At 45.5% G+C, this 144,179-nt stretch overlaps 6 protein-coding genes and 2 long non-coding RNA genes across 9 annotated transcripts; 4 read left to right on the plus strand and 4 right to left on the minus strand.

The window, feature by feature from the left end:
• Window positions 1–3,160: 3,160 nt before the first annotated feature.
• LOC127297388 (uncharacterized) lies at window positions 3,161–7,572 on the minus strand. Of its 2 annotated transcripts, none has more exons than XM_051327693.2 (4): window positions 7,129–7,572; window positions 4,188–4,399; window positions 3,803–4,070; window positions 3,161–3,717 (listed from the first exon to the last, which is right to left on the minus strand). In XM_051327693.2, the coding sequence occupies exons 1-4, from the start codon at window positions 7,450–7,452 to the stop codon at window positions 3,430–3,432; spliced, it is 1,092 nt and encodes a 363-aa protein (XP_051183653.1). In that variant the 5' UTR covers window positions 7,453–7,572; the 3' UTR covers window positions 3,161–3,429. The 2 variants fall into 2 exon arrangements, with proteins under 2 accessions (XP_051183653.1, XP_051183654.1); XM_051327694.1 differs by lacking the exon at window positions 7,129–7,572 and adding an exon at window positions 5,072–5,434.
• Window positions 7,573–24,321: 16,749 nt separating this feature from the next.
• LOC127349275 (uncharacterized) lies at window positions 24,322–26,304 on the minus strand. The gene is made up of 2 exons (XR_007880177.1): window positions 25,895–26,304; window positions 24,322–24,668 (listed from the first exon to the last, which is right to left on the minus strand). It is a non-coding gene; the product is annotated as an uncharacterized lncRNA (long non-coding RNA).
• A 3,440-nt stretch (window positions 26,305–29,744) lies between these two features.
• LOC127297389 (high-affinity nitrate transporter 2.1) lies at window positions 29,745–31,549 on the minus strand. Its single transcript, XM_051327695.2, has one exon. The coding sequence runs from the start codon at window positions 31,430–31,432 to the stop codon at window positions 29,909–29,911; it is 1,524 nt and encodes a 507-aa protein (XP_051183655.1). The 5' UTR covers window positions 31,433–31,549; the 3' UTR covers window positions 29,745–29,908.
• A 1,752-nt stretch (window positions 31,550–33,301) lies between these two features.
• Window positions 33,302–39,330, minus strand: LOC127297390 (mitochondrial inner membrane protein OXA1-like). The gene is made up of 9 exons (XM_051327696.1): window positions 38,684–39,330; window positions 38,507–38,597; window positions 36,448–36,492; window positions 35,866–35,924; window positions 35,378–35,453; window positions 35,110–35,241; window positions 34,930–35,037; window positions 33,980–34,034; window positions 33,302–33,873 (listed from the first exon to the last, which is right to left on the minus strand). Exons 1-9 carry the CDS (start codon window positions 39,313–39,315, stop codon window positions 33,626–33,628), a joined length of 1,446 nt encoding a protein of 481 aa, XP_051183656.1. The 5' UTR covers window positions 39,316–39,330; the 3' UTR covers window positions 33,302–33,625.
• Window positions 39,331–41,722: 2,392 nt separating this feature from the next.
• Window positions 41,723–43,872, plus strand: LOC127297391 (2-oxoglutarate-dependent dioxygenase 11). Its single transcript, XM_051327697.2, has 4 exons — window positions 41,723–42,031; window positions 42,268–42,515; window positions 42,782–43,106; window positions 43,232–43,872. The coding sequence occupies exons 1-4, from the start codon at window positions 41,813–41,815 to the stop codon at window positions 43,478–43,480; spliced, it is 1,041 nt and encodes a 346-aa protein (XP_051183657.1). The 5' UTR covers window positions 41,723–41,812; the 3' UTR covers window positions 43,481–43,872.
• Window positions 43,873–74,264: 30,392 nt separating this feature from the next.
• LOC139830299 (uncharacterized) lies at window positions 74,265–76,694 on the plus strand. Its single transcript, XR_011742251.1, has 3 exons — window positions 74,265–75,549; window positions 75,778–75,875; window positions 76,372–76,694. It is a non-coding gene; the product is annotated as an uncharacterized lncRNA (long non-coding RNA).
• An 870-nt stretch (window positions 76,695–77,564) lies between these two features.
• LOC127297392 (metalloendoproteinase 1-MMP) lies at window positions 77,565–78,979 on the plus strand. The gene has a single exon (XM_051327698.2). The coding sequence runs from the start codon at window positions 77,697–77,699 to the stop codon at window positions 78,714–78,716; it is 1,020 nt and encodes a 339-aa protein (XP_051183658.1). The 5' UTR covers window positions 77,565–77,696; the 3' UTR covers window positions 78,717–78,979.
• Window positions 78,980–106,185: 27,206 nt separating this feature from the next.
• LOC127297393 (protein VERNALIZATION 2) lies at window positions 106,186–108,897 on the plus strand. Its single transcript, XM_051327699.2, has 2 exons — window positions 106,186–106,712; window positions 108,401–108,897. The coding sequence occupies exons 1-2, from the start codon at window positions 106,380–106,382 to the stop codon at window positions 108,725–108,727; spliced, it is 660 nt and encodes a 219-aa protein (XP_051183659.1). The 5' UTR covers window positions 106,186–106,379; the 3' UTR covers window positions 108,728–108,897.
• Window positions 108,898–144,179: the final 35,282 nt, after the last annotated feature.

The raw sequence follows: 144,179 nt of genomic DNA on the forward strand, positions 1-144,179 counted from the left end.
CACGACACAAACACACACATAAGTCTCACCTAAAGATATCGAAAAGTTTGTGACTTCAATTCTCATTTTTTTGAGATAATACTTTCAATTCTCACACTGCCATAACTTAGTTTAAATTGAGTTTAGTACGCTGAGACTCCAAAGTTAATGGAACAGAGGTTTCGCCCGGCCCAAAACGCGTTCGGAAACATTCAAAGAAAAGAAACACATGAACATACAATTGGGCTGGGCTCTACTCCCATTAAGCTTCCCTAGCTTGCTAAAAAAAATTATTATTGAGTAACAGGGCTAGCTGTTGATAGGTTCTTGGTAGTAGCAGCTCTTTTTTAAACTTCAGGCAACTTTATTGAATAAAAATGCGGTCAAGACGGTCATCAACTACTGCACTAATTAGAAAAATGGGAGGATCATGAAACCAAAACAACCCTGACTAGCACCGTAGCGAGCAAGTGCGTGTGTAGCTCCGTTGGCCTCTAGCAAACAATGTTGGCGAAGCTAGTAGCTACCGGCAGTCACCGACGATCACCGCACCCGTTCCTCTGTAGTCCTAGGGATTAAGGCGAATTTTTTTTAAATAATACGAATTTTTTATATAATTCCAGAAATAGCGCGCGATTTCAAAAAATTCCAAAAGTGTGACCCGGTCGGTCAGCAGCTGACCGATCGGTCACTAGTAGTCCGACTGGCAGTCGGCTGCTGCTGCTTGTCAGAGGGTAGAAGTAGTTGGTCGATAGCTGACCAATTGGTCAGCTACCAACCAATTGGTCAGCTACCGACCGACCACTGCATGGATTTTTAGGTTTATTATTGGCACTTCTCCCCCATTATTTTCTGGCCATATCTTCTCCCTCTCCCGTTCACACCGTCGTGTTTCCCTCCTGCCCTTGTCGCCACCCTTCCCGCCACTTCTTCCCGCCATTCCTTCCCGCCACCATCTCCCGCCACCATCTCCCGCTATATTTTCTCGCCACGCTCTCGGAATTTTTCCTATAAAAGCAGGCATCGACACTCATAGCAGCAGAAGTGCTACTATCTCTCTTTTTTTTCTGTTGGCTCACCCTTAGCCGTCATGAGTGTGCCGTGCTCTGACCAGGAGTTTAGGCCGGTGAAGGCGAAGGCTGCAAGTTTTCCCCCGGGTGTGACTGCGGAGCGGTGTTGGTGCGGCCGTCTTGCTAAGGTTAAGCAGGTGGAGGATTTCTCCGACCAGTTCGGCATGAAATTTTTTATGTGTGCGAGCTATGAGCATGATCCACCCCGTAGTTCATGCTCATAGCTCATAGCTCGCACACATGAAAAATTTCATGCCGAACGAATCGGAGAAATCCTCCACCTGCTTAACCTTAGCAAGACGGCCGCACCAACACCGCTCCGCAGTCACACCCGGGGGCAAACTTGCAGCCTTCGCCTTCACCGGCCTTAACTCCTGGTCAGAGCACGGCACACTCATGATGGCTAAGGGTGAGCCAATAGAAAAAATAGAGAGATAGAAGCACTTGTGCAGCGATGAGTGTCGATGCCTGCTTTTATAGGGAAAAATCCGAGAGCGTGGCGGGAAAATATAGCGAGAGATGGTGGCGGGATAAATTTGGCGGGAGATGGTGGCGGGATAAATTTGGCGGGAGATGGTGGCGGGAAGAAGTGGCGGGAAGGGTGGCGGGATAAATTTGGCGGGAGGGAAATACAGCGGTGTGAACGGGAGCGGGAGAAGATATGGCGGGAAAATAATGGGGAGAAGTGCCAGCAGATATCCCTCGTAATAAACGTAAACTAAATCCATGTAGGGATGGCTGGCCAATTGGTCTGTAGCTGACCAATTGGTCAGCTATCGACCAATTACTTTTGGGCCTGCCAGGGGCTGAGCAGCCGACTTGTAATCGGCCGGCTACTGACCGATCGGTCAGTAGCTAACCGACTGGGTCACACTTTTGGAATTTTTTGAAATCGCGCGCTATTTCTGGAATTATATAAAAAATTCGTATTATTTAAAAAAAATTCGCAGGGATTAAGTACAGCATCCAGAACCTTCATAGATTCAGACTCCACTGTGAGGGATTAGCACCCGGCCTGTTCTACAAGCTTTAGACCGCCAAGTAAAGTCATGGCTTCCGTAGATGCAACATGTATTTTGTGTGCATTCGAGTCAGAGCACGCAGCAACAAAGTTGCCTCCAGAATCTCTGACAATAGTGAATAGCCCCCATCGCTCCCTGCCTGGTTTCCGGCAAGAAGGACGCGTCAACATTTAGTTTCAGAAGCCATCCAGCAGCCTGTCAGCTTCAAACAATTTGCTAATATAGCTTTGATATTTTTCACACTCATTTCCGTTGAAAGCACTGGTTCTTTGTTTTCAGTTTGCCTCCTTGACCACCAGATGTACCAGCTAGCCACCATAACTGTAGCTGTCACATTTTGCACCTCATAGTCCACTCCACCTGGTTTGGCCGAAATGCCGAATAGTGTAGTTCCTCTAGAATCACTGACCCTGATCTGTCCATGTCAATAGCTGACTTGACACAATCTAGTAATCCAAACCTTGCCGTATCTCTTGAATTCTCTGGCACCTCATGAGCAGTGCTCACAGTACAGGTACACACTGGGCAGTTAACTGAAATTCTGATATGCGTGTTTGTCAAAGTGCACAAACACGGAACGATCCCATGCCAGTTGAAGATTCGAATCTTCCGCGGCACATTGGTTTCGAAATTTTCTTCCAAACTTCGTGGGGAGAAGTTCTGTCAGAACCATCAGTCCATCACCTCTTTGTGTTCACCTTCGATGTTCTGCTTTCCATTCAACATGATAAGAAAAACTGACAGAAAAAACACCCAGATTTGTGAAACTGCAAGCAGTAAAATCCGGTTGTCCATTGTTCGGCAAGGGGATCCCAGGGACTCGATCAACATGTTCTTGGCAGCAGCAGCTTTGTGTTTGTGGGATTCGATTTTTGAGGCACGAAATCCTCACCTGGGAATCCTGAGCCCTCATTTCCTTACGCAATTCCTCAAGACCCGACGGTATACAGTTGTACTCGTGAAAGAAACAAACAAATGAAAGGAAGTGATCAATCTGACTAAGGAAATATGAGTGGCGCCTGGATGGAAGACAACATACAGAAATCGTTCCTTTTATGCACACTTTCTGGTATCCAAGAGAATGAGAGATACTAAAGATCATGGTATAATAGTTCCACTTTCTCGTTTCCAAGGTTTAAGCACAATTTTGCGCAGACATTCTGGCCACGTGCGGCGACATCCACGACAAAAAAAAAAGTTCATCTTACACCACCCCTTTCATCTATAACACATCATCATCGCCAATCAGCGATTACCCGACCACCTTAGAACAAATCAATGTACCGGAAGAACGCTATACTTCAGCAAGCAACCATATGTTCCGAGCTGCTGCTTCTGACAACTGCTACGTCGCGAGCTCAACTTTGGCTGAAGAGGGTCCTAAGAACGGTGTCTCCTAGCCCTGGGACAGGCGACAGGAAGTGCCCGGTTTCGGAGAGCTCGTGGTAGTTCACCCAGCTGAGCTTGCTGGCGATGTATCTCTGCAGCACCACCGGCACCAGCCCGTCCTCGTCGCCCTGCCAGATGTGGACGGGGCAGGGCGGCTTCGGCAGGCTCATCGGGTCGAACTCCCACTTGCCGAACATCACCATCATGTCACGGTAGTACGACTCGTGGATGCCTTGCTGCGTCGCCAGTTCCTTCTTCTGCGAGATCAGAGAAATATCATTTAGCAAAGCATCAGCAGCGCTGCAGTTGCAATTGGGTCATCACGAAAGCGGTGAAACGGACCTTCTCAAAGGTGCCGTCAGCCTTGATCATGTTCCGGATGTTGGCGTCGCGTTTGTTGGGGAGCGGGGTGGTGCCGGCCACAACCGTGGACGTGGGCAGCCAGCTCTGGTCCATCCACCAGTGGAGGATGCCGGGGGCGTGGTGCGACACACGCAGCGCCCACTGGTCGCCCACCTCCTGCTTGTTGTACACCTCCGCGGCAAGATCAGCGGGGAAGCTTGGCCACCAGTGGTTCACCACCGGCGCCATCATCGCGGCTCCAGCAATCCTGCAGCACAGAGCGATCCACATTCGTCAACCACTGTCCTTGACGCAAATCAGCTAGCCATTTTGTTTCTTGGCCACGGTGTTCGTAGCCATGACCGCAAAACCATGAGTCGCTTACCTTTCGGGGATGTACTTGAGGGCGCCCCAGACAGCATGGCAGCCTAGGGAGATGCCGATCACGTAGAACTTAGGGCCCAGTCCTAGCGCGTCAGCGAGCTCCTCCACGTCGAGTGCGGCACTCTTGACGGATCGGTTGGGGTTCGGGTCGCTCTCGCCGTAGCCGGCACGATCGAAACCCACCATGTACACGCCAAGCTCTTCAGCCACTTCCTGAAAAGACACATTAGGTTCCCACGTTAGCACTGATTGTCCAGTTGGGACTTTGAAGGAAAAGGAATTGATCAGCACAGCCTTATCAGGAAGAAAGTTGAGAGGAAATTTTCAGTGTATGACATTGTCAGTACTCCAGTAGATGGCACTGGCATTTGACAAGCTAGATCGATTAAACAGCATGCAGGTGGCATTGCAAAAGGTAGGTCACGTCACCAACTAATCTCTGGTGATGAGGGGTTGACACAGTTCTCTTGAAAACAATCAACCAACTACTAGTAGTACTGAACCATGAATATCCGGTACGGCAGTCCAACCCATGAAGCATAGGTATATGCCACCAAATCGCACTCATGCAATGCAGTTGATGGGTGATGGCATTGCAGAGGTAGGACAGAAATGTGTTTGCTCGGGTGCAGTTCTCTGGATAACTAATTACTGCACCTAGGAGCGCTACGAAAAAAACAATCCGCTCCGGGAAGCATGTGTGCCACCAAAATTGGTCAGCCATGCATGCAATGCAGCTAATTTCGCGGTTTCTCTACGGCCCCGATCATCGCCAGTCAATCCACTGAGAAATCGGTCGGCTCCGGTAATAATCCTAACCGAAATCGCTGCAGATTGCACGGGGGAATAACAGGGACGGAGCGGCCGTGGTGGTGGAGAACTGACCGGCGACGCGCGGATGCCGTCGAGGCGGGAGCCGGTGAAGCCGTGGGAGAAGACGACCTTGAAGCGGGCCTCCTCCTTGCTTACCCCGGACTCGGCGTAGGCGAGGTGGCGGCCGTCGCTGAGCCGGACCCTGGGCGCCGTCACGGGCGGGCCGCCGGGCGTCCCGCAGATCCGCGGGGGAGGTGGCGGCTTGACGGCGGCCCGGTGGATCCACCGCCCCACCGCGCCGGCCAGAGGGCCCATGGGCGACCCCACCGCCGCCGCGCCCCTCTTGGCGCCGCAGCTCAGCACCGGCGCCTTGCACAGCAGCTCCATTGCAGAGCAATGGGTCTGGGTTGGGTGGACCTATTCTTGCAGCCGGCCGTTTGCCGATTTGGGTGGACTAGGAGAAGCCGCCGCCAGCCATTACTGCTCAAGCGGGACCATCTATAGCAGAAGAGGAAGCACGCAGGCAAGGTCGCTGGGACTGGGACCGGGATTTTTTTTTTTTTTTTTTTGCGGGATGGTCAGAGCAGTAGTACCAATCAAAGTGGCTGGAATCCTGGAGAGATTCCGTCCGGAAGTATCCGCTTGAACGGTGGCGGCTCCGTGGTTCCACCGGGAAGAAGGAAGATTCCACCGGGGAGTCCGGCCAAGATTTCTGTCACGGCAGCGGTTACGTGACACTTTGCTCGACCTGGAAGCTTGGGTTTCCCGCTGCAACGTGTCCGAGTACGGACAGTGTAGAAGGAGCCATATATGCCAGAAGAGCATGTACCGGTAATCGCTACCGTCTACTCTACGTATATTAACATGTGAACACCTCTATCAATTGTGACGCGTCTTCATGCGCTGGAGTACTATTCTAGACCCAAGCATAATAATATTTTTTTTATGATGATATTATTAAGGAAGGTCGCTAAACAATTTTGTTAGCTCGCTTTCAAGCTAACAAACAGACGTTGACCTTGACCTGGGAAAGAAAAAAAAAGGGGCTCACCGAACATCAACTTAAAAAGCTGGAAACTATGTAATGTTTTCGTTGATAGTGAAGCGCATGTAATGACGTGTTCAACCTCAAGACCGGCTGGAAGTTTCTTAAACTCAGTCTCTTTTTTTTTCTGGTGTACTTATATGGTATGGTATTTGTTTGTGCGTTCATTCATACATGCGAGTGTATGTGCATGAGCGTATATGTATTGTGTTTAGAAAATAAAATAAAAACATTCAAATTCTTGTGGACCGAACTGATATTTTAAATGATGGTATTAGTAGGTCGCTAACCACTTTTTTAGCTCGCTTTCAACCCTAACAAACTCTTTGACCTAGGGAAAGAAAACAACAACAACAATAACAACACCGAACATCAACGACTTTTCTTTCCGGCACTGGAGTTTGGCGGGTAGAGAGAAACACGGACGCGCGTCGTGGCTACGACATGGCTGCCCGTTACGATCATAGGCTGACAACGGCGACTCACCAAACTGATCGTCGTGTACACCAGCTCATACCCAGCAAGCCTTTTCCTACCGTTCACAGCTGCTGGCTTCCGCCACCGACAGGGCGAGCATCGATCGCTATCACGACCCGAGCTTTGCTGAGCTAGCGTACGCGCTAATTAACTAAAGGGGTCGTCATGCGAGCGCAAGGAAACAGCCAGCAATCATGTTCATACAGCGCGGATACAGAATACTACTTCTACAGATTATTATTCAACAATTTAATAATCAGTTTTTAGATGCTAGTAGTATACAAATACCTGGGATCGAAATTTCATGAATTAAGTTTATATGTACGCGCATTTTTTGTTTGAATAAAAGAGAAACAGTCCCTCGACGACTCGATCAAAGCTGCAGGGAGAGCAACAATTCAAGAATACAGATTGATTAATTGTGTACTACTTTAATCAGTTGGATAGATGCTTTTGTGGTAACTCCCCTGACGACGCGCGCGATCAAGCCAGGATTGCTATGGCATTCGTACTACGTAGCAGCACTTGGGAATGCTATAGCACGAAGAAGAACTGGCCGGCCGCTCTGGCGAGAAGAAAAATTCAAGGCCGGGCGAAGATGCAGTACCTGGGTGGCGCGGACGCTGTCCTCGCGGGAGCCGGTGAAGCCGTGGGAGAAGACGACCTTGAACCGGGCCTCCTCCTTGGGCACGCCGCTCTCGCAGTAGGCGAGGTGCCGCCCGTCCCGGAGCGTCACCCTGGGCGCCGTCACGGGCGGCCCGCCCGGCGCGCCGCACACCGTGGGCGCCGGCGGGTCGGCGACGCGGGAGAGCCAGCCGGCCAGCGAGCCCAGCAGCGCGGTGGCCGGCGCCGGAGTCACCATGCCGGCCGCGGCGCCCTTGCCGCTCCTCGCCTCCTCGTCCCACACCTGCGGCATGGAGGTCACCCACATGGTTGCTTGCTGCCGTTGGAGGTTTCCGGTGCGGTGGGAGCGGTTGGAAAGAGAAGCTGATTTGCTTCTTGGCGAGGCGATGAGAGATGGTTCTCGTCGGTCGCTGGCTAACTCGGCTGGGGCGACGAGCTACTTATACAAGACCGCAAGGGGAGAGGGGAGGTGGTGAAGGTGGACTGGTGGTGGGGTTGGTCTGATGCTGATGGAGGCTGCACGGTTGGTGAGTGACAGCCACTGCCGCACCAACTCCGGTGGCGTCGACGGCTCGAACGGCTAGCTAGCTGCTTGGACTTCCGGGACTCCCGGCGGGAGGAAAAGTATACGCAACACTCGGCCTAGCTGGATATATGCTCACGGTGGGGCATCAGAGCTTCTCTATTAAAGTGCAACCGAAAAAATTGTTTTCAATTTTCCGAAAACGAATGTTCTATCGATTTTGGCCGTGGCGCATAAAAGAAACGGAAAAAATGGAACCGAAAAGCGGAATTCAAAATGGCGTGAGTAAATTAGGCGATGATCATAGTTCGACATGACATAGATGCTCCGATTGAGCATCGATACTTACATTGTTCGACAAATTGACGATAAATTAGTGGTACACCGGCAAGCGCTAACCTAGCTAAATAAAAATGTGGCCACTATAGTGACCTATGGCGCGCGGCAATGGCGGTGGTGGCACAGCTAGTCGGCGGCATACGGCGCCAAGGCTGTCATGGACGATCTTCATGCATCGTCGGCGTCAAGCTTATCTATTTCGAGCTTGACACAGCGGACGCGGGCCTCCCGGCGGGCCGCCTCGTACTCCCGGACCTGGCGGACGGCGTCCGCCTCCTCCCGGCGGAAGCGCGCCCGAGCCTCCGCCACGCTGACGGCCTTCGTCTGCGTGAGGACGGCCTCCTCCTCGTCGCTGTCGTGGACGTAGTCCCCGGCGGAGAAGGTCGGCGACTGCGCGGGGACGAGGTCGTCCTCGTCGCTGCTCTCCGTGACAAGGAGCCGCGGTGCGCGACTAGACTGGCCGGACGAGGAGCCCTCGCCAACGTTGCTGTAGCGCGCGAGCTTCCCTGTGGGTGTGAGCCCTGCGCTTGCGCGCGCCCTCGCTCCGGCTCCACTTGCGCAGCTCCGCATCGGTGCGGAAGACAGGCGGACGCGGCGGCGATTTACGGGTTCGGGCCGAAACGCGCGCAGATCAAAGCCCGTAAACATAGGCCGGCCCGAATTGGAAGTTCAGGGGCCCGAGAAACTCCCGGCACGGCCCCTATTAAAAGGGTTCGCGGAGGGGAGTTCGGTTCGGAAACCCTACTCCCCTCCCGCCGCTCATCTCCCGCGGCCGCAGCCTGCCTCCGCTCCGACGAGCAATCCCGGGCGCTCGGACGCCGCTCGGCCGCTACGGCCACCACCCCGCCGTCCGAAATGACGCGTTCAAGACGTGTGGGTAGGGGCGGTGGCCGATCCGGCGGCGGAAGGTCAAGTCGCCATCCGTCGGGCGTACGGGCAGAGCCGGAGCGCGCCAGCGGTCGCGCTCCGACGCCGCATGGAAGCGGGCCGGCCGCAAGTGGCTGGAGCTAATGGCGCGCCGCCTTGAAGCATGCGCGGAGGCGGCGGTGGAGGCGGTTGCGAGCTGCGGATGGGGAAGCGGAGGCGCCCCTGCTGCCGGCGAGTGCAGCCCGCCGCCGTTGCCCCCGTGCAGCGACGATGACGACGACGCCGACGGACCGCCTCTCCTCTGCGGGAGCACCTCCGGCGCGGCGGCCATCAAGGTGGCGGTGCTCATCGTCGCCTAGCAACCGCCGGCGACCATAAACCCTCCGCCGACGCCCCGGTGACAGTATAGTCTCTGGGTACCTAAATTTCTAGTCTAATTAGGTCTGTAGTACGTAATGTAGGTCCAATGTGGATGTATTTTGCCACTATTATTGTAAATTATGAACGAATTAAGCTTGATCGGATGAAATCGACTTCAATCGTGAAAATCGATTTCCCGCGACGTTTGATTTTCGCGATTTCGGTTTGCGTTTACGGTTTTTGTTCTGCGCCATGCTTAAATGCCCTCTCAATTTGTTTTTCGGGAGACTGAACTCAGTTTATTCGGTTCTGATAAATACGGACTCTGTTAGAGCATCTCCATCCGCATCCCCCAAAGCGTCCCCCAAACCGCGCCGGATTGAACGTTTGGGGGACGTGTTTTGTTCGTGCCGCGTTTGGGGGACGTCGCTCCCCAGCCGCGTCCCCCAAACGCCTCCCCCAAACATTTAAAATACTTGTTTTGGCATTTTTATTTCAATTTCCACAAACTAATACATAATTGGGAACGTACACGAAGACACAGTTTGGAACATGGTTTTCCACAAACTAATACATAGTTTGAACCATGGTGGACACAAATATAACATTTTGCAAAAAATCTAAACCTAACTAGGCCGTGCATCGAAGGTTTCCTGTGTTCGCTGCTAAGAAAGAACACTCGAGGGCACACCCAGTCACCCAAACTGGAAAATCCAGCAGGAGGATGATGCCCTTGTTGGTTCTACCGATGAGGCGAACATCCAGAAACTTCCGTGCACGTATTCGCTGCGAAGAAACAACACTCTTCATCATCAGTCGTCCTCCTCGTCGGTGCTGTCGCCGTGGTAGTCCCGGCGGCAGCGCGTCTCGTCGAAGACCTTGACGCTCATGTCCCTGTCGCCGAAGTAGGAGAACAGGAGGATGAAGCCGGCTTCGAGGTTGTGGTGCCGCGCGAACTTCTTCCAGCCGATGTTGAGGTACATCTTGCCGCGCGCGTCGTAGATCACGTCGACGATCCACCGGTAGTAGCCGCACGCAGCCTCCCGCAGATGCATCGTGCGCGGGCGGTCATCGCCGGCGACGTAGTCGGCGAAGGAGTCCGGCAGCCTCTGGATGCCGCGCGGGTCGCCCTTGAGGAGGAGGACGAACTCGAACAGCACGTCCGGCTCCATGTCCATCTCCCACGATGAAGCCGACGGCGTGGGAGGCGACGGCGAGCGTTCAGCTCTGCCGCGGCCACGACCATGACCACGGCCGCGAGGTCGGCCTCCGCCTCTACCAGACATAGCGTCGAGTCTTGTTGAGATGGTGGCGGCTAGGGTTTGGGAGAGAGGCGCTAGGGTTTGTGTGTGAGAGGGACGATGAGAGGCGGCCCTTTTATAGGCCGGAAGGAGGCGGAGGAGCGGTGGCGCTCATTAACGTCGGCACGCAGAGCTAGGCGCGACGGGACGCGTCGCTGCGCCTATGCGGGAACTGCACCGTCGCTGCAAAGCCAATAACTTTCGTCGCTAGGTAGGGAACGGTTAGGTTAAAATTTATTGTGCCGCTGACGGGTCGGCCCCGCCACTCCCCACCTCGCTTTTCGGTGTGTCCGGCGTCCCCGGAGCATCCCCTGTGGGACGGGGACAGGCTCGGGGCGCCGGACACCGTATCGGGACGCGTCGGACAAAATTCGGGTTTGGGGGACGCGGCTGGAACGATTTTTTGGTCCAACACGCTCCAAATTAATTCAGGGGACCTTTTGGAGGACAAGGCTGGAGATGATTTTAGTGTTAGAGATACTCTCAGTGCATTACCCATCGAGATGTGAGCACAGGACCAGTGAGCGACGGTCGCCGGGTCCTTGGGTGGAGGACGTGCACTGCCAACTTGCGTGGGATAATCGGATCGGATCCATCTCTCACTTTGCGGACACAAAAAGTCAGCTCCACCAACAAGGGCACCCGCGCTGATTTCAGAAAAAAAAAACAAGGGCACCCGCGCTGATTTCAGAAAAAAAAAAACAAGGGCACCCTCGCTGATTTCCCACACGCACCAAGGAAGGCACCCCCTAATTGCTATCCGTACGATCTATTTATTGCAGATTCGTGCGAAATTTACCTGGTCAAAGCCTCAAACAGATTTACATTTCCATCTAGACGTCACGTTTTGAGGAGATGACTCCGTGACAGTGACGCGTCGTATCGCCTTTGTGACGAATATTATATTACAATGCGGCATACTTTATACAGTGTTGGGCATTTCCTAGCCGCGTATCCTCCCATAAACGTATTTCTAATCTATCCTTAGTTATAGATGATCCAAAGAGGAAAAAAATGTTTCTTCTTTTTCAAAAAAAAAAAACCTCGGACTATTTTCGTCAAATGAGTTTTTGCCATGCTCCATCTTCAGACAGTAACTTGAAGAGCCACTTCGTAAAACCCCAACGTGGGAAAAATGTTAGAACTGTTATTTGTGCATTGTATCTCATGAATCCACAAATTGTTGGGATTTTTTGAACTTTTAAAATTGATGCGCAAACTACTTCAAATTTGAATTCCAGAGTTGAATCTGACTACCTCAACCCTAGTTCCATCTTTTGATCTTGGTCACCACTAGTACCATCTTCTTTCGCTAGTCATCATATTCTTCTAACATATCATGTAAATCTTAAACTGTAAAATTAATAGTAGACGACACTGAGAACGCGCATAATTAAAATAGGACAAAAGCACAACATCTTAAAAAATAAACGGAATATATATTCTTTTAGAGAAAAGGAATTCAAATATCATATTTTGTTAGCTTTGAAAAAAAATACTTTTAAGAAAATAAAATGCTAATTGAGATACTTAATTGAAGGAAGGCATTTTAGTAATTAAAATACGTTAAAATAATAAAATTTGAAAAAATGCAAAATGAAGGAATAAAATAACTCTATCTCCCAAAACATTAGAATTAACATAAATTAATTAAAATTGCAATAAATTCAATAATAAGGCATTTTAAACAATAAAATATAGCCAAAACCCTAAAAATAGGAAAAATGGCAAATTAACCTAAAATCCACACACAAATAATAAAACACCATCAAAGCATTAGAAATAGTTCCATTAGAGCATCAATTGGATTCTCCAGCATCGTCACTTAGCTAGTCGGTACTTCTTCTTTTGAGTGTCACCTTGCCAAAATAACTTTGAGCGGAAATAATCCAATCAGAATATCATGTAGAGTACCTACTTAATTAATGAGAACAAGTCTTTGTTTGAAGGATAACAGTTACCTTTCGAACTACTTAATCTTAATTGTACTCTTTCCTCAATATGTTTTCATCATTATTTGTAAGTCCTCGATAATCAATCTGAATACCCAAATATCTAATCTAGGTCTGGCCTTGCCCGTTGGCAAATAACTTAGCATACAAATTAGCCTGGCGGAAACAAAATAATTCACTCTTATGAAAATTAATTTTCGAACCCGAGAGTTGCTCGAAATATGATGAAATTAACTTTAGATTCCCAACGTTTTCGATGCCATGTTCCATAAATATAATTTTATCATCACCATATTGCAGGATAGATAATCCACCACATGTAGCGTTCCCGTGAGGTGCTCGCGGGGTGTACTGGATGAAGGCCCTCGTTTCTCTTTGAGGGTTTCTCGGGGTATTTGATGTTCTCGGTTCGTAGTTGGTGAGCGTTTTTCATGTTTTCAGGGTGTAAGGCCCTCGTTGATATAATTTCACACATTGTCGGATTCGTAGGCGTCTCGGGGTATTTGATGTCCTCGGTTCGTAGTTGGTGAGCGTTTTCATGTTTTCAGGGTGTAAGGCCCTCGTTGATATAATTTTCACACATTGTCTGATTCGTAGGCGTGACGTGGTGGCCTTGTATGTTTTGATGTATTTTTTTTTACTGTGCTTTATTGAAGAAGAAAGTCTACTTTTCATCCTTCAACCTTTATGAGAAATATACGTATCATCCTAGAAATTCTTTTTTGTTCAAAGTAGACCCCAAACTTTCGTCCTTGTTGAATAATTTAATAAAGAAGATCATATGCATCCAAATAGAGATTTAGTGCACACGGACATCAGTGATCTCGTTCTTTTAAACAAAATCAAAAATCAAATTTTTTGAGTTTCCAAAAGTTCTGAAAAAAACAGCATGTAGTCAATGATGTATCCCACACACGTGTAAAATATCAATTTCATATATTTTATATTTTGAGCTACACACAAATAACAAGAGTGTAGATCTGAGTAGTATATTTTTTAATCTCCAAAACATATCAGACCTTTTCATTTTTTTTCTAGCACAAAAAAAAAATCCGGTTGAGATTCTGCATGATTGTGAGATGTATCGGTGACAATTTCCATAATTATTTTCAAAGTTTTAATAACTTAAAAAATATTTTTTAATTTATTAAAAGTGACAGGAACACTGAAGCTCGGAAGCCAAAAGCCCTTTCTCATATGCATCCCTACAATCATAGGCGGACCCAACCGTTCCTAAGCCCTGGCACGTGCCTAGGCTTTCAGCCGGGGACACAGCCTATTTTGATGAAAATTTTAATAATTTTTTTGCTAAATTTGTATGTTGAGGCTTAATGAAAATCTTGGATCCACCACTATAGATTCTAGGTCTCCATCCTGCCTTTCGAACGAACGGTCGCAGGGTCACTGGGTGAACGACGGTCGTCGTTGGCAACTTGCGTGGGATAGTGGGATCAATCCCTCACTTTGCGCCCGCGAGAGTCGCCGGCCGGACGCCACCGCACACCATATACGTCGGTGCCGGGAAATGATGGCCACTCCTAGCAGCTCAACGCGTGGTTCGTGGCAAAGTTTAGGTTATTGACATGGCGGGCACGTCTGGGACAAACGGACGCGAGATGCAATCGAGTTCCTCGCTTCTCGCCGGGCCAAGCTTAGAATAATGTTAATGGATATTCGCCGGTGAGTCCGTGGCCATTCATGGCTAGTCTCGTCGTGCCCTCGTGTCCTTGCGTTTTCGACGGACGGCCGGCCGGGTTGCCCGTGACTTTGCGTGTGGTGCGAGCTAAAAGCTAGCTAGCGACCGATTGTTGGGTAGCCGGCCAGTGCGCGCGGTGGAGTCGCGTGACGAACTGACGACTGATAATGGAATCAATCGTCGCACGGTGCGTGCCACGTTCGGCGGCGATGCACGGACGGCGGAAAAACGTAAGGTCGAAAGCATGCACGTGCGCCGCATGCATGCCAAACGTTTTCGGTCTGACGGCAAGGGCAGTGGCCTCCACTTTGTTAAGCAATTCGTGCTACACCATACGCATTTTCACTAGTAGAGAAATCCCTACCGGTTTTGGAACCGGTACTAAATAAGGAACCGGTACTAAAGGTGCCTCCACGTGGGCACGGAGGAACCCGTGGGGCTGGAGACCTTTGTACCCGTTCGTAACACGAACCGGTATTAAAGCCTATTTCGTTTAATTTTTTTATCTATTTTTTCTAATTATTTTACACACCCTTTTTTTTCACTCCCTCTTTTTTTTTATTTTTTTAGAATTACTAGTATTTCCGTTAGTCTCTAACTACACTTAATCTCTAGTCAAATTACTTACCCGTGGTCAAACTTTCCGGTCGGTCACCCATCGTCACACTACTCCCGCACTAGCACGCTTAACTCCAAGTTCCATCCCGTTCCACTTCCAAGCGCTTCGCGCGCATGTATGTGATAGTAGTATCATATCAATCCTATTAACATGTTGGTCGATGTCACACTTTTTATCGTTTAAATTCTAAATAATTCTTTTAATAAACAAAAGTAATGATGTAATAATAATGTTGAATAAATAAATAAAATTAACTTTTTAATTATTTTTTAAAATTTTAATATTTTTTGCAAAACCTAAAACTTGAAAAATTGAAAATCTTATAATTTGATAAAAGTAATAGTAATATGTTAGGACTCAAAAAATCTTATAATTATTATTTTAATTTTTTAAAAAATAAAAGTATATAAAATTCTAAATTTCTAGAAAAAAAAACTAAAATCTTCCTGCTTTCACATTTTCATTTGGAATTTTGAGAATCTAAAAAATTTGTGAATTCAGATGTAACTTTTTCCCACGATGATTTTGATATATTCTACATTTTTTTCCGACGTCGTATGCAAAAATTAATGCGATTTTACCATTTTTCAAACTTTTTTTGCAAAAAAAGTCAAAATTCGAATTTCTTAATTTCGCTGAATAGTCGGTTGCATAACATATGAGAATCTGAAAACATTTTATTTTTTGAATTTTCTATCATTTTCATTTGTATTTTACAGAGCAAAAAAAGGCGATCCAGGGGGGTGGAGGTGCGTGGGAAGCAGGAAAACCTTTAGTACCGGTTTGTGACACGAACCAGTACTAAAGGGAGACCTTTAGTACCGGTTCGTGTCACGAACCGGTACTAAAGGTTTGGGCAATACAACAGATACTAATGCACCATTTTTCTACTAGTGTTTGTTAAGCATCATCAAGATAAGTCTATTATACGTAGAGTTTATGATCTCACTTTTGGCATGTGACCTGTGGTTGTGTGCCGGCAACAACACGATATGGTAATGAGACCTGAGATCGTCATCAGTAATCTCGTGCTGGTTGTATTATTTACCAAATCGATTGGCGGTCCTCTTAGTTAGCAAGCAAAGTTTGCCTGCAATCTAGAATTCTCAAAATTTCAAATTGCACATCCGTGGAGGATAATTTCTCGCAGATATCTATTTTTTAAATAAAAAGTTCCACACTCAATTTATTCCGTCTTTGGGCCATAGTAGTATATATCAATATACTTAGGGCACTTCCAGCTGCCCAAAGTAAAACGGACACGAAATGTGACCAATTCTCTGGCGCATATTAGCTTAGGAGAGTTCAAAAGGCCCCGGTTGGTTTGTTTGGCTTCCTCCCACTTTACATTTTAAAGAAAGGATATAAAAGTATATTTATTCTGAATCAGACGGTAAAATGCACTGTAGCTCTGCGGACACGACATTGGCCTTCGGATCACGACTGGCCGTTTGCGTCTGGTATTTCTATGGTTTATTTAGGATACATCATTTCTGAAAGTTGAACTTTTTCAAATCTTTATGCTAAGATTTTTTTTGCGTTAAAAGATAGTTTTTTATATTGTTACCCCTGCAACTTAGCTTATATTGGTCGATACTTGCGTGCACGTCGTGCCTCATTGCTAGTGTCCTAGAAAGGAAAAGTTAACCTCGTTGCTAGTGTCTTCTTGGAAAGGAAAAGTTAACTGGCGGCCACGCCGAAAAACGATCATGGGTGTCCACCGGCCGAATACGCAGTTAGCAGCCGCTGCCAAAGGTAAAGAAGAGTAATGCTACGGTTACGGACAATTTGTTTACGGAACGAGCTTACAGGCTGACGTGGTGAGCAGCGATGCATTACCATTTGCTGGATAAACAACCAACCCCAATCTTTATCCAACTACTACTTGGGTGCCTTTAAATCGTGCTCAAACTGTAGATGTTTTTTCATTGATAGATCGCACAAACCGCACGCGTGTGATGAGTGAGAGTGTGGTGAGTGGACGCCTGGACGGAGAGGGAGAGGTGCAGGGCCGGCGACTCGTCAGCGGTGAGCTGCCAGCCTGGGTGGATAATGCGCATCATCCATTCCATCCATGCATGTACTTGTCCGATTCCGATCGCCCAATACGTGCGCCGAGTTGCAGGACCGGCCAGCCGCCATAGCGCCGTTGGGTTAGAGCATCTCCACTCGTCCCCCCGAACAGGCCCCCAGCGAGCGTTTTTTCCATCCGGACGGCGTAATTCGGCCTAGTCGCGCCCCCGGTTCCTCGTTTTCGTCCGGATTTGGGCCTAAATCCATCCGGCGATCCCACGACATCCCCGGCCCCCCGGGGAGCGCTCGGGGACTCCGGACGAAACGAAAGCGCGCGTGGCCCCAACTTGTCGGCGACAATGGCCTCCGATCTACGGCAAAACCCTCGTCTTCCCGATCTACGGCAAAACCCTCGTCTTCCCGATCTACGGCAATACCCTCGTCGAACGAAAGCTTTGAACTCTCAAGTGGTGCAACATAGATAGATTATATATATATTTCGAATATAATTCGAATAAACATAAAAATTACATATAAAAACTTTAAAACTAAACTACTTCTTCTTCTTCTTAGAAGGCCCCGCCTCATCGTCGTCGCGGCGACGCTTCCGGCTCGCCACCTCCTCGTCGGAGGAAGTTGAGTCCTCGTCGTCGTCCTCATCAGCTTCTTCGTCCTCCTCCTCCTGCTCCTCCTCCTGCTCCTGCTCCTCCTCCTCTTCCTCGGCCTCTTCCTCGGCTTTGCTCCTCGGCTTTGCTCCACGGCCTCTTCGTCCTCCTCCTCGTCGTCCCACTCGTCCTCGGCCGGCCGGCGGGGGGAATCGTCGGCTGGCCGGACGATGCGGTGGATCCCACCAATGGCGCCATCCAGGCGGCTTCCCCTCGCTGTCGGTGTCCGATGGCCAAGAGATATCGCTCATGGTTGACGGAGGATGGTGACGAGAGAACAGATGAATGGCGTCGCCCGTCGAAAACCGTATATGTAGGTCTCTCGACGACAGAGAGCGCCGGTTGCTCTTCCGCGGAGTTCGTGCTCCATTACGGCGGTTCTCGCATCGAGGCCACTTCGACCGTTCCCGACGAGTCGTTCCGGCTCTCCAGTCCACTTCGCGACGGTTCAATGCGTCGAGGGAACTCCGACGATTGCCCTTCCCGGTGACTGCGCCGTCGCTTTGCACGCGGTGGGTGCGCGTCCATGGGCTCGCGGCTGGAAAAATGGGCCTCCCCAGGCCAAAAACTACATCCATCCGGCGCTAAATTTCGCCGGATTTGGGCGTGGGGAGCCCAAACGAGTGGGGATGCTCTTAGACCCGTCCCGGACCAGACACACATCACGTCGCAAAACTCCATAATTGCTTCTCTTCCAGGAACCCGCCGCTCTCGTTATCTCGACCAACGCTACAGACGCCGACACGCACCGCGCGCAATGTTGTCTTTTAGCATCGAAATGATGCACATACTTTTCTCTTGATAGTCGTACAAAGAAAATGTTGAGGAGATCATCCTCAGCCACCAGCGATAACTGTGCAACATCTACGAGCTTTGATTAAGGGGTTGTCATGTTAGGGCTGTGCGCCCCATGCCCATATTAACAGCTTCAACGGTCAGCCCAAACATAAACTAGCCCATCTGACCTGAACATATACCGTTGCACGTGTTCCAAAAGTCACCGTCGCCCAACCAATCTCCAAATCAAGACACTGAAATTGTTGAGCCTATTCTCGAAAAAAAAACCTTGTTGAGAGCATCTCCAGTCGCGTCCCCCAAAGCGTCTCCCAAAGGGATTTGGGGCGCGCCGGACAAAAAAAGCGTTCCAGTCGCGTCCCCCAAAGCCCATTTTTATCCGGCGCGGCCCGATACGGTGTCCGGCGCCCCGAGCCCGTCCCCGTCCCACAGGGGACGCTCCGGGGACGCCGGACACAACGAAAAGCGAGGTGGGCTCCCACATGTCGGCGACTATTTGCATAAATCGTTGGTTCGCGCCTCTTTTCTCGTCGCTCCTTCCTTCCCGCGCCTCCCACCCTACCGCCGTCGCTGGATTTCCCGGCCGTTTGGGCGTCTGATCTCTGCTGAGAGTCGGCACCGTTGTCGCGGCTGGGGCTCCCGCCGGTCGTGCCGCCGCCGCCGCGTCGCCAGCGCGTCCCAGAACGCGCCGTCAAATCCGCCCCACCTCCGCGCACAGAAGGTACCATCTAGCCCTATTTATTCTATTTGATTACTTGTTTTATTGTTTGTTGTAATTTAATTTGAAAACAATCCTCGCAAACATTTTTATTCATATGCTACATTTGATATAAATGGTTTATGTGTTAAAAAAATTATTTTAAATGTTTGGGGGCGGCGTTTGGGGGACGCGGCTGGGGAGCGACGTCCCCCAAACGCGGCACGAACAAAACACGTCCCCCAAACGCTCAATCCGGCGCGGTTTGGGGGACGCGGCTGGAGATGCTCTGAGCCTGCCGCCCACACCGCCTTGGCGCCAAACAACGCCGATGCCATGCACGCATCCGTCAACATGCGCCCGCCGCTAAGACCCCGCTACGCCACGCCATCGAGACTATCGTCTTTGACGTCATAGACGCAACACCGCTCCACCTCTTGCCTCCTCAATCCAGCACCTACTCCAAAATTTATGCCCCTCAAGGGAGAGCAACACGGAGAGCGCCACCATGGTATGATATGGGAGCCTAGATCTAGGGTCCCCCCCTAGAGCAGCCAAGCGAGTAAGCAATGATGTAAATGACGATGTCTTCAACAAGATAACTATCCAAAGATGTGGCGCCATCGCCTGCCATAACCGGAGCCGGAGCTCAGTTTTCCCCGGCAACCAAGCCACAGTCGCCAACTTGCTGACCTCCTCGGATGAAGAAAATGACGCAACCGCCATGACTGGTGCCCTTGTCGAAGTTGTTGAAGTAGTCGAAGCAGTTGCGCCGCCGGTGACCCGCACGTACCCATCTTGGCCCAGATCAAGCCCGTCTACCACACGACCGCCATCTACCCGTCAGCACGCATGCTACCACGAGCGTGCCGCTACGCCCCGGCCGCCACCCAGGGGCGGATCTGTATAGGGTGACCCTGATGCACATGCATCGGGGTAAAAGGAAAATGTTAGTACTATTTGTGCGTTTAGCAGGGTAAATGCATCAGGTTAGAGTAAGAAAAGTGCATCATGGAGGAAAAAAATTCAACTAGCAAGGTTACAAGCTTGATAAGTAGATCAGGAAATTTTCTTCCTAGCTCTGCCTGTGCCGCCACCACACCGTCGTTGGAAGCGCCATGGTGGGTGCTGCCACCGCGATCCAGGTTGATGGCCGAGAGAAAGTCCACCGCCATACCGCATGGGCTTTTCCTAGCGATGTTTCCGGTGCCGACATAGAGGGAGGGGGAAATGTGGGAGGTGCTCGAGGTGTCGGTGCCGGTGCGGCGGGGCGCCACCCAATGGAAGCTTGGGATTGATCAAGGCTCGAGCCCAGCCCAACATTCAAACTTGGCCCGGCCCAGCCTGGTCTGGACGTCTGGCCTGGGCTGTCCATGTGCAACAGAAGTGCATGCAACAAGTCGGTCCCAAACAAACCGTCGACCGAGCAGGCAGGCAGGCAGGAACTTTCCCGGTGAAACGAGACGTTAGCTCTGCGCGCGAAATGTCCTAACCGCCGACAGGTACGTGATTGATCGCTGCTATTGCTAGCCGGCCACGTGCAGATGCGACATGGTATCAAAGCTTCGTCCATCCATCAATCCATGGTGTCCTTTGGCGGCTCACCGAACACGCTACAACGAGGCGCAGGCTGCCGCTGGCCTTGGAAGTTGCAAGATATTTCGGACGGGCCAACCACCGGGTGAATGAGTGACACTGCCACGTCTTTTTCTGCCTAGCGAACTAGCTTGTTGACGGGATACTACAAACTACAAAGGTGTGGAAACGTGTTTGGTCAATCCTGGTGGAATAGACCGCTTCTTGTTTTCTTCTAACCAACTCCAGTACTCCACACTTCTCCCTCCTGATGCAAGGTCGCCAACGACTTGCTTGGTGGATTTTCTGGATAATCTATGCAGCAACACTCTCTGTTTAAGAAGAAGCTCTATGCTGATTTTTTAGCGGAACAGTCAAGCTTCGTCTTTTTTGAGATTGTTTGTTCATAGCCTTCGGTTTGAGGCCATGGCATGGCAAAGTAGTTAGCAGAAACGGTCCTCGTTGTCGACACCCCCAGCAATGATATCGGTTACATACATGTCAACTGTAATCCAGTTGGTACGGAAAAAATGGTTTCCATCACACCTCGAGCATGTGAATGGCATAAGCATGTGCCCTGTAAACGGGTCATGACAGATGAACCGGAGAAAGGGCAACTCTTGTCATTTTTTCCATATCAAGTTGTGAACCAAATTATGTCTTGGATGTGGCAGCATGGCTAGAGGGTTGCGTCGTCGACTGGGGTGCGAACGAACAGAAACGTCGATAGCGGATTCTGCTGCTCGCTATCATGGATCAATCGGCGTCGAGCATACGTACCAGATCGCCCAGAGGGTAGCTGCCATCTCCACGAACGCCTCCTGACCTAGAGTTTCCATCATGACAAACAGCCATTGTTTCGCTAAGTTTTCTGTTGTCATTGAAATATGCTGAGTAATATGATGAGTTTTTCCGCTGAGTAATTTTCTCATTGACAAGCGTCCATACACATCGCGAGTTCGCGACATAGAACCGTCCAGTAGTGAGTGCCTCAAGAGTCATCAGCTCCGCACACAGGGGCGGAGACAGGGGGGCGAGCAGGGGCTAGACACCCCCCCCCCAACGCATCGCCCCCCTCATGAAAATACAGCGAGGTCTAGTACTGTATGTCTGTATGTGTATAAGTAGGATGCGCTAATGGACGTACTAACTAGCAGTAATTAAGCCTTTACATCGACGGAAGCCCAGCAAGCGGAACAGCCCATGTATACCATCGACCGTGGACTCGTGGTGCGCCTGGTCGTTGCCCATCTCGTCTACTCTGGCTACTCGATCAGATCGATCTATCAGTTGCGCAAGATCGCCTGGCGGCGGCGACAAAACGCCAACCTTTGATTGGATGTGCTGTCTCTAGTAGCAGCGAATGCCACGGCTTCGGCTGATCTTCGTCGCTGGCTACGCCCACAGTAGTATGAGTGAAGGATTCAGGTATGTACAGCCGTACTTGGTAATCTGACCTAGTTCGCCTTTTTTTTTGCTTCATTTTATGTATTCGCTAATTGAAAAACAAAGATAAAGCATATAATATCTCTTTTCGCTCAAGTTGTTTCACTTTCGAATCTGACCTGCTTGGAATTTAGATCAATTCGGTGGTGAATGGTGATAGTAGCGCTATATTTGAACTTCTAAAAAAAATAGTCGAAAATGTACCAATTAACTAATGCTATTGGCTTTTCGCAAACACTGTTAATAATTTGATATTTAAGTCTTGTCTAAACTTATATGTTATACTACAACGTGTAATCGTCGCCGCTCGTCCCCCCTATGCCCAAATCCTGGCTCCGCCCCTGGCTTTCCGCACCGCACACGAAGCATTTGCTCGCCTCCGCCATGTGTTCAACATCTGTTTCTCCTAACTCTGCCTAAGCCCATCAATATCTGGCCGAGGCCCAGCAGTTGCAGCCCACCATTGGAAAGAGACAAGCCACTTGGTCACTTGGACCAGCACGCGCGTACGGAGATGGTTTTCTTTGTCCTTGCCTTCCATCCCTGCCCGCCGCCGAGGTACTACCGTCTAGACTAATTTCCAATGGACTAATTAGATAGATGCCACTATAATTTTCGGCTATTTGAGAAACGTCACTACAACTTTCGTTTTTTTTTAAATGTCATTACAATTATAGATGCCACTATAATTCTATATATATTCCATCAATACCATTACATCCATTTAAACACTTATACCGGCTAATATACACTTGTATTTCTAGCGTAGATACATATACATGGTGGTCCGCACCGGAAACAACATAGGAAAGTAACAGTAGAATTAAAAAGAAATGCGATAAAATTTTGACAGAATAAAATTGAACAAAATAATATGAAGGGCGCGTTTGGTAACCTGGGCGTCCTTTCGCTCGCATGTGCCCCACAGTTTTTGGGCCGTTTGGTTGCCTGGGATCCTCCACGTTATCGCACCGCACGGGTCTTAAAGTACCCCCGGGACAGGCCCGGGAGGAACGACTAGTTTCATAGTTTCTCCGGGGATATGCTCTGGCGAGACGAAAATCGACAACGACGTTCGCGCATGCGCTTTGCCTCGGCATGGCGGTGTTGGAGATATGCCTAAGAGGCAATAATAAAGTAGTTATTATTATATATTTGTGTTTATTATAAATATTTTCATCCCATACTATAATTGTATTAACCGGAAATATTAATACTTGTGTGTTTTGTAAACATAAAAGATTCCCTAGTAAGCCTCTTGTTAAACTAGCTTGTTGATTAATAGATGATCATGGTTTCCTGATCAAGAACATTGGATGTTTTTAATAACAAAATCATACCATTAGGAGAATGATGTGATGGACACATCCCCATAGTAAGCATAGCATAAGATCAAGTCATTGAGTTCATCTTGCTATAAGCTTTCAATATATAGTTGCCTAATCCTTCGACCTGAAGATCGTGTTAATCACTTACACCGGATGGATGCTTTGATGATATCAAACACCACTTCATAATTGGGTGGTTATAAAGGTGGCGTTACGCATTCGGAAAGTATGGGTTGAAGGTCATGGATCAAGAGTGGGATTTGTACATCCAAATAACGGATAGATATACTCTGGGCCCTCTCGGTGAAATGTCATCCAATTAGCTTGCAAGCATGTGACTGGGTCACAATGGATGTCATATCACGGTACGAGTAAAGAGTACTTATCGGTAACGAGGTTAAACTAGGTATAAATTAATGGAGATACCGATAATCGAACCTCGGATAAGTAAAGTATAGTGCGGCAAAGGGAATCGGTATCGTATGTTAATGGTTCTTTCGATCACAAAGTCATCGTTGAATATGTTAGACGGTACGCTTTTTTTCCTCCTCGTTTTAGATCTTAATAGAGTTTCTAATATTGTTGTTTAGAGTAGATGCGATAGATCTATCTTGTCTAGATGCTACACTCTTGAGCTACATGATTAGTTCATCTGCCGTTTATGTAGTCATGATTTGTCAAGTATTAGTCCAGATTAATTCATATGATAATTTGCTTATATATTCAACAATTTCATATGACAAAGATAGGAATGCCATTTGATTCAATGCCTTTCGGTTGTCCTTATAGGAGACTAGCTTGACAATGTCTGGGAAGTTAGACGGCCTAGCAACTACTCCCTCCATTCCAATAAATAAGACATGGGTCTTTTATTAGATTTGTCTTTGATAAAAAAATAATCCATTTATATAGAAAATTCTTGATATAGAATTGATATCGTTAGGAAGTGTTTTTCAATACAAATCTAACAATATTAATTATGTATGATATAATTAAGATATTGTTGTTTAAATCTTTCGGTGAAATTTCATCTTAAAATATGTGTGTGTCATATTGATAAAGATGGAAAGATAATGTCCAAGTCATAGTGTGGACACACTGTTACTGAACCGACATAGTCACAGGGTTCCAGCTTGTTACTTGCAACTTTTGCAGCGACCCAACAGCCAGCCAGGATGATGACAATGCACATCGATCACACAGTTGGTATCCTCTGACTTTGCAAACTGGCTTCTGGTTTGTGTCAACTGTGACACTGACAGCAGGAAAGGGGACAAGAAATCCCACAAAGTTCCTTAATTAATTCTTCCCTATCTTTGTGGACCATTCCAAGGGCCTTCGGCCGAACTGCATTAAGATAGAAAATGAGAGTTTTGTACAGGAACGCCAACTAAATGGCTACAATTGACTGAGGTAACTGACAGGAAAGAAAAACAATAAAAAGACCTCCATGCCTCGACATCAACACACACACACAAAAAGTGACCAGCCAGGACTAGCCCATGGCGGCATTGAGTGATCACAGGTATCATCACCCTGGTAGCCATCCGGGCTAGGCCTCGGCTGCTCAACACAAAACAAAAGCAAGGCGTAAAAAACCATAATGCATCCTGTGGCCCTCTATGCTCTGATATCTTCTATGATTAGCTCAAACGCACGAATCACTCCATTGATTTCCTGCTGAAAAGATGCGACCATTTCATTCTTTCCATTGCCTCCAGTGCATGGTATCAAAATCACATCGCTAGGTGCCTTAGGCTGGTCATAGTGGTAAGTATCATGTAGTAGTATCATGCATATGATACTTGTGTATGATACTATCTCTATAGTGGTTAGTATCATGAAGTAGTATCATAGTCATGCTATATTTATTGCTTTTTAAAATCTCAATGCAAATTTGTGCACAAGATTTGTTTGGCATTAACTTTTCTCGTGACATGCGCTATGATACAGTATCTACCTATGTTACTCTAATCTCCTCTCTCCTCCTTAATTAGCTGCCACATCAGCATTTTTGTGGGATCAATGTGCATGATACTAGCTATGATACTAGCACTATGGCTAGCCTTATGTTCGCTTCCATCCACCAAGCTTCAGTCTTCGTTGGCACTTGGCAAAGAGAGCATACCGGATTATGAGGAAAACTTCTTCTCGCTAGGTTGTCCGCCATCAAGCAGCATTTATAACCACCAGCCACATGAAAAATTTGCACTTCATAGGTGCAGGGGCGGCGCCAGGATTTAGGTATAGGGCGAGGAGCGGACATCAAAAATAAAAATCCCTGAGAAGCTACTCGAGATTTTTTTTTTCCCTAGTATAACTTTATAGACTCGTCAAGTCGTCAATAGTGTACACATAACAAATTTTGAGGCTTAACCAGTACAATTATGGCTCATGAATAGAAAGTTTATTTTTAGCGGTAATGTGTACAAATTGTAGAGGAAAATTATTGGTATTTCTGCTAGCACTTCTACCGGTCTTGAATGAAAAATTATTGCCGCTACGCTAGAAACAGATCTACATACAGTTTGTGATAGGCATTCATCAAATACTTGCATACATTAATAGCTTACCTCTAGATTTTGGTGTATGATCAGAAATAACTAGGAGGTCTGGTCGACGCCCTGCATGATGGTGAGGTGCCGCAGCAGTCTCCTTGATCGATCGGCACTTCAACGCAGTGGCTAGCACGACGTGACGACAGCGGCATCGCCAGATAGTTTTCTAGCGGCTGTCTCTTGCGTATTTTGCGACCCGCGCCGGCGCCCGGCGACCAGGCGGGATGGCAGATCGGTATGAGATTAGGGTAAGAAGACACACTGCTTGTCTTTTGATCGATAAAGAAAACAGAAGTTACGGAAAGGGATTAGAGGATGGGCTCAACTGGGCTAGGCTTCGGTGTACACTACAAAGTCACAGCCTCACAGATCGTAGGCATGGGCTTTGAGGATGGCCTAAACTGCGTCATCTGCGTCAATTGGCTTCCTGAACAGTAATAAAATCTGCTCAATTAGCAAACCTTTACATCGCTGCAACCTCGATACGTACGCGAAAATGTTAGGGGGGGCCGAACCATGGGGGTGGGGGCTAGCCCTAGCCCCCCCCCCCCTGCATAGGTGCCTTAGACTTCCAAATTGCGACAGCAGGTTCTAGCCATGAAGAACAACTGATAGGCAGAGCTGACAGAGAAGGCACCGTTCAGCGAGCAGTGCCAAACAGACTCATCAGGTTGTCCAGCAACCAGCATGACCTGCTCCACCACATCCCAAAGCTGCAAATATTGGGCAAACGCTGGCATGAAGACACCACCATAAATTTCCGTGACCCAACGCCGGTTGTGCAGGGCTGCCGCGACCGTGATGTTCAAGTTGCGAACAAAGGCGAAGAGAATAGGGACGAGGTCTTGGACTGCTTTACCTACTGGAAGCCAATAATCCGACGAAAATTTGGCCGCCATGCCATCTCTCAGGCGAATGAAACATTATGTTGGTGGAATATTTATCCGAAACTTATCATTTTTATCTAAGCCACATACTTTTGAATTCGAGAAAGAATTAGCACGCACATACATACGTGCATCATCTACATGTAAACAAGTTATTTAATTTTTTGGAAGGTTAAAAAATACGGATTTTGAGGCACGCTAGAGTATTACGGGTTTTGTGGGACACCTAGATCCCAACACGTATTTTCGTCTGAACTGCACAAAATAATTGACGTATTTCCCGGTGACAGATTGAATCTTCGTCCTCCAATTGACGTCAACACTTTTGCACCTACGATTTTGCAATTGGCTCGTAGCAATTAAACATGACGACTTGTTATTTGGTCTTTCAAAGAAGACATGGAATGTACACTACAATATGATACTGCATGTTATATTTAAGTTGCTTCACTAGTAGAAACAAGGGCTTTTGCACCTTTCTCAAAATAGCTTTTGCACCGGATTTGGCACGAACTGGTGCTAAAGAGGTCATTAGCACCGGTTCGTGCGGTCTGGACGTCCAGGGACCTTTTGCACCGGTTCGTACGGGACCTTTTGCACCGGTTCGTAACACGAACCGGTGCAAAAGGGTTCGCGGCTGACACGAACCCTTTTGCACCGGTTCGTGTTACGAACCGGTGCAAAAGGTCTAACCTTTAGCACCGGTTCGTAACACGAACCGGTGCAAAAGGTTTTTCTGCTCCCCACGCACCTCCACCCCCCCAATCGCCTTTTTTAACGCTGTAAAATAGAAAAGAAAATGATAGAAAATTCAAAAAATAAAATCTTTTGAGATTCATGTATGTTATGCAATCTACTATTAGGGAAAATTAACAAATTTGAATTTTCACTTTTTTTTGCAAAAAAATGTTTAAAAAATGGTAAAACCGCAACAACTTTTGCATACGACGTCGAAAAAAAAACGTATAATATATCAAAAAAATCCTGGGAAAAAGTTACATCCGAATTCACCAGGGTTTACCCGGTTAGCTAATTTTTAGATTCTCAAAATTCCAAATGAAAATATGAAAGCAGGAAGATTTTAGTTTTTTTTCAGAAATTTAGGATTTTATATATTTTTTTATTTTTTAAAAATTAAAATTAATAATTGCATCCTGCATAAAGATTACTATTACTTTTAGCAAATTATAAGATTTTCAAATTTTCAGGTTTTAGGTTTGGCAAAAAAAAATTAAAAATTAAAAAAATTGATAATAATTAAAAATAATACAAATTATAAAGTTAATGTTTACTTATTTATTCAAGATTACTATTACAACATTACTTTTGTTTATTAAAATAGTTATTTGAAATTCGAACAATAAAGAAATATGACATCGACCCACATGTTAATAGGATTGATATGATACTATTATCACATACATACGCGCAAAGCACTTGGATGCGGGATGGAAAGGAACTTGGAAGTTAAGCGTGCTAGTGCTAGAGTAGTGGGAGGATGGGTGACCGAGCGGGAAGTTTGAGCACGAGTAAGTAATTGGACTAGAGATAAGGGTAGTTAGAGACTAAACTTGTGAAATAACTAAAATATTAGAAATTCTGAAATAAAGGAAAAAATGAGGGAGTGGAAAATAATTCGAAAAAAAATTTACGGGCATTTTTCTGCCGTGGCAGCGTTTTGGGGATTTTTCTGCCGCGGCAGACCCTTTTACACCGGTTCGTATTACGAACCGGTGCAAAAGGTCCTCCCGCTCGGACGCCCGGTGTCCGCCACGTGGTGCACCCTTTTGCACCGGTTTGTAACTGAACCGGTGCAAAAGGTGGGGTCTTTTGCACCGGACGGCTTGCACCGGTTCACAATCCGGTGAATATGAGCCTTTCGAACCGGTGCAAAAGACCATTTTTCTACTAGTGCTTGTATACATCAAAGCAAATGTAGGGAGTGTCAAAAAATGGCCTTACCCTTTTAAAAGAAGTGCCCGTTTTGTATCTAGTGATAAGCCGTTCGACGTTGATTGATCATCAGCTATAGCTTCAACAAGTCGTACCCAAAAGCTGCACTTTAGATTTGTTTAATGAAGGAAAATTGCCTGGGCCTTTTTTTCGCTGGGGAAAATTCCATACTTGTTATGTACACTACTTCCTCTTGCCTAAAATATGTTGCATATAAATTTTAGTTAAAGTTAAACTTTCTAAAGTTTGATCTTGTATATTAATAAAAGTATTTTATAAAGTTTCATCTTGTATATTAATACAAAAAAAATATTCAGGTGGGAGCCTTTTGCTCCCCCCGGTGAACCCTCAAAAAAAAAAACAAAAAAAAAGTTTCATCTTGTATATTAATAAAAGTATTAACATATACAATGCAAAATTAATATTATTTAAAGTATCATGAAATATATTTTTAGATTATATGCATTTGATATTGTAGATGTTTGTATTATTTTTTATATTCCTGATTAAACTTTGCATAGTTTAACTTGCACTATGTGCCTCAAATATGTTTGAATGGTTCTGGTGGTTGACACCTGTAGTGCCACCATATGTTTAACTCTCTTTTGTGGTTGTTAACCAACTAGCTAATCATGGAGCTGTATATATTGGTTATTTGAATGGTTCTGCACATATCCAACTTACCACTTGTAGGGATGAGCTAGCTTAGCTTACAGGGCATATACAGAGATAGATAAGTTTCCCTAAGTTGGCATCTAACTTTCACATTTTGTTTGTCATTTTCTTCTTTGTTTTCCTAATTCGATTTTCTTACCTGTCTCTCTGTAATTGAATCATGCTTGTGTGCACTCAAATATGCAGGAGCCATATTTGCAATGACGATTGAAGAGGTTTTGGCAGCGCAAGATGACTTGAGTCTTGGGGTTGAGAGCAAAAATCAGACAATTTGCCATATGCAGGGATGGTGAAGTGTACTTTTCTTTTCTTGACGATTTCACTGTTCTAAAAAAGACATCACACGCATCAAAATTCAAACGCGCTCGTGTAATTTCGTATCCAAATTGTCACATACCCTAGCGTATACATCCACACGTTTCATTATCACTCGGGTTGAGAAACGCAAACTTAGTAGCTCATATGTACTAGAGACACTTGACTGTACGTACCTATGTAGATACGAAAACAGGTCCTATACATATTGGGGAGTGTTGTTGGGCGGCGTGGCTTCAGCGAGGATGATGTTGCGCCTGCCACGCTCTGAGCGGGAGTTCTCTGCGAACTTTTGGCCAGCGAGGTGGAGCCCAGTCTTCTTCTCCTCTTCTGTCCACTCGGACCCGTAATACTCTTCTTCAGTGGCGTCAGCGTTGGCGGGGAAGAACATCGAGCCCCACTGTGGGAAGTGCACGAGCATGATGGGCAGTGTGCAACACATGATCATGAGGCCCATGTACTCGAGCCCTTTACCAGTGGTATACTGCGACGAAGTGAAGAAAAGAAGTTGGGTGAGCCCTGCACCCACGTTACCGCCAGCACCAGTCATGCCAGAGATGATGCCGAGGGACCTTCGAGAGACGAAGGGGGCGACACCGAAGATGGCGCCACATGCAGCCTGGGCACAAATGGAGAAGAGGACCATCGCGGTGACAGAGGCGGGGAGGGCTGAGGCCCGCCCAAGCCAGAGGCAGAAGGCACCACCGGCAGTTTGAAGGATCCAGACATTCCAGAGGCGGGCACGCATGCCAAAATAGCGTGCACCATGGTCGGAGAGGTAGCCACCCATGGGGCGCGCGACGATGTTGGCCATGCCAAAGCAGGCGGCAATGGTGCCAGCGGTGCGGAGGCTTAGATGGAAGTGGTCGAAGTAGTACTCGGCGATGACATTGTCGGTGGTGAGCTCGACACCCATGCAGTAGCCGTATAGGAGGACGAAGACCCATGTGCGGTAGTTGGTGACGGCGCCCCATAAGACCTTGGAGAACTTGTCCTTGTTCACATCACCCTTTTTCTGAAGGCTCTTGAGGTTGCCGTCTGGGAGGTCCTGCCCGAGGGTGAGCACAAGCAAACCCATAACGATGTGCATCAATCCCGGGATGAAGTAGGCGATGCGCCATGCGACGAAGGGTGTCGCGCCACACTTCTCGATGGCATGAAAGACGAGCGGCATGATGAGTTGCGTGGCACCACCGCCCATGTTTCCCCACCCAGCGGCCAGCCCATTGACTGTGCCGATGATCTTGCTGTTGAACATGGTGCTCATCCAGTACTGGCACGACACGAATGTCGCGAGGGAGAAACCAATGAGGAAACGAATAGTGATGTACCCGGCAGCATCGTCAACGAGTGACATGCAGAAAACGGTGGGTGCAGCAAGCATGACAAGGAAGGCACAGCCGTAGCGCGGGCCAAGGAGGTCGCACACCGCGCCCATGACAAGCCTGGAGAAGATAGACCCGGACACAGACGCCACCCCTGCGTTTCCGATGTCGGCCTTGGCAAGGTTGAGGTTGTCGCGGATGATGGGCACCAACGGCGCGGCGGCGAAGGTAGAGACGAAGCACGTGAAGAAGGAGATCCACGAGAGGTGGAAGGTGCGCATATGGGGGTTGGCGAAGGAGAAGAGCCTGAATGACTTGGCCTTGTGCTCCGAGTCCACCGGCAGCGTGAACTTGCTCGCTGCCGCCTCTTCCCCCCGAGCCCGGGACTCCACCTCCATATCCCTCTCTCTTAACTAGAGCTAGCTATGCTTCTTCTTAGCAGCTGCTCTGTTGCCTCTTGAGCTTGGCTTTGCAGTGCAATGGCGGTGTGTGGCTTATGCTTTGAATCTTGCATCCATCGGCGCGGTACTTATAGGGAGAAGGCGCATGTCGGCTTTGTGTGTGCACGTTTCAGCGCTAGAGTTGACATTTGGATGATATCTCAATCGATTATCAGGTGTTACCTAGGTAGATTTTGCTAGACTGAAGATCACGCCCTTTGGGCATCGTAGAGGAGCAAATTAACTAGCGATCAACAATTTGCATCTGACGGAATCATGAGGAGGCTAATGAAGCAAGTGAATGAGTTAACTACTCCAGATTGGAGAGACAGCGTTGAATCTTAACGAGTGAGGAGAAAAACCAACTAATTTAACGGATATTAGTACCATTTAAGAGAACCTCGGCGCCGCATCTCCTGCGCCCGTGGCTTTTGGAGCTCCGTTTACTTTAGCTTGTTCCATGGGATCGGCCAAGGATCAAGGCGGGTGTGACTCGACGCGTGGATTGGGAGAGAACGTTGACTTGCCGGTTAGTAGGGGGTAGGCTGGCAATCAGGTTCACCTCCTTAGTTGACGCAAGATTTGTGCATGGCCGACTATCTCGATCGGTTTTCAGTTTAGCCGAATATCTGTGCCCGTTTGGATGTACTTTACAGTCAATTACACTTCGTATCGAATTTCTTTGCACCTCTGTCAGCTTGCATCAGATTTTTCATTTGGGAATATTTTACTTGTTTCTTTAACGAATGGGAATTTTTTATTTTGTACCTTCGAACTCTGAAATTGTGAATTGTGATAAGCTTTCGACATACTTGAATGTTTTTTTGTCAGATTTCTGCTCTTAGCTACCGACTCATCCTCATATGTCGGTTCAATATATCAGTTTGGTAAAAGTAATAGTAGAATGAGACAAAAAAAAACGATGCAAAATCACAATTAAGGGGTAAAATGCAACACGTTTTTAAAGGACTAGCAATTATGCCCGCGTGTTGTAGAGAAAATTACGGTGACGCACAAAGTAAATTATTGTAGCAAAACCCGTGGTGTGTCCAAAAACGTGTCCACCGAGCCCTCCGCGGTACAAGTTATCGTTTGATTCACGATTATAATGAAGAAGATTGAATAACATCTTTTGATCTCTTACTGCACGTTGAACCAGATATTGAAGATGTATTCTTAATTTAGAACATAATGACCTAAGATCATTTTCATGTAATTTGACTTACCAAAAAAAGACAAGTAGAGGGAGAAATTTAATGGGATACGTTGGTCTGACATTTTCCTGAGACTTCACAGAATCGATTATGTCCACGCATCAACGCATGATTATACTTGATCAATTCGTGTCATGTCAAGTGTCAACCCTGACGTTCACATCTGAAATTGGTATACCTCCCTGTTTATTGCAAACCCTAACTGTATTTTAGGGGAATCCAAATCATAATTAGTAGGTACATCGATACAGGGATTCAGAGTTGGAGAATGTAGTGTCGGAACTGTTAGTACAGCAGCACATGCAATGTAGCTTTGCAAAAGGATTTACACGGGTTATATCTCTATGCTCACCAATCTTTGTTTATCTTCTAAGCAAACTGATCACAGGACATTCTGAATAAAAACTACTTCCTCCGTCCCACAATATAGAGCGTTTTTAGCTAGCCAAAACGTACAGAATCAGAACTAGTTAGAGAAAGTTCATAGCATCACCAAAGGTGAAGATATCCAAAGAGGAAATGTTTGGAGACATGTACTGATTTAAGACTATCAGAGTAACAAGGTCATACTTCATCACACCCAATAATGTAACAGTAATCAACAGTCAGTCCAGGATGAATTCTTACCTTTTGCAACTACAAGGTAATAACAATTACATCGCTTGATTGTTTAATGTCAAATCTAGTAGTACAAGAATACCCACCTACATAAGGTTTCTGCTTGGAAGGCATCAATGTGCTTAATCCAGCAAAACAAGCTGGTGATTTTAGTTGCCAGGATCCCTCAGGTTTATTCGCTCGAAACGACAATAACCACACATGCTCAAAAAATGCATAGCTGTATAGTCCAAGTCAAATCTTGGTGCTATATCAGTTTGTGCTAGATATCCTTCGCCACTAGACACAAGTTACAGAGGCAAAATTGGTTTGTTAGCTATTACTCTTCAGATTCACCTCTAGCTTTAGCCCTCTTTTCAAGTTCTGCAATCTTCTTCTCAAGATCTACAACCCTATCTTTTAGTTCGGCATTAGAAGGCTCAGACCCCTCGACTTCAGCGGCTGGATCAACTGCTGGAGATGACTTCGGTCCCTCGAAAAGGCTGAACGTCGACATTTGAGCTGGTACAGGCTGTGGTATTACCTCAGGAAGATTCAAGAAATACCTCACAGCTGTCTTCCGGAGAGCTGAGACAGAAAACAAAATAAATTATGGTATACACATAAGCAAATGAGAAAGGAGACAAAAAGAAGGCCTGGACATGTGAGATCTCAACTCTGGCACAGAACTTACCAAAACCATACCCAAGCGAGAACAAGTTTGCTGTCACCCAGTAGCAGAAAATTGCCTGCAGAAAAAAAAGAGAAGATTAATGACAGTGCAGAAGAGAAGATAAGATTAATGACAGTGCAGAAGAGAAGATAAGATTAATGACAGTGCAAAATTATTTAGTATTGTTAATGCTGCCAACAGAGAAACTTAGCTACATTTATTTGATATATGAAAAGGAGGATAAAAGATGTCGAGTTGTAGCATCTTTGACTGTGGATAACAGAATTTTGTTAATATGATTCACATATATTTCAACCAACCAATGTACTATGATTTTCAGCAGTTAGGTGAAAAAACAATTCCTACTTTAGGGTAAGCCCCTATGAACACCTAAATGCCAGGATGGCAGCTCCAACTTAACTATGCAAAATAATTTATGCTCTACAACCCCAAAAGAAATCAAGGGAGTAGGCCCATACCCATGTTTGCCCAACTCCCAATCACACCATGAAAGTTTGAAGATCATTCAAAGAAGGCTTTAATACACACAAATTTTCCTGCATTTCAGGAAATATGTAACCTGTGTACAGCGGCGGAGCTGCGTGTAAGCTGTGGGGCGAGCTGACCCCACAGCAATTTGCCGCTAGCTCCACCACTCCCGTGTATGGATGAATAACCAAGTAGGGAAGAGTGATTGTGGTCATGGTCATGCAAAAATTGTTATTGAATGCGTTTTCCATGTTATGGGCTATAGATGTAGCCAGTTTCAGAAGCTAACTGGGGAACTATAAAAAATGGTCACTGTATAGTATTGTCTTTCGACAACCACAGATTTAGTCGTTCATTAGGAAATGGCACTTAGTCATGCAAACTTACCTGCATTCCCAGTATGCTCAAATTCCTTACAGATAACTTCTAGCTAGAATTTTATGGGTATGGTTCATGAACTTAATGGCCTGAGTATTTCATACCTTTGGAAAGTGCATGGTAAATGGTATAGTCGTAACAGCCAATATTCTAGAAAACTTCTTCATTGTTTGCAGCATAGGATTTCCCTCCATGCCTTCTTGCATATTGAGCTGAAAAAAGTATTATTCTTAACTATACAATAACATAAAAGACATATTTATTGCATCGGCCAGGGTGCACACCTCCACCGTAGCCAAGAATGTCGCTGCTGTCAACACTGGGAGGATGTAAAGCTCGTCAGGAGTTGTCAAATCAGTAAACCAATATGCTCCACCTCCTTTCAAAGAAGGGACCTTCTCCACCATGTTTTGTATCTACAGTTCAGAAGGAGGGACAAGGTGGAACAACATTAAAAAGAAGATAAACACTACAGCAAGATTGCAGGATTATAACCAGGTGTGATTGTAGTTAGAATGTTTGATATAAAAAAAGAAAGTGGAATAAACTTACAGCAAAGAAAAAGCTCATGAATATAGGCCCTTGGATGAATATACCCTTTAACGGTGTCAATGGATTAACACCACGCCTGAAGGGAGATATTCGATAATTAAAACAATGGAACTATCTGTTCTATGATTAAAAGAAGTAAACGACCCAATAAACATAATGGAAGTCTAAGTGCCAAAGTTGAATTCTGTAAGACATGTAAATGCTGAAAAAACATTTATTTGAGCAAAAAAAAGAGGCACTTCGTAAGCACAGATGATAGCAAGAACAATCTAATGGCCAATAAAGCAATTTTAGAACCTACAAGCTTCTACAGAGCCCAATGATTTAAAGGAACACAGTCGAGTTTGAAGAAACAGATATTTACAGAAAATGATCAGTTGGCGAAATTGCACCAACATATAAGATTTTAACACTGCAGGCGAGATAAAATAACTTCAGATTATGAAATATTTACAGGAAAAATAAGTGAACCATTGGCAGTTGCATACTTTGTGAATAGCTCGCCCAATTTCCTTTTCCCCTCTAGCATCGATTGTGGATCCATTGACTGCAGGAAATAAATATGGAGGGTTGTAGCATTAGGAGAGCACAGTGTAAACTTTCTTTAGTTAATTAGATTTTAGATTCCCTAGGGGTGTAAATTATCTCGAACAAAACTAGAACTTAGGTTCCTTCGGAGCCATTCATGCAGCTTCGGCATTGTCCAGTACCTTGGCAAGTTCACAACAGGATTTTGAAAAACTAGACTAAGCAGCAGATTACATGTACATTGTAAATATGCAAGAAGACAATTGAACATAGTTGTAGTGGCCTTTCACCTTTATATGCCTCCCAAACACTCCCAATAATAGAAATTTATGATTTGGTAGATAGGAGACAACAGATGAAAGCACAATGACATAAAAAAGGCTATATGTGTGGAATTGCACCAAATACTATAGATAATAAAATGCTAACAGTGGGTGTTGCACTATTGCTATTAATATAATTATGGCTTCTACAACTAACATGCTCACAGTAAGTTAAAGTATAATAAAGAGCGACTTGAACTGCAAACTAACTCTACTTACATTTCGCATCTCCATGTTGATTGCCTCAATTTCTGGCCTCATTGCCTGCATGAATAAGAGTTTCAAAGAAGGAAATTTAACAAGTTATCTTGCAGTCACTCGAAGAAGACATAATGTGGATACCATTAGACGAGCAAAGACATCATAACAAATGGAACATCATTATGTCCTCAACTAGGAGCCTTCAGCCACAGATGCTACCAAAAAGTGTTGATTAAGATCAAAGTAGTTGGACAGGTTAACCGAAAACATAAAGCCAACAATTTGATCCCCTTTAACTAAGTGCATGGGGCGTTCAGATTCTCATTTACTCCACTATATATCAAAAAAAGTGACACTGCACTTTTGCCCAATTTGTAGGGGTGGAATCGAGCCGAGCCGAGCCGGCTCGAGGCTCGGCTCGATAAGGCTCGAAGAAAATCGAGCCGAGCCTGGCTCGGCTTGCTGCTGATTGGAAACTGAAAAGTAGGCTCGAGGCTTGGCTCGGAGGGCTCGAGGCTCGGCTCGTACGGCTCGCGAGCCGTCAGCGAAATACACTGCAGTCCAACTTGTCTCTCCTCATCCCCGCGTGCCAGCGATTCCCTGACCCCCAATGGAGTCTTCCTCTTTGCTCCATGACCTTGAGACTTGACTGGTGGTCAGGGTTAGCCGGCGGCGCCACCGCCACCCACGCCGCCCTCCACCACCAATGCTGGCTACCACTGCCCCCAACTCCGTCTCCCATGGATCCGATGCTACACCCTTTCCCGGACTCCGCCTAGGATGCGCGCTGCTGCAATGGTTAGGGGCGTCTGCCGCTTGCCGCCGGCCGGCCCTCCACGGTTCGGCCCGCGCGCCTTCCCTTCGCTTGCCAGAGACGTACTAGTTAGCTCAGAGCTTCTTTGGTCTCCGTTCTTCTTTGCTCTGCTTTTTGGAGTAATATGTTCAGAGCTGAGTTCTAGATCGATTCTGGCCAAAGGCCTACTAGTCTAGTTCAATGACTTCTGGTATGTTCTAGTCTCCTGCTAGATTTCATATATCAGTCAATTCAATCTTTGATATTCTCTCGTACTGAAGACACACACACAGTAGATAGATCTTGATCGGTTCACAAATTATTGAGTGCTCAGATCGGTCGAAAATCAATTTAGTGACAAAGAAATAGCATAAATTATTGACATAACTTGCTTGTCTAAAATCTTATCCAGGCAGATGCAGATTAATTTAACTTGTTTGGTCAATTTAGTTGCTGGCATATCTTGTACAACCTAAAACCTGAAGCAATTGTTGTTTATAATTGTGAAATGTTAAATTTTTAGTAAAGGGTGTGGTTTTTCTTTTTTATAACATCGAGCCTTCGAGCCGGCTTGCAAGCTTCATCGAGTGGGCTTGTCGAGCCTCGAGCCTTGATCGGAAGGTTTAGGCTTGGCTTGTCCGACCTTCGAGCCAAGTCGAGCCCGAGCCAAGCCCTGTCGAGCCCGAGCCGAGCCTCGAGCCTCGAGCTTCAAGTCCACCCCTACCAATTTGTGTGGCTATACTATTCGGGAATCAAATGGTGCCATAAATGATTTTAACACAAAGAACAGATCCAGTGTTGCTATTCAAGGACATAGAGAATCGCAGGCCACTGGACCATACCGAGACACTACATTTCATATGACAAGTCAAAATCAATCTACATGTTAGCTCAAAAGAGCACATATATTGGCAATGTAGCCTACACTACAAATTGCATAGAATGACAGAATGGCATCAAGGTTCAAACTTTCTTTTTCCATACAACCCCGGTAACAGGGTCTGGTTGCACTATCAGGAGATAATAGAGCAACAGAGGCATACGTTCGAAACTAAAAGAAAAAGCATAAAAGCCACGCGCACCGCTACTGCTAGTGTTTCCAGGGGCATGTATACAAGGAACAACAACTAGCCGACTAAAGCCACAAGGTTCAAACTTGTTAAGCTTCAAAAATGCATTTGCGTCTCTCATAAAATGTATGGGCAAAAAGCAGAACGGGCATACAGTTAAAGCATATATAACAAAAACAAAGAGCATAAGTTACTGAGATGAGCTCATTATTACATTTAGCTTCATCGTGGACTTCAGCTGGTTCACCATCAGCGGAATCGTGGCTGTTCGGATCAGTATGGTCGTGACGGCAATCGCAGCCCACCTACAAAAGACCCACGTTTCGAATCCACTTACAGCTAACATGATGAGCAAAACTGAAAGCACGCGCGAGGTCTCAATGGGACTTACCAGTTGAGCCCGGTGAAGGAGTGGACGGCGTCGATGACGTACTGCAGGGCGGCGACCGGGGGGAACGAGTCGGCCGCGGCGGCGGCCACTTCCCCGGGGAACGAGGCCGGGAAGGCGGGCGCGACCGCGGTCGCGGCGTCGGAGAGGACGCCCGCCGCGACGTCCATCTGGTCGGCCGCGGGGTCGGTGAGGACGGTTGCGGCGGCATCGATCTCGGAGGAGGAGGAGGAGGAGGAGAAGGTGCGGTGGGCCAAGAGGTGGGCGCCGAAGGGGAGCGGGAGGGGTAGGCTCTGGGATCTCGCGCGTCGACGGAGGTCGGCGGAGGGGAGGTGTGGAGTTTGCTGGGCTGGGGGCGGCGGGGCGGCGGAGGAGGAGGAGGGGTCTTCGCGGCGGTCGTGGTGGGAGGGGACGAGGTGGGAGAGGGAGGGGTGGAGACGGCGGGTGAGGTGGTGGGAGAGCGTGAGGCTTCTCCGGGCGGAGAAAGCCATGGCGGCGGCGGCGGCGGCGGCGGCGGCGAGATCGCGTGGGGAGAAGAGGGGGTTAACCCGCGAGATGGATATTCCTCTCCGAGTATGCTGCTGGCATATGGGCCCGTTCAGTCCAGCCTCCTTTATTACAGAGCATCCTTGCATAGTTAAGCTCTACTATGCAAAAAAAAAAAATGCCAGAAATATCCGAATTTATTTGATAAGTTCACAAGAAATACAAAGCATCTTAAACATAATGAAAATTGCATCGAGGTCTTTGGACCACCAAACGACTACTACTGCCGCCAGAGCAAGCCACCGACGCGTCATTGTCGTTGCTTCCTTATCAGAGTCGGCCTCATGTTGTTGATGATAGTTGAGAAGTCTTAGTGCACATGCCCCTAAAGACCAGCCCCAGAGTTGAAGTCATCGCATTGAACCCTTGAATTGATCTGAAACTTGTAACACCAAACTTATCGCACACATAGATTAGGCGAGATCCACCGTTCTATGGAAGCAGCGACCAGACAAATCCTTACCCTCCTCAACAACACCGGCGAGGTTGCCGGCGAAGAGTTGGAAGAGGAGGCGGGTATACCTTATTATTGTATCATAAAACGTCATCATAGCCACCATAACGACGATGTCGATTGACATAACTCTAACTTTAGGAAACCTTATAAGCGTCGAACGAAGGTTCGAGGTACCCACCTCCTCTGGTCGCTAAGTGGCAAGCAGAAAAGGCGGGAACTCACCGATTCCCGATAGTAGATGGCGAGTACGAGACAGATGGCGGCGGCTGCTAGGTTTCTACCCTAGCAGCCGGATCCTTTTCTTTCACGATAGGAGGTCAATGCAAGATGCATTTCAGAGGGGTGTTATTGAACACAAATCGATTTGAGGGTAAACTTGTGAAGATTAGATTGGTAATTCTGAACCATCTAGTGACGAGTCGAGCTATTGTTTTCGCACATTTTCCATCGTGTTTTTCACGAAGGGGTGACAAAAATTGTGGTAGAGCACACCTCGTAGGAGCCTTTCATTGGTTCAAGTACAAAAAAAGATGGCAAGGACTTATTCAACCCCGTACGCGAGGCAGATCACATGAGAGAGGAATGCGACCGCATGAAAGAACGATGAGATGTGAAAAGAGTAAATTTCCGTTAGTTATGCAAATTGAGTTTGGCGTAACAAAAATCCCTATTATTGAGAATTTGTAACAAAGCCACCAAAAACATGCATAACAACTACCACAAGGCTACAAATTTTAGTCAAAATGGAAGAAAACAAGGGGCAAAACTATCACTTTTTAGCAAAATACCAGAAGGATCGAATTTCTCATGTGGTTATACGTTAGTGTATGGATAACGACACCCGCTGACAAAGAATTCTGTTGAAATTAAAAAGGTAAAACTGTGGATGCCAGTGCTACAGCAACTAGGAAATTATGATGAATTATGTACCATATATAACGTTACCTCCGTACACTTTCAAAACAAGTTTATATTTGGAAAGGAAGTAGTAAGAAATAAAATTGAGCAAAAAATTATCTCAAAAAAACAGAGAGAGAGAGAGAGAGAGAGAAAACGAAACCGGAACAGAGTAAAACAGAAAGGACCTGAACCGACCGACACCCGTTCCGTTGGGTCCGTATATAAACCCAACCCCGAACCCCACAACGCCACAGGACTCGCACCACACCGCAGCAAGAGGCAACGGAAATCGACTCTCCTGCCGTCGTCCGCCGCCGCCATGAGCGCCATGAAGTTCTGCCGCGAGTGGTACGGTAGCGCGTGTCCCCCTCCTTCCTCCCCCTCCCGCTGCTTCTTCCCCACTTCTCGGCCGGTGGCTGGAGTTGATTAACTGAAATAGAATGAATGCGACTTAATATTTCTTGCATAACGAAGTTGGCTGTTCTTCATATCCCTGTTTTTATTGTCCACCCATGCCATGAAACATTAATGTTTTGAGTTACAGGCGTCCTTCATCCGCACAATCCAATCAATAGCTGATGACTAACTTCTTGTTGTCTTTATAATGTGCAGGCTACGGCAAGAGGGGAGGAGGGGATGACTCTGTTCTTCGTCTGCTGCAACCTCTCCTGCGGTAACCGGTGGAGGGACTGAAAGATTCGCGTCTCCTGCAGAGGCCACCCGACCCATGCCCTTAAGGCCCTAACCCCTCATGCTCTGGAATTTAGTTTCTGATTAGCCGTCTTTGTTAGAGCACAAGAACTGGACTTGTCAAACATACCCTTGCAGTTTCTGTACTTTTTTCCGGACCATGTATTTTGCAAGCCTTAATCACATTAGGTATATTTCTTCTAGCCTATCAACTGTGAATTCCTATTTGTGTTTGATTCTCCCGCATAGTGTGTGATGAGGGCATGAGCTAGCGGTACCACATTATTTAATTTTTTTAATCCGATGTGATGTTCTCTTATAGAGGAATGAAAGTTGATTCTCAGAAAGAACAGAAGAAAAGAAAAACAAGCAGGTTGCCAGTATTTTTTATGGCTGCTACTGGACTGGATTTCTGAGTATTAAATTAGTGGATGCCATGTTACCATCGTCTACATATGCCAATGGGCATGAGGTATACTTACAGAAGAAGACTGAACTATCGGAGGAATTAGTAGCATCTCAAGAGCGGCAGGCAAGAGATGGAATCTCTCCCAGTCCCGAGTGTCCAGGCCATGGTGGCGGCCACCGGCGGAGCGGACGTGCCGTCAAGGTATCTCCGGCCAGAGGCAGCGGCGGATGCTGTCGCCGTCGCCGGTGAGGATCAGATCCCTATCATTGATTACCAGAGGCTGCTACTGGACCATGGCGAGGAGTCTGCGCGCCTCCACAGGGTCTGCCAGGACTGGGGCTTTTTCCAGGTTTGTTGCCATACATCTCCAAGTTTTACCATTCATACTTGTCTCTGCTACCTTCTATACATTGGTACCTCTGTTGCTATGTCTATGTTTTGTCAATCCAACCAACTAAGATGCAATCCTATCGGAGATACTTTCAGCTGAATTTCTACTTATAACTGCACGAACACTTTGTCGTCAATCTGATTCCTTGTCCTGCTAATTGCGATCATAAGAAGTTGACCACTCGTCCTTTGCAGCTAATTAACCACAGTGTTCCAGACGATGTGGTTGAGGGGATGAAGGCCAACATTCAGCAATTCTTTCAGTTCCCTGCAGAGGTTAAGAAACAGTTTACCCAGGAACGAGGGCAGTTGGAAGGCTATGGCCAGTTATTCGTCGTCTCGGAGGATCAGAAGCTTGATTGGGCTGACATGCTTTACCTGTACACACAGCCACCTGAGGACAGGAACTTGAGGTTCTGGCCTGACCAACCTGCTAACTTCAAGTATGATTGCAACTCCTCATTGCCTGTTAGTTGTCTCTTTATTGCTCAACTTAATTACTATGAAATGTGTTTCCAGTACTTTTTTTTGTGTCTCCTTTGCTTTCCCCTACTTAGGATTAAGAGGGCCAAATTAGGTACAAAACGATAAAAAAGGGCATAATTTCTAGTCTTAATTATCAACTGCAAATCTTCGGTTTTATGTCTTGCCCTTGTAAATGGAACAATGAGTTCTTACCCATCCAAGTTTCTGACTAAGTTTCATTCAGATCAACACTGGATAAGTATTCTGCCGCTGTGAAGGACATAGCAGATACCCTTTTGGCTACCATGGCGCAGAGTTTGGGGTTGGAACCAAAAGTGATTTCTGACACATGTGTCGGTGGGATACAGTCAGTCAGGATGAACTACTATCCCCCGTGTGCTCAGGCGAACAAAGTTGTGGGCTTCTCTCCACACTCTGATTCTGATCTTCTTACTCTCGTCCTCCAAGTAAATCATGTTCAAGGCCTGCAGATTAAGAGGAATGGCAGTTGGTTTCCTGTCAAGCCTCTCGAGGGCGCTTTTGTCGTAAACGTCGGAGATATCTTGGAGGTAAGACTGGACAGTTGATCGTCAACTCAATCCTGAGCAAATATTATAGTGCCCATGCTAGAATGCAGAATTAACATTGCATCAAAAATAAATTATTTGTTGTTGTTTTGCTTTGGTGAGGCCAGATCTTCACAAATGGAAGATACAGGAGCATCGAGCACCGTGCTGTCATCAACCCAAACGAAGAGAGGCTGTCGGTTGCGGCGTTCCACTCTCCACACATCCATGCCATGATAGGACCTCTGAAGGAAATTGTGGTGCACGAAGACGAGGCCTACAAAAGGGTGGACCATGAGGACTTCATGAAGCTTTTCTTCTCCGCGAAACTCGAGGGCAAGAGCTTCTTAGACCGGATGAAGCTGAAGAGCAGCTAGCAGCTTGAAGCAAGCAGGTAAGCTGTTGTTGGTTGTTTTGAACCTTGCCTGTCTGGAGAAGAAATGAAACATTCTACATGACCGATATGCATATACATGGGAAAACAGCTCCTGGTCGTTTTTATTGCCTGCACGTGCACAAGGCATAGTTGGAGAGTTGAATAGGAAGGAAGCAACTGCAGATGCTTCTGTACTTTGTAGTGTCTACAAGCACACAAGGTCTCAGGCATCACTAGTTAGCATCCCTGCATCATTCTAAGACGTCTGTAAGACTTTTTATTTTCGAAATGAGACGTCTGTAAGACTGTAACCTGTGTCTTAATTTGTGAGCGAGACATGACAGACAGGGCTGGGCCGGGACATGAAATTGGTTAGAATGTCAAATGACGAAATACCTTGTTTTTTTTTTTGCTTATATATATGAAACAAAAGTAAGAGGCAGCAAGCCGCAGAAAGAAGCTGAGGCTGTTTCCTAACTCCTAAGTTTGTCTGGTCTGATCTGGTGTTGAAGACATAGACAGATTAGATAGGACGGTGGGACATCATGTGTAGGTATTAGGAATTAAGATTTGGAGTCAAGTGAGCTAATAAATAACTGGTGAGAAGAAGATAAAGTTGGCGAGCGGCACTTAGTCGTGGCGCCACCAACAAAACAAAACGAAACAACCCCACAAAATCAGCAGCGTCAGAGTAATGTGTGCAGCTTCAGCTTCACCCAAAGACGCCTCAGGGTGGTCGAGCAGCTTGGACGCGGACAGGGCCTTGGCTGACGTCGCCCTGGTATGCGGTGCTGAGCGTCATGAAGCGGCCTACGACCGAAATCGACCGGTTCTTGGCAATTTCTACCTCAAACGCTTGCCGAGTGACAAAAATAACTAATCCCTCTGTTTGGCTGAGGCTGATATGTTCAGCGACGCTATCGATCAACTTGCCCTCATCGAGCTCCCACTTCTTGACCGTCATTTTTTTATCTGGTCCAACAATGGAGACTTTCCAACTCTCAGAAAAAAATCAATCGTCTTTTTGTCTATCTAGCCTGCCATTTACTCAAACTCGATGTTCTACTCCCTTACTCGCTTCATCTATGGTCGTATTACCCTCATTGTCTGTATGGCTACACAAATTGCGCATCCCGCCAATTTTTGTTTTGAAAACTATTGGGTCTCACATGTTGCATGTGGGCCATGGTCCAACAAGCTAGGAATTTGGACCAACACCATTCAAATGCTGATACCTCGCTTTTTTCCAACATTAAAAGGTCCGCGTCACCCTTACTTGTTGGGGAAAACAACTGAAAAAGGTTAGAAATTACATTCTTCTCTGCCCCTTAAATTGTTTCAAGGAAGTTTGTGATCCCTATCCTCTAATATTGCACCCACGAAAAAGTTGCCAAGTTGCCTTCTCGAAACAAAGAGACAAGATTATATATGTGATAGAAGCTGATAGAATTACAGATTGCTTCCATATCTTGGCCTCCAGTCAGATCTGACAATATTAAAGTTCCATCACTGATGCCAACAAAATTGAATCATTTTTGTACGATAAAAGAATGACCATTTTCACGGACTAATATACCTACTTTCTCCAAAATCTCTATGGCAACCCAATCCTTTCAACTGACACATGGACTCCCCACCTATTTTTGGCTGACAGTTAGCCCAGTATTAGAAAAATTAATGCTCTACTATGGCAGTATTTAGACATTTAAATACTTTTGAGCTCCCAATTATTATAATGATTACCTTTGTTGGTCTTCTTAATTTCTACCTTCGTGTTTGTTTGTTTCGGCTGTTAGATGTATATATCTGTATCTTGTAGTTCCCCATATGTTAGGGGGTTTCCTGCATATTTGCGCCTGTACATGTACTATATATTGTGGCATTTGGCCCCCTGGCAATACATCAAACATATTGCCCTAACATGGTATCAGAGCCCCAGGTCTCGAGTTCAAATCCTAGCTTTCCCAATTTATTGTAAAAATTATCTCCTCTCCCCGCAGCCTCCTGTCGTGTGGTTCCGGCCTTCCGCTGCCTCTTTGCCTCTCTACACGTGTTGATTTGTCTTTTCGTCTCCCCGTCACACGTGAGAGGGGGTGTTGACGTGTATAAGTAGATTGCCTAGCCCTTTCCATCAGTTCGGACTTTTGATTCAAGTGGCTAGTGCATGAATCTTAACATATTACCCTAACAAAAAAAAAGAGAATTGCTATGTCTTCCTCATCGGGCTATGTTGCGATCCTGATTTCGCTGCCTTCATGCGTGTTCACATGCGCGGTTTTCGTCTTTGGGGTGTGCTCTCTGGCGCAAATTATCCTGATTTCGCTGCCTTCATGCGTGTTCACATGCGCGGTCTTCGTCTTTGGGGTGTGCTCTCTGGCGAGGTCTCCTGTCCGCCGCTACCCGTTGCTCCTACGGTGCCTGTTGCACCGCCACCTGTTGCCCTTTCCCCTGATGCTACTCAGGCGGATAAGGATGCAGCCAAGAGTGCTGATGACACTGCTCTGGCTGATTATGACCGGAAGGTCCAGGACCACTCTACTGCAGTTGCGACTTACCGGCTGGATCTAACTGAGTACACTCAGTGGATAGATGAGGATGCTCGTGCTGCTTCTATTGTCACCTCCAGTGTTCTGCCTCAGTATGCTGCTGAGTTTATGGGTCTTCCCACCGCTGCTGCTCAGTGGGCTTTTCTTCGTCAGCGTTATCAGCCGTCTGGGGATGCTCTTTATCTGTCTGTGGTCCGCCAGGAGCATGCCCTTCAGCAGGGTGATTCTACTATTGATGAGTTCTACACTCAGAGTGCTGCTATTTAGCGTCAGCTTGATTCTCTCCGTACAACTGTGTGTGCCACCTGTCCCTGATGTCTGACTGTGCGCGCGGATCTGGAGTTTCAGCGCGTTTTTGAGTTCTTGTCGCGGCTCCGCAAGGATTTTGAGCCGCGCCGTGCCCAGCTGCTTGCCCGTGGTCGTGTTCCGCTCTCTGGGTACTTGCTGAGCTTCGTGCTGAGGAGACTCGTCTTCGTGGTGCTGGTCTTCTTGAGATTCCCTCTGTCCTTGCTGCTCGTGGCCCTCCTGTGCCGTCTGCTCGTGGACCTGCTATGCCACCGGCATCGTTGCGGTCTCCGGCACAGCTGATACTCCCTACTCCTCCATTCCAGGGCCAGCGTCAGCCCCAGCAGCCTCGTGGTTCAACATCACCTCCCTGCACCTACTGTGGCAGGACTAGCCACACTATCTCTATTTGCTGGCAGAGGGATCCCAGCTTACGTCTGCCGCAGCATACTCGTCGTCCGGCTGGATCTTCAGGATCTTCTGTTGTTGCTCTCTCTGATCAGGACATTATCCGTGGTCTTCGTGGTATGCTCGCTGGTACAGGCTCTTCCTCGACGGGTACTGTTGGTTCTGTGCCTAGCTCTTCTGGCACCGCGCGACCACCACCTTCCACACAGTCAGGTACGTCATCCCCGTGGTATCTGGAGCTTCTTTTCATATGACCTCTGCGTCTTCTATTCTTTCTGCTCTTCGCTCTCTTGTTTCTCCTGTTCGTGTTATCACGGCTGATGGTACCTCTCTTCCTGTTTCAAGTCGAGGCACCCTTTCTACTACCTCTTTCTCTGTTCTTGATGTTTCTCATGTTCTTAGTCTTAAGATGAACCTGTTTTCTGCTAGTCAGCTTACTGATTCTGGTTGTCGCGTCATTCTTGACGCTGATTCTTGTGCTGTTCAGGACCGCCGTACACATGCCCTGGTTGAAGCTGGCCCTCGCAGCCTTGAGTCCCCGGGGCTCTGGGAGTTAGACTGGCTTCGCCTTCCTTCTGCTGACACTTCATCTGCCAGTTCTTCTGCGGTTGCTGCATCTGTCACTGGATCTTTTCAGCAGTGGCATCATCGGCTGGGTCACCTCTGTGGCTCCCGTTTATCGTCTTTAGTTCGTCGTGGTCTTCTGGGGTCTGTCTCAGGAGATGTGTCTATGCATTCGTGTCAGGGTTGTAGGTTAGGCAAACAGATTCAGCTTCCCTATCCTACTAGTGTGTCTGTATCTCAGCGACCTTTTGATTTAGTTCATTCGGATGTTTGGGGTCCGGCTCCCTTTCCTTCGAAAGAGGGTCATCGATACTATATTTTGTTTATTGATGATTTTTCGCGATACACCTGGTTGTTTCTTATGCACTCTCGCAGTGAGGTGCTCTCTATTTATCAGCGTTTTGCAGCCATGGTTCGTACTCAGTATTCCACGCCTATTCGTGTGTTTCGTGCTGATTCTGCAGGAGAGTATATATCCCAGCACCTGCGTGGTGTTCTTGCTGAGCAGGGCACCCTTGCCCAGTTCTCGTGTCCCGCGCCCATGCTCAAAATGGTGTCGCCGAGCGTAAGCATCATCATATTCTTGAGACTACCCGTGCTATGATGATTGCTTCCTCTCTTCTGCCGCATTTCTGGGCTGAGGCTGTCGCTACGTCGACTTACCTCATTAACATTCAGCCTTCTGCTGCCCTTCAAGGTGGCATTCCTCTCGAGCGTCTTTCTGGTAGCTCTCCAGATTACTCGACTCTTCGTTTATTTGATTGTGTTTGCTATGTTCTTCTCACTCCTCGCGTACGCACCAAACTAACTGCTCAGTCAATTGAGTGTGTTTTTCTCGGCTACAGTGATGAGCATAAGGGCTATCGCTGTTGGGACCCTGTTGGTCGTCGGATGCGCATCTCTCATGATGTCACGTTTGATGAGACGCGTCCCATCTATCCTCGTCCCACCTCGGGTACTTACCCGGTGGATGATATCTCTTTTCTTCTTTTTCCGGATGCACCCCTTGCTGTCCCTCCTCCTCTCCCTCCTACTTCTGATGCGCCCCTTTGGCGTCATCCTCTCGTTTGTCTAGTCCACCTAGTACTCCTCGTTCTCCGGCTTCGGATCCTTCTGATGATGTCCCTTCTTCCTCTTCTTCTGATGAGTTGTCTTCTGCCGTTGAGCTTCCTCCTTCATGACCTATTCATCAGCGTCGTGCTCCAGTTCGTTACTCTCCTAGTCAGTATGGTCTCTCTGTTGTTTCCGAGCCGACTTCTTATCAAGATGCCGAGCATCATCCTGAATGGCAGCTTGCCATGGTTGAGGAGATCGCTGCGCTTGAGCGCACTAGCACTTGGGATCTTGTTTCTCCTCCTTCTGGTGTTTGTCCTATCACGTGTAAGTGGGTCTATAAAATTAAGACTCGCTCTAATGGATCTCTTGAGCGCTATAAAGCGTGTCTCGTGGCTCGTGGCTTTCAACAGGAGCACGGTCGTGACTATGATGAGACTTTTGCCCCTGTGGCTCATATGACTACTGTAGGATAACGTTGCATAGAAAATAAAAATTTTCCTACCGCGAACACGCAATCCAAGCCAAGATGCAATCTAGAAGACGGTAGCAACGAGGAGGTATCGAGTCTCACCCTTGAAGAGATTCCAAAGCCTACAAGATGAGGCTCTTGTTGCTGCGGTAGACGTTCACTTGCCGCTTGCAAAAGCGCGCAGAAGATCTTGATCACGATCGGTTCCGGCGCCACGAACGGGCAGCACCTCCGTACTCGGTCACACGTTCGGTTGTTGATGAAGACGACGTCCACCTCCCCGTTCCAGCGGGCAGCGGAAGTAGTAGCTCCTCTTGAATCCGACAGCACGACGGCGTGGTGTCGGTGGTGGTGGAGAAGTCCGGCGGAGCTTCGCTAAGCGTGCGGGAAGTGGAGGAGCGGGGCGGCTAGGGTTTGGGGAGAGGGGGGCGCCGGCCACTATGGGGTGCGGCCACCTTGGTGGTGTTTGAGGTGGCCGGCCCCCTCCCCCTTGGCCCTCATTATATAGGTGGAACCTCAAGAGTTGGTCTCCAAGTCTTCGAATAAGACCTGAACCAAAAACCTTCCATATGGAGGGGAAACCTAGCCAAGCTAGGACTCCCACTAGAGGTGGGAGTTCCACCTCCCATATGGGGGGGTGGCCGGCCCCCTAAGGGGGAGTCCACTAGGGACTCCACCCCCACTAGGGTTGGCCGGCCATGGAGGTGGAGTCCCATGTGGACTCCACCTTCCTTGGTGGTTTCTTTCGGACTTTTCTAGAACCTTCTAGAACCTTCCATAGAACCTTCCGCGACATTTTAATTCACATAAAATGACATCCTATATATGAGTCTTATTCTCCGGACCATTCCGGAACTCCTCGTGATGTCCGGGGTCTCATCCGGGACTCCGAACAAATATTCGAACTCCATTCCATATTCAAGTACTACCATTTCAACATCCAACTTTAAGTGTGTCACCCTACGGTTCGTGAACTATGCGGACATGGTTGAGTACTTGACATGGGCATACCCTTCGGGTACCCATTATTAGTATACCCGGCTCGGCCCAATATGGAGAAGACTCAATATGGAGAAGGCCCAACAAGGCAACCCGAAGAAGTAGTCGACTAGGACTCTTGTAAAACCCTAGGTTGGTTGCATATATAAAGCCAGCCAGGGCATCCAAAATAAGGAGGACAACATATAGACAGAATATAGACAACATAGCTCCGCCTACGGCGACACCCTGTAAACATACTTATGATCTTATACTGGATTGCTAGCAGCACGTAGGGATCCTCCACCGAGGGGACCCGAAGCTGGGTACGTCGTGTGCCTAATCTCGTCCCCGGAATCTCCATCGTCGCTCTTTCCCGAAACCCTAGTCTACAATACGTAGGCATTGCCGAGGTGATCCCTCGTCAGTACTCACTCCGACCAATAACCAATAGCGGGATCTGGAGATCCATAATGGCTCCCACATATTCAACGATGACTTTAGTGATCGAATGAACCATTCACATACAATACCAATTCCCTTTGTCACGCGATATTTTACTTGTCCGAGGTATGATCTTCGGTATCACTCTATACCTTGTTCAACCTCGTCTCCTGACAAGTACTCTTTACTCGTACCATGGTATGTGGTCTCTTATGAACTCATTCATATGCTTGCAAGACATTAGACGACATTCCACCGAGAGGGCCCAGAGTATATCTATCCGTCATCGGGATGGACAAATCCCACTGTTGATCCATATGCCTCAACTCATACTTTCCGGATACTTAATCCCACCTTTATAACCACCCATTTACGCAGTGGCGTTTGGTGTAATCAAAGTACCTTTCCGGTATAAGTGATTTACATGATCTCATGGTCATAAGGACTAGATAACTATGTATCGAAAGCTTATAGAAAATAACTTAATGACGAGATCTTATGCTATGCTTAATTGGGTGTGTCCATTATATCATTCATACAATGAAATAACCTTGTTATTAATAACATCCAATGTTCATGATTATGAAACTAATCATCCATTAATCAACAAGCTAGTTAAGAGGCATACTAGGGACTTCTTGTTGTCTACATATTACACATGTACTAATGTTTCGGTTAATACAATTATAGCATGATATATAAACATTTATCATAAACATAAATATATAAATAATAACCACTTTATTATTGCCTCTAGGGCATATCTCCTTCAGTCTCCCACTTGCACTAGAGTCAATAATCTAGTTTACATTTATAAAGATATAACACCTTGGCCTTTCGGTGTTTTATCATGTATTGGTCACGGGAAAGGTTTTTAGTCAATGGATCTGACACGCTCAGAAACGTATGTATTTTGTAATTCATTTGCGTCTCAACGCATCACTCATTTCCAAATGAGTCAGCATTAAATATGTTTGATCTTCTGGTGGAACCTTAATTCCGCTGTCTGAAATATGTCACTAATATTGTCACACACAATATAGCTTCAAAATTCTAACTCTGTCGGAACTACACCAAGTTCTCAAAGAACCTCTTGACTTTAACATCCTTTGTCATTTGTCAAAACAATGACATATTCTGCCTTCTTTTGTAGAATCCGTCACAATATTTAGAACTCTTCTAAATCTAGCATAGACAACTTCTAGCTCATTGTGCTACTTTTAAAAACAACACTTAGTCTAATTTGAGATTGAGATTTTTTTTTATATGTGACAAAACAAATATCGGTGTAATCACCTTACAGCGATTTGTTTGTCATTTCTCCATACAAAACTATATATATATCCTTGGTTCTTCTAAAGTACTCAAGGATATTCTTACTGTCGTCCAATGATCATCTTATGAATCATTCCGGTATATGCTCATAACATTTTAGAGCACAAGATATCTGATTTTGTACATATTATTCGTGATCTAAAATCACTCATGTGTTTTTACTCATCGAGTGTCAGATACACTCAAGTCTTGTTAAACCTTCACATGACAAGAACATTTTCTTAATATTTCTATATTGAACTATTTCAATATCCATTCTATGTACTTTGACTTAAACTTATTATGTGTTTCAATCTATCTTCATAGATCTTGACACTAAATATGTTTTAGTCCATATCCTTTCATTGAAGTTAATTTTCAATGAAACATTTTAATCAAGTATATAATTACATCATTTATAACCAACTATATGTCACCTACATAAAGTATTATAAATATGTCTTAGCGCTCCCACTTAATTTCTTGCAAATGCAAGCCTCTTCATCGTCTCTGATGAAATCAAAAACTCTTTGACTATTTCATCTGGTGAAGATTCCAACTCCGCGATACTTACTTCATCCAATTGAAGTTTGTATACCTATCTAGTATTCCACGGACCAGCAAAACTCTTGGTTGTATCTTGTATACACCTTTAATACACACTTCTGATAAGTAATGTATTTTGCCATCCTACTAACATATCTCATAAAGGAAATATGTAGTGATTACTAGAATAATCCATATAGACTTTAAGCATTGCTATGGAAGATCTAATCTTGTCGTAGTCAACTCTTTGAAATTTGTCGTAAACAACTTTTCGACAAATCAAGCTTCTTCAAGGATATTTCATCCAAGTCCATCAATTTTATAGATCCATTTACTTTCAAAAAATATTCATCTATCTTGGATTTCATGGCGTATAGCCATTTTAACGGAGTCAGGGCCCATCATAACTTCTTTGTTTGTAGTTGGTTTATCATTGTTCAAAATCAATCCTTTGTCTACAAATCATTTATTTGATCACAAAGTAAACCATACCTACAAGGTTCAATATGTACCTTGATCTCCATGGCTAAAACACTTTGTAGTCATGGGAGCCATGATCGTCGTGGCCGCTTCCGAAACCAATTCCGATGCTGCGCTACTCTGATCATTATGCTCAGGTTCATAAACCTTATCAAATTATATTGTCCTCCTACTCAAATACTTCACTAGAAACAATTTCTTGGAAATAAGAAACATTGACAAACACTTTTGTCTTTGTCTCCATAGTGGGAAGAATTCCCAATCAATTCTCTGGGATAACCAACAAAGACATTCATCCGATTTTGGTTGTTTAACTTTTAGACCAAAATTTAAAGAAAGGACTATTAGGGTTTATACCCATGCCATAACTCGTATGGTGTCATTTCTACGGATCATGATGATGCTCTATTTAGTGTAAAAGCGGTAGTCACTAAAGCATAATCCACAAAAATATAATGGCGTCATAATATTTTATCTCATCATTAATCCAACAAGGCTTGGATACATCTCTCGGATACTATATCATCATTATGATGCTCCAAGAAATGTGAGTTGTAGAACAATTTCATGACTCTCTTAGATGTTCGCTAAAACTCATAATTCAAATATTTTCACCATGATCCAATCAAAGATATTTGACTTTTCTATTACGATGATTTCCACTTCATGCTGAAATTTATTTGAATCCATTCAAATGTTTCAAACTTCTTCCTTATTGAATATATCCACATATATATACTCAATTCATTCTTGAAAGTTTTCATGAAGTAGAATAATCTCCCGCACACAACTATGCCCAGTGAACCACATACATCATCATGTATTTTTCACTAAGTTAGTTGCCCGTTCAACTCTTGGCCTATGAACGGCATTTTAATCATTCTCTTTAGAAAAGATTTGCAAGCGCCAAATGATTCAAAAATCAAATGACTCCAAAATCCATTTGCATGGAGTTCCTTCATGCGTTCCTTTCTAACATGACCTAAATGGCGGTTCCACAAATAAGTGGAATTCAAATCATTTGCCTTATGGCATTTTAGCGTCAGTGTTATGTATGTGTGTTTCACCATTAAGATTTATAATAACTTATCCATCATATATGGAGTAATGTCATAATTTGAACAACTCATTGTTTTCATTTGACCAGAGCAAAATAACAATTATTAAGTTCTTTATTATAAATTCTAAGGGCTAGATAGAATGCCAACGACGAACATAATAACACTTTATTTTGTTCCAGACGTGCATTCCTATCATATTCCTTGTCAGTCACTTAGGCCATTGTATTCTTGTATTGCGTTGTTTTGTATGACACTTCATACCAACCAATATGGTACTAATACCCAAGAATTTCATTGTGTGACCTAACTAGGAATACAACCATAACATGTATATCATTTATATACACCTGAGCTAGACTTTCTAGTCTTTTCTTTCTTTCTGCCAAAATATCTTTTGCAGTTTCTCTTTTAGCTTTCCTCATTATTCAGAAAAACACTTCAACATCATTAACTTCTAGGTTTGTTGGTCAAATACCAATAACCTTGAGGTTCTTACTTTGAAGTTGATCATCATATGACAAGTGTTCCAGATTTCACTATTAGTAACTTTGTAATATGATGAACAATTTCACTCATAATTTTATCCATCATATCATGAAGACTTTCCGAGACCATGTATGTACATGCTAGGCTCGTAAAGTTTTAACCTTGGTATTTGCATGTGCAAATCTAGCTTGCACCCGTTGTATGCACTCGTAGAATCTATCACACCTGATCATCACGTGATGCTTCGAAACGACGAGTCTTAATAACGGTGCATATTAAGGATGGTCACTTCATGGATATGCGAATATTGTTAGTGCCCCAATAGTTGGAGGATTGTGACGCCTTGCGTCTTCAACCTTCGTACATTCCCATAAAACTTATGAGTTTATGTAGTCTCACCAAAATATATTCTATCATCTTGCAATAAGGTCTTAGATATCACATATATCTCATACCTTGATTATTTCTGAAAACTAAATTTTCAGCTCCTTACTTTTCAAACAGATTTGAACTTCAAGTTTTACGGAGACAAGATAACTTTAGGTACTAATTGAAACCATAGCTCTTTGAATCAACAATGTGAGGTTTACTAAAAGTTTGCAATAGGACTTAATTAATTCTTGATTCTTTAACAATACGGTACCAATCCGTAAAGTTTCTTGTCAGATTTTAACAGTATTTCTATCTCAATAACAAGACTAGCGCATGGTAGAAAACGGATGCCAATACTACAAAATTAATTCAAAATACTACTCAGACTATGTTTATGATAATTAGTTCATGTTTTAATCTAATTACTAATAAACTCCCACTTAATACAACATCCCTCATAGTTGTTAAGTGGTACACAATCCACATCCACTACACCAAAACCGATCATCACGTGAGATGATGTAGCTTCAATGGTGAACATCAACATGTTGATCATATCATCCATATGACTCGTGTTCAACCTTTCGGTTTCCGTTGTCCCGAGGCCATGTCTGTACATGCTAGGCTCGTCAAGCAAACCCAAGTATTCCGCGTGTGCAACATGTCTTACACCCGTTGTATGTGAATCGTTGAATCTATCACATCCGATCATCACGAGATGCTTCGAAACGACGAACTGTTACAACGGTGCATACGAGGGGAGAACACTTTATTATCTTGATATTAATGTGAGGGATCATCTTATAATGCTACCATCGCGATCTAAGCAAAATAAGATGCATAAAGGATTAACATCACATGCAGTTCATATGTGATATGATATGGCCCTTTTGTCTTTGCGCCTTTGATCTTCATCTCCAAAGCACGGACATGATCTCCATCATCTTCGGGCATGATCTCCATCATCGTTGGCGTAGCGTCAAGGTCCATGGCGCCGTCTTCATGGTTGTTCACCTCATGTAGCAACTATTACAACTATTTTGAAATACTATTCAACATGAAAATTAAAGACAACCATAAGGCTCCTGCCGGTTGCCATAATACAATAATGATCATCTCATACATATTCATCATCACATTATGGCCATATCACATCACCAAACCCTGCAAAAACAAGTTAGACGTCTCTAATTTGGTTTGCATATTTTACGTGGTTTAGGGTTTTCGAGAGGGATCTAATCTACCTACGAACATGAACCACAACGGTGATACTAATGTTGTCAATAGAAGAGTAAATTGAATCTTCACTATAGTAGGAGAGACAGACACCCGCAAAGCCTCTTATGCAATACAAGTTGCATGTCGAACGAGGAACAAGTCTCATGAACGCGGTCATGTAAAGTTAGTCCGGGCCGCTTCATCCCACTATGCCACAAAGATGCAAAGTACTCAAACTAAAGATAACAAGAGCATCAACGCCCACAAAACCATTGTGTTCTACTCGTGCAACCATCTATGCATAGACACGGCTCTGATACCACTGTAGGATAACGTTGCATAGAAAAAAAAAATTCCTACCGCGAACACGCAATCCAAGCCAAGATGCAATCTAGAAGACGGTAGCAACGAGGAGGTATCGAGTCTCACCCTTGAAGAGATTCCAAAGCCTACAAGATGAGGCTCTTGTTGCTGCGGTAGACGTTCACTTGCCGCTTGCAAAAGCGCGTAGAAGATCTTGATCACGATCGGTTCCGGCGCCACGAACGGGCAGCACCTCCGTACTCGGTCACACGTTCGGTTGTTGATGAAGACGACGTCCACCTCCCCGTTCCAGCGGGAAGCAGAAGTAGTAGCTCCTCTTGAATCCGACAGCACGACGGCATGGTGTCAGTGGTGGTGGAGAAGTCCGGCGGAGCTTCGCTAAGCGTGCGGGAAGTGGAGGAGCGGGGCGGCTAGGGTTTGGGGAGAGGGGGGCGCCGGCCACTATGGGGTGCGGCCACCTTGGTGGTGTTTGAGGTGGCCGGCCCCCTCCCCCTTGGCCCTCATTATATAGGTGGAACCTCAAGAGTTGGTCTCCAAGTCTTCGAATAAGACCTGAACCAAAAACCTTCCATATGGAGGGGAAACCTAGCCAAGCTAGGACTCCCACTAGAGGTGGGAGTTCCACCTCCCATATGGGGGGGTGGCCGGCCCCCTAAGGGGGAGTCCACTTGGGACTCCACCCCCACTAGGGTTGGCCGGCCATGGAGGTGGAGTCCCATGTGGACTCCACCTTCCTTGGTGGTTTCTTCCGGACTTTTCTAGAACCTTCTAGAACCTTCCATAGAACCTTCCGTGACATTTTAATTCACATAAAATGACATCCTATATATGAATCTTATTCTCCGGACCATTCCGGAACTCCTCGTGATGTCCGGGATCTCATCCGGGACTCCGAACAAATATTCGAACTCCATTCCATATTCAAGTACTACCATTTCAACATCCAACTTTAAGTGTGCCACCCTACGGTTCGTGAACTACGCGGACATGGTTGAGTACTCACTCCGACCAATAACCAATAGCGGGATCTGGAGATCCATAATGGCTCCCACATATTCAACGATGACTTTAGTGATCGAATGAACCATTCACATACAATACCAATTCCCTTTGTCACGCGATATTTTACTTGTCCGAGGTTTGATCTTCGGTATCACTCTATACCTTGTTCAACCTCGTCTCCTGACAAGTAATCTTTACTCGTACCATGGTATGTGGTCTCTTATGAACTCATTCATATGCTTGCAAGACATTAGACGACATTCCACCGAGAGGGCCCAGAGTATATCTATCCGTCATCGGGATGGACAAATCCCACTGTTGATCCATATGCCTCAACTCATACTTTCCGGATACTTAATCCCACCTTTATAACCACCCATTTACACAGTGGCGTTTGGTGTAATCAAAGTACCTTTCCGGTATAAGTGATTTACATGATCTCATGGTCATAAGGACTAGGTAACTATGTATCGAAAGCTTATGGCAAATAACTTAATGACGAGATCTTATGCTATGCTTAATTGGGTGTGTCCATTATATCATTCATACAATGACATAACCTTGTTATTAATAACATCCAATGTTCATGATTATGAAACTAATCATCCATTAATCAACAAGCTAGTTAAGAGGCATACTAGGGACTTCTTGTTGTCTACATATTACACATGTACTAATGTTTCGGTTAATACAATTATAGCATGATATATAAACATTTATCATAAACATAAAGATATAAATAATAACCACTTTATTATTGCCTCTAGGGCATATTTCCTTCAGTGTGCGTACCCTTCTCGATGTTGCTTCTGTTTGCCACTGGTCTGTCTCCTAGCTTGATGTTCAAAATGCTTTTCTTAATAGCGAGTTGAGTGAGGAGGTTTACATGCAGCCTCCTCCTGGGTATTCTGTTTCTGATGGGATGGTTTGTCGTCTTCGACGTTCTCTCTATGGTCTCAAACATGCCCCTCGTGCCTGGTTTGAGCGCTTCGCCTCTGTGGTGACTGTTGTTGGTTTCTCTCCTAGTCTTCATGATCCAGCACTTTTCGTTCACACTTCTCCTCGTGGACGTACTCTTTTTATTCTCTATGTTGATGATATGATCATTACTGGTGATGATCCTGAGTATATTGCCTTTGTTAAGGCTCGTCTTCGCGATCAGTTTCTTATGACTGATCTTGGTCCTCTTCGCTATTTTCTTGGCATTGAGGTTTCCTCCACTTCTGATGGCTTTTCTATCTCTCAGGAAAAGTACATTCAGGATCTTCTTGCTCGTGCTGCTCTTGGGGATGAGCGCACGGTTGCTACTCCTATGGAGCTTAATGTTAAGCTTCGTCCTACTGATGGTGATCCTCTTCCTGATCCCACCCGTTCTCGCCATCTTGTTGGGAGTCTTGTTTATCTTGCTGTTACTCGTTCTGATATTTCTTATCCTGTTCATATTCTGAGTCAGTTTGTCTCAGCTCTTACCACTGTTCACTATAGTCATCTCCTTCGTGTTCTTCGTTACCTTCGTGGCACGATCACTCATCGCCTTTTCTTTCCCTGTTCCAGCTCTCTCCAGCTCTAGTGCTACTCGGATGCTACGTGGGCGAGTGATCCTACGGATCGTCGTTCACTTTCTGCTTACTGTGTGTTTCTTGGTGGTTCGCTTGTTGCTTGGAAGATGAAGAAACAGGTAGCAGTTTCACGTTCGAGTGTTGAGGCTGAGTTGCGGGCTATGGCTTTGTTGATTGTTGAGGTGACTTGGTTACGGTGGTTGCTTGCTGTCGTTGCCTAATCGACGGTACCCCGGAGGAGGGATCCTCACGAGGGGGAGAAGAAGTAGGGGCCATAGGGCGGAGTGCTCTCGGGACGGTGGTACGCGAGTTACCCAGCTTCGGAACACCTGCACGATGACAGGGCCTACTGCTGCTTGTCTGGAATTATCTGGGCGCTTTCGCGTTGTTACAATGAGTTGTGGTTGTGAACGTGCCTCTAGGGCTCCCGGGATCCGGCTTATAAAGGCGCACGGATCTAGGGTTTACACGGAGAGTCCTAGCCGGAATACAAGTTGCCTAACTACGGTACAAAGCCTTGCCGTGTACGTCAAGGATCCGCCTTCCTTCTAGGTCACGCTGGATCCGGATACTTCATGGGCCTTCACGGATCCGGCCTCCTTCGTAGGTCGGTTAGGATCCGGCTCCTCGTTCCTGGGCTGGACTTCATCCTTCATGATCTACAAGAATGGGCCGCCCGATGGGCCACATGCCTCACCACCAACTATGGGCCACCCGGGCTTGCCGGATCTAGGCCATGCCGTTGATATACCCATAAAGTATACCCACAACAGTAGCCCCCGAAGTTCTCCGAGATTCATCATTCCTCCGACTCCATACAGCTCGGAAACGAAGAGAATCTTGAAGAGCTTCAAAACTTCTTACTTGATTCCGGGTTCACTCCTCCGGAAATCCTTCATCTTCAGATCATGCACAACAACGGAAAGTCCACTTTTCCCGCGCACAACTTCCTCATTTCCCGCGCTAAATTTTCGCAGATGCGAATCTTTAGCCGGAAATTTCGGGAGTGCTTGGTTAAGTTACCTCCTCGTCGTTTTACCGCACTTGACCTAAAACACGTGTCATGCATCCAACGGTGCAACCGTTCCGTTTCCACCGTCGGATCCGGATCCCGAATCTCCGCGCGCGGCCTATAAATACCCCGCGGCCTGGTAAAATTCATTCTTTCACCTCTCCTCACCACTTCGTCTTCCTCCTCGCGCCGCGCCGCCCGACGGATCTCGATTCCGGCGATCTTCGCCACGGTGAGCTTCACGCGCCGCCAAACCAAGACCCCGCTCGCGCCAAGATTCCTGCGGTTGAACGGGAATTTCCCTCCGCCGCCGATTCGTGGTCTCGCGGGTCGGTTTTCTTCAAGTCCGGCAACCCCATCTTCACCGGAGCTCCGTCGAGCCACCGCGCCGTTAGCGGTAAGTGCACCGGCCTCGTAGAAGATAGACTTAGACTTAGTGTAGAAGATAGACTTAGGTGATCCGGGTTCTCAAACACTTTGTATGGGTGCAGCCGGAAGCATGCCACTCGATTCTTCGCATTGTACTGGTAGCTCTCCGAGTAGCCCGGATCCCAATCAAATAGAACCCATATGCCCGGATCCCATATCATTCCTGCCACCATATGTTTCCGACATTAGACTAGCTCAACCTTTTTCCGCATCTTCCAGCACCGCTCCAAGCCGGATCCCTTCCCTCCAAGAGCTCCAAGAAGAACTCGAGGGACAAGCTCGGATGGCAGCAAAGGTGCAAGAGGCGGAAATCAAGAGGGCGTCCAAAGCCCGGATCCGCGAAGGAGAGCGGGGTCAGTGGTGGCCTTGCGCAACTACCGACGTGGAGCTTAGAGAGCTCCAGAACGAGGGCATGATCTCCACACATTGGAGTTTCACTCGTGATTCCGACGTCCCCAAGCCAGAAGCCGGAGAAATTGTTATGACCAAGGCTTGGGTGGAACGCGGACTCTCACTTCCCTGTTCGGAGTTTTTTCTCTCCGTCCTCAACACATACGGGCTTCAGCCTCACAACATCTGCCCAAATTCATATCTCCTCCTGTCCAACTTCGTGACTCTCTGCGAAGGGCATCTTGGGATCCAGCCAGATGTCAAGTTATGGCAATTCTTTTTCCGGGTGAAGAAGGAAACCAAGGACAAAGCAATGGTGAACTGCGGAAGCATGACGTTTATGCTCCGCCCTAGCCGCATGTACCCTCCTCACGACTCGCACGAATCCGTCCGGTACTGGAACGCCGGATGGTTCTATGAGAAGAATGCTTCAGTTCCGGATGTTCATGAAGGTCTGCCCCAGTTTGTCAACGAACCTCCGGAAGAGCTTGCAAGCTGGAGCTTCGTCCCTTCGCTCGCCCAGACCCCTATCCTGGAGAAGGCTGCGCGGAGAATCTCCTGGCTAGTCCACGACGGACTGACCGGAGCCCAGCTCACTCTTAGCTGGTTCTCCCGGAGAATCCAGCCTCTACGCTACAATGCGCGCCTGATGTGCGCTTATACCGGGGCGGACGATCTTCTCCGGGTTACACGCCACGATCTTCCGGCTGACTCTCTGAAGAGAAGGTTCAAGACGCTGGTGAAGATTCCGAGGGGCCAACAGGTCCCGGAACTGATCAAGGATATATACACGAACGACCAATGTCCTCCGGTAAGCTTTGTTCTTTTCGTTGCTTCAAACTTCGCAAGTTTTTTGATGTTATCTCTAACTCTTGTTCATTTCCTTCCAGCTCAACACTTTGGCGGAGGAAAACTTCCGCACCATTCTTCGTGTCCCCGTCAGTGGCGACGCGGCGGAGGAGGCCCCGGAAGACGACGAGGAAGAAGAGGAACAGGCGCCCCGCAAGGCGGCCCCTCGACCTACAAAGCATCCCCGCGCCAAGGCTTCCGGCACTGAAGCTGGAACTAGCGGCGAGGCCTCCGCCAAGAAGCCCAAGACGACAAAACCACCTCCGCTAGACTCAAGGAAAGCGGAGCATGCGCGCCTAAGGATGCTCTCAACGGCTGGCCAGCGCATGCGCCCCATCATCCCCGGCGCCCCGTAAGTTTCCGAACATGATGCAACTTTATCTTGGCAAAAATATCTTTGGTCTAAACCCTTTCACTTGTTTGCAGGAATCTGAATACCACTGCCACACGGACCACCAGCCAGGAGCCCATCACGAAATATATGAAAAAATCTCCGGCTGTTGGTCCTTCTACTCCAGTTCCGCCGAGTGCCTCCCACACAACTCATCAACCATCTCCCCTCAAAGCTGATCCATCTCCCCCTCCTGCCGCAAATACTCCACCGGAAATAATTCCGGTTAGCAGCGAGCATGCGGGCGGAGAAGATCCTAAGGCCAAGGGCCCTGCCCAAGAAGACGCGGAAGCACAAGGCCAAGGAGAGGCTGAAGTCACTTCTTCCGAGAAGGCTGGAGAGGGCGCTGGCGACATGGTCGTTTTTCCGAAGAACTTTGGAGATCCGGCTGACACCACTTCCACCCCCAAGGCGTATGCCACCAAGTTTTTCAACAAGCTGTCCGAGGCGGAGAAGTGGGAACTTGAACAAGACCTGCTCAACGCCATGCTGAACAACGCCTGCGTGAAACCTCGACCGCAGGACATCGGAAATCCAAGACTTCAAGAAGAACGTCGGCCGCTTCTTCGACCAGCTCATTTGCAAGCAAAAGGTACTCCCGTAGTCCCCAAGCATGTAGGCGGAAACTCAAAAAGTAGTTAGCGCTTAGATGCTTAGAGAAAGATTACTTCCGGGAGATTACTAAATTGGATCAGTAGCCCCCAAGCATTATGGCGGAAACGTTCCGGCAATGATGCTTTGGAGAAAACCACTTTACATGCGGAATTTTTACTCCTGCTCTGTCTATGTTTTACAGGAACAGCAGGTGCTGCACTATGAGCTGCACAAGAACATTGCGCTTCAGCGCCGCGTTACTCTGAATCAGGCGGAAAATATCCGGACTCTGAAGGATGAGAATGCGGAACTGACCAAGCAACTGGCGGACGCCCAAGGTTGGTTTCCGCCTTCTTCGTCACTAGTCATATTCCGACTTAGAACTTTGTTGTTAACTTACGTTTATTATAGGCGCATCCTCTTCCCTTGCTACAGCCTCATCTGAACTTGAGAACCTGCGCTCCTCGTACCAAGATTTGGAAACGAAATTAAAGGAGGCGGAACTAAAGAGGGAGCAGGCCGAGAAGCAGCTAGCGGAGAAAAACTCCGAACATATCAGGGAAAAGGGCGAGCTGTTGCTGAAGAAAAATGCTGACAGCAAAACCATCAAGAGGCAGCAGAAAGAGCTCAATGGTCTCCGGAAATATATGGAGACCGCGGAGCATCACTGGGACATGCTCAACGAGAACATCTTGGGTACGATACTGAAACCTTGCCCAAATGTTTTCTCTGACTTTTTACTTTGCGCTCAAACTGCATACTTATATCCTGATTATCTTTACGCAGAGCCGCTTGGATATCCGGAGCAGCGCCGAATTTGTTCCCCGGGACGACCTTCTTCAACTCGCAGGCGACGATTGCAAAGATCTCATCTCCGCCTCCCGCAAGATATGCTACAACTTATCCATCAAGAGGAGTCGCACATGCAATGTTCACAAGCTTGTTGGAAAGATGGATGTTCTGCCGGAGCTGGTGACGGATCTGCAAGCATCATCAGCCCGAGGCGCAGCTGCAATGGCCTTGACCATGTGCCTAGCACATAATCCGGGTCTTGATCTTGATCAAGTGACCACGGGCGTTCCTCCGGATGCGGATGTCGGTAGCCGCTTTGGATGCAGTGAGCGGCTACGACACCCGTATCGCGCGCAGGATCCGGCATGATGAATTCTACGACAAGGTCGTTCTTCCCACCGACGAGCCCTTGGAAGAGGAACTTCAGAAAGAGCTCGCCGCGAAGGCGCGACCTGCGGAATCCGGGACCCAATACACCTGGACCAGCTCCAAGGACGCTCCCCAAGAGGAACCCAAGACCAGCACTGCTGCTTCTGAAGAAGAAGAAAGTGATGAAGACGTGTCTTCTCCGGCCGAAGACCCCGAGAAGAAAGACTCAGAGGGCAAGACTTCTCCGGCCAAGGGGGGGTGAAAACTTTTATTCCTGCGGGAGAGACAATGCATCATTTTGGCCCCAGCGAGGGTTTGTAATATAACTTTAAATTCTTAAGTATCTAGGGACGAAACAATTATGCATGGGCGGAAAACTTATCCTGCTATCCTTTTGAATTATTTGCATGTTTCGTTTTATGTCAGAAAGCAAGTGCTGACTTCATTGTTTTCCGGCTTATTCGCTTGACCTTCCGCGAGCCGGAAAACCTTAGCCGGAAATGCTCGCCGGCGGCGACGAAGCCCAATGGCAGTCCGTCCATAACCACGGAAACAAGCCCCCAGGCATAGGTGCCGGAAATCGCTACTAGGAATCCATGAGTTCGCAACAGATAACAACTTAATCAGAAAACTTAAGCTTACGTCTTAAAAGACGGTTTTGGAAATCACAACTTTCATACACGCCTAGGCGGAAATATCCAGCTCTGCGGTTTTAGTCGGAAAAACATACACGATCTAAAATGAACAAGTAAAGGAGGTAAAAGACTCAAAGAGTGAACCATAAGCTTTATTTCACTGATCATGTATAAGTATTACAGAGTTTGCAACTCGGAAAAAATATGCTAAGTGTAGAAAGGACGTAGCTGTGCGATGTTCCAAGGGCGATCTGTTTCATCGTAGATGTCATCCGGATCCTCACGCTTGCGTTTCCGGTGCCAGTTAGCAGGTCTATCCCTCAGCTCGCGGAAATCAACAAGGTAGTACGACCCGTTATGGAGCACTTTGCTAACGACGAAGGGGCCTTCCCATGGAGATTGCAGCTTATGGTCTTTCACCTGTCGAAGGCGGAGGACCAGGTCTCCGGCCATGAAGGAGCGATTCGAACTCGACGGCGTGATAACGTCGGAGCTTCTGCTGGTAGATGGCGGAGCGCTGGTCAGCTAGGTTCCGAGCTTCCTCAATCAGGTCCACAGATAGCTGTCTGGCCTCATCAGCTGTTTCTTCATTGTAGGCGGAAACTCGCGGTGAATCGTGGATGATGTCGGAGGGTAACACGGCTTCGGATCCGTATACCAGGAAAAAAGGGGTAAACCCTGTTGATCTGTTAGGGGTAGTTCGTAAACTCCACAAAACAGCTTCCACTCGTCAGCCCAAGCTCCAGCTGCTCGTCGCAGTGGTTCTTCAAGGCGTGGCTTAATTCCTGATAATATTAGACCGTTAGCCCTTTCAACCTGACCGTTAGATTGTGGATGAGCCACAGATGCAAGGTCCAGTCGAATTCCCATTGTGTCACAATAATCCCTCAACTCTCCTTGGGCGAAGTTTGTGCCATTATCTCGTGATTATCTTGTGCGGGATGCCGAATCTCATCACGAGGCTGCAGACGAATTTTAGTGCCGTAGCACCATCGGCTTTTCTCACCGGCTTTGCCTCGATCCACTTGCTGAATTTGTCAACAATGTAATTTAAGGTATTCAAAACCGCCAGGAGATGATCTTTTTAACTTACCAACCATATCGAGCCCCCAGACCGCAAATGGCCAGGTGATAGGTATGGTCTTCAGCTCTTGGGCTGGAGCGTTTGGTTGTGTAGCGTAGTACTGACAACCTCGGCAGGTTTTTACCAGCTTATCAGCATCTTCTTTAGGCGTGAGCGGTAGAATCCTAGCCGGAAAGCTTTGGCAACGAGGGATCTGGGAGCGGCGTGATGCCCGCAATCCCCTGCGTGGATCTCTCTGAGGATTTCAATGCCATCTTGATTGGAGACGCATTTGAGAAACACCCCCGCTGCACTTCGTTTGTAGAGCTGTCCATCAACAATTGTGTAGGTTCTCGCTCGTCTGACGATCTGTCGTGCGAGGACCTCGTCCTCTGGCAACTTCTGATCGATGAGGTAGTCCAGGAAGGGCTGTGTCCAAGCCGGAATGATAGCCATCACCTCCCTAGCCGGAGATACTGCCACCTCTGGACTTTCCGGGTTAGCGCCCTTAACCGAGGGTATCCGGAGATGCTCCAGGAAAATGCCGGGCGGAATTTGCTTCCTGCCGGAACCGAGCTTGGATAGCATGTCTGCCGCTGTGTTATCGTCTCTCCTGACGTATTTGACTTCGTATCCGAGGAAGCACTTGGCGATCTCATCAACTTCGTCTCTGTAGGCCGCCATGACGGAGTTTACGGCGTTCTGTGTTACGGCTACTTGTTGTTCCTACAGGTCGTAATCTACACACCATATGATGTGCTTGATCCCTATTTACTTAGCGATGAGCAGAACGTGTAGTTGAGCCTCGTATTCCGCCATGTTTATTGTAGCTTCGAAGTGGATCTGCGAACGCATCTGCCGGTTCTTCTCCGGTAGGGGATTTCAGGGTGACTCCGGCTCCTGAGCCTTGATGCTGCTTGGATCCGTCAAAGTGCATGACCCATGTCTCTGGTTCCGGCTCCAGACTTGCATCCGGAGCTTCTGTCCAATCTGCAACAAAATCTGCCAAGACTTGGGATTTAACCGCAGTCCTGGGCTTGTAAGCGATGTCGAAGGCGGATAATTCGATGCCCCATTTAGCCGTACGTCCTGTTGCGTCAGCGTTGTTGAGAATTGTTGACAGCGGAGCCTTGCTCACGGCCCCATTCTTGGATGCTCTTGGAAGTAATGCCTCAACTTCCGGCTGCCCAGGAATACTCCATAGGCTAGCTTCTGAAAGTGAGGGTATCTTTGTTTTGACTCCGTCAGCACCTCGCTAATGTAGTAGACAGGTCTTTGGACGTCATATTCATGACCTTCTTCCTTTCGCTCCACCACGATGACGAGGCTGATGACCTTGTTGGTAGCTGCCAGATAAAGGAGCATTGGCTCTGACTCTGCTGGAGCTGCCAAGATAGGTGGGGAGGTGAGTATTTCCTTCAACCCTCGAAGAGCTGCGTCAGCTGCATCGTCCCAGACGAATTTGTCTGTTTTCTTCAGCAGCTTGTACAGAGGTAGCGCCTTCTCGCCAAGACGGCTAACAAACCTACTGATTGCTGCGACGCAACCAGTTAGTCGTTGCACATCTTTGAGACAAGTTGGCCGTTTGATGCACAGGATTGCCTTGATCTTTTCCGGGTTAACCTCAATGCCTCTGTGAGAGACTATGAAGCCAAGGAGTTTTCCGGCTGGCACGCCAAAAACGCACTTCAGCGGATTCAACATCATCTTGTACTGCGGAGGTTGTCGAAGGTTTCGTGAGGTCGCTGATCAAGTCGGATCCTTTCCGGGTCATGACCGCGATGTCGTCGACGTAAGCGTGCACGTTCCGGCCGATTTGGTCCTTCAGGCACCGCTGCATCGTTCGTTGGTAGGTGGCACCTGCATTTTTCAAACCGAAAGGTATGGTAACATAGCAGTAAGTGCCAAACGGGGTAATGAATGAAGTCGCCTTTTGGTCGGATTCCTTCATCCAGATCTGATGATACCCGGAATACGCATCAAGAAAACACAGAAGTTCCGCCCCCGCCGTCGAATCAATGACTTGGTCAATGCGCGGCAAGGGGAACGGATCCTTCGGGCAATGCTTGTTCAAGCCGGAGTAATCGATGCACATTCTTAGTATTTCAGTGTCTTTTTTGGGTACAAGGACGGGATTCGCGACCCAATCGGTGTGGATAACTTCTATTACAAAACCTGCTTCTAGTAACTTTGCTAGTTCCATTCCTATGGCGCGGCGCTTCTTGTCTCCAAAGCGTCGCATAGCTTGCTTCACCGGTTTGGCCCCCGGATTTATGTTGAGGTAGTGCTCGGCGAGTTCCCTAGGTACTCCGGACATGTCGGAAGGTTGCCATGCGAAGATATCCATGTTAGCGCGGAGGAACTCGACGAGCGCGTCTTCCTATTTGGGGTCCATGTTGGCTCCGACCGAAACCTGCTTGGAAGAGTCGCCTGGTATGAGGTCGTGCTTCTTGGTTTCTATCGCGGCCTTGAAGGAGGTTTTCTGCTCGGAGATCTGCTTCTTGGTGGTCTGCATCTCAGTCGGATCCACCGCGGCTCTGTAGCCTTTCAGCTCTTCTCCAGATATCACAGACTCTGCGAAGGCGGCTTCGCCTAACTCACACTCATGAGCCTTTTTGTAGTCTCCGGATACGGTAATCATACCTTTAGGACCCGGAATCTTGAGCTTGTTGTAGATGTAGCACGCTCTTGCGTGGAACTTGTGGTAGGTGGGCCTGCCGAAGATGACGTGATAGGAGCTCTTGAAGGGCACAACTTCAAACGTGATCTTCTCTTGGCGGAAGTTATGAACATCGCCAAAAGCCACGGGAAGTGTTATGCTGCCGAGGGAATTCGCCTTCTTACCCGGAACCACGCCGTGAAACTCAGTGTTGCTGTGTTTAAGCTGTTCCTTGGTGAGGTTCATCCGTTCTAGAGTCTCCAGGTACATGATGTTCAGACTGGCCCCACCATCCATGAGGCACTTGGAGAAGTCGTACCCGTCTATGCGGGGACTTACAACAAAGGCGTAGCATTCTTTTGGCACAACGGCAGGGTGATCCTCCCTGTCAAATGTGCACGGGACTTCCGACCACCTGACATACTGCAGACAGCCCGGAATCGTGGCGTTCGATCCGGGTAGCTGACTTGGTAGCGCGGACTGTTGGGGTTCCGAGGAAAGTGTGGTAAGCCCCCACACTCTTTTTATCGAATGGGTTGGATTTTCCTGCGGATCCTGCCTTGGGATCCGGCGAGTTATCATCCTCATCCATCGCCTCGGAACTATCATCTTCTTTGTCCTTGTTCTTGCCCTTGCCACCTTTGCCGCGTGGGCGGTGCTTCCGGGCGCGCTTGTATCCTGCCTCCGGGTCGTTCTTTAGATCATTGACCCACTTGCAGTTGCGGTTGGTGTGAGTGGACTTCCCCGTAGCCGGATCCAGATGGGCCAGGCAGGGCATGTCTCTGTATTCCTCATAGGTTTGCGGGGCGCGGGATCCGCCAGCTGTGACCTCGGAGGTATGCTGTCGACCCTGCCGGCTCCGCCTCCGCGTCCGCGTCCTCTGCCGCCTCCTGAACCTCCGCGTTGAAACGCCATGGCGATCATCTCGGATCCGCCACTCTTCTGGTCATCAGGGTTCTTGCGCTTATGGCTGCTGCTGCTACCGTTGTCACGGTTCTTCTTTTGCTGATGCAGGGGGATTGCTGTGGCTGCGAGATCACCGCCTGCGTCGTCATCGGCGGCAGTGTGATCGCTGGCGATGGTGATCATGTCGTCCAACGTCAGTTGATTTGCATTGACCATGCAAGTTAGCTTGTGCTGTAGCAATCCTCCTCGCTGCAAGCCCCCAATGAAGGCGTGCATTGCTGTGCGGTTGTCGACGTTCTCGCACTCGTTTCTGCATGCCAACCATCGGGTGAGGAAATTCCTCGATGTTTCGCCCTTCTTACGGATACATGCCTGCAGGTCGCTTGTTGTGGCAGGTCTCTTGTAGGTGCCCCTGAAGTGTTTCTCGAAAGCGTTCTTCGTGTCGAACCAGCAAAAGATGGAATTCTTCTCGAGGTCGCTGAGCCAGATCTGGGCTGGACTACAAGGTACAGCTGAAGCATGCGGCAGGCGATGTTAGGGGTTCCTCCGGCGAAGGTTACTGCATTGTAGTAATCCTCAATCCAGGTATCCGGCCTTTCGGTGCCATCATAATGCTTCAGGTTTCCGGGCAGCTTGAGGTTCATCCTTGGCTTTGGTTCCTCTCGAATCATCCTCGCCAAAGCACTTCGGACCAATGTAGTCGGTTACGTATTCGTTGAGGCGATCCCGTGCGTCGCGTGAGCCGTGGCGAGGGACTTTGAGCGAGAGCGAGATCTTCGACCGTTGCCTCCGCCTCCACCTCCGCCTCCACCGCTAGGTGGTGGTGAGGGAGACCTGCGAGGTGGGCGGTGCGATTTCTTGCTTCCGCCTTCTGACTCTCCTCGGCCTTCCTGGTGCTGGCCCCGGCTCCTGTGGCTGCCTTCGCCCTGGCGTTGGCTGCCCTGGTCGTTCCGATGCGGTTCCGGGTCACGGCTCCGGCGAGGCTCTGGGTCATGGCTCCGACGAGGTTCTGGATCGCGGTTCCGGCGAGGTTCTGGACCGCGGTCCTCATTCCGACTCCTTCGGGGCTCGGGCTCATGAACATTGTTCTGGTTCCGGCGAGGTTCCGGCGAGCGCTCCTCGTTTCTGTTTCTTGGCAGCACGTTGTCGCGGATAACAATCCCACCATGCCCCGGGGGCCTGGTGTTTCCGGCTGGACTACGGCGGCGAGGGGTCGCGGGTAACCGTTGGGCGGAGGAGAGGGGTTGCGGTATTTGTCTCGTCCAGAGTACATTGCATCCTTTCCCTTTCTTGGATCTGACGGTGGCGTCTTTGATGGTACGGGGATCGGATTTGGGTGTTCCCTGGCTTTCCTTCTGCGCTCCGAGGATCCGGTGTGTGATTCGTCGTCGGGTCGCCGATCAGCGCGGGCGTCCTTCTGCGCGGTAGACACACAGTTATCCGGATTGGATTCCAACTCGCGCGAAGTATCCGCCTTGCTTTGCCGCTGCATTGCTTTGAAGCGACAAGCGTGCGGAGATAGTTGATATCAACCTCTTCGTCCTTTTTCTTCAGCAATTCCGCAGCTTTTTGCATGTTGTCCTTTGGGGTTTCAGCGGCTGGTGCTGCGGGCGTGTTGAAGGGTATCTGCGAGGCGGAATTGCTTCTCTAACAATCCGATCGGCCTCCGCCTGCGCATAGATCATCTTTACTTCCCACTCAGCCCTCATGCTCTTGACTTGCTCGAGTGTGGCAGCGATCTCGCGGTCCTGTCTGTCGAAGTTTTCCGCCAATCCTGCAGCTTCTGCCCTCTCTTCCCTTAACGCGGCTTCGGTATCGGCGAGCTTCTTGGCCGTGGCCAGCATTTCCTTTCTAGTAGCCTCTAGGGCCTCCGGATCTGCGGCGTCGCCGGGGTTATGGGTGTGTTAAGGACTGCTCGCGCGACCATCTCTTCGCCGACAGATTTCCTCCGAGGAAGGATCCCCGTGGGGTCGCACCCGAGACATTGGAGATCCTTGTTGGGATGGTTGAGGGTCAGATTGGCTGGTTGGTTCTTCAGATCCAGTTTGTCCCTGCGCTGCTATCGTTGCGAGAACCTGCTTAGGCTGGGCGGAGTCGACTTCGGGCTGATCACTGTATCCGTATTCCCTTATCTTGCGAACGAAGTCATCAGACTCCATGGCGGGGGTATCTCCCGAAATTGGGCTCAGATTGCCCAAAATCGACTCTTCAACCGGAGTTTCGCTTTCTCCGACAAGCTCGGCTGATCCGGATCTGCGCCGTTTTTCCGGTGCCTCTACTCGCTCGGGACCAGCTCCGGCTTCTTGAGGGGCGGTTCGGCGGTATGGGCCAAGAAGTGTACGAAGTGGCACCTCTGTTTTCTAACACCTGGGAGACCCGGGTGGATCCGCATTGGTCTTCCACCGTTGTTTCTGCTCGGGGGCGGATTGGGTGGGTTTTGAAATTTCCGCATCCGAGGCGGAATCTTCCTTGGGAAGCTCCCGCATCTCAGATCGGATCTTTGCGACGGCGTCCAGCTCGGCGGCGGTCGCGTCTGCGTTACTTACTGCTGGGTTTCCGTCGGAATCGACGGTTTCCCCGATGAAGATGTGTATGCCGCCAATTGGGACGATGGAGAGCTTGACGGGGTTTGTCCTAGCCGGAATCCAGCACTCATCCGGAGGGACGATCGGCAGATTCCCGGCGTAAAGGACGCGCCCCACAGCGATGGTGTCGTCGTAGCTTCCCATGGCGGAACCCTCCCGGTTCCGGCCTCCGTACGCCACAGCCCCACGGTGGGCGCCAACTGTCGTTGCCTAATCGACGGTACCCCGGAGGAGGGATCCTCACGAGGGGGAGAAGAAGTAGGGGCCATAGGGCGGAGTGCTCTCGGGACGGTGGTACGCGAGTTACCCAGCTTCGGAACACCTGCACGATGACAGGGCCTACTGCTGCTTGTCTGGAATTATCTGGGCGCTTTCGCGTTGTTACAATGAGTTGTGGTTGTGAACGTGCCTCTAGGGCTCCCGGGATCCGGCTTATAAAGGCGCACGGATCTAGGGTTTACACGGAGAGTCCTAGCCGGAATACAAGTTGCCTAACTACGGTACAAAGCCTTGCCGTGTACGTCAAGGATCCGCCTTCCTTCTAGGTCACGCTGGATCCGGATACTTCATGGGCCTTCACGGATCCGGCCTCCTTCGTAGGTCGGTTAGGATCCGGCTCCTCGTTCCTGGGCTGGGCTTCATCCTTCATGATCTACAGCAGCTGGGCCGCCCGATGGGCCACATGCCTCACCACCAACTATGGGCCACCCGGGCTTGCCGGATCTAGGCCATGCCGTTGATATACCCATAAAGTATACCCACAACACTTGCCGATTTTGGGGTCTCTGTTACCAAACCCGCTCCACTTTTGTCTGACAGTACAAGTGCTATCAGTATTGCACGTGATCCGGTCAAGCATGAGCTGACCAAGCATATTGGTGTTGATGCTTTTTACACACGTGCTCAGGTGCAGGATGATGTTGTTGCGGTTCATTATGTGCCTTCAGATTTGCAGTTGGTGGATTTCTTTACGAAGGCACAGACTCGAGCGCAGCATGATTTCTTACTCTCCAAACTCAGTGTTGTGGATCCACCATGAGTTTGAGGGGGGGGGGGGGTGTTAGATGTATATATCTGTATCTTGTAGTTTCCCCATATGTTAGGGGGTTTCCTGCATATTTGCGCCTGTACATGTACTATATACTCCCTCTATTCCATTCTATAGTGCCTATTGTTTTTCGGCACAGAAATTAGCGCAAGAGTATTTTGTACACAAGACCTCTAGCTGAACGATTTGAGATCAACGTAAAATTTGGGAAATCCATATCTTCCTAACTTACCATAACAATTTTGGGAGTTGAACGATTTGGGAGCTGAACGGGGAGGGGGTAATTGAAAAAAAAAGCTAAGTTACAACCTTGTATTCTGAAACAAATGACAAAAATCTATAGGCACTATAGAAAGGAACGGAGGGAGTATTGTGGCCTTTGGCCCCCTGGCAGTACATCAAACATATTGCCCTAACATCAGCGACTATTATACAATCTTGGTGTTATATGTGGATGACGACAATATGATAGTATAGTTACATGTACTGCTACCATGCCAACTATTTGGCTAGCAAAAATAGTTTAGGCTGCGTTTGGTTCTTACCCAAAGCTGGCCGGACCAAAATTTTGGCATGCCCGTGACCCACGGCTGCTGCTTGGTCTGTGTCCAATTTTTTGGCGAGCCCCAGTTTTCAAGGTGCAGTAGAGTGTAAGTTTAGCCAAATCTTGGGCTATCTGTGGGCGAGCGATTTGTTCGCCAATAAATTGGCACGCCCGCATGTTGGTAGGGCGAGCTGGGGCGTGAACCAAACACACCCTTAGTCTCAAAGAATGATACAAGAGATTATCGCGTGAGTTCTTCTTCGCCGAACTTTGGAACCAAGATGAGGGTAGAACTGAAAAACTCAACAAAACCCTTATGCTGGCATACATCGGCTTACCATGAATATCCCAGTAAGGTCTTACCAACACAAGTGATTTAAACTCTCGTAAACTATGATGGCTGGTGTCATATTAACAACCTGAAATAATTTTGGAATTGTCAATTTAGGTTCAATCTTAATCATTAACAAAATGTTATGTTAACAAATATGTACTGAATTATAGACTGGTCTTTATTCATGACACGTAGTTAACATGCTTGGTGGTAAATTATGTCTTTTGTTCATTCTTATTTTTGCAACATGACGCTGAATTGTTTGTGAGAACAGTTCAATTACGATCATCACACTCCATGAGAAAAAAAGCGCTCCGGATTCTCTGACCTGCAGTGGACAAGTCAGAGAAGCTTCAGTTTTCCTAACTTGTTAGATTTCTAGCCATTAGATCTTACACTAGCGGTTCAGATTTCACGCTACAGTACATGTGCTACAGAACCAAAACAGAACAGCTACAACACTTTCACAGAGAGTGCTTCATCTACAGTGATTTAGCTGCAGTGTTCCGCTTTGATCTCTGCCTTTTATTTTTTATCCAAGGGCCAGTGTTGTCAAGTCAGGGTACTGTTTCTCTAACTTTGCGTTGCCAAGTTAGAGAATCCGCGCCGAGAAAAAAACACTATATAGAAAACATGTACAATTCCATTGTTGGTAGAGACAACTTCGAGGTCGATACATGTGTAAAGTGTTTCGACTTAACCAATTTAAATATGAAGTTGGAGGAGTAAGCCATATACATTACATCCAAAACAATTTCTTTTCCGAAGTTTTCGTCAACGAAATTGTAACTATTCTAACACAATTTATACCAAACTTTTATACTTTTAAGTATTTGTATTTTGCATGATATAGATAATTTTATGTTATTTATGTGAAATAGTTAACCACATAGCAATATTATTAAATGTTAGCTGCATTGTTTTCTAGTAGAGTTTTGAGGTATATCTTCAAGTAAATTTGCACTGGGCTAAAATTTATATTGTTAATATAACAAAAGGTCCTTCTTGGATAGTGTTTGAACAATTGGATACACTGCATAATGTATCTTTTATCTCTAAATAGCAATCCCCCACTACATGATTTTCCAGAGCTGTGGTGCCTCCACGTCATCTTTTATTCGTCTGCGTTACGTTCTCGCCGTCGCTGGTTGCTATCTCTACCCCGCGCATGGGCTTGGGCGTCACTTCTTCCTACCTGGCCCAGAACTTGGGCCCCGTTCGGTTCTAGGAAAGGCAATCACCCATCCATTTGATCAGAGCCCAACTCGATTTCCTTCGTGTATGCAAAGATCTCAGGCTTTCTTTGTAGGCCAGCCCACCTTTGTTTCTTCTCTGCCGATCCATCTGTCCGCAAGAGGCACACGACGGTTCCTTGGCCGCCACCGAAAACTGCCGAATGCCCTATGATCTTCTACGTAGCCTCACATTTACTCTTCTCTCAACTGATCAGTAACGTCCTATGACCTGACATCTCCCCGTGCGGCAATGCGAAAGGTTTTTCCATTGATTTTAATGTCAAACCGTCGTCCATCCGGCAATATAAGAGCCGCTGTGTTGCACCTCTTCACCAAGCCCCTGAGCTGCCTCTTCTTGAATAATCATCTCTCTGTGTCCATCGCCTGAGTCTACCGGTGTTGCCGGATGTGAAAAACCCGATCATAACTTCCGTCTGATCTCTTTATATGTCTTGATCTCTTATATCCTGGTCATAATCCCTTTGATTTTATCATCTAATGATCTATAAATTTTGCGCAGATCTGTTTGTTCTCTTCTATGTTCTTGCAGCTATTCCGTGAGAGAACCAGATTTCTACATCGGTCAGTTTTATTGGTCCATCAATCTTTTTCCAAACGGTATGTCCTCAACACACACCTTCTAACAGTTCCCATTGTTTACTCTACATAGTGTTGCCGTGATCACCCAGAATTATGGTGCAATGTAGTCCCATGTTCAAATAGTTCCAGCTCTTCAGATTACAAGATATATTAGCATGGATATGGAGAAAAGTTCGTCAGGTTTTGCACCCCATCATGGAGTTCTGCAAAGACGATGTGGCCAACTCCAATCCTCGACTGTTACAATACCTTAGGCAGGCCCATCTATTTCTGTAATGCTCTTTCATATTCTCATACAGTATGGTTCATGTTTGCTAACAGTCAGCTGATGATTGCTAATTAAACTGTGATAAATCAGTGTATCTAACATCATTCAGAAATTCCTTTTTAACCATTTGGGTCTTTTTGCCCTGTTTGCAGCCTTTCAAACAAATCTTTTTGATTACATAGCATCGGTCTTTGTCTGTGCTCAACATGTCTGAACACCAGAGGACCTACTAGATCCTTCAGGTCATACACTCAGGTTATGCATCAATCCAATTAGCTCTTTCTATTTTTTTTCTAACACACATTTCAAACAAAGTTTAAGCATAACATTATTTACATGATTTATTTAGTAGCTTTAATATTTGTGTGTCCAACATGTCAATCAGAAAGTCACTACCAAGATATCTGTTATGGTTGCTCCAGAAACCAAATTGAGTCATTCTTTTGCTTTTGTTTCATCTAAATTCTGGTATCTTAACAGCAGGTCCGAGGTAATCCTTTCTTCCACACGATGGATGATGGTCATATGGGGCCTGAGAAGCTAGCCGTCCAAGCAGAGCCGGATTTAGCATAAACCATGACGTACGGTTTCATATTTCCTTTTATGTTTTATTAGATCCACGTATATATCAAACTTTTTTTTTTTGCGAATGAAATATATTGATTAAGTTACAGGAGCGGCCTCCTATAGTCAACATGCCAGTACAACTTCAGGACGATCCCTAATCCAGGTTACCGTACTTGCGGTCGATCGACTCCAGTTTGCTAGCAAATGACTAGCCTTATTTTGGTGTCTATCTATCGCTACTACCTGAAACCTAGGATCAAGCTTCAAAAGCCTCTTTATTTCTTGCACCATAAAGGTGTAGCTGAGATCCACGTATCAAACTTAGACCTAAGTCTCGCACATTTTGATGCTTACTTTTTATTTATTTTTTCCAGTTTTTTTCGCAACATTTAGCCCCAAGTCTCGCACGTTTTGTTGCTTACTTTTTATTTATTTTCTCCAGTTTTTTTGTAACATTTTGTTGGACTGTTCATCTTCAGTCAAGCTTGCTTACTTTTTTTTTTTGAAAAGGGTCAAGCTTGCTTACATGGAACATTGATCGTCAGGGATAGAGTCTTGGGATAGGTGCACTGATGCATACAGACATCTGCTATTGAGGTGTTCCAGTTTCCAATTGAGTGTACTTGGCAAATATAACATAGATCAGCAGGATACAGCCTGGGCTTACAGTTGGTTCGTTATAAAAATCTTGATTTTTTGATTATTATTCAGTTGATTTTCTAAGTATATGGTTAGCTGAACTTTATCCATTCTCAATTAATAGTATAGTAAAACGTAATTTCACTGCATGACTGAGACAAAGAATGCATGGGATTCTAACCATTTGCATGATGTTTCCTTCAGAATATGCAAAGATATTATGATATGCTCTCATTTTGCATGTTGTATTTCTCAATCTTGAACGAAGTTACTCTATAATTTCCGCAGCAACGCGCGGGGTATCAACTAGTATGTAGTTACGGTAAAGACCTCCAAAGCGTACAATATAACAAGTATATTGATAGTAGTTTCTCGTTCATGACTTGGTAACCATATTTATTGTAACTTATATAAGAATATAGTATAACCTGAATTACTGGTAAAATGTGTCTTACAAGTGACAATGGGTTCAGTAATAAGTCGCCAATGTGTGCACGCTCTTTACGTGTATTTCACTTATAGTAATCGACGATGAAAATAAAATTATGTGTATTCTACTATGTTTCCATCCGTACAATTTATTTTTTATATGCTCGCCTTGTTTGGTTTATGAAACAATTGTAGGAAGAAACAAGCTGCAGAAAGAAGGTGAGTTTGTTTTCCGTGTCTGGTGTATAGGCAGGTTGGTGGGACATCATGTGTAGGGTGGAACTGAGATATATAGAGTCAAACACTGAATATTTTGGGGCAGTTGTTCTTGGCGCGACCAGCAGGACAGTCTCCACAAAATCAATGTAGGAGGGTTGCGAGCGCACTGTATCCGTCCAAAGAGACCATCTATCGGCTTCAGAGAGATTGCGCGACATACCTGCTAGCGGTGCTTGCCTGATACCGCTTTAGTCTGCAGACGACGGATTCAGCAGAGCGCAGGCACACCATGCTGACACTAATGTTGTCTGAATTGATCGCTTGCGTGATCGGATGAGGATTGAGGACACAGGTGGCGAGGATCGTGTTGGGTCTAAAGCTGAAAGCTCCGTCTGAGGAAGACACGCATCAAGTTCCAAAGACATTTTTCCTCTTCTTCTTTGGCATTCCGAAGCAAGAGTTCCAAAGGCATAGACAAACACCACCAAGTTTTGCGCGCCTCAACATTCTTATATGCAGTCAAAGTCCGGTCGTATGCGCGCGCCCCCATGTCCTCCTCCTCCTCTCTCCCCTTCTTCTTGATCATCTCCATCCTTGTTCCATCATGTCACAGCTGCTGCACCCGGCGCCAGCTGCTCCACGGAGCCAACTCCTCCATCACCCACCTGCTCGACGGCGGTGGCGCCAACGTCACCGACGGCCTCAAGCGCTACCTAGCGCGGTTCGGCTACGTGTCTGACCACTCCGGCGACGACGGCGACGGGCACCTCGTGAAGCTGTACCAGTCCACCCTGGGCCTCCCCGTCACGGGCCGCCTCGACAACGTCACGCTCGACCTCCTCGCCACCCCGCGCTGCGGCGTGCCAGACCTCCACGCCTCCGCGCGCTTCGCCTTCTTCGCCGGCCAGCCGCGCTGGGCGCGCGCCCCGGGCCACTTCCTCCTCACATACGCCATCGTCTCCTCCCCTCCTTACCAGAGCCTGCCCCTCCCGCGCAAGACGGTGCGCGCCGCCTTCCGGCGCGCCTTCGCGCGCTGGGCGCGCGTCATCCCGGTGCGCTTCCGCGAGACCGCCAACTACAACCTGGCCGACGTCAGGGTGGGCTTCTTCGCGGGCGACCACGGCGACGGGGAGCCCTTCGATGGCCCGCTCGGCGTGCTCGGCCACGCCTTCTCCCCGCCCAGCGGCGAGCTCCACCTCGACGCCGCCGAGCGCTGGGCCGTCGGCCGCGCCGACCTCATGGGCGGGGAGGGGGCCGTGGACCTCGAGTCCGTGGCCACGCACGAGATCGGCCACGTGCTGGGGCTCGCGCACTCGTCGGCGCCCGAGGCCGTCATGTACCCGAGCCTCAAGCCGCGCACCAGGAAGGTGGACCTCACCGTCGACGACGTCCGCGGCGTGCAGGCGCTCTACGGCTCCAACCCGCTCTTCAGCCTCAGCTCCCTCTCCGAGCCCGACACGTCCTCCGCGGCGGCCACCACAAGGTCGCCCGGGACGACGACGGCGACGTATACGGCTATCCTGCTCTCACTCGTCGCCATCACACTCCTCTCCGCAACGCTTTTCTAGGTAGATATATACACTGTACACATGTCTTAATTAGTGGGCTTGAGAGAAACTGATCAGGATTTTATCAAATAGATCGAGTTTCTCATGACAAGCTAGCTTGTTCGATCGAATAGCTCGCTTTGAATTCAAGTTACAATTTATTGTGATTGGATACATATTTGAGAACAGAAAACAAAGTCAAGCATTTTGTACTTTTTAAGCAAACAATGACAAGACTAAGGCAGGGACGAATGATCTCTTCTATTTGGTTGATCATTGACCAATGGATTGTACTGTCTCTTATGTTTGTTGCGTTAATTAGGCGCCCGTACAAACGTGCAGAGATATATAAAATATCACGATCGAATAATCAACATTTCACCATATGTAAACCGAAATTTAATGAGTTCAGTACGATTTTAATTTGGAGAAGAAAACAAGGAGCAATGTATATATATGAGTGTGACTACTTTTTCATCAGTGTTTCACCGACCTGGCTAGGTAGCACTACGAAGCATCTCTCTATCTATCGTGTATGTAGACCGATCGATAAAGAGAGGAAAGCAACATGCACGATGAGACACGATCGATATCCTGAGGAGATCACGAAGTTGCACCACGGGTGCGCGCGGATTGGATGGACGTTGGTGGATTGGGCCGGCCGGCAACCGTGAGTGAAACAAAGTTTCTCCGGTCAGCAATGGCGGGTCACTGTCGATACCAACTTTCGGGCCGGTACGCGTCGTCTGCACGGTGGCCACATCTGCTTCCGGTGCACGCGCACGCCGGCCGCAAGATATCAGAAAAGATCAGTGTATTGGAGAGGGAGGCTGAAGCGTCTAAGAGCGTATATAATGGTGATGACTCAGCTATCTATAAATGCTAGTTAGAGATGATTTTAGTAAAGTGAAGGAAAAAAAATGAGGAAAAAGAGAGAAGTTATTCTTCCAAACATCACTTATGAAGTTGCATGGACGGTGTCTCTAATTTATAGTTATGTCTTTTTACCGGCAATCGGCCGTACATCGTACGTCCTCGCCCGCTAATCGTCCTTGGTCTCCATCGCGGCCTGGTCGTACATCCTCGCTCGCCAAATCGTCCAAGGCAATCCGTATTTGATGCATTTTGCGTCCGTGTAGCACCCCCGGGATCAGGGTTAGACAAATACCAGATCTTCGTCTGACATAAGCCTAACCTCGAGCTCGAGAGACTACAGTGAGGGAATCGGTAACACAACAGTGACTCTACGACTCAAAAGAATATATTACAACTCTTAGAAGAGTAAGATCCAAATTATTACACGCAGAGGTCACTGACCCAACATTCAACAAGCAACGGAAGCAAAATATGTTATTCTAAATAACAAGATAGCAAAGGGCTTAAGAAGCCATAACATAAAGCGACGTCCCAGCCCATAAGTCGCAGGCTGCTGCCTGGGAACTCCAAACTAACCGTCGATGTTAACGTAGAAACCACCTTCGGCTGTAGCGACTTCATCTGAAACAAAAGCATGCAAAGCTGAGTACAGGGACTCAGCAAGACTTAGTACAACCTTTTAGCAAAGCGGGTATGCGGGCTTTCTGGTAGATCTTCTTTTGCGTAAAGCCAGTTTTCCTTTGTAAGATAAGAGAGAAGAGAAGCTCGACTACTCAGAACCTTTGAAAGGGGATAAGAGAGCGATATCTCTATCTCTATTGATCATCATATTGTATCCACCAATCTTCATCATCTCGAACCACTATCCTCGGATCACCCCCTCAACACCCGAAGAAGGTGTCCGTAAGCACACATTGGTTGCCAAGTTTTACGATTAGGTTAAAGTTCTCTATGATCTCCACGTCCGTTCCCAAGTCGTCCATAACCGTGGACACGGCTTTTCGAAAAGATTCATAACCCTGCAGGGGTGCACAACTTTACCCACACGCGCCAACCGACTCTTAATGCCAATATATATTAGCTCTCTTCCTTGGAGAGCCGGCAGAGGGTAGTCGACCACGACCTTTACCTTGCTGTCGCCGAGACCATGAGTCACGCGCTAAGGATTGTTCCGCCGTAACGGGTCAAGTCCCGAAGTAGGTCCTTAACGATGTGAGGCGAGGTGGGTTTCCCGCAGGCCGCAACCCCACCCACCACGGCCACGCTTACCTACCCGTTATGTACCTTGAACCCCCAAGCAAAATGCAATGCATATGACCAGTAACGCGCAAACTATGTGACTCATGGAATCTACTAGGCAAGTTAGTGAGTCGAGAGGGTACCATAATAGGGCCTCGTGTGGTTGTACGCTCGGTCTTGGTTCAAGAGGCGAGAACTCGGTTCCTAGGGTCGGCAGAAACGAAACAACCCACCACATCCCAATGTGGCCTCTCGTCTGAGCCTTTAATCATGTTTATCAACATCATCTCTATACTTACCACGTCAACCTGTCCTGCTAGATTCATTTCATTGTAAGGCTCCAGTCCGAAGACCGGAGTAGTAGCGTAACAAACTAAGCATGGCTAAGCATAAGAGATAAAGGCTCTCGCGACGCACACATGCCAAACCTAGTTATGCTAGGAGCAGTGGATCAGGGTATCGAGGCTACAAAGGTCGGACATGCAACAGATAGGGTAACTCTATCTATCGATAAAAGACAGTTGAATCGTATGCAATATGTAGGAACCACAGATAAAAGCATTTCGAAAACATAGATGAACCAGGTTAGGGCTTGCCTTGTCCCTCAGCGGATGAGTACTGTTCTTCGGTGGCGTTGACGTGGGTCTCCGGCTCAGATCCTATCGCGAAGAACCAAATACCGGAAAGGGAAACAAACATTCACGATATGGCATAATGAAATGCGCATACAATATGGATGATATGTCATGTTATTAGAATTCGGTAAACCCTAGGTGCATCGTCAGATTAAAGGGGTGCCGACATCGGACACCGCCATATGAGAGGGGTTAATTAGGGTTTCTACTAAGCTCCACATTTAATTGTTTCAAACATGCATGAAACATGGATAATCAACTAGGATTTAATTTTCTGATTATTTTGATATATAATTTTATATTTTTCTGATTTAAAATGAATTATTTATGAATTTCCCAAGTTTAATTCATTTTAAAACAATTTGTGAAAATTATATAAATAAATAATAAAAGTTTAACAATTTGGACCCACATGTCATAATTTTATTCTTTTCCAATTATTTATGAAATTCTTAAAATTACGATGTATGGGGTCCAATTTGTCATATTATTTTCTATTTAAAGAAATACAGAAATTAATATAAGAAAATACAGAAAATAGGGGAAAATTAAATAATGACGTCACACTGATGTCATGCTGACGTCAGCGGCGCCATTGCTCCCTGGGAGCTCGGGTGAGGATGAAATCGGGCGATTTAGCCCGTAATTGCACGGGCGCGCAGGGGGGAAAGGGGCGGCTCGACGCGGCGAGCCGTTTGGTGGCGGCGCCGCTCGCGAATAGTCGCCGGAGCATGGCCGGCGGCCATGTCCGAGCGGCGGTGGGGCAGGTGGTGCGGCGCGGTGAGGCTCGGGAGGGAGAGGGAGCAAGGCGAGGGGAGAGGGAGGTCAAGGAGCTCACCCCGAGCGCGATGGCGGGGTCGGCGACGGCCGGGGAACCTCGCCGGCGCCGGAATCGGGCGGAGGCCGGCCGGTAGAGGTAGGTTAGGGTTAGGGTTTCTGGGCCACGGGAGAGCACGGGGAGGAGAAATAGGGGGAGCTAGGGTTCGGCGGCGCAGCGGCGGGCTTCTTATAGCCGCCGGGGGGCGGCGGGGCTCATCGTGGCCGCCGGAGCCATCGGGTGGCCGGCGTGCGGCCACCTCCTGCTTCGGTCGGCGGGGGAGACGACGCCAACTTGCAAAAACCCCCCTGGGGAAAACTTGGGCTGGGGTGGGCTTGCTGCTTGGGCCACTCTGGGCTTCGGCCAGAGAGGGAAAAAGAGAGGGAGAGGTGGGCTGAGCCCAAGGAGAGGGAAGAGAGGGGCTCTCTCTATTTTTCTCCCTTTTCTTGTTTTTATTTCTCTTTTCAAAAACCCAATTTCAAATCTGTTTTGAATTTTTGTTTGAACTCAAATTTTACAGGGAATGTATTAAACACACATGGCCTTATTGAATAACAACAATGCCATGTTGTCTAATTTATAAATCTTGAGAGATTTTGAATGGAGAAGAAACAGAGAGAGATTTGCATAATTCAAAATGGAGATGCAAATTTTACTTAAATGCAAACTACATGCATGCAATGCTCATGAACACTCATTTATTTATAAACACAAGGTTGGGATGTTACAACTCTACCCCCCTTACAAGAATCTCGTCCCCGAGATTCCTAAGTTTTAGAAAAGAAGGCAGGGTACTCAGATCGGAGACGATCTTCTCGTTCCCAGGTTGCTTCTGACTCAGAGTGATGAGACCACTGAACTTTCAGGAACTTGATGGTTTGACGCCGAGTTTTACGCTCAGCTTCATCAAGGATACGAACAGGATACTCTCGATAGGTCAGATCCTCTTGGAGATCAAGTGTTTCGTGATCAACACCACGGATGGGATCTTTGAAGCAACGTTTGAGTTGGGAGACATGGAAGACGTCATGAACTTCAGGAAAAGTTGGAGGGAGTTCCAACTTGTAGGCAAGTGTACCTCGTTTAGCAATGATGCGGAAAGGACCAACATAGCGAGGAGCTAGTTTGCCTTTTATACCAAAACGATGGACACCTCTTAAAGGAGTGACTCGAAGATAAGCTTGCTCGCCAACTTCATAGCGAACTTCTTGATGATGACGATCATAATTGCTCTTTTGACGAGACTGAGCAGCTTTCAAATGTTCTCGGATAATGCCAACTTGATCTTCTGCTTCCTTGATCATGTCCGGTCCAAAGAACTGTCTTTCACCGGTTTCTGACCAATTCAGAGGGGTTCGACATTTCCGTCCATAAAGAGCTTCAAAAGGAGCCATGCCCAGGCTAGATTGGAAACTGTTGTTATAGGAGAATTCAGCAAATGGAAGGCACTTTTCCCAATTCTTGCCGAAGGATATAACACAGGCTCTGAGCATGTCTTCAAGGATTTGATTCACCCTTTCGGTTTGACCACCGGTTTGGGGATGATAGGCCGTGCTGAAGGAAAGTTTTGTTCCCATGGAGTTTTGAAGACTTTCCCAGAATTTCGAGGTAAACAAGCTTCCACGATCGGAGATGATCTTCTTCGGAACACCATGAAGAGAGACTATCCGGGATATATAGAGATCTGCTAGTTGACTAGCACGAATACTTTCCCGAACAGGAAGAAAATGAGCAACCTTGGATAGACGATCCACCACTACCCATATGGAGTCATTTCCCTTTGGAGTTTTGGGAAGTCCGGTAATGAAATCCATGCCAATTTCATCCCATTTCCATTCAGGAGTAGATAGAGGTTGAAGAGTACCAGCTGGTCTTTGATGCTCAGCTTTTACACGACGACAAACGTCGCATTCAGCTACAAAGCGAGCAATTTCTCTTTTCATCCGGGTCCACCAGAACCTTTGGCGAAGATCCTGATACATCTTTGTACTTCCAGGATGAATAGATAGAGGAGACTCATGAGCTTCTCGGAGGATAAGCTCTCTCAGGTTCTTTTTCTTCGGCACCACCAAGCGGTTACCAAAGTATACAACACCTTGATCGTTGACGGAGAAACATTTAGCATCTCCGCTAACAATGTTCTCTTTGATCTTAGTGATACCCAAATCACGCTTCTGAGCGGATTTGATCTGGTCTTCAAGAGAGGGTTTTACCTCTAAGTTGGAAAGGAATCCCTGAGGAACAACTTCAAGATTGAGTCTTGCAAATTCCTCATGGAGGGCAGGTTGACATTGCTTGAGCATCAGATTGTTGCAATATGACTTCCGACTTAGCGCGTCAGCAACGACGTTGGCTTTGCCGGGCTGATAGTTAAGACCCAAATCATAGTCCTTGATGAGTTCCAACCATCTTGTCTGCCTGAGATTCAGATCCGGTTGGGTAAAGAGATACTTCAAGCTTTGATGATCCGAGTATAACTCGCAACGATTACCGTAAAGGTAAGGTCGCCATTGCTTAAGAGCATGGACCACAGCTGCAAGCTCTAGATCATGAGTTGGATAATTGAGCTCATGTGGCTTCAATTGTCGAGAGGCATAAGCCACTACATGGCCATCTTGCATCAACACACATCCGAGCCCTTGAAGAGATGCATCACAGAAGATGACAAAGTCTTTGCTTGTGTCTGGAAGGACAAGTACCGGAGCGGTAGTCAGCTTTATTTTCAGTGTCTGAAAACTTTCTTCAGCCTTTTCTGACCACTCAAATTTCTTATCTTTCTTGAGAAGATCAGTCATTGGTTTGGCGATCTTGGAGAAATTCTCGATGTATCGGCGGTAATAACCCGCCAATCCAAGAAAACTCCGAATCTCTTTGGCTGACTTAGGAGTCTTCCAGTCAAGAACGGATTGAACTTTATCTGGAATGACTGCAACACCTTTTGCAGAGACCACATGGCCAAGAAATATGAGCTCTTGTAGCCAGAACTCACATTTAGAAAACTTGGCATAGAGACGATGTTCACGAAGCTTTGTCAGCACCAAACGCAAGTGTTCAGTGTGTTCTTCTTCGGTTTTGGAGTAGACCAGAATATCATCAATGTAGATAATGACGAATTTGTCAAGATACTCCATAAACACTGAGTTCATGAGCCGCATAAAAGTGGCTGGAGCATTTGTGAGGCCAAAGGACATGACGGTGTACTCGTAAAGACCATAACGAGTCATGAACGCCGTTTTGGAATGTCCTCCGTTCGGATTTTGATTTGATGGTAGCCCGATCTCAAATCCATCTTGGAAAAGATCGTGGCACCACTCACTTGATCGAAAAGATCATTGATTCGAGGTAGAGGATACTTGTTCTTGATGGTTACTGCGTTGAGCGGCCGGTAATCAACAACCAGACGTGGAACATTGGTATCCCTCTTCTTGACAAAAAGTGCAGGACATCCCCAAGAAGAGGTACTAGGTTGGATGTACCTTTTCCCTTCTAACTCTTCCAACTGCTTCTTCAGTTCAACCAACTCTTCTCGAGGCATACGATAAGGACGTCGAGATACAGGAGCAGTTCCAGGAACCAGCTCGATGACAAACTCCACGCTTCGATCAGGTGGCATGCTGTAATTCTTAGGAAAGACATCGGGGAAGTCACAAACCACCGGAACATCAGAAATTTCAAGCGGAGGTAAGACATCAAGGGCATACAACTCAGCATCGGGAATGTGTACTGCTGATGGAGATGTTGCTGCCGAAGACCAATACGAATGGAGCTTCGGAAAGATCGGTCGAGTAAGAGACCTGGCTGCACAATCAAGGACAGCACGATATTTAGCTAGCCAATCCATGCCCAAAATGATATCAATGTCGGTTGACTTGAGGGCAATGAGGGGAATTGGAAAAAGAAGATATCCAATCTCGATTTTATTCCCATGACTAACCATATTGGTTCGCCAAGTGGAACCCGGGACCGAACCATTAGAGTAGTAGGCAACTTCACAAAGGTTATCCCATGCAATCGAGCAAACTCTTGGGATATGAATGAATGCGATGCTCCGTAATCAAACAGAACTTTAGCTATAATGGAGTTGATTCGAAGCGTACCCATTATGACGCTTGGATCTGCTTGACTTCTTCAGCGATGACATGGGTCGACGACCACGACCAGCAACTTGAGGCTTGGTAAACTTCTTTGGTGGTGGAGCACCACGAACGAAGTATTGTGGGGGCACTCTTTCATGTAGTGACCAGGTTGACCACAAGTGAAGCACGCACCACCGCCCTGGAGTACCCATAGCGGGACGATAGTTTGTTCCGCCGGCATTGTTTGGAGCTTGTGGGCGAGGAGCATAACCGAGAAGGCTTTGGTGCATTAGGAGCACGAGGCACAAGATCGTATGGAATGAAAACACGACGGCGCTGATTGCCTGATCCGTAAGATCGAGAAGTATCTCGGGGACGCTTGCGAGTTTCCTCATACTCCACCTTTCCTCTTTACGCCTTCATAGCCTTGTTGACAAGATCTTGGCAGGTTGGGAAGTCCAGGAGATGAAGATCTCGACGAAGATCGGGATCCGGTCCCTTGCGGAATAAGGCTTGCTTCTTGGCATCGGTGGAAGTTTCTTCGGGAGCATAGCGAGGCAAGACGATAGAAATTACCTTGGTAATCACAGATAGAACCACCGCCTGCGTCGGCTTCGAAACTCTTCTCTTTTCTCATCCATCGGACCCTACGGGATATGATATGCACGGAAAGCAGCTTTGAACTACGGCCAAGTTACGACATGACCGGCGTGCTGCATCAACAGGAAGTTTTCCCACCATGAACCAGCAGCTCCTTCAAGATGGTAGGTGGCAAAGTTCACCCAATCCGCTTGAGCAGCGTGGGCAACCTCAAGCTTGCGCTCGATGGTACGGAGCGTAGTCGGCATCAAGTGGCTCAGTGGAATAACTGAACACTGGTGGGGTGAGGCGGATGAAGCTTCGGATCCCCACTTGTTCCTCATGACGCTGAGCTGTGTTACGCTCAATCCTTTCAAGGAGCCTAATGTTGTCTGCGCGATTGGCTTCATACATGGCCATAAGTTGGACCATAGAAGGAGGAGGAGGAAGGTCAGGATTCTCCTCGTGGCCATCTCCACGACCATTGCCACGGCCATGACCACGACCACGGCCAACACCACTTCTAGTACCGCCTGACATCCTGAGGAGAAGACAAAAACCATGAGACACGGATTCACCGGAAAGATTCAACGGAAGGATAGCATGTACCGAATGCAATGAGCATGCTGAAAGACAAGACATGTGATATGAGGATATATCATCGTATCGATCATAGTAGTTAAACAAGCATACAAAATGTACACACTACCAACCGACTCACAAACCATGAAGATGGAATGCAAAGATGACATAGCATCACCATGTCGCATAAAGACAAACAATTGGATGCTAAGCACCCGAGGAAAGAATAAAGGGACAATGCTTCAGATTAACCGAGGCATTCTGGAAACTCTGAGACAGGCAACCATATACGGAGTACTGGAGAAAAATAACCCAAACCCGTGTATCCTAGAGATTTGAATTGAGAGGAAAGAAGTGAAATCTTTTTCCAATCAAAACCAGGTAAGATGACTCAGCATTAGAGTGACACCAGGTAAGGAGTAAAAAGAATCCTATTCAGAGTTTTGCAAGTAATCTTTAGCTTTCAAATAGTTTTCGCAACCACTAGACTCAACATCGACCAGTGAACAAGGGTTTCCTACAGGCAGTCCTGCTCTGATACCAAAACCTGTAGCACCCCCGGGATCAGGGTTAGACAAATACCAGATCTTCGTCTGACATAAGCCTAACCTCGAGCTCGAGAGACTACAGTGAGGGAATCGGTAACACAACAGTGACTCTACGACTCAAAAGAATATATTACAACTCTTAGAAGAGTAAGATCCAAATTATTACACGCAGAGGTCACTGACCCAACATTCAACAAGCAACGGAAGCAAAATATGTTATTCTAAATAACAAGATAGCAAAGGGCTTAAGAAGCCATAACATAAAGCGACGTCCCAGCCCATAAGTCGCAGTGGCACGCTCTGGGAACTCCAAACTAACCGTCGATGTTAACGTAGAAACCACCTTCGGCTGTAGCGACTTCATCTGAAACAAAAGCATGCAAAGCTGAGTACAGGGACTCAGCAAGACTTAGTACAACCTTTTAGCAAAGCGGGTATGCGGGCTTTCTGGTAGATCTTCTTTTGCGTAAAGCCAGTTTTCCTTTGTAAGATAAGAGAGAAGAGAAGCTCGACTACTCAGAACCTTTGAAAGGGGATAAGAGAGCGATATCTCTATCTCTATTGATCATCATATTGTATCCACCAATCTTCATCATCTCGAACCACTATCCTCGGATCACCCCCTCAACACCCGAAGAAGGTGTCCGTAAGCACACATTGGTTGCCAAGTTTTACGATTAGGTTAAAGTTCTCTATGATCTCCACGTCCGTTCCCAAGTCGTCCATAACCGTGGACACGGCTTTTCGAAAAGATTCATAACCCTGCAGGGGTGCACAACTTTACCCACACGCGCCAACCGACTCTTAATGCCAATATATATTAGCTCTCTTCCTTGGAGAGCCGGCAGAGGGTAGTCGACCACGACCTTTACCTTGCTGTCGCCGAGACCATGAGTCACGCGCTAAGGATTGTTCCGCCGTAACGGGTCAAGTCCCGAAGTAGGTCCTTAACGATGTGAGGCGAGGTGGGTTTCCCCAGAGGCCGCAACCCCCAGCCACCACGGCCACGCTTACCTACCTGTTATGTACCTTGAACCCCCAAGCAAAATGCAATGCATATGACCAGGTAACGCGCAAACTATGTGACTCATGGAATCTACTAGGCAAGTTAGTGAGTCGAGAGGGTACCATAATAGGGCCTCGTGTGGTTGTACGCTCGGTCTTGGTTCAAGAGGCGAGAACTCGGTTCCTAGGGTCGGCAGAAACGAAACAACCCACCACATCCCAATGTGGCCTCTCGTCTGAGCCTTTAATCATGTTTATCAACATCATCTCTATACTTACCACGTCAACCTGTCCTGCTAGATTCATTTCATTGTAAGGCTCCAGTCCGAAGACCGGAGTAGTAGCGTAACAAACTAAGCATGGCTAAGCATAAGAGATAAAGGCTCTCGCGACGCACACATGCCAAACCTAGTTATGCTAGGAGCAAGGTGGATCGAGTATCGAGGCTACAAAGGTCGGACATGCAACAGATAGGGTAACTCTATCTATCGATAAAAGACAGTTGAATCGTATGCAATATGTAGGAACCACAGATAAAAGCATTTCGAAAACATAGATGAACCAGGTTAGGGCTTGCCTTGTCCCTCAGCGGATGAGTACTGTTCTTCGGTGGCGTTGACGTGGGTCTCCGGCTCAGATCCTATCGCGAAGAACCAAATACCGGAAAGGGAAACAAACATTCACGACATGGCATAATGAAATGCGCATACAATATGGATGATATGTCATGTTATTAGAATTCGGTAAACCCTAGGTGCATCGTCAGATTAAAGGGGTGCCGACATCGGACACCGCCATATGAGAGGGGTTAATTAGGGTTTCTACTAAGCTCCACATTTAATTGTTTCAAACATGCATGAAACATGGATAATCAACTAGGATTTAATTTTCTGATTATTTTGATATATAATTTTATATTTTTCTGATTTAAAATGAATTATTTATGAATTTCCCAAGTTTAATTCATTTTAAAACAATTTGTGAAAATTATATAAATAAATAATAAAAGTTTAACAATTTGGACCCACATGTCATAATTTTATTCTTTTCCAATTATTTATGAAATTCTTAAAATTCTGACAGATGGGGTCCACCTGTCATATTATTTTCTATTTAAAGAAATACAGAAATTAATATAAGAAAATACAGAAAATAGGGGAAAATTAAATAATGACGTCACGCTGACGTGATGCTGACGTCAGCGGCGCCATTGCTCCCTGGGAGCTCGGGTGAGGATGAAATCGGGCGATTTAGCCCGTAATTGCACGGGCGCGCAGGGGGGAAAGGGGCGGCTCGACGCGGCGAGCCGTTTGGTGGCGGCGCCGCTCGCGAATAGTCGCCGGAGCATGGCCGGCGGCCATGTCCGAGCGGCGGCGGGGCAGGTGGTGCGGCGCGGTGAGGCTCGGGAGGGAGAGGGAGCAAGGCGAGGGAGAGGGAGGTCAAGGAGCTCACCCCGAGCGCGATGGCGGGGTCGGCGACGGCCGGGGAACCTCGCCGGCGCCGGAATCGGGCGGAGGCCGGCCGGTAGAGGTAGGTTAGGGTTAGGGTTTCTGGGCCACGGGAGAGCACGGGGAGGAGAAATAGGGGGAGCTAGGGTTCGGCGGCGCGGCGGCGGGCTTCTTATAGCCGCCGGGGGGCGGCGGGGCTCATCGTGGCCGCCGGAGCCATCGGGTGGCCGGCGTGCGGCCACCTCCTGCTTCGGTCGGCGGGGGAGACGACGCCAACTTGCAAAAACCCCCCTGGGGAAAACTTGGGCTGGGGTGGGCTTGCTGCTTGGGCCACTCTGGGCTTCGGCCAGAGAGGGAAAAAGAGAGGGAGAGGTGGGCTGAGCCCAAGGAGAGGGAAGAGAGGGGCTCTCTCTATTTTTCTCCCTTTTCTTGTTTTTATTTCTCTTTTCAAAAACCCAATTTCAAATCTGTTTTGAATTTTTGTTTGAACTCAAATTTTACAGGGAATGTATTAAACACACATGGCCTTATTGAATAACAACAATGCCATGTTGTCTAATTTATAAATCTTGAGAGATTTTGAATGGAGAAGAAACAGAGAGAGATTTGCATAATTCAAAATGGAGATGCAAATTTTACTTAAATGCAAACTACATGCATGCAATGCTCATGAACACTCATTTATTTATAAACACAAGGTTGGGATGTTACAGTCCGTTAGCGCAGAAACGCACGAGCGAGGAGGGTCATGGGCTGAGGCCTGTCACTGCGACGGACGGTGCCGAAGAAGGCAGGGAAGGCACGCCGGAGACTAGGAAGAACCAAATATACCTCACCGCCGACGGAGACGATGCGGCAGACCACAACGTCACCGGCTAGGTGACCTCGTCGGAGACGGGGACGCAACAGCAGCGGCATCGACGACGAAGGCGAGGAAGAAAACTTAGGGGGTGGGGGTCTTAGGGTTTCAGGGGTGGGAGCTCCCCGACAACGGTCTTAGGGTTTTCGATGAGGGAGGGGATCGCCGAAGACATGGAAGATGGAGGGGGGGGGGGCTTAGAGGGAGCTTTGGGGCGACGGCAGACCGGCGGTGGGCGGCAGATCGAGGAGCGCGATGCGGTGAGACGCCGTTAGGCGTCGACCGTGGGTGGCGGAAGGAGGCGGCCTGGCCGGCGGTGGCTGCGGGGGGTTGCCGGGTTGGAGGCGCAGCGATGAAAGGAAGAAAACGATGCAGCTATGTGGGCCGTGACCCACTATAGCGGCCGTGCAGTCCACCGGTTCCCGGACGCTGAATGCGTCAAATAGGAGCACCCATCGTCCAACGTGAACAAGGCCTGCTAGCTGCCCAATTAACGGTCCATCATATCTTCTACTCCGTACTAAATGTTTGATCCCGGCCCAATCACGAGCCGGTGCCCGACGCGTGAGCTTATGGCAAAAGGCTAATCACACGCTACCGTCTCGTGCTCCAGTTAGAGACTGCATGGTAAAATAGGATGACTGACTGGAAGATTCCCAGCCTCTCCGTCGTTCCGGTCTTTCGTCCTTCATCCACCCGTGCATGATTAGGATTGCTTAGAAAAACTAAAAGCATCTCCAGTCGTGTCCTCCAAAGCGTCTTTTAAATCACGTCGGATTAAATATTTGAGAGACGTATTTTGTTTGTACCATGTTTGGCGGACGTCGCTCCCTAGTCGCGTCCCAAACGCCGTCCCCAAACATTAAAAATACTTCTTTTTTTAACATAGAACCATTTATCAAATAAAGCATATGAATAAAAATATGTGCGAGGATTATTTTCAAATTAAAATACAACAAACAATAAAACAAGTAAACAAATATAACAAATAGGGCGAGATGCTACATTAAGGTGCCACGGTATTTCCTTTGATCCTCCACAAATGCTCAACGAGATCAGCTTGAAGTTGTTCATGAACATTGTTGTCACGGATCTCTGCGTGCATGGTGAGGAAATCAGCAAAATCTGCAGGCAACTCATGATCAACCTCCGCAAGAGGGCCTTCACACTCATAGGGACCAACATGTGTCCTGACATAATTCTTGCGGTCATCCTCGATGATCATGTTGTGCATGATCACACAAGTCTGCATCACCTCCCACATTTGGTCGTGAGACCAGCTTAGAGCAGGGTACCGGACAATGGCAAATTATGCTTGAAGCACACCAAATGCCCGCTCGACATCCTTTCTGCAAACCTCCTGTCGCGTAGCAAAGCGGGAATTCTTCAGACCTGATGGATTCAAGATTATTTTGATAAAAGTGGCCCATTTTGGATATATACCATTGCCTAGATAATAGCCTTTGGTATATTCGTGGCCATTGATCTCGTAGTTGCATGGTGGAGCATGCCCTTCCACTAGTCTGCTGAACACCGGAGACTGCTGCAACACGTTGATGTCATTGTGTGATCCCGCCATGGCAAAGAAAGAATGCCAAATCCACAGGTCATAATCTGCCACAACTTCAAGCACCACACTGCAATATCCATGACGCCCTTTGTATATACATTGCCAAGCAAACGGGCAGATCTTCCATGCCCAGTGCATGCAATCGATGCTTCCAAGCATTCCAGGAAATCCTCTGGCAGCATTTTGTGCCATGATCCTTGCAGTCTCTTCCTCAGTTGGTCCTCTCAAGTAGTATTTGCCAAACTTTCCCACTACAGCTCGGCAAAACTTATACATGCACTCAATGGCAGTAGACTCACTCATGCGAAGGTAGTCGTCCTATGTATCGGCAGGTGCTCCGTATGCAAGCATCCTCATGGCGGCGGTGCACTTCTGAATCGACGAGAACCCGACAACGCCTACAGCGTTGAGCTTGAACCTTAAGTAGGGGTCGAACTCTCGAACGCCGTAGAGGATATTCATGAACAGCCTCTTCCTCATCCTGTACCGGCGCCGAAAATTGTCGACATGTGTTGCATCGTCGGCGAAGTAGTCGTTGTGCAGCATGGCATGCCCCTCCATCCTCTGCCGAGGCTTGGACTTCCTTCTCCCCAGCCTTGATCCTCCGTGGCGCGGCCTTTTCCTCTTCTCCGCCTCGGCGTCAAGCATATCCTGGAGGGACGCGATGATCAGCAAATGCTCCCGGAGGTCGTCGTCGAAGGTTTGCTCATGCTCCAGCAGCAGGACAACCATCTCATCATCGCTATCCATGTCTAAAAGCAAAATCAATGGTTTAAATTGCGCCGAGGCAGACGACGCAACGAACAACAGCCAATCGCGCATACCTGGCAAGTCGTCGAGCACCTTGTGTGCGCGGAGGTGGGCCGGATTGGACACCGCGTTCTGGGACGCGATGGCCAAGCGGCAGCGGCGGAACGACCGACGGGAGCGCCAGCCGCGTCGACGGCGCCGACTCTGAGAAGAGATCAGACGCTCAAACGGCCGGCAAATCCAGCGGCGACGGAGGGGTGGGAGGCGCAGAAAGGAAAGAGCAACGAGAAAAAAGGCGGAATAAACGGTTTATGCAACACGTCGCCGACATGTGGGAGCCCGCCACTCCCCGCGTCGCTTTTCGTTGTGTCCGGCGTGCCCAGAGCGTCCCCTATAGGATGGAGACGGCTCGAGACGCCGAACACCGTATCGAGGCGCACCGGACAAAAATAGGCTTTGGCAGACGCGGCTGAAACCGTTTTTTGATTCGGCGCGCTCAAATTGCTTTGAAGGACGAACGCGACTGGAGATGCTCTAAGTTTTGATACCCGCAATACCAATACAAGACCGATCCGATCAGAACTGCACTAGCTGGCCAAGCTGTGCGATGCATTAACATGGCGATTCGGTTGCCTACATCTCCCGCTTTGTTTAGATTGCATGGACAAGACCATGTTGGCATCGCTATGTTTGTGTCTCATCAGGTCACGACACTGCCGCCGCGGCCAGCACGTCCGCCCCTCGACAAGCCCCGTCCCTGCCAGAGGCGTGATAATTTCTGAAAGCTTTTTTTTTTCCTTAGATATGTGAACGTTCAATGCACATTTTAGCTGGACCTTCAGGAGCAACAATATTTATTTTTCTCTACGTTTCTTGAGGTGACAAAAAGGGAATCTTTGTTGTAAGAATGGTAGCAATATGCTGGCATGATTGAAACATTCTTCACATCACAAAAATTATGTCAGCGTCAATGTGTATATGCTGAAACGTTCATCCTGGACTTGTGCGACATGTGCGCACCTCTACTCTACACCTCATGTGTGTATACATACGATTTCCCACAATATCTTCCTCCACTAATTATATTTTCCTCTATTAAATATGTTTAGAATTAAGATTATACTTAGTGTTCCTAAAACTAAAACATATGTCTTTTGTTATGCCAAGTCTTCAGCCAACAATTGGAGCCTTCAAAGCACAAAAGTTCCTCAGTGGCTTGGTTCGGAACGACGCCTCTTTGAAGCGAACAGAGGAAGAAATCACACATCAAAGTGTTGGCATTAGCAAGTACAACTACAGTGATGGCAGATCCAAGATGCCATTTGCAAACATTTTAGAAGATATAAATCAAACAACGATGTCAAACACTCACTAGTAGAAAAATGGCCTATAATCCATGTTGATAAGGACCTTTAGTCCTGGTTTTGTAATCGGGACTAATCATTCGGGACTAAAGGCCCCCCCTTTAGTCCCGATTATAAAACAAACCGGGACTATCCATTTTTATTTTTCTAATTATTTTTCACTACCTCTTCTTTTCCTATTTTTTCAGAAATTCTAGTATTTTCGTTATTTGATAAGTTTAGTCTCTAACTACACATAATCTCTAGTCAAATTGCTTACTCATGGTCAAACTTCCCGCTCGGTCACCCATCCTCCCACTACTCCAGCACTAACACGCTTAACTTTCAAGTTCCTTCCCATCTCACTTCCAAGTGCTTCGCGCACATGTATGTGATAGTACTATCATATCAATCATGTTAACATGTTGGTCGATGTCACACTTTTTTATTGTTTAAATTCCAAATAATTCTATTATTAAACAAAAATAATGATGAAATAATAATCTTGAATTAATAAATAAACATTAATTTTTTAATTTGTATTATAATTATTTTTTATTGTTTTAATATTTTTTTTGCCAAACCTAAAAATCTAAAAATTGGCTAACTTTATGGTTAAGTAACATTAATATTTATGCAGGATGCAATTATTAATTTAAATTTCTAAAAAATATAAAATCATGAATTTTTGGCAAAAACTAAAATCTTCCTGCTTTCATATTTTCATTTGGAATTTTGAGAATCTAAAAATTAGATAACCGGGTAAACCCGGATGAATTCGGATGTAACTTTTTCCCACGATCATTTTCATATATTATACGTTTTTTCGACATCGTATGCAAAAGTTAATGCCGTGCCGTTTTACCTTTTTTCTAAAAAAAAATTTGCAAATAAAGTTGAAATTCAAATTTATTAATTTATCCTAATAGTAGGTTGCATAACATACATGAATCTGAAAAGATTGATTTTTTGAATTTTCTGTCATTTTATTTTATATTTTACAAACCTAAAAAAGACGATCCACGGGGGGGGGGGGGGGGGGTGTGGAGGTGCGTGGAGAGCAAAAAAAACTAGAAAACCCTTTAGTAGCGGTTGGTAAAGTGAACCGAGACTAAAGGGTTGACCTTACCAACCGGGACTAAAGGCTTTTGCCCCGAAGGCAGCCTGTCGTCACCCCTTTAGTTCCGATTCGTAATACCAACCGGGGACTAAAGGTTCCAAACAAACCGGGACTAAAGGCTTTCTAGGATGAACCGGGTGACGAGGCGGTTCCTCGGCAATGCCCATCATGAGGGGCTTGGGTTTTAGAGAAAGGCGACGACGGAAGTTCCGGGAGCGAGGCGGTACACGACGTACCCAGGTTCACGTCCCCGCGGTGGAGGATCGCTACGTCCTGCTAGCAATCCAGTATATGAAAATATGGGTACAGGGGGCCGCCATAGGCGGAGTAGTTGGATCTAGTCTAGTTCTAATCCGCGGGTTGCGGTTTCTAGGCGTGTCGCCTCTATGATTATGTTTCTGATTGTCTGTCCCAAGGGGAGCCCCTGCCTGGCTTTATATATCAGCCAAGCTAGGGTTTACAAGAGTCCTCGTAGGATTCATATTGGAGTCTTCTTTCCTTGTAGTCCAAGTTGAGGCGCGTGCAGGTCCAGCTTGTCGAGTCCTTGTGTTGGTCCAGCTTCATAGTTTGCACCGGGTATGGCAATGTTGAGTACCCGAAGGGTTATGCCCACGTCAGTAGCCCCCGAGTGTCTGGCCGAAGTGAAGCTTCGGGCAGGGACTAAAGTTGTCTTCGCCGAATGTCTTGATCATCTGTTGAATCTTGTGCTTTAGAGTCGAAATTGCTTTCTGTCGGGTGTGCGAAGCGCTCCCGATGGGAGTAGCCCCCGAGTCTATGGGCGGGTGCTTGCAGCCACGCATAGACTCAAGTTGTACCACTCGAAGATCTTGATTGTTGATGCCGATGTCTTCAACTTTATTCTTCTTCGTTGGCGAGGTTGCCATATTTTTTTTATCGGGTGCGCGACTAGCGTTCCCGATGGGAGTAGCTCCCGAGCCTGTAGATAAATATGAAATAGTTATGTATAGGGTGTAAAAAATGCTAAGTCAAAACACCGTAAACTTTTTCAAGTTCCGAGAACTTGATGCCGATGACTCTGATGATGCCATAGATAGAGGAGTTGATGATTCAGATGATATTCCAGAGGAGCCGATGATGGAGATGATGGCCCTGAGGAGACGATGATTCAGATGATATTCCAGAGGAGCCGATGATGGAGATGATGGCCCTGAGGAGACGATGATTCAGATGATATTCCAGAGGAGCCGATGATGGAGATGATGGCCCTGAGGAGACGATGATTCAGATGATATTCCAGAGGAGCCGATGATGGAGACGATGGTTGAGATGATGGCCCTGAGGAGCCGATGATTTTATCGGGTGCGCGTCCAGCGCTCCCGATGGAAGTAGCCCCCGAGTCTGGGAACTGATGCTTGCAACCGTGAGTAAACTCAAGTCGAAATAGGTATTTTGGCTACTTCATCCAAGTGTTTGGATTGCGTAGTCGAGACCTTTTGTTCGGTAGATACATGTATATGTACTTTTACCGTGTTAATACCGTTGGTAAATTTTGAAGGAGCAAATCTTAATTGCCCGTTTAGACGTATGTGTATTCGTTGGTCAGCAAATTATTTGAGTGATCAACTCGTGTTGCAGGTCTTGCTAAACCCGTTGTATGTGCAACTTTGCTTTCAACCGATGCATGTCTTGACCGCGGGTCGTTTTCGTACGTGTTTCATGATCCTTGCTATCTGCGGCACTCTTTGAGGCATCTATAGCAAAGGAAAAAAGTAAGGTCCCCGTTGCTTCATGATCCTTGCTATTTGCGGCACTCTTTGAGGCATCTATAGCAAAAGAAAAGAGCAAGGTCTTTGTTGCTTCATGATCCTTGCTATTTGCGGCACTCTTTGAGGCATCTATAGCAAAGGAAAAGAGCAAGGTCTTCGTTGCTTCATGATCCTTGCTATTTGCGACACTCTTTGAGGCATCTATAGCAAAGGAAAAGAGCAAGGTTTCCGAAATAATCTTCAGGGGACCGTGAGCCCAGTCGAATCTTCAATGGATGGCGCTCCCGATGGGAGTAATAGTCTTCATATCTTCTTGGGTTCCAGCGAACCAGCGCTCCCGATGGGAGTAATAGTCTTCATATCTTCTTGGGTTCCAGCGAACCGGCGCTCCCGATGGGAGTAACCGCAATAGCTCGAAGATATTCCAGGAGCCCCCCGAGTAATTCCAGCGCTCCCGATGGGATCGCATCGGGTCGATACTAAATAAGATGACATCCATTGAATATTCCAGATGATGAATCCACCAACCCGAGAGTGCATCGGGAGAAGATATATCCAGAGCCAAAGAAGATAAGTCCATCGAGTAATCATAGATGATGGAGAAAATAAATCCACTGATTCGGGGAAAATAAATCCACCGAGTAATCGAGAGTACTGGAGGTAACAATGTAATGGCGCCTCCCCAATCATCGGGTGTGGCGAAAGAAAGAGGAACACTTAGTTCTGCGGGCGCAGTCGAAATAGTTGCACGGCTAAAGATAGTCCGTGCGGCGGGCGCAGCCGAAATAATTCTGCAGCCAGAGATAGTCCATGCGGCAGACGCAGCCGAAATAATTCCGCGGACAGAGACAGTCCATGCAGTAGGCGCAGCCGAAATAATTCCGCAGCCAGAGATAGTCCATGCGGTAAGCGCAGCCGAAATAATTCCGCAGCCAGAGATAGTCCATGCGGTAAGCGCAGCCGAAATAATTCCGCAGCCAGAGATAGTCCATGCAGCAGGCGCAGTAAAAATAATCCCGCGGACAGAGATAGTCCACGCGGCGCCTGGCTGACGTGGCCGATGAAGAGGACGCTGTTGACATAGCCGATCCGCTGTGGGTGAGCATCCGAATATATCGGGTCCGTAATATCGGGTCCGCGGCAGGCGAGCCCCCGAGTAAGAAGAGTGCGCGATGGCGGGCGCGGTCAGCCGAGCAGAGCAGTCGACGGGCGAGCTCCTGAGCGTGGCGACTGCGCGCGGTGAAACAGTCGAAGCTTGTTCCGATCTGCAGTCATATTACAGCGCAAAAAAAAAACTATGCACAAATAATAGTACGAGCCAAAGAATACTTGACGAAATTAAATTTTGCATGTAGTAACTAATTGAAAAGGTAGCACCTGATATTTTTGTATCGGATGCTCGTCGCTGATGAGATCGGATGGCTTGATCCATATAGGGTAGTAGCAATCGATGTAACAGACCCGCGACAGGTGAGCACCCGAATATATTTAGTCTGTAATATTGGATCCGCATCCGTCGTTCGTTTGGTCATCACGGCCATCGGATCGCGAATGCGTTTCATCAATGATCGATTGAACCTTAGTAGCTTAATCATGCTGCAATCTTCATGAAGCCAGAGCTAGTCCGTAATCAAGCCCTTTTACTCCTTGCCGGCTCCAAGCGCGTGTATGGATGATTATCCTTTTTCTTCTTCACAGTCTGAGTACGGATGCCGGCTGCACGATGACCTCGGTGGGGCCTCTAGCTGTATTATGAATTCGCGTACGTGTCTTTATTGTTTTTCTCTTTGGAACTTGATTCAAGATCTTCTCAATGCCCTGCTGCCATTGACTTGATTGTCTGATCTTCCCTTTTCTCTAAGCGTTGAAATCTCCTGAGATGAATTAACTTCTTCTTGTCTTTCCGTACGGAAGCTGGACGTTTGTTGTTTTTTACCAATCGATCAGCTTAACTGAATTTTCCCTTTGACTGATTGATCCGATCCAGGCGTAGTGCATACATACAAACCCGAATCAAGCTAGGAGGTTTGATTGATTTTGCTTCTTCTTTTTTATCTTGATGACTGAGTCACGTGCATAAGGTGCACCTGCTGCCGAAGCAAACAACTGACCGGTCCTGCCAAATCTTCGGCTGCTGATTCAGGCTAGGTAACGAACACGCAGCGACAATACGCGGAACTGTCTGGCATCTATACTCTATGAAAGGACCCGGCGGAAGGAAGACTTTCGACGAAGCTGCATTGCTTGTAGATGATAACGTACGCTTCATGGCGTGTAAATTGACCAGATGCAATCTAGCCATTATCGATGGAATATATCCCGCCCAGATGACAAAATCCAGCGTCGCTCTTCCCACAGACGGCGCCAATTGACGAGGCGGTTCCTTGGCAATGCCCACCATGAGGGGCTTGTGTTTTAGAGAAAGGCGACGACGGAAGTTCCGGGAGCGAGGCGGTACACGACGTACCCAGGTTCACGTCCCCGCGGTGGAGGATCGCTACGTCCTGCTAGCAATCCAGTATATGAAAATATGGGTACAGGGGGCCGCCATAGGCGGAGTAGTTGGATCTAGTCTAGTTCTAATCCGCGGGTTGCGGTTTCTAGGCGTGTCGCCTCTATGATTATGTTTCTGATTGTCTGTCCCAAGGGGAGCCCCTGCCTGGCTTTATATATCAGCCAAGCTAGGGTTTACAAGAGTCCTCGTAGGATTCATATTGGAGTCTTCTTTCCTTGTAGTCCAAGTTGAGGCGCGTGCAGGTCCAGCTTGTCGAGTCCTTGTGTTGGTCCAGCTTCATAGTTTGCACCGGGTATGGCAATGTTGAGTACCCGAAGGGTTATGCCCACGTCACCGGGACCAATGCCTCCCATTAGTCCCGGTTCATTTTCAAACCGGGACTAAAACTTTCAGGGGTGCTGGATGAAAGCCTGTTTTCTACTAGTGACTACAGTTAGGCGAAATAGTTTGACATGAATATATTTTATGTTAGAAGGATATAGAAAGACATGTTTTTGTTAATTATTTGCATCTAATAACTATAAAAGATAATTGGTTTGTTAAATTCCTGGACTAAATGATTGGTGTACCGTAGCAACGCACGGGTAATATGCTAGTATAGCTATGATTTAAAATAGACAACTTACAGACAGATCATTGTATACACTATCTATATCATTGTCTATATATCACATTGAGTAATATTATAGACACCAGCTATCTAAACCGATATACATACCCATGTGCAATGGACCAATAGTTGATAAAACTGTCATATATGATCCCACCAAATGTAGGGATTCGTTGCATAGAAAACAAAAATTTTCCTACCGCGAACATGCAATCCAAGCCAAGATGCAATCTAGAAGACGGTAGCAACGAGGGTATTATCGAGTCTCACCCTTGAAGAGATTCCAAAGCCTACAAGATGAGGCTCTTGTTGCTGCGGTAGACGTTCACTTGCCGTTTGCAAAAGCGCGTAGAAGATCTTAATCACGGCGCCACGAACGGGCAGCACCTCCGTACTTGGTCACACGTTCGGTTGTTGATGAAGACGACGTCCACCTCCCCGTTCCAGCGGGCAGCGGAAGTAGTAGCTCCTCTTGAATCCGACAGCACGACGGCGTGGTGTCGGTGGTGGTGGAGAAATCCGGCGGAGCTTCGCTAAGCGTGCGGGAAGTGGAGGAGCGGGGCGGCTAGGGTTTGGGGAGAGGGGGGCGCCGACCACTAAGGGGTGCGGCCACCTTGGTGGTTCTTGGGGTTGCCGGCCCCCTCCCCTTGTCCCTCATTATATAGGTGGAAGCCCCAAGTGTTGGACTACAAGTCTCCGAATAAGACCCGAACCCAAAACCTTCCATGTGATAGGGAAACCTACCCAAGGTGGGAATCCCACTTGGGGTGGGATTCCCCCCTTCCATGTGGGGGGGGGGGGGTGGCCGGCCCCCATAGGGGGAGTCCACTTGGGACTCCTCCCCCTCTAGGGTTGGCCGGCCATGGAGGTGGAGTCCCTTTGGGACTCCGCCTTCCATGGTGGTTTCTTCCGGACTTTTCTAGAACCTTTTAGAACCTTCCATAGAACCTTCTGGATCATTTTAAATCTTATAAAATGACTTCCTATATATGAATCTTATTCTCCGGACCATTCCGGAACTCCTCATGATGTCCGGGATCTCATCCGGGACTCCGAACAAATATTCGAACTCCATTCCATATTCAAGTTCTACCATTTCAACATCCAACTTGAAGTGTGTCACCCTACGGTTCGTGAACTATGCGGACATGGTTGAGTACTCTCTCCAACCAATAACCAATAGCGGGATCTGGAGATCCATAATGGCTCCCACATATTCAACGATGACTTTAGTGATCGAATGAACCATTCACATACGATACCAATTCCCTTTGTCACGCGATATTTTTCTTGTCCGAGGTTTGATCATCGGTATCACTCTATACCTTGTTCAACCTCGTCTCCTGACAAGTACTCTTTACTCGTACCGTGGTATGTGGTCTCTTATGAACTCATTCATATGCTTGCAAGACATTAGACGACATTCCACCGAGAGGGCCCAGAGTATATCTATCCGTCATCGGGATGGACAAATCCCACTGTTGATCCATATGCCTCAACTCTCACTTTCCGGATACTTAATCCCACCTTTATAACCACCCATTTACGCAGTGGCGTTTGATGTAATCAAAGTACCTTTCCGGTATAAGTGATTTACATGATCTCATGGTTATAAGGACTAGGTAACTATGTATCGAAAGCTTATAGCAAATAACTTAATGACGTGATCTTATGCTACGCTTAATTGGGTGTGTCCATTACATCATTCATACAATGATATAACCTTGTTATTAATAACATCCAATGTTCATGATTAAGAAACTAATCATCCATTAATCAACAAGCTAGTTAAGAGGCATACTAGGGACTCTTTGTTGTTTACATATCACACATGTATCAATGTTTCGGTTAATACAATTATAGCATGGTATATAAACATTTATCATAAACATAAAGATATATAATAACCACTTTTATTATTGCCTCTTGGGCATATCTCCTTCACCAAATAATATAAATATAACAATGTGTATAATTGATTATTTTCTTAGTTTTATCTCTAATAACTTAACATCTCTAAATATGTGGTGAGATAGATTACTGCTGAGGGTAATCTCTTAATTAAGAGAAGACACATTACTTTTTTTTAAAATTTCCTTCCTTATACGTGGTACTTCTAAAATATCACCATTATACATGCCCTAAAGTATGGTTGCTCGTCTTTTTTCCTTCACAATTCACTCTCACAAAAAAAAAGTTGTGATAGTGACCCAACATGAATTTGAAAGTGATTAGTAGAGTAATGTATGCCTAACCAAGCTTAACTACAACATCCATCCAAAAATATATCCTAAACAATATCAATAACTTTATCTTCTATGCAAGTTATAATAAACATCCATGGGCTCCCTCATCCTAGTCTCTCGCTTGGAAGAAACCCTAGCGGCCCCACATTAACCTCCGTGGGCGCCATTCCCCACCGCGTGTTGTAAAGGCAGCTGGGCTCGCCCCCAAAGCAGGGTGGAGGAGTCCTGGACGCAATGTAAAATACCATTCGGGAAGGCATAATGCATCTCTAAACTAGCATGGCTCATACATCCGGTGCTACTTGCAGATACAAGGCGTGAGTGGCTGCACCGCGGCAACGCAAATACTGTTCATCATGGCTCTTAGAAGGGCAGGGCTCCTCGGGGTGCACATGTGGCATTCTGGGCGATGGTCTGATGACTGCAAGTACACAAATTTCTTGTAGCTAGTTTCGAAATAAGAGTATCGAACCACGAGAAGCTACTAGTAAAGATCGTAATGCCCTTTGTTGCTATTTATCTAGAATTACTTAAAGCTGTCTTAAACCCCAAGTATGGTATTGTTTTGAAAGAGTTTTGTAGAATGGTTTATAAAGTAAATAACTGGAAAAAAGAGTGCAATTACGATTAAGGATTAAATTTAAACTTTAATAATGCTAAAATATTCTCGGGGTTGTTGGTTTCACCACTAGTATTAACCTAAGAACACAAACTAAATGATTCATATCTTTGTTCTCATTGTATGTGGAAAAGGCTCAGTGTGGGAATATGTATCTCATAACACGTCCCTGAATAACCACTGCGATGACCTTCGGCAAGGCACCTATTGATCCATCACAATTAAGAGATTACCCCATGGTTATTTGTGAAGTATGATGAGTCCTCTCTTATCCCCTCCTTTCATAGAATAGTGCACCGCCCACGGTATGTCACTTCCCGCCGTATGCACTATCCTACTTCTGAAGGTAGTTCCCTCGTGCGACCCTTAGGTAAATGTTACATGCTCGACTTCATATAACATCGCATGAGAGAGGTAACCCTGATCATAATAGACATGAGCCCGGAGCTTGAACAATAACAGGAGATTTAACGGTGGGTGTTACTAGTGATCATATGAGAGTGAGCACCAAAAACCAACGGTCCCATACCAGAAGATGACATGCAGTACAAGCACAAGTGCTCGTACCAGAGGTTCCGTCGCTTGTTTCGACCATATGAGGCCCGAGAGAGGTAACCCTAGATCAGAATTTTTCAAACTTTGTTTCTTCTTCTTCTTCCAAACCTTCAAGAAACCTCAAGGGATCTCTTTCCCTGCTCGTTTTTGGTTCGATTCCTTGTGCAAGAGGCTCTATGACATGTTTCTCGTTTGATTCGCCATTTATTTTTTTGTGAATCCACGCTCAATCCCTTGTCATTAGTAATTACGGTGCAAACTCATTCTTGGACTCTTTTTTTGTTGAGGTAGTACAGTAGATTTTTGAGGTCTAGAAGAATCATCATTTCTTAGTTCTATTGGACCAAACGTGTTCAAACTCAATCCCAAACTACCATAACAACCTGTTTAGGATTAGCCAAGCCTACTTAAGTATTGCATGTCTCTAGCTGCGCGCTGTTGTCGCTATGTGATCTTGTCAATGCTAAATGAATATGCATGTATCTCTATGGACGGTTTGCTGTCATGTCTATCGCTGTTCGCATCACATGAACCTGCCGGCCGGAATGGATCGAAGCTAGGTGCGGTGCGCATGCTTGGAGAACTATTGCTCCACACATATATCCATCCATGGGAATATATGCCATCTCATCTTTTCTTTCTTTTTGTAGAATAGCTTTTGCTTCCATTTCAGGACGGCACATTGGAACACAAATAGCCGTAGAGCTGCATCTCGTCCACACAGCCGGTGGTGCTCTCCGTTGTGGTGTGGCCAGAAGGTGCCTGCCCACGCGGGTACTCCGGCGAGCTCAACACACTGTGTGGACCGTTTTGCTTCCCTTTAGGAAAGACAAAAAGACGGTGGATTCCGGCCAGTCGGTGTGCATTCCTCGACTGATCGATGCATTCCCCGCTTTATATATTCATCTATGTTATTGCACCTTCTTGATCTGCATCATCATATAATCCAATAATAATGGTTATGTGCCAACTTATCATTTTATAAAGCTTTTCCGCACAACATGAATTTCTATCTCTCTGAAACTTCAGAAACATTTCAAAATCCATAAATGTATGCAAATGGTATCCAAATTAAACTTTGACCATTCATGCGGTGTACAAATAGATAATATGAATATAGTTTATATGTTGTCAATTTTACACAAGATGGAAATAATTGTATTTTTTAATTTATTTCCACAAGCTACCATTCCATTGCATTAGACATCTGTGATTGTTTCTATTTATTTGAAAACAGAAACATGTAAAAGCACTATCCAGCAAGGAGCTATAGGGTTCAAGTTAAACAGTCCAGAATTGATGATGCACTGTATTACTCTCTTAATTTGCAAATAGCTAGCTAGAGACCATGCATAGAGGTGTCGGTCCATGCAAATCATAGTCGTTGCCGACATTTTTATCCATGGAACGCTCCTTCTAATTGGGTTGGTGGAGGTTTTACCGACATGGTGTGGACCGGTTCAAAGGTGACTTCTCCAACGGGAGACGGGGACCTTGATGACTAGGTACTTTTGCTGAAATAGAATTCTCTTGGTTTCCATTTATTTCCTGGACCGGCCCTTTGTTCTCTTTTCTTGGGTCATTCCCTGAGAGTGACACAAAAAGCTACAAATATCTAGTTGCGTCCTTTGTGTGGACTAGCATATGCAGGCAGCGCATAAGATCATGTGGGATTCGATCATCCACGTACGCAAAGAAAGAATTGAACGAAATCTATGGAGTGATCGCGCATATCTATTCATCTCTGCCCATTAATCTTCATACCCCCTTTTACTAATGAATCCTTCAGTCGAATCTTTTACTTGTTAGCTATATGATCGGAATGCAGGGCAGCAGGAGACACACACCGCCTCCTAGCACTAGCATAGTCTTACGCAGTTGCTGCTCCGCTCCCTTCTCCCATCTAGTCTCCTCCACACACCCCACCGCACCAGAGCAAACAATCGTACCCTTGACCTTGAGTCCATGTCCATATCCATTTCATGCAGCGTGTGCGGCGGTGTCGTGGGCAACTGCCTGCACCACCACCACAACATAAGCGTGTTCCCCGTTCAGCGTCACGAGCCGCCACCGGTGGAGTACCAGTTCTTCAACCACGCCCGTGGCCACGACGTGGGAACCATCTGGCCCGCACCGCCGGCGGACAACCATAACCGCAACACCAGGCCGCCGACGACATTCCATGGCCTCCAGTACACGCCGCATGCGCACCAACTAGAAGCTGCTGGGCTGATCACGTTCCAGGTGGAGGCCGGTGCCGGCCGAGACATGCCACAACCGGCGAGACCACCCACCATCGTACGTGAGTGCTGCCTTATATATTCCATATCGAATCTCAGCTCAGTACGTCCTACGTTGATCAATTCCCTTGTGCTCGATCACCTTCGTAGCTAGAACATATATGTCACTTGTGTGCTAATTTATTGCTGCTGACCAACTAATTCTCTGCGGAACAACGTACTGGGGGTCGAGAGACAAGTAACTCATTCTCCTCGGAAGGACTGACACGGCCGGAAAATGAAACCCAAACAATCAACAATAACCAATGGGCCGTACCCACGGAAGCCCATATGGGGCCCAGACCTAGGCCCGCCGGTCCAGATCTGGGCCCGCCGCCGCCACCCCTGGCCAAGGCCGCCCCGGCATGAAGGTCGCGCCAGCACCGGTGGCCGGGCCGCCGTGCCGCGCCGCCACCAAGCCGGGCTCCGGCAGCACACCCCGCGCCGGCCGGAGGGGGAGGGGCGCCGACGCCAGTGCAGGCCACCCCATGAGGCCCGCAGCAGCACGCGCCGAGAAGAGCCACCGCCGCCGGCACCACGCGGGCTTTGCCCGACAGCTCTCGCCGGCGGCGGCAACAGGGAGGGACGGGGGAGGAGGGCTGAGGCCGGGAGGACGATGGGCCGCCCCTGTCGCCACGGGGGCGACGCTAAGCTACTACGCGGGGCAATCGGGATTTCCACCTTTAGGTCTTGTTCGGCACACCGGTTTTTTAGTAGATTGGGGTGTTTAGTTTCTCCATAACAGTTCTAGATCCTCACAAATACCCGCTGAGCTGAAACCGGTTTGGACGTGTCTAGCCAAGTATTCCCAAAAAAATTGCTAATACACGTGTGAATTAAAACGTTAGGGACGCCTCGCGTATTTTTCTCGCGAGCTTGCTGAGTGGCATGTGACGAGCTCAGCTTAACCGGCCGGGGTGGCGTGTGACGCGCGCCCACGTGCATCATCCTACCCGTGCAAAGCTAGCTGCATCATGCATACATTGATCAGTAGCCTAGCACCCTAGCTTAGCAAGGATCTGCCATGGATTCGAACGTACCCTGTTAATCCCCGTGTTTTAACCCAAAACACGTGTGGTAATACACTTCAATCCCTGCCTGCCGAACGAGCCCTTACGTGTATCCATCGGGAAACTACATCGTGAATGTAATTCCTTGCCAAAAATTTTCGAATGGAATACATATAAATGTAATGGATATGCATCCTCTTATTTCATGTGGTCAACTATTGTTCGCCTTCAATTTCATCTTGAGTTGTTTCCTCTCACAACTGATCATCAATATCAATTGTTGCTATGTAAACTAATAAGCTCAGGCCAGCAAGGTTCTTGCATCAGCTCCTGAAGTCCTACCTACTTTTTTGATGGGAACGATTAAGCTCAGGCCACGAATGAATAGAAAACAAATAAGCTGGTGCTGTGTCCAACCCACTTAATTTAGTCAATCAGGCTTTATACAGTATATATAATCATGTTCATCACTGTATTAATGACACTATCATAGAACATGAATGCTATTACATATAGCTAGCTAGTTGAGAAGCGTCACCTTAATCGGTTTTGGTTGCCGACCCTTGGAAAGGGACCTAATGCTAACTTTTAGTTCATGAACCAGATCAAAACTCTTGGTTTTGGACTGCCTTCATGAAAAATAATGATTCACTACACATAATTGCACTAATATGGCTATTCTCATATTGATGTTCAGATGCCATTTTGCGGGGACACACTCACTGCCACCGTGAACAAGCATGCCATAGTGGCTATCGATGGAGCGACGATGATGGTGGCGGCGCATCATCACGCAATGCACGAGAGAGAAGCAAAGGTGATGAGGTACAGGGAGAAGAGGAAGAGGCGGCGCTACGAGAAGCAGATACATTATGAGTCCAGAAAAGCTTATGCCGAGTTGAGGCCACGGGTCAAGGGCCGTTTTGCCAAGGTACACGAAGAAGCCATCGTGCCATCATCTCCACCACCATCGGCATATGATCCCACTAAACTCGGCCTCGGGTGGTTCCCCCAAACCAGGTAAAACAATGACATATGTATATTTCTAGTGAATCCTCCGATGGAAAGTTGTTCACCCAAGTAAAAGAGACAAGATGCCGTTAGAGATATGTTCATAATTTTGAGAGGTTGCTACTGAATTAATGTGATATATATTGTAATAAAATTCACTGGTAATTGTTTCTTGATTTTTTACCTGGAATTGTATTGCTTGCTTAATGTTTTGTTTTTACAGTAAGGTTACTTTCTTCACCCATATTATGAGTTTTAAAAAAACCAAATACGGCATGGATGCGCACATGCACACAATCGTTCGAGGGAACTTTGCCTCTCATTGCAAGACTATCCCTTCTTAATAAGTACCACAAAGTGTCAAACCTAGGTTAAATCCTAAGTGGCCACATAAAACCTCTCCTAATCATCGAACCACCAGTTCATTATGAGGTGAAATAGATTTACATGTTATCAAAAACATCTAATGGGAAACTGCTTTAGCTCTTTCTATCACTTAGCTTCACATATAACAAGATTCACTCCATTGAATGCAAACTATTCTCATTAATGTCCCATTTTCTAGATAGATCAACTCTAGCATCAAGAACGGAGTAACAATATACGTCTGTAAATCCATCAAACACAAATATGATAAATAGATTGCATCTGCCATATCAATAAAACAAAACAATGTCCATAATCGTGTGCAGGGGAGATTATATATGGTAATATATCCAATAAATCACATAGGGATATTCAATCAAGTTGATTCCATAAACCAATAGTCCTGGGTGGACTCCTTACGACTAATCATGAAGACAACAAAGGAATTGATGGAGATGATGAAAATATGTGTCCGATGGCGATTTCTGTTGTGCTTCCCCTCAATTTCCCCCCACCGAAGACTGCTTCTTATATGTTTTGTGTTCTATGTAGCATCACAACTCTGATCACAAGAAAAATTCGGAATATGTAAATAGTGTGGTTTTAAGGTCAAGATGGATTCCTCAGCAGACGCAAATGGTGCTCGAGGGTATGCGACCCCACTCAACGTGCTTTAGGGGTTAAGCCACGCCGAGGAGGCTCCTAGTCTCAGTAAGAGTCTTCTCAACTTCTTACGGTGTAGTACTCGTTGTCTTCGAATACAATTTGTTTCAAGTTAGGCAGTGTACATAAAAATATAAAGGAAGGGGTTTGTTACCTTCCATACTTAAATAAAAAATTGGCTTCGACAGACAATCCTAATCATGTAACTTATTTGGCAAACATTATAACCATGGATAGTAATAAATTAAACAAGATGATAAACTTTAAAAGGCCTTGATATACTAAGGGTGTTTGTCAATGTATCTATGAACTTTGATATATTTGATATGATATTTTATAATATATGCATGATATGTGAGGTTCCATAGGTGTTTTACATTGACTTATGAGGATTTGCAACAAAGTCACATTTTATTTCTTTTTAACACTGGAGTACGGGAAATCATTGTTTTGCGTATTTTGAGTTTCCGGCACCTGCTTACGGACACCAAATTGAGCTAGATTTTTTGGAGCATTATTTTTTTGGGGGGAATATCATAAGATGAGAAGAAGTTTACCAAGAGGTACATGGGCCAGGAAAGAGTTCCCACGGCGTGGCCACCTAGGCTAGCCGCACCATGGGGCTCATCGTAGGCCCCGTGCAGTCTATCACCTTGGTTTTGATGTCCTCCAATGAGTTTTGCCCTTAAAACGCCTATATGTATGACCTCATCCATGGATTCGTGAAGAGGTGGTTCGTCTATAGAGAAAAATGGAGCAAAGAAGTCATGCGAAAATTGAGAGAGCAACTGCCAGACTCGCCCCTAGTTGTTCCTCCGCCTCTATCAATATCGCCATTGCCGCCGCCATAATGACGAGGGAGTAGTCCACCCTTGGACTATGTTTTGTGGAAGTAGTTTATATCATCTCTCCCTATGATCTTCACTAATTCGTATCATATGAGATGATCATCTCTGTAATGTTTTGATGGTTGATCTTTTCTTTTAATATGAGTTACGAGATGCAATGAATTATTTTGTGGTTGGTGTATTAATAGATACATTTGTTATTCCATTTTGTATGTTTTGTTTTGGTCAAACTTATATGCATGAACATGTGTTCGAGATGTGTGTGTTTTGTAGTGACCTCACCCGATAGGGTGCCTATCCATGTGCTTAATTATCTAGTCCCTAGATCAATTGCTAGCACACACCATTTAAGATGTACCAAGAAATAAAGGTTTTATTACATCGCATGATCTGGAGTTTACATGATAACTTACAAATTGCATAGCACTAGACTAGATCACTATCAGAGTATACAACAAACAAAAATAGACAACATGAAGTCCTTCATATTCATGTGCCACAAAGAGAGCATGTTGAGGATGGACTTGGAACCCTATCCACTGAAACTTAAGTGTTTATCAAAGGAGCCACAACATGAAACGTTGCAGCCACGAATAGTCAATAATTTTGAATTGTATAGGCAAGTGTCACAAGGAAACAAATAACCAGGCCTATCTGCTACATGAGTATTTGGTGATGTGGAGTTTTAGGGATGTATTTGAAGAATGCAAATTTTGTCCCATTATTTTCAAAATTAAATCTCACATCCACTAACCGTTTAAAATACTCTGGGTAACACGAATCGATAATAGTGAACCGAAGAATAACTGAAGCACTAACATTGCTCCATCAAAAGTGAACCAAGAAACAACTAAAGTGGTAACACTCCTCCATCAATAGTGAACCAAAAAATAACTAAAGGGGTAACACTGCTCCATTAACAGTGAACCGAATAATAGCTAAAGTGGTAACATTGCTCTATCAACAGTGAACAGAAGAATAACTGAAGCATTAACACTGCTCCATCAAAAGTGAACCAAGAAACAACCGAAGTGGTAACATTGTGATACGTCTCCGACGTATCGATAATTTCTTATGTTCCATGCCACATTATTGATGATATCTACATGTTTTATGCATACTTTATATCATATTTATGCGTTTTCCGGAACTAACCTATTGACGAGATGCCAAAGGGCCAGTTCCTGTTTTCTGCTATTTTTGGTTTCAGAAATCCTAGTAAGGAAATATTCTCGGAATCGGACGAAATCAACGCCCAGCATCTTAGAATCCCCGGAAGCATCCAGAACACCCGAGAGAGGCCAGGGGGGGCCACAGGCCCACCACACATGACCCTGGCGCGGCCTGGGGGTGGCCCGCGCCCCCCTAGTGTGTCGTTGCCTCGTTGACCTTCTGACGCCGCCTCTTCGCCTATAAGAAGCCCCTCGACCTAAAACCTCGATACGAAAAAACCACGGTACGAGAAACCTTCCAGAGCCGCCGCCATCGCGAAGCCAAGATCTGGGGGACAGGAGTCTCTGTTCCGGCACGCCGCCGGGACGGGGAAGTGCCCCCGGAAGGCTTCTCCATCGACACCGCTGCCATCTCCACCGCCATCTTCATCACCACTGCTATCTCCCATGAGGAGGGAGTAGTTCTCCATCGAGGCTCGGGGCTGTACCGGTAGCTATGTGGTTAATCTCTCTCCTATGTACTTCAATACAATGATCTCATGAGCTGCCTTACATGATTGAGATTCATATGAGTTTTGTATCACAATTCATCTATGTGCTACTCTAGTGATGTTATTAAAGTAGTCTATTCCTCCTCCATGATGTAATGTTGGTAGTGTGTGCATCATGAAGTACTTGGTATATGCTATGATTGTGATCTCTTGTAGATTATGAAGTTAACTATTACTATGATGGTATTGATGTGATCTATTCCTCCTTTCATAGCGTGATGGTCACAGTGTGCATGCTATGTTAGTACTTGGTTTGGTTGTGTTGATCTATCTTGCACTCTAAGGTTATTTAAATATGAATATCGAATATTGTGGAGCTTGTTAACTCCGGCATTGAGGGTTCTTGTAGCCCTACGCAATTAGTGGTGTTCATCATCCAACAAGAGAGTGTAGAGTCTAGCATCTATTTATTCTGTTATGTGATCAATGTTGAGAGTGTCCACTAGTGAAAGTATGATCCCTAGGCCTTGTTTCCAATACTGCAATTATCGCTGCTTGTTTACTGTTCTACTGCATCTGTACTACCTGCTATATTACCACCATCAACCACACGCCAGTCCTGGGCAGCAAAGCACTTTTCTGGCGCTGTTGCTACTGCTCATATTTATTCATACCACCTGTATTTCACTATCTCTTCGCCGAACTAGTGCACCTATTAGGTGTGTTGGGGACACAAGAGACTTCTTGCTTTGTGGTTGCAGGGTTGCTTGAGAGGGATATCTTTGACCTCTTCCTCCCTGAGATCGATAAACCTTGGGTGATCCACTTAAGGGAAACTTGCTGCTGTTCTACAAACCTCTGCTCTTGGAGGCCCAACACTGTCTACAAGAATAGAAGCTCCCGTAGACATCAAGCACTTTTCTGGCGCCGTTGCCGGGGAGGAAAGGTAAAAGGCACTCATACCCCGGTTCCAGGTAACAGTACTTTTCTGGCGCCATTGTGTGTGTGCTCGAAGCTATTTCCTTTAGATCCTGCAATTGCATCTTTTTGTTTCTTGTTTACACTAGTAAGGCATAATGGACAACAATGAGCTTCTTATTCTATTTCCTGATTTAAGACATGGATGGTTTGATTCTAAAATTAAAAAACCCATGGAACTTTATATGCATGCTAATGGGAATGTTATTAATATGAACACTTTGAACACCATTGTTGCTAATGATATGGAAAATTCTAAGCTTGGGGAAGCTGTTTTTGATGAGCATGATCTTTTTAGTCCCCCAAGCATTGAGGAGAAAATTCACTTTGATGATACTTTGCCTCCTATTTATGATGATTATAATGATAGTAGTCTTTTAGTACCACCTGTTATGGAGGATAAATTTGATTATGATTACAATATGCCTCCTATATTTGATGATAGCTACTCTGTTGAATTTGCTCCCACTACAACTAATAAAATTGACTATGCCTATGTGGAGAGTAATAATTTTATGGATGAGACTCATGATAAGAATGCTTTATGTGATAGTTATATTGTTGAGTTTGCTCATGATGCTACTGGATATTATTATGAGAGAGGAAAATATGGTTGTAGAAATTTTCATGTTACTAAAATACCTCTCTTTTTGCTGAAAATCTTGAAGCTGCACTTGTTTTATCTTTCTATGCTTGTTGCATTATGCTTCTTGAATTTGTTTATGTACAAGATTTCTTTTCATCGGAAGCATGTTAGACTTAAATGTGTTTTGAATTTGCTTCTTGATGCTCTCTTTTGCTTCAACTCTTATTTCTTGCGAGTGCATCACTAAAACTGCTGAGCCCATCTTAATGGCTATAAAGAAAGCACTTCTTGGGAGATAACCCATGTGTTTATTTTGCTACAGTAATTTTGTTTTATATTTATGTCTTGGAAGTTGTTACTACTGTAGCAAACTCTCCTTATCTTTATTTTATTGCGTTGTTGTGCCAAGTAAAGTCTTTGATAGTAAGGTTCATACTAGATTTGGATTACTGCGCAGAAACAGATTTCTTGCTGTCACGAATCTGGACCTAATTCTCTGTAGGTAACTCAGAAAATTATGCCAATTTACGTGAGTGATCCTCAGATATGTATGCAACTTTCATTCAATTTGAGAATTTTCATTTGAGCAAGTCTGGTGCCTCAATAAAATTCATCTTTACGGACTGTTCTGTTTTGACAGATTCTGCCTTTTATTTCGCATTGCTTCTTTTGCTATGTTGGATGGATTTCTTTATTCCATTAACTTCCAGTAGCTTTGAGCAATGTCCAGAAGTGTTAAGAATGAATGTGTCACCTCTGAACATGTGAATTTTTGATTATGCACTAACCCTCTAATGAGTTTGTTTCGAGTTTGGTGTGGAGGAAGTTTTCAAGGGTCAAGAGAGGGGGATGATACAATGTGATCAAGAAGAGTGAAAGCTCTAAGCTTGGGGATGCCCCGGTGGTTCATCCCTGCATATTTCAAGAAGACTCAAGCATCTAAGCTTGGGGATGCCCAAGGCATCCCCTTCTTCATCGATAAATTATCAGGTTTCTTCTCTTGAAACTATATTTTTATTCGGTCACATCATATGTACTTTACTTGGAGTGTCTGTTTGTTTTTGTTTTTGTTTGAATAAATGCTTGTGTGAGAGAGAGACACGCTCCGCTGGTTCGTATGAACACATGTGTTCTTAGCTTTTAATTTTCATGGCGAAGATTGAAACTGCTTTGTTAATTGTTATATGGTTGGAAACAGAAAATGCTACATGTGGTAATTGGTAAAATGTCTTGGATAATGTGATACTTGGAAATTGTTGTGCTCATGTTTAAGCTCTTGCATCATATACTTTGCACCTATTATTGAAGAAATACATAGAGCTTGCTAAAATTTGGTTTGCATAATTGGTCTCTCTAAGGTCTAAATAATTTCTAGTAAGAGTTTGAACAACAAGGAAGACGGTGTAGAGTCTTATAATGTTTACAATATGTCTTTTATGTAAGTTTTGCTGCACCGCTTCATACTTGTGTTTGTTTCAAATAACCTTGCTAGCCTAAGCCTTGTATTGAGAGGGATTACTTCTCGTGCATCCAAATCCTTGAGCCAACCACTATGCCATTTGTGTCCACCATACCTACCTACTACATGGTATTTCTCCGCCATTCCAAAGTAAATTGCTTGAGTGCTACATTTAAACAATTCAAAATTTATCACCTCTGATTTGTGTCAATGTTTTATAGCTCATGAGGAAGTACGTGGTGTTTATCTCTCATTCTTGTTGGGCAACTTTCACCAATGGACTAGTGGCTTCATCCGCTTATCCAATAATTTTGCAAAAAGAGCTGGCAATGGGATTCCCAGTCCCAAATTAATTAACCTAAATAGACACTCCTCCATGGTATGTGATTGTTGGACGGCACCCGAAGGATTCGGTTAGCCATGGCTTGAGAAAGCAAAGGTGGGGAGGAGTGTCATCATAATAAAACTAAAATAAAAAGGCACTCCTTCATGGTATGAGATTGTTGGCAGACACCCGAAGGATTCGGTTAGCCATGGTTTGTGAAAGAAAGGTTGGAAGGAGTGCCACCCAAAAATAAAAATAAAATGGGAGCCGCTCTTTGAAGGTTTGTCTGGCAAGGGGGTTAGAGTACCCGCTACCATTCGTTGACAACAACAAACACCTCTCAAAATTTTACTTTTATGATCTCTATGTTTTCAAAACCAAAGCTTTAGCACAAATATAGCGATCAATGCTTCCCTCTGCGAAGGGCCATTCTTTTACTTTTATTGTTGAGTCAGTTCACCTATCTCTCTCCATCTCAAGAAGCAAACACTTGTGTGAACTGTGCATTGATTCCTACATACTTGCATATTGCACTTGTTATATTACTTTACATTGACAATATCCATGAAATATACATGTTACAAGTTGAAAGCAACCGCTGAAACTTAATCTTCCTTTGTGTTGCTTCAATACCTTTACTTTGAATTATTGCTTTATGAGTTAACTCTTATGCAAGACTTATTGATGCTTGTCTTGAAGTACTATTCATGAAAAGTCTTTGCTATATGATTCATTTGTTTACTCATGTCATTTACATTGTTTGGATCGCTGCATTCATTACATATGCTTACAATAGTATGATCAAGGTTATGATGGCATGTCACTCCAGAAATTATCCTTGTTATTGTTTACCTGCTCGGGACGAGCAGAAACTAAGCTTGGGGATGCTGATACGTCTCCGACGTATCGATAATTTCTTATGTTCCATGCCACATTATTGATGATATCTACATGTTTTATGCATACTTTATGTCATATTTATGCGTTTTCCAGAACTAACCTATTGACGAGATGCCGAAGGGCCAGTTCCTGTTTTCTGCTGTTTTTGGTTCCAGAAATCCTAGTAAGGAAATATTCTCGGAATCGGACGAAATCAACGCCCAGCATCTTAGAATCCCCGGAAGCATCCAGAACACCCGAGAGAGGCCAGAGGGGGGCCACAGGCCCACCACACATGACCCTGGCGCGGCCTGGGGGTGGCCCGCGCCCCCCTAGTGTGTCGTCGCCTCATTGACCTTCTGACGCCGCCTCTTCGCCTATAAGAAGCCCCTCGACCTAAAACCTCGATACGAAAAAACCACGGTACGAGAAACCTTCCAGAGCCACCGCCATCGCGAAGCCAAGATCTGGGGGACAGGAGTCTCTGTTCCGGCACGCCGCCGGGACGGGGAAGTGCCCCCGGAAGGCTTCTCCATCGACACCGCTGCCATCTCCACCGCCATCTTCATCACCGCTGCTATCTCCCATGAGGAGGGAGTAGTTCTCCATCGAGGCTCGGGGCTGTACCGGTAGCTATGTGGTTAATCTCTCTCCTATGTACTTCAATACAATGATCTCATGAGCTGCCTTACATGATTGAGATTCATATGAGTTTTGTATCACAATTCATCTATGTGCTACTCTAGTGATGTTATTAAAGTAGTCTATTCCTCCTCCATGATGTAATGTTGGCAGTGTGTGCATCATGAAGTACTTGGTATATGCTATGATTGTGATCTCTTGTAGATTATGAAGTTAACTATTACTATGATGGTATTGATGTGATCTATTCCTCCTTTCATAGCGTGATGGTCACAGTGTGCATGCTATGTTAGTACTTGGTTTGGTTGTGTTGATCTATCTTGCACTCTAAGGTTATTTAAATATGAATATCGAATATTGTGGAGCTTGTTAACTCCGGCATTGAGGGTTCTTGTAGCCCTACGCAATTAGTGGTGTTCATCATCCAACAAGAGAGTGTAGAGTCTAGCATCTATTTATTCTGTTATGTGATCAATGTTGAGAGTGTCCACTAGTGAAAGTATGATCCCTAGGCCTTGTTTCCAATACTGCAATTATCGCTGCTTGTTTACTGTTCTACTGCATCTGTACTACCTGCTATATTACCACCATCAACCACACACCAGTCCTGGGCAGCAAAGCACTTTTCTGGCGCTGTTGCTACTGCTCATATTTATTCATACCACCTGTATTTCACTATCTCTTCGCCGAACTAGTGCACCTATTAGGTGTGTTGGGGACACAAGAGACTTCTTGCTTTGTGGTTGCAGGGTTGCTTGAGAGGGATATCTTTGACCTCTTCCTCCCTGAGATCGATAAACCTTGGGTGATCCACTTAAGGGAAACTTGCTGCTGTTCTACAAACCTCTGCTCTTGGAGGCCCAACACTGTCTACAAGAATAGAAGCTCCCGTAGACATCACATTGCTCCATCAACAATGAACCATAAAATAAATAAAGGGGTAACACCGCTCCATCAAAAGTGAACCAAATAATAGTTGTAGTGGTAACACTGCTCCATCAACAATCAACTGAAGAATATCTAGTAATAATAATGATCCATCAACAGCGAACCAAAGAATAACTTAAATGGTAACACTACTCCCATCAATAGTGAACCATATTATCAAGACCTCAAATCTATTAGTATCATATCCACTTCTCAATCTACAAGCATGGCTAAGAAAACAACTCCTACGATGTAATCTTCTAAGCTGTCAAGATACTTAACTGGGATTGCATAGCAAAGCATAACAGTCCTACGCATGCATACTATAGAAAAGTATCACATGCATGTAGAAAATACTGGGACATTTATTATCAAAGTTTCACTTGCTTATATTATCATAATTTGTAGCTCTCTGTACAAACTATACAGTAAAAGAGAACATAGTATAAACACACCATTCCATAATATCATCACCAACCAAAACAAACATTAGAGAAGAACTGTTATTCATTTTATTATAGTCTATTCTTCTTACGATTCAATGAACATAAAGAGTCATGGCATGATGCTGGCTTGCATTGTATGGCTTCGGGCCAGTTAAAATGACAAGATCAAATACATAGAAAGATATGGATCATCCAAGATATATTGGAAATAATTGATAGGCTACACAAAGATAGAATTTGGAATGGCTCATGTGAATAGAATCACATATGTCACATAGGTGTATCTATTGAGTAGAGTGTGGTTACATTTAACATAATAGCACAAGTTAAACATTGAGCTTAAGTATGAACTAATGATATATTGAACTACTCGAATAACTCATTAGTAATTTGAATAGTTCAAAGTAAGTCAAGAGGAGTGAATGGGCTTGAATTTGGATAGACACATGAATGCTGCTGAGAATGCAGTTCAAATATCCTAATTTATATCAAGGTTACACACATGTGCTATGGTGTAGAGTATCTCAACACACAAATGGTAAAGCATAAAACCTATAGATAAAAAATATATATCACAACTTACCCAAATAACTCAATTCGAATCTAGATAATGTAAATAGGTAAGAAGGTTAAGGTAGATATGATATTGGATCTAGGTAAAGTGCCAAGATGGTTTTGGTGGATATGTATGATCAGAAGTTTAATTTTATAAAGTAAATCATGTTGAAAAATATTATAAAATTGAATCGATAATGAATATACTCAAAATCTCATATTTGAATTTGAATAGTTGCAAAAAGGTTTGAAAGATTTGGGTAGTGGTTTTATTGGACAGAGGACTTCAATATCTTCCATTTGTAAACGGAATCAATTGAACTGCATTTATAGAATTTGAAATAGATAAAATATACTAAAGTCTACATATTTAGATAGGGCTCACCTAGGGGTTCTGAGTCGCCGGAAAATGGTGACTTAGTGGCCGGCGTTTGTGAGATCTATGGTGATGTGGTTCATGTTGTTTCCTGACATGGCGAGGTTTTTTACGGGGTGCGAAAGAGCTCGGGGATGACGATGTCGATGGTGGCGGCGTCGTTCTCCTCCTGAAATAGCGAGAGGACGTAGCCGGAGTCGGTAACACAACAGTGAGTTGCAGTTGAGTATGGCCTCCTCGATTCACTCCGAAAAAATTGATTGGAGGGGCACATGTGACGCGCAAGGTCAATGGGAGTCTAAAAAGACCAAAAAGAGGCGGTGGGGCTGAGGGATCTCGTCGGAATCTATGAGAGAATGCAACAACAGAGGCGAACTCTAGCGTGCAATTTTGCGGGAGCCTGGTGGCAAGAGAGTGCCAAAGGAGAGGGGGCTCGATGGATTTAAAGGGAGGAATCAAAGGAGGCATGGGGCATGCGGGATGGGGAGATCGTGGTGTCGTGGTCGATGGAGAGGATTGTAGGAAGGAGATGGAGCTGACTGGTGGGGCCCTAGTGGCGGTGAGACAGGGGAGGGAAAGAGGTATTGGTCCGGGGTGGGCCATGGGCCGTTTCCTTGGCTGGACCGAAAGGTTTGCCCATGGCTCTTTTCCATTTACTCGATTTCCTATTTCCCTTTTTATTTGAAATACTTCAAATCCAAATTGATTCATAATGTTTCAAACAAACTAATTTTTTGAATAAAATATCACTGTAGATCTCTCTAAATTTATACTAATTTTTTCATTTATTGTACCAAAATAAATTTCTAAAAACAAAATGGTGGACATATACCTATAGGGTTTTATTTATAAAATTAGAAATCTAAGGTTTTGCAAACACCCCTTTGGAGATAATTTAAAGGAAAATTTTCAAAATAAGTTTTAGAACATTAAAGAATACTTTCTTCTCCAACTAAAGAAATATTAAATTGCTTACGCACTTTGGCCTATACGGTTAATTGGGCAATACGTTGCAAACTCAAATAGAATATTTATGATTTCGAAATCTTAAAACTCAAATAAGCTTGGTTTGAAATACCTTGAAACAAAATGTTTATGAAATATCTATTTTGGGAAATACCTTTCTGAATAACCACAAAAGTTGTAATTCCTTGAAAAAATTTCAACCAAGACGATAAACAATATTATAATTTCTATTTTTTTCTCATTCCAAGTGTTGGGATGTGACATGTTATTTGTAGTAACTTGGTACTATGCATGTAGTTGTGACAATAATTTGTATGCTACACCTTTCCATTGGTTACCACAGTGGGGATAAAAATATTATGTATATGTATGTTGTTGTTCATCCAGTGACAATCTAGGTGGCCTTGTTTGCTCAAGATAGTATTACTCAATCCACTTCATGTCAAATTATTTAAGGAAATACTCTGTTTATTCTTAAACTTCGTTCGAGGGGATCTCTTTCCAAGGTAGTATTAGTAAGATGTGTTGCATCATCTCTATGATTCCCATATGAAAGGTTATCAACTACACATTACTACTTGCTATCACTTGTTGCTTGTTACTATGTGTTATTTTCATGCCACCATGTTTAAAGAGAGAGACATGTCAAGTGAAACCATGAACCTTAGTCAATTTTAAACCATACGAAACATCTTTTATATTTACTTTTCTTGTACTTTTGTTTTCAAAACTTCATTATTTCAAAAATACAAAAATATTTCCCTAATTTACTTGCTTTATTTACTTCAGTTTGTATTACTTACACCCTGTTGTGTCTGGCAAAAAAATCGTGGAGCTGGGGACATAAAACTATTGCTATTACTTATCAGATTGCTTGAAGAGGATTGGAAGAAGAACTAAACCTTTTCCGGAGAATTCGATATAAACCCTCGAGTCATCCTGGCGGGAAAAGTTACCCTTGCTACATCACTCTGCACTTTGAGTCCCAACTAAGCTAAAAAAACACGCATATAGCTTTGTTGTCATCAAGAAAGTATTTCATGGCGTCGCTGCTGGGGTCAAATTTAGTTCCATTGCAATCTTGTTGAGAAGAGTTGGAGCAAAAACTAGCTGCCATCTAATCTTGGGGAGGTCTGCAGCTCTATCTTGGCTTGGTTGTAAGAATTTCTTCATCCTTTTAATTTGTTCTTCGTTTTATTTTCCAGTTTCGTTATTTGTGTTGTTTTATTTTGTTGTTATAGTTTTTAGTTCTTGTTTTGCTTGTTTTGCTTTCTTGCTAAAAGTTGTAAAAACCAATGAAATTTAAGTTGGTGTCTTTAAGTTGTCATCATGGTGGGTAAGAAAAAGAAGAATCTTGTTTACCGTTGTAAGGCATCTACTCCTAATAAATATGATACATCTACTTGTAAGAAAACTTATGGAGAATCATTAAAATATGCTTGGGTAAGGCTCAACGTAATGCATGATAATGACCCTAATCTTATTAGTGACGCTAAATTGAATTTGACTTACTATTTTGGCTGGGAAGCTTAGGGTAAGAATGCTCTGGATCTTGCTGCAAGAGCTAGTTTTGCTCTTGGATCAGTGATGAGGATATCCCTACTACACAACTATCTTCGTCATTGCAAGATGAAGACAATGTTGTTGGGAAGCTCAAGTCCAATGAAGTCGGGATTGGACCAATGACAAGAGCTCATGCGAAGCTACTTAAACAACAGGTGAATTTGTTCCTAAGTGATACTTTGATCGATGAGAAATTTATAATGCCTAAGTCCTATTACTTATGTATGATCAGGTATGAGGAGGGAGCAAGCATCACACGAGGAGGAGAGGAGCAGCTGGACAAGAAGCTGGATGTGAAACTGGCCATGAAGCTGGACATGAAGACATCCCATGGAAGAGCGAGGGAGGAGAGGGAGGCATGCGCGAGGGAAGAAGATCAAGTCCAGGCCGGCGCCAGATTCGGTTTGACCGGCCGCCACGCCGGCGCGCCCGGTCCAGGCCCGGTCAATCGAGCGCCACGCCGGACCAGCCCGGCACCAACCGGATTTCCCACCGGTGCCAACCGGGCACTATCCAGTAAGCCTGGACGCTCCGCCCGGTTGCCACCCGGTCCCTGGCCCGGTCCAAATCAGACCGGCCGGTCCCAGGCCTGGTCGACCGCCCCCAGACCGACCGTGTCCGAGTCTGTCTCGACCAGATCTATTCTGGGTCGGTTATTTTTGTACGTTTTCGATCTGAGATCGTCATGAACCCCTATATAAGTGCCCAGGACGCCCCCATAATAGTTTTAGACCACGTTTAAGATAAACCCTAGTTCATAGTTGATTGTTTTGCAACTCTATTGAATCCCTACGCCATATTACATTGATTTGGTGTAAATCTGAAAGTCTTGTGTGATATGTTGTTCCATTGGGAATTAGAAGGTTGCAACCTACCGCTTCGTGGTCGGCGGCTACGTGCGCAAGTGTGTGGAGTTGCGAATATCTTGCAGGGTTGATAGTTTTTGCATTGGCGATAGGGACCAATCGAGAGATCTCGTTGCGTCATACAAGTTATCATCCACTCGTCATCAAGTTATCTCTGCTGTGTTCGCCCCGTGATCATCATCACCACCGTTGCTTACTGAGAAGATCGGGCCACCCCTTATCATCTTGGTATCAGATTTCAGTATTTCCTCGGTAAGCCATCCACAATCCACCCCATAGTTGAGTTGTGAGTGTTTTCCTATCCAAAAAAAGCCAAAAGTATTAGGGTTAGGGTTTGTCATAGCCTTAGATTGCACTAATTTCGATTTTTAGTTGCTTTTCGTAGTTGTTTTTTGCATATCTTTTTCTTCCATCTAGTATTGTTAGGGTTTGTGTTTCCGCTTTCATCTAGAGTCAGTTTTTGTTGCTCCGAGTCCACATAGCATACAATGTGTTTATCCAAACCATAGCCATAGCCTATCGATATAAGTAAATAGGAACTTCCCATAAGAGATTAGTTTTACCGCTCGACAGGCTGCTCATTAGGGTTTTGGTGCTTTTCATAATCTGTTGGCCGTGTTATCAAGGAGTTGAGTCATAAAATCAAAAAAAAAGAGAAAATTGAAAAGAAGCAAAAAGAGCTACATAGCTGCGTGTGATAAAAAAAAATTCCAAAAAGAAAAGGTGAAGTGCTGGTAGAATCAAGTGAAGGCCTAAGTTTTCTTTAGCTGCACCTGTAGTTGAGCAATCTTGTGCCTGTCTCGTTGAGCTTTGCTAGCGTCTCTCGAGTGCATTGCAACCTTTCATCCATATAGTTGCATTGTCACATTTATCGCCTTGTGTGAGTATCTTTGGTTGTCTATGATCAGCGCTAGAGCTTGTTATTGGTGCAAATAGGTAGCCCACCTACAGCCCCACATATACCCTGCTTTGTCGTGTGATTGTTCTTATACCCTTGATATTCGCTTCGCTAATTCCGTGCACTAGTCGTCACTACAAGTGGTAAGCAATACTAATTCACATTGGAGCGGTAAGATTTCCTTTTCTTATAAGTTTTGAGTGAGTTGTGAGAGTACCACCATATATATTTGTTTTAGTGCACTAACCTACTAACTATGTCTTCTAGTGATGAGAAAATTGTTAACCAGAAAAACAAGGATGCCGCTGATGTGATGACATGGAGGGAGTATGAAGCTCTTCGTAATGAGATGCGACGTGAATTCCGCACTCAGGACGATGAACTTAGGGGGACTGTTCAGGGAATCTCCCAGAAGTTGGATACTACTAGTGCGACCGTCACTACAATGAAAGATTAAATGATGGATATCCAGCGCAGTCTTCAAGTTTTGCCACTAGCTGTGTATAATCTCACTCAACAACATCAAGAAGAAGAAGAAGACCCTGAGCTTCAAGATGAAGCACCTGACGCTGGTCGTGGTGCATGACGTGGTAACCGCGGTCGTGGGTTTGTTGAACTCCGACGTTAAGGTCGTGGATTTGAGGAAGAAGACGGATTGGGTAAGCCAAAGTTCTCGATACCCAAATTTGAAGGAGGTGCTGATGTTGAAGAATACCTCACTTGGGAGCTGAAGATTGAGAAGTTGAGGCGCTTACATACTTATACTTAAGATAGGAAGGTCAAGCTTGATTCCTTAGAATTTGATGGTTATGCATTGCGTTGGTGGGATGGAGTGACACGCACTCGTCAAGAAGATAACGAACTGCCCGTTCGTACATGGCGAGAGATGAAGGCTCTTATGTAAGCTAGTTTCGTTCCCACTAATTATTTGCGATCTATATATGATAAGTTGACCCTATTGAGACAAGGTGTGAAGACTGTTGACACTTATTTCATGGAGATGGAGATGCTTATGCAGCGTGGCCGTGTCCGTGCACCACTTGAGATGACAATGAATCGCTTTCTACATGGGTTGAAGTTTGATATCAAAGGCATTGTTCGTCATCACAGTTACACCACTATGAATGAGTTGCTACATCATGCAAGAGAAGCTGAATCACATCTGGCTGAAGAAGCACAAGTTAAAGGTCGTGCTACGGGAGCTGGGCGTTACACGCCTAGGGCGCCTCCATCCACAACACCGGCGCCATCTACGCGCTCCGCACCTTATTCTACTCAGTCTAGCAAGCCGGTCTCCAATGTGTCGAACACAAAGAAGCCCGAACCTGCTGCAAGTACAAGTGGTTCTAGCATGTCTACTGCGTGCAACCGCGATATGAATTGCCATAAATGTGGTGGCAAGGGCCACTTCAAGAGAGATTGTCCTAACCACAAAGTTAAGATTATTAATGAGGACAATGAGCATGAGACTGGAGATGATGTTGATCCATATGCTCCAGAAGATGATGACTATGACAGTGATGGTGTAGATGCTTATCCTTCTGAAGATCGCACTATTGTTGTGTCTCAGCGTGCTCTTAATGTGTTGCCAAGTGCATCTACTCAGCGCTGCAATTTGTTCCAAATAAAGGCTTTAGTTGGTCCTGACAAGGCTTGCAAGGTCATTATTGATGGCGGGAGTTGCCGCAATTTAGCAAGCAAGGAGTTGTGTACTGCTTGTGACGGTAAAGCACTCGTCCGTTGGGAACCCCAAGAGGAAGGTGTGATGCGTACAACATCGAGTTTTCCCTCAGTAAGAAACCAAGGTTATCGAACCAGTAGGAGTCAAGAAGCACGTTGAACGTTGATGGTGGCGGAGTGTAGTGCGGCGCAACACTAGGGATTCCGGCGCCAACGTGGAACCTGCACAACACAACCAAAGTACTTTGCCCCAACTTAACAGTGAGGTTGTCAATCTCACCGGCTTGCTGTAACAAAGGATTAGATGTATAGTGTGGATGCTGATGTTTGGAAAGAACAGTAAAACAAGTATTGCAGTAGATTGTATTCAATGTAAAAGAATGGACCGGGGTCCACAGTTCACTAGTGGTGTCTCTCCAATAAGAAATAGCATGTTGGGTGAACAAATTACAGTTGGGCAATTGACAAATAAAGATGGCATGACAATGCACATACATATTATGATGAGTAGTGTGAAATTCAATTGGGCATTACGACAAAGTACATAGACCGCTATCCAGCATGCATCTATGCCTAAAAAGTCCACCTTCGGGTTAGCATCCGCACCCCTTCCAGTATTAAGTTGCAAACAACAGACAATTGCATTAAGTATGGTGAGTAATGTAATCAACACAAATATCCTTAGACATAGCATTGATGTTTTATCCCTAGTGGCAACAACACATCCACAACCTTAGAACTTTCTGTCACTGTCCCAGATTTAATGGAGGCATGAACCAACTATCGAGCATAAATCCTCCCTCTTGGAGTTACAAGTATCAACTTGGCCAGAGCCTCTACTAGCAATGGAGAGCATGCAAGATCATAAACAACACATAGATGATAGATTGATAATCAACATAACATAGTATTCCATATTCATCGGATCGCAACAAACGCAACATGTAGCATTACAAATAGATGATCTTGATCATGTTAGGCAGCTCACAAGATCCGACAATGATAGCACAATGAGGAGAAGACAACCATCTAGCTACTGCTATGGACCCATAGTCCAGGGGTGAACTACTCACACATCACTCCGGAGGAGATCATGGCGATGAAGAGTCCTCCGGGAGATGATTCCCCTCTCCGGTAGGGTGCCGGAGGCGATCTCCTGAATACCCCAAGATGGGATTGGCGGCGGCGGCGTCTCTGGAAGGTTTTCCGTATCGTGGCTCTCGGTACTGGGGTATTCGCGACGAAGGCTTTAAGTAGGCGGAAGGGTAGGTCAGGGGGCGACGCGAGGGCCCCACACGCCAGGGCCGCGCGGCCAAGACCTGGGCCATGCCGCCCTGTTGTGTCGGCGCCTCGTCGCCCCACTTCGTTTCCCTTTCGGCCTTCTGGAAGCTTCGTGGAAAAATAAGACCCTGGGCGTTGATTTCGTCCAATTCCGAGAATATTTCCTTTGTAGGATTTCTGAAACCAAAAATAGCAGAAAACAACAACTGGCTCTTCGGCATCTTGTTAATAGGTTAGTGCCGGAAAATGCATAAATATGACATAAAGTATGTATAAAACATGTGAGTATCATCAATAAAGTAGCTTGGAACATAAGAAATTATAGATACGTTTGAGACGTATCAAGCATCCCCAAGCTTAGTTCCTACTCGTCCTCGAGTAGGTAAATGATAACAAAGATAATTTCTGAAGTGACATGCTATCATAATCTTGATCAATACTATTGTAAGCATATGTAATGAATGCAGCGATTCGAAGCAATGGTAAAGACAATGAGTAAACAACTGAATCATATAGCAAAGACTTTTCATGAATAGTACTTTCAAGACAAGCATCAATAAGTCTTGCATAAGAGTTAACTCATAAAGCAATAGATTCAAAGTAAAAGCATTGAAGCAACACAAAGGAAGATATAAGTTTCCGCAGCTGCTTGCTGGCGTGCAGTTGACGTGGGAGTTAGAATTCTCTGTGGTGTAATTTTCCTTCACGTCCCCGGCAACGGCGATAGAAAAAGAGCTTGATACGCGTACAGCACGCGTCCGTTGGGAACCCCAAGAGGAAGGTGTGATGCGTACAGCGGTAAGTTTTCCCTCAGTATGAAACCAAGGTTTATCGAACCAGTAGGAGCCAAGAAGCACGTTGAAGGTTGATGGCGGCGAGATGTAGTGCGGCGCAACACCAGGGATTCCGGCGCCAACGTGGAACCTGCACAACACAAACCAAGTACTTTGCCCCAACAAAACAGTGAGGTTGTCAATCTCACCGGCTTGCTGTAACAAAGGATTAGATGTATAGTGTGGATGATGATTGTTTGCAGAAAACAGTAGAACAGTATTGCAGTAGATTGTATTTCAGTATAGAGAATTGGATCGGGGTCCACAGTTCACTAGAGGTGTCTCTCCCATAAGATAAACAGCATGTTGGGTTAACAAATTACAGTTGGGCAATTGACAAATAGAGAGGGCATGACCATGCACATACATATTATGATGAGTATAGTGAGATTTAATTGGGCATTACGACAAAGTACATAGACCGCTATCCAGCATGCATCTATGCCTAAAAAGTCCACCTTCAGGTTATCATCCGAACCCCTTCCAGTATTAAGTTGCTAACAACAAACAATTGCATTAAGTATTGCGCGTAATGTAATCAATAACTACATCCTCGGACATAGCATCAATGTTTTATCCCTAGTGGCAACAGCACATCCATAACCTTAGAGGTTCTTGTCGCTCCTCCAGATTCACGGAGACATGAACCCACTATCGAGCATAAATACTCCCTCTTGGAGTTACTAGCATCAACTTGGCCAGAGCATCTACTAATAACGGAGAGCATGCAAGATCATAAACAACACATAGATATAAATTGATAATCAACATAACATGGTATTCTCTATTCATCGGATCCCAACAAACACAACATATAGAATTACAGATAGATGATCTTGATCATGTTCGGCAGCTCACAAGACCCGACAATTAAGCACAATGGGGAGAAGACAACCATCTAGCTACTGCTATGGACCCATAGTCCAGGGGTAGACTACTCACACATCACTCCGTAGGCGACCATGGCGGCGTAGAGTCCTCCGGGAGATGAATCCCCTCTCCGGCAGGGTGCCGGAGGCGATCTCCTGAATCCCCCGAGATGGGATTGGCGGCGGCGGCGTCTCTGGAAGGTTTTCCGTATCGTGGCTCTCGGTACTGGGGGTTTCGCGACGAAGGCTATTTGTAGGCGGAAGGGTAGGTCAGGGGGCATCGCGAGGGGCCCAGGAGACAGGTCGACGCGGCCAAGGGTGGGGCCGCGCCGCCCTACCTCCTGGCCACCTCGTGGCCCCACTTCGTTGACTCTTCGGTCTTCTGGAAGCTTCGTGGCAAAATAGGCCCCTGGGCGTTGATTTCGTCCAATTCCGAGAATATTTCCTTACTAGGATTTCTGAAACCAAAAACAGCAGACTTGACAAGCTGGCTCTTCGGCATCTCGTTAATAGGTTAGTTCCAGAAAATGCATAAATATGATGTAAAGTATGCATAAAACATGTAGATATCATCAATAATGTGGCATGGAACATAAGAAATTATCGATACGTCGGAGACGTATCAGCATCCCCAAGCTTAGTTTCTGCTCGTCCCGAGCAGGTAAACGATAAACAAAGATAATTTCTGGAGTGACATGCCATCATAACCTTGATCATACTATTGTAAGCATATGTAATGAATGCAGTGATCAAAACAATGTAAATGACATGAGTAAACAAATGAATCATATAGCAAAGACTTTTAATGAATAGTACTTTCAAGACAAGCATCAATAAGTCTTGCATAAGAGTTAACTCATAAAGCAATAATTCAAAGTAGAGGTATTGAAGCAACACAAAGGAAGATGAAGTTTCAGCGGTTGCTTTCAACTTATATCATGTATATCTCATGGATATTGTCAATGTAAAGTAATATAATAAGTGCAATATGCAAGTATGTAGGAATCAATGCACAGTTCACACAAGTGTTTGCTTCTTGAGGTGGAGAGAAATAGGTGAACTGACTCAACAATAAAAGTCAAAGAAAGGTCCTTCAAAGAGGAAAGCATCGATTGCTATTTTTGTGCTAGAGCTTTGGTTTTGAAAACAAGAAACAATTTTGTCAACGGTAGTAATAAAGCATATGTGTTATGTAAATTATATCTTACAAGTTGCAAGCCTCATGCATAGTATACTAATAGTGCCCGTACCTTGTCCTAATTAGCTTGGATTACCGGGATTATCGCAATGCACATATTTTAACCAAGTGTCACAAAGGGGTACCTCTATGCCGCCTGTACAAAGGTCTAAGGAGAAAGCTCGCATCGGATTTCTCGCTATTGATTATTCTCAACTTAGACATCCATACCGGGACAACATAGACAACAGATAATGGACTCCTCTTTAATGCATAAGCATGTAGCAACAATTAATTTTCTCATATGAGATTGAGGATATATGTCCAAAACTGAAACTTCCACCATGGATCATGGCTTTAGTTAGCGGCTCAATGTTCTTCTCTAACAACATGCATGCTCTAACCATTAGGTGGTAAATCGCCCTTACTTCAGACAAGACGAACATGCATAGCAACTCACATGATATTCAACAAAGAGTAGTTGATGGCGTCCCCAGGAACATGGTTATCGCACAACAAGCAACTTAATAAGAGATAAAGTGCATAAGTACATATTCAATACCACAATAGTTTTTAAGCTATTTGTCCCATGAGCTATATATTGTAAAGGTAGAGGATAGAAATTTAAAGGTAGCACTCAAGCAATTTACTTTGAAATGGTGGAGAAATACCATGTAGTAGGTAGGTATGGTGGACACAAATGGCATAGTAGTTGGCTCAAGTATTTTGGATGCATGAGAAGTATTCCCTCTCGATACAAGGTTTAGGCTAGCAAGGTGATACGTCTCCGACGTATCGATAATTTCTTGTGTTCCATGCCACATTATTGATGATATCTACATGTTTTATGCACACTTTATGTCATATTCGTGCATTTTCTGGAACTAACCTATTAACAAGATGCCGAAGTGCCGATTCTTTGTCATTGCTGTTTTTGGTTTCAGAAATCCTAGTAACGAAATATTCTCGGAATTGGACGAAATCAACGCCCAGGGTCCTATTTTGCCACGAAGCTTCCAGAAGACCGAAGAGGAGACGAAGTGGGGCCACGAGGTGGCGACACCATAGGGCGGCGCGGCCCAAGCCCTGGCCGCGCCGACCTAGGGTGTGGGCCCCTCGTGCCGCCTCCTGACCTGCCCTTCCGCCTACTTAAAGCCTCCATCGCGAAACCCCCAGTACAGAGAGCCACGATACGGAAAACCTTCCAGAGATGCCGCCGCCGCCAATCCCATCTCGGGGGATTCAGGAGATCGCCTCCGGCACCCTGCCGGAGAGGGGATTCATCTCCCGGAGGACTCTACGCCGCCATGGTTGCCTCCGGAGTGATGAGTGAGTAGTCTACCCCTGGACTATGGGTCCATAGCAGTAGCTAGATGGTTGTCTTCTCCCCATTGTGCTTAATTGTCAGGTCTTGTGAGCTGCCGAACATGATCAAGATCATCTATCTGTAATTCTATATGTTGCGTTTGTTGGGATCCGATGAATAGAGAATACTTGTTATGTTGATTATCAAAGTTATGTCTATGTGTTGTTTATGATCTTGCATGCTCTCTGTTACTAGTAGATGCTCTGGCCAAGTAGATGCTTGTAACTCCAAGAGGGAGTATTTATGCTCGATAGTGGGTTCATGTCTCCGTGAATCTGGGGAAGTGACAGAAATCTCTAAGATTATGGATGTGCTGTTGCCACTAGGGATAAAACATTGGTGCTATGTTCAAGGATGTAGTTACTGATTACATTACGCGCAATACTTAATGCAATTGTCTGTTGTTAGCAACTTAATACTGGAGGGGGTTCGGATGATAACCTGAAGGTGGACTTTTTAGGCATAGATGCATGCTGGATAGCGGTCTATGTACTTTGTCGTAATGCCCAATTAAATCTCACTATACTCATCATAATATGTATGTGCATGGTCATGCCCTCTTTATTTGTCAATTGCCCAACTGTAATTTGTTCACCCAACATGCTGTTTATCTTATGGGAGAGACACCTCTAGTGAACTGTGGACCCCGGTCCAATTCTCTTTACTGAAATACAATCTACTGCAATACTTGTTTTACTGTTTTCTGCAAACAATCATCATCCACACTATACATCTAATCCTTTGTTACCGCAAGCCGGTGAGATTGACAACCTCGCTGTTTCGTTGGGGCAAAGTACTTGGTTTGTGTTGTGCAGGTTCCACGTTGGCGCCGGAATCCCTGGTATTGCGCCGCACTACATCTCGCCGCCATCAACCTTCAACGTGCTTCTTGGCTCCTACTGGTTCGATAAACCTTGGTTTCATGCGAGGAAAACTTGCCGCTGTACGCATCACACCTTCCTCTTGGGGTTCCCAACGGACGCGTGCTGTACGCGTATCAAGCTCTTTTTCTGGCGCCGTTGCCGGGGAGATCAAGACACGCTGCAAGGGGAGTCTCCACATCCGAATCTCTTTACTTTGTTTTTGTCTTGCTTTATTTTATTTGCTACTTTGTTTGCTGCACTAAATCAAAATACAAAAAAATTAGTTGCTAGTTTTACTTTATTTATTGTCTTGCACGCTATATCAAAAACACACAAAAAATTAGTTACTTGTTTTAGCTTACTTAATTCCATGCATGCTTTTATTTCACTAGTTAGGCTTAATGGAAAACAACAAAAATATTAGAGATTTTTATAGTATTTATCTTGAGTTAGGATATGAGGTGTTTGAAGAGAAAATTAAAAAACCTATGGAACTTTATATGCGCGCTAGTGGCAATGTTATTAGTATGAATGCTTTGAACACTATTATTGCTAATGCTATGGAAGAATTTAAGCTTGGGGAAGCTGGTTTTGATGAGCATGATATTTTTAGTCCCCCAAGCATGGAGGAGAAAATTTACTTTGATGACACTTTGCCTCCCATTTATGATGATAGTGGTATTTTGGTGCCACCTACTATTGAGGATAAAGTTTATTATGATTATACTATGCCTCCTACATTTGATGATTATGGTGATGAGAATAATAATGATAGCTACCTTGTTGAATTTGCTCCCACTACAATTAATAAGAATGACTATGCTTATGTTGGGAGTAGTAATTATTTTATGCATGAGACTCATGATAAGAATGCTTTATGTGATAGTTATATTGTTGAGTTTGTTCATGATGCTACTGGAAATTATTATGAGAGAGGAAAATATGGTTGTAGAAATTTTCATGTTACTAAAATACCTCTCTATATGCTGAAATTTTTGAAGTTACACTTGTTTTGTCTTCCTATGCTATTCACTTTGTTCTTCATTGACTTGTTTATTTACAAGATTCCTTTTCATAGGAAGCATGTTAGGTTTAAATTTGTTTTGAATTTGCCTCTTGATGCTTTCTTTTGCTTCAAATACTATTTCTTGCGAGTGCATCATTAAAACTGCCGAGCCCATCTTAATGGCTATAAAGAAAGAACTTCTTGGGAGATAACCCATGTTTTTACTACAGTACTTTGTTTTTATTTTGTGTCTTGGAAGTTGTTTACTACTGTAGCAACCTCTCCTTATCTTAGTTTAGTGTTTTGTTGTGCCAAGTAAAGTCGTTGATAGTAAAGTTCATACTAGATTTGGATTACTGCGCAGAAACAGATTTCTTTGCTGTCACGAATCTGGGCAAAATTCTCTGTAGGTAACTCAGAAAATTAAGCCAATTTACGTGAGTGATCCTCAGATATGTACGCAACTTTCATTCAATTTGAGCAAGTCTGGTGCCCCAATAAAATTCGTCAATACGAACTGTTCTGTTTTTGACAGATTCTGCCTTTTATTTCGCATTGCCAGTTTTGTTATGTTCGATGGATATTTCGATTCCATTGACTTTCAGTAGCTTTATGCAATGTCCAGAAGTGTTAAGAATGATTGTGTCACCTCTGAACATGTTAATTTTTTATTGTCCACTAACCCTCTAATGAGTTGTTTTGAGTTTGGTGTGGAGGAAGTTTTCAAGGATCAAGAGAGGAGTATGATGCAATATGATCAAGGAGAGTGAAAGCTCTAAGCTTGGGGATGCCCCGGTGGTTCACCCCTGCATATTCTAAGAAGACTCAAGCATCTAAGCTTGGGGATGCCCAAGGCATCCCCTTCTTCATCGACAACATTATCAGGTTCCTCCCCTGAAACTATATTTTTATTCCGTCACATCTTATGTGCTTTGCTTGGAGCGTCGGTTTGTTTTTGTTTTTGTTTTTGCTTGAATAAAATGGATCCTAGCATTCATTGTATGGGAGAGAGACACGCTCCGCTGTAGCATATGGACAAGTATGTCCTTAGGCTTTACTCATAGTATTTATGGCGAAATTTCTTCTTCGTTAAATTGTTATATGGTTGGAATTGGAAAATGATACATGTAGTAAATTGCTAAAATGTCTTGGATAATGTGATACTTGGCAATTGTTGTGCTCATGTTTAAGCTCTTGCATCATATGCTTTGCACCCATTAATGAAGAAATACATAGAGCATGCTAAAATTTGGTTTGCATATTTGGTCTCTCTAAGGTCTAGATAATTTCTAGTATTGAGTTTGAACAACAAGGAAGACGGTGTAGAGTCTTATAATGTTTACAATATGTCTTTTATGTGAGTTTTGCTGCACCGGTTCATCCTTGTGTTTGTTTCAAATAACCTTGCTAGCCTAAACCTTGTATCGAGAGGGATTACTTCTCATGCATCCAAAATCCTTGAGCCAACCACTATGCCATTTGTGTCCACCATACCTACCTACTACATGGTATTTCTCCGCCATTCCAAAGTAAATTGCTTGAGTGCTACCTTTAAAATTCCATCATTCACCTTTACAATATATAGCTCATGGGACAAATAGCTTAAAAACTATTGTGGTATTGAATATGTACTTATGCACATTATCTCTTATTAAGTTGCTTGTTGTGCGATAACCATGTTCACTGGGGACGCCATCAACTATTCTTTGTTGAATATCATGTGAGTTGCTATGCATGTTCGTCTTGTCTGAAGTAAGAGAGATCTACCACCTTATGGTTAAGCATGCATATTGTTAGAGAAGAACATTGGGCCGCTAACTAAAGCCATGATCCATGGTGGAAGTTTCAGTTTTGGACATATATCCTCAATCTCATATGAGAAAATTATTAATTGTTGTTACATGCTTATGCATAAAAGAGGAGTCCATTATCTGTTGTCTATGTTGTCCCGATATGGATGTCTAAGTTGAGAATAATCAATAGCGAGAAATCCAATGCGAGCTTTCTCCTTAGACCTTTGTACAGGCGGCATAGAGGTACCCCTTTGTGACACTTGGTTAAAACATGTGCATTGCGATGATCCGGTAGTCCAAGCTAATTAGGACAAGGTGCGGGCACTATTAGTATACTATGCATGAGACTTGCAACTTGTAAGATATAATTTACATGATACATATGCTTTATTACTACCGTTGACAAAATTGTTTCATGTTTTCAAAATCAAAGCTCTAGCACAAATATAGCAATCGATGCTTTTCCTCTATGGAGGACCATTCTTTTACTTTCATTGTTGAGTCAGTTCACCTATTTCTCTCCACCTCAAGAAGCAAACACTTGTGTGAACTGTGCATTGATTCCTACATACTTGCATATTGCACTTATTATATTACTCTATGTTGACAATATCCATGAGATATACATGTTATAAGTTGAAAGCAACCGCTGAAACTTAATCTTCCTTTGTGTTGCTTCAATACCTTTACTTTGATTTATTGCTTTATGAGTTAACTTTTATGCAAGACTTATTGATGCTTGTCTTGAAGTACTATTCATGAAAAGTCTTTGCTATATGATTCACTTGTTTACTCATGTCATATACATTGTTTTGATCGCTGCATTCACTACATATGCTTTACAAATAGTATGATCAAGGTTATGATGGCGTGTCACTCCAGAAATTATCTTTGTTATCGTTTTACCTGCTCGGGACGAGCAGAACTAAGCTTGGGGATGCTGATACGTCTCCGACGTATCGATAATTTCTTGTGTTCCATGCCACATTATTGATGATATCTACATGTTTTATGCACACTTTATGTCATATTCGTGCATTTTATGAAACTAACCTATTAACAAGATGCCGAAGTGCCAGTTGCTATTTTCTGCTGTTTTTGGTTTCAGAAATCCTAGTAACGAAATATTCTCGGAATTGGACGAAATCAACGCCCAGGGTCCTATTTTGCCACGAAGCTTCCAGAAGACCGAAGAGGAGACGAAGTGGGGCCACGAGGTGGCGACACCATAGGGCGGCGCGGCCCAAGCCCTGGCCGCGCCGACCTAGGGTGTGGGCCCCTCGTGCCGCCTCCTGACCTGCCCTTCCGCCTACTTAAAGCCTCCGTCGCGAAACCCCCAGTACAGAGAGCCACGATACGGAAAACCTTCCAGAGACGCCGCCGCCGCCAATCCCATCTCGGGGGATTCAGGAGATCGCCTCCGGCACCCTGCCGGAGAGGGGATTCATCTCCCGGAGGACTCTACGCCGCCATGGTCGCCTCCGGAGTGATGAGTGAGTAGTCTACCCCTGGACTATGGGTCCATAGCAGTAGCTAGATGGTTGTCTTCTCCCCATTGTGCTTAATTGTCGGGTCTTGTGAGCTGCCGAACATGATCAAGATCATCTATCTGTAATTATATATGTTGCATTTGTTGGGATCTGATGAATAGAGAATACTTGTTATGTTGATTATCAAAGTTATGTCTATGTGTTGTTTATGATCTTGCATGCTCTCCGTTACTAGTAGATGCTCTGGCCAAGTAGATGCTTGTAACTCCAAGAGGGAGTATTTATGCTCGATAGTGGGTTCATGTCTCCGTGAATGCAGGGAAGTGATGAGAAATCTCTAAGATTATGGATGTCTTGTTGCCACTAGGGATAAAACATTGGTGCTATGTTCAAGGATGTAGTTACTGATTACATTACGCGCAATACTTAATGCAATTGTCTCGTTGTTAGCAACTTAATACGGAGGGGTTCGGATGATAACCTGAAGGTGGACTTTTTAGGCATAGATGCATGCTGGATAGCGGTCTATGTACTTTGTCGTAATGCCCAATTAAATCTCACTATACTCATCATAATATGTATGTGCATGGTCATGCCCTCTTTATTTGTCAATTGCCCAACTGTAATTTGTTCACCCAACATGCTGTTTATCTTATGGGAGAGACACCTCTAGTGAACTGTGGACCCCGGTCCAATTCTCTTTACTGAAATACAATCTACTGCAATACTTGTTTTACTGTTTTCTACAAACAATCATCATCCACACTATACATCTAATCCTTTGTTACAGCAAGCCGGTGAGATTGACAACCTCGCTGTTTCGTTGGGGCAAAGTACTTGGTTTGTGTTGTGCAGGTTCCACGTTGGCGCCGGAATCCCTGGTGTTGCGCCGCACTACATCTCGCCGCCATCAACCTTCAACGTGCTTCTTGGCTCCTACTGGTTCGATAAACCTTGGTTTCATACTGAGGGAAAACTTGCCGCTGTACGCATCACACCTTCCTCTTGGGGTTCCCAACGGACGCGTGCTGTACGCGTATCACAAGGCTATTTGAAACAAACACAAGGATGAAGCGGTGCAGCAAAACTCACATAAAAGACATATTGTAAACATTATAAGACTCTACACCGTCTTCCTTGTTGTTCAAACTCAATACTAGAAATTATCTAGACCTTAGAGAGACCAAATATGCAAACCAAATTTTAGCATGCTCTATGTATTTCTTCATTAATAGGTGCAAAGTATATGATGCAAGAGCTTAAACATGAGCACAACAATTGCCAAGTATCACATTATCCAAGACATTATAGCAAATTACTACATGTATCATTTTCCAATTTCAACCATATAACAATTTAACGAAGAAGAAACTTCGCCATGAACATTATGAGTAAAGCCTAAGGACATACTTGTCCATATGCAACAGCGGAGCGTGTCTCTCTCCCACACAAAGAATGCTAGGATCCATTTTATTCAAACAAAACAAAAACAAAAACAAACCGACGCTCCAAGCAAAGTACATAAGATGTGACGGAATAAAAATATAGTTTCACTAGAGGAACCTGATAATGTTGTCGATGAAGAAGGGGACGCCTTGGGCATCCCCAAGCTTAGACGCTTGAGTCTTCTTGATATATGCAGGGGTGAACCACCGGGGCATCCCCAAGCTTAGAGCTTTCACTCTCCTTGATCATGTTGTATCATCTCCCTCTCTTGATCCTTGAAAACTTCCTCCACACCAAACTCAAAACAACTCATTAGAGAGTTAGTGCACAATCAAAATATACATGTTCAGAGGTGACATAATCATTCTTAACACTTCTGGACATTGCACAAAGCTACTGAAAGTCAATGGAATCGAAATATCCATCGAACATAACAAAACAGGCAATGCGAAATAAAAGGCAGAATCTGTCAAAACAGAACAGTTCGTAATGACAAATTTTATTGAGGCACCAGACTTGCTCAAATGAAAATGCTCAAATAGAATGAAAGTTGCGTACATATCTGAGGATCACTCACGTAAATTGGCATAATTTTCTGAGTTACCTACAGAGAATTTGGCCCAGATTCGTGACAGCAAAGAAATCTGTTTCTGCGCAGTAATCCAAATCTAGTATGAACCTTACTATCAACGACTTTACTTGGCACAAAAATACACAAAACTAAGATAAGGAGAGGTTGCTACAGTAGTAAACAACTTCCAAGACTCAAAATAAAAACAAAGGTACTGTAGTAAAAACATTGGTTGTCTCCCGTAAGCGCTTTTCTTTTACGCCTTTCAGCTAGGCGCAGAAAGTGTGTATCAAGTATTGTCAAGAGACGAAGTGTCAACATCATAATTTGTTCTAATGATAGAATCAAAAGGTAACTTCATTCTCTTTCTAGGGAAGTGTTCCATACCTTTCTTGAGAGGAAATTGATATTTAATATTACCTTCCTTCATATCAATGATAGCACCAACAGTTCGAAGAAAAGGTCTTCCCAATATGATGGGACAAGATGCATTGCATTCAATATCCAAGACAACAAAATCAACGGGAAAAAGGTTATTGTTAACGGTAATGCGAACATTATCAACTTTCCCCAAAGGTTTCTTTGTAGAATGATCAGCAAGATTAACATCCAAATAACAATTTTTCAGCGGTGGCAAGTCAAGCATATTATAAATTTTCTTAGGCATAACAGAAATACTTGCACCAAGATCACATAAAGCATTACAATCAAAATCATTGAACTTCATCTTAATGATGGGCTCCCAACCATCCTCTAGCTTCCTAGGAATAGAAGCTTCGCGTTCTAGTTTCTCTTCTCTAGCTTTTATGAGAGCATTTGTAATATGTTTCGTGAAAGCCAAATTTATAGTACTAGCATTAGGACTTTTAGCAAGTTTTTGTAAGAACTTTATAACTTCAGAGACGTGGCAATCATCAAAATTCAAACCATTATAATCTAAAGCAATGGGATCATCATCCCCAATGTTGGAAAAAATTTCAGCAGTTTTATCACGAGCGATTTCAAAGATTTAGCAGTTTCAGGCAGTTTTTCGCGCTTTGCATTAGAAGTGGAAACATTGCTAACACCAATTCTTTTATTATTATTAGTAGGAGTTGTAGCAACTTGTGTAGCATTAGCATTACTAGTGGTGGTAATAGTCCAAACTTTAGCTATATTATCTTCTTTTTCATTTTCTTCTCTTTCCCACCTAGCACGCAATTCGGCCATCAATCTTATATTCTCATTAATTCTAACTTGGATGGAATTTGCTGTAGTAACAATTTTATTATTATGATTTTCATTAGGCATAACTTTCGATTTCAAAAGATCAACATCAGCAGCAAGACTATCGACTTTAGAACCAAGTATATCAATTTTTCCAAGCTTTTCTTCAACAGATTTGTTAAAAGCAGTTTGTGTACTAATAAATTCTTTAAGCATGGCTTCAAGTCCAGGGGGTGTGTTCCTATTATTGTTGTAAGAATTCCCATAAGAATTACCATAGCCGTTGCCATTATTATAAGGATATGGCCTATAGTTGTTACTAGAATTGTTCCGGTAAGCATTGTTGTTGAAATTATTATTTTTAATGAAGTTTACATCAACATGTTCTTCTTGAGCAACCAATGAAGCTAACGGAACATTATTAGGATCAACATTAGTCCTATCATTCACAAGCATAGACATAATAGCATCAATCTTATCACTCAGGGAAGAGGTTTCTTCGACATAATTTACCTTCTTACCTTGTGGAGCTCTTTCCGTGTGCCATTCAGAGTAATTGATCATCATATTATCAAGAAGCTTTGTTGCTTCACCAAGAGTGATGGACATAAAGGTACCTCCAGCAGCTGAATCCAATAGGTTCCGCGAAGAAAAATTCAGTCCTGCATAAAAGGTTTGGATGATCATCCAAGTAGTCAGTCCATGGGTTGGGCAATTTTTAACCAAAGATTTCATTCTTTCCCATGCTTGTGCAACATGCTCAGTATCCAATTGTTTAAAATTCATTGTGCTACTCCTCAAAGATATAATTTTAGCAGGGGGATAATATCTACCAATAAAAGCATCCTTGCATTTAGTCCATGAATCAATACTATTCTTAGGCAGAGATAGCAACCAATCTTTAGCTCTTCCTCTTAATGAGAAAGGGAACAATTTTAATTTTATAATGTCACCATCTACATCTTTATACTTTTGCATTTCACATAATTCAACAAAATTATTGAGATGGGCAGCAGCGTCATCAGAACTAACACCAGAAAATTGCTCTCGCATAACAAGATTTAGTAAAGCAGGTTTAATTTCAAAGAATTCTGCTGTAGTAGCAGGTGGAGCAATAGGTGTGCATAAGAAATCATTATTATTTGTGGTTGTGAAGTCACACAACTTAGTATTTTCAGGAGTACCCATTTTAGCAACAGTAAATAAAGCAAACTAGATAAAGTAAATGAAAGTAACTAATTTTTTTGTGTTTTCGATATAGCAAACAAGATAGCAAATAAAGTAAAGCTAGCAACTAATTTTTTTGTATTTTGTTTTAGTGCAGCAAACAAAGTAGTAAATAAAATAAAGCAAGACAAAAACAAAGTAAAGAGATTGGGATGTGGAGACTCCCCTTGCAGCGCGTCTTGATCTCCCCGGCAACGGCGCCAGAAAAAGAGCTGCTGGCGTGCAGTTGACGTGGGAGTTAGAATTCTCTGTGGTGTAATTTTCCTTCACGTCCCCGGCAACGGCGCCAGAAAAAGAGCTTGATACGCGTACAGCACGCGTCCGTTGGGAACCCCAAGAGGAAGGTGTGATGCGTACAGCGGCAAGTTTTCCCTCAGTATGAAACCAAGGTTTATCGAACCAGTAGGAGCCAAGAAGCACGTTGAAGGTTGATGGCGGCGAGATGTAGTGCGGCGCAACACCAGGGATTCCGGCGCCAACGTGGAACCTGCACAACACAAACCAAGTACTTTGCCCCAACGAAACAGTGAGGTTGTCAATCTCACCGGCTTGCTGTAACAAAGGATTAGATGTATAGTGTGGATGATGATTGTTTGCAGAAAACAAGAGAACAAAGATTGCAGTAGATTGTATTTCAGTATAGAGAATTGGACCGGGGTCCACAGTTCACTAGAGGTGTCTCTCCCATAAGATAAACAGCATGTTGGGTGAACAAATTACAGTTGGCAATTGACAAATAGAGAGGGCATGACCATGCACATACATATTATGATGAGTATAGTGAGATTTAATTGGGCATTACGACAAAGTACATAGACCGCTATCCAGCATGCATCTATGCCTAAAAAGTCCACCTTCAGGTTATCATCCGAACCCCTTCTAGTATTAAGTTGCTAAAAACAGATGATGTCTACGCCCCCCTCCTTTTCCTGTAGACAGTGTTGGGCCTCCAAGAGCAGAGGTTTGTAGAACAGCAGCAAGTTTTCCCTTAAGTGGATCACCCAAGGTTTATCGAACTCAGGGAGGAAGAGGTCAAAGATATCCCTCTCATGCAACCCTGCAACCACAAAGCAAGAAGTCTCTTGTGTCCCCAACACACCTAATAGGTGCACTAGTTCGGCGAAGAGATAGTGAAATACAGGTGGTATGAATATATATAAGCAGTAGCAACGGCACCAGAAAAGTGCTTTGCCCAGGACAGTAAACAAGCAGTAGTAACGTAGTAAAACAGTAAACAAGCAGCGATAGCAGTATTTAGGAACAAGGCCTAGGGATCATACTTTCACTAGTGGACACTCTCAACTTTGATCACATAACAGAATAGATAAATGCATACTCTACACCCTCTTGTTGGATGATGAACACCACTAATTGTGTAGGATTACACGAACCCTCAATGCTGGAGTTAACAAGCTCCACAATATTCAATGTTCATATTTAAATAACCTTAGAGTGCATGACAGATCAACATCAATACCATCATAGCAATAGTTAACTTCATAATCTACAAGAGATCATAATCATAGCCTACGCCAAGTACTAACACGGATGCACACACTGTCACCATTACACCGTGCAGGAGGAATAAAACTACTTTAATAACATCACTAGAGTAGCACATAGATAAATTGTGATACAAAACACATTGCAATCATAAAGAGATATAAATAAGCACTTCACTATGCCATTCATAATAGTGAATAAGTATTCTGTGAAATATAGCCTAAGAGACCCACACGGTGCACACACTGTCACCTTTACACACGTGGGACAAGGAGTCTCCGGAGATCACATAAGTAAAATTCACTTGACTAGCATAACGACATCTAGATTACAAGCATCATCATATGAATCTCAATCATGTAAGGCAGCTCATGAGATTATTGTATTGAAGTACATAGGAGAGAGATGAACCACATAGCTACCGGTACAGCCCCGAGCCTCGATGGAGAACTACTCCCTCCTCATGGGAGACAGCAGCGTTGATGAAGATGGCGGTGGTGTCGATGGAGGAGCCTTCCGGGGGCACTTCCCCATCCCGGCGGCGTGCCGGAACAGAGACTCCTGTCCCCCAGATCTTGGCTTCGCGATGGCGGCGGCTCTGGAAGGTTTCTCGTACCGTGGCTTTTTCGTATCGAGGTTTTAGGTCAAGGGGCTTTATATAGGCGAAGAGGCGGCGTCAGAAGGTCAACAGGGCGACGACACTATAGGGGGGTGCGGGCCCCCCCTTGGCCGCGCCGGCCTAGGGTTTGGTGGGCCTGTGCCCCCTCTCTGGCGGTTCTCGGGTGTTCTGGATGCTTCCGGGCAAAATAGGAACCTGGGCGTTGATTTCGTCCGATTTCGAGAATATTTCTTTACTAGGATTTCTGAAACCAAAAACAGCAGAAAACAGCAACTGGCCCTTCGGCATCTCGTCAATAGGTTAGTTCCGGAAAACGCATAAATATGACATAAAAGTATGCATAAAACATGTAGATATCATCAATAATGTGGCATGGAACATAAGAAATTATCGATACGTCGGAGACGTATCAGCATCCCCAAGCTTAGTTCCTGCTCGTCCCGAGCAGGTAAACGATAACAAAGATAATTTCTGGAGTGACATGCCATCATAACCTTGATCATACTATTGTAAGCATATGTAATGAATGCAGCGATCAAAACAATGTATATGACATGAGTAAACAAGTGAATCATATAGCAAAGACTTTTCATGAATAGTACTTCAAGACAAGCATCAATAAGTCTTGCATAAGAGTTAACTCATAAAGCAATAATTCATAGTAGAAGTATTGAAGCAACACAAAGGAAGATTAAGTTTCAGCGGTTGCTTTCAACTTGTAACATGTATATCTCATGGATAGTTTGTCAATGCAAAGCAATATAACAAGTGCAATATGCAAGTATGTAAGAATCAATGCACGGTTCACACAAGTGTTTGCTTCTTGAGGTGGAGAGAAATAGGTGAACTGACTCAACATAAAAATAAAAGAAAGGTCCTTCAAAGAGGAAAGCATCGATTGCTATATTTGTGCTAGAGCTTTGTTTTTGAAAATAATAAACAATTTTGTCAACGGTAGTAATAAAGCATATGTGTTATGTAAATTATATCTTACAAGTTGCAAGCCTCATGCATAGTATACTAATAGTGCCCGCACCTTGTCCTAATTAGCTTGGACTACCGGGATCATCGCAATGCACATGTTTTAACCAAGTGTCACAAAGGGGTACCTCTATGCCGCCTGTACAAAGGTCTAAGGAGAAAGCTCGCATCGGATTTCTCGCTATTGATTTTTCTCAACTTAGACATCCATACCGGGACAACATAGACAACAGATAATGGAGTCCTCTTTTATGCATAAGCATGTAGCAACAATTAATTTTCTCATATGAGATTGAGGATATATGTCCAAAACTGAAACTTCCACCATGATTCATGGCTTTAGTTAGCGGCCCAATGTTCTTCTCTAACAATATGCACGCTCTAACCATTAAAGGTGGTAAATCTCCCTTACTTCAGACAAGACGAACATGCATAGCAACTCACATGATATTCAACAAGGAGTAGTTGATGGCGTCCCCAGGAACATGGTTATCGCACAACAAGCAACTTAATAAGAGATAAAGTGCATAAGTACATATTCAATACCA

The sequence above is a fragment of the Lolium perenne genome, chromosome 4 (genome assembly GCF_019359855.2).
Source record: "Lolium perenne isolate Kyuss_39 chromosome 4, Kyuss_2.0, whole genome shotgun sequence".
NCBI lineage: Eukaryota > Viridiplantae > Streptophyta > Magnoliopsida > Poales > Poaceae > Lolium > Lolium perenne.

Coding starts and splice junctions, on each gene's coding strand:
- LOC127297388 (XM_051327693.2), bottom strand. CDS start 7,452: ATGTGGGTGACCTCCATGCCGCAGGTGTGGGACGAGGAGGCGAGGAGC. Junction 4,400..7,128: donor ACAGCGTCCGCGCCACCCAG/GTACTGCATCTT, acceptor GTGTCTTTTCAG/GAAGTGGCTGAAGAGCTTGG. Junction 4,071..4,187: donor CTCAAGTACATCCCCGAAAG/GTAAGCGACTCA, acceptor TCTGTGCTGCAG/GATTGCTGGAGCCGCGATGA.
- LOC127297389 (XM_051327695.2), bottom strand. CDS start 31,432: ATGGAGGTGGAGTCCCGGGCTCGGGGGGAAGAGGCGGCAGCGAGCAAG.
- LOC127297390 (XM_051327696.1), bottom strand. CDS start 39,315: ATGCAAGGATGCTCTGTAATAAAGGAGGCTGGACTGAACGGGCCCATA. Junction 38,598..38,683: donor TCCTTCACCGGGCTCAACTG/GTAAGTCCCATT, acceptor GGTCTTTTGTAG/GTGGGCTGCGATTGCCGTCA. Junction 36,493..38,506: donor AGTCCACGATGAAGCTAAAT/GTAATAATGAGC, acceptor TTATTCATGCAG/GCAATGAGGCCAGAAATTGA.
- LOC127297391 (XM_051327697.2), top strand. CDS start 41,813: ATGGAATCTCTCCCAGTCCCGAGTGTCCAGGCCATGGTGGCGGCCACC. Junction 42,032..42,267: donor AGGACTGGGGCTTTTTCCAG/GTTTGTTGCCAT, acceptor CGTCCTTTGCAG/CTAATTAACCACAGTGTTCC. Junction 43,107..43,231: donor ACGTCGGAGATATCTTGGAG/GTAAGACTGGAC, acceptor TGGTGAGGCCAG/ATCTTCACAAATGGAAGATA.
- LOC127297392 (XM_051327698.2), top strand. CDS start 77,697: ATGTCCTCCTCCTCCTCTCTCCCCTTCTTCTTGATCATCTCCATCCTT.
- LOC127297393 (XM_051327699.2), top strand. CDS start 106,380: ATGTCCATATCCATTTCATGCAGCGTGTGCGGCGGTGTCGTGGGCAAC. Junction 106,713..108,400: donor CGGCGAGACCACCCACCATC/GTACGTGAGTGC, acceptor ATTGATGTTCAG/ATGCCATTTTGCGGGGACAC.